We start from the raw sequence: 144,179 nt of genomic DNA, 5'->3' as shown, positions 1-144,179 counted from the left end.
AGGGCAAATCCTCTACACTAATACTCTAATTCTCCATATGCAGAGCGCGGACATCTTACCATATAAGTTAATGGCAAGGTTCTACCGGTGAAACTTCCAATGGCAGCCCATTCATCCAAACAGAAAAGTCCTATCTGATTGTATTAAACAACGTCAAACTCATCAACATTGCAGCTGTACGAAAAGCTTGAATTATCATCTTTCTATCATCAAAGTGTTTGTTTCATAAAAACCCACTGTATACATACATGTTATGACCCGTGGATTCATGCCTGGGAAACCACGTGCAGCTGGGCTTTAACATTGAGCGCTCGTTTGCAAGATAGACGTTCTGAGACGGTTCTTCCGGGTGCTTCAAAACGCCACTGAGCAACTCCGGTTCAGTCTCTATCCTTTTATTACTCTATGCTGAAAGTGCTTCCAAACTCTGATGGAAATGGTCTGCAAATGGTCTATAGTGGAGGATCAAATGAGTTACGGCCATTTTGATTGATTTTGTGAATAGAAAACCTGGAAGCAATTTAATGGCAATGGCAATTTAATTTAATGGAATGAAATGAAAGGTTGCATCAGCATCAGTTAGTGTCTTGCACCTTGAGTCAATTCCACCACTGATTTGTTTTCAACAGATTTGTTTTTAATTGTCTTGTTTCTAGCAGCAGGTAATATTGTTTGTTCAATCATGCTTGCAAATTAGTCTCCCCCTCTAGTCTCCCTGGCAGATATAGGACGTGAACTGATGACATTAACTTATTTATATTCAGTCTTGTCTTGCACTTGATATATTTATTCTTGTATGAGTCTGTGTTGTCTTTGAACTAGGAGAAACATTTTTTTTTTCTTTTTCCCCCCGCTGCTGCAGTTGGAAAGAATGACAAAAGCAATCTTGAAATATGGAACTATCTGAAATCTTTGGAATAGAAAGAGAAAATAGTTTCTATTCAGAATCCACCTCATTCATTAGATGATTCATATCGACTCAGTTTTTTGTTCTCAGCCCATAATGCTATACAAATCACACCTTTAGTCACCCAATTTACGTAATTACCTTAAATTTCAATCTGCGATTTGGGGGATGAGTCACCGCTCATTACGTCTGCGGAGGCTAGGGATGAACATGCGTCAGATGACGCTTGCTGAACAACATTACACCATGACGTCTAGACTACGCCAGCGTTGCGAGCGAGCGAATGATGAAATGTCATTACATCAGAATACATGTAGGTCTGCTATTTTAGAAAAATCGTGAAAATGTGGCGCAAATCTTTGAATATATATTCTTTCAGAGTGAACGTTTTGAACTCAAATCTTTGCTTCTGGAGGTCCCTGCCTGGAACTACATATTTTCAGATGGGGGTCGGTGGCATATATTACATATAATTTTTGGGGTCCTTGACATGAAATATTGAGAACCACTGATATAGAAACATGAGGTTTTAAAAAAATAAAAATAAATACAATTTTTAAAATGTATTCACCCATTTAGGTCAGGCCTAAATGGGTGAAACTGTCCTGACGTACTGCAAGCGTGCAGCACTGTGGTCCAGCACACCTCCTAGAGTCACTATTTGAGAGAAGTTTCCTGGCCTCAAACACTTATTGGTTGAGATCTACACGCTGCTATTTATTGGTTAATGATTGGTTCAGGCTACGTCGCAACAACACAATGGCTCGCCACTTTGCCGGTGCAGATGAGGTGTTATACTTTGGTGAAGGTGTCATGATGACATCATCTCTTGTAGTGTTGTCATAGTCTTTTGAATACATTTTCATTTAGTTTAAGTCACATTTTAGTCAACTTAAATGTTTTAAGCCGTCGTGCTGTGGCGCGTAGTGAGCTTGTAGACCTACAATGACTTGAGTCCTACCGTCTCTTGTCCACTAGTCCCTCCCAAACATTTTAGTCTAGTTTTTATTTGTTGACAAAATTGTCAATGTATTTAGTCATAGACATCATAGTCATAGCTTAGTTAGACAGACTGTACAGAATATTACTGTACAGTAAGGTTGCATGAGATATCGAACATGTACCTTCATCAGAGTGGAGAATAGAAGTATAAGGCACAGGCTACATGTATATGGATCTTTTGCAAAACGGATATGTTCGTCCACACACAAACGCAGAGACGCATTGAACACAGGATAAAATCACTGCAGTAGCAGGTTTCAATAAAAGGCTATATTATATTTGATTTTATATTTACACTTATGAGGTGCCAATCATATTTTTTAATGAAGTAATAAGTACCGCATTTTAAAAGCCACCTAAATTGTGAGTGGAAGTGGAACATGTTTCTTTCATTGTCTGTCAGCATGCCACACTAATACACTATGTGCGTAAATCTCCAAATCCCGACTCTCGACTTTTCTCTCCATATAATTAAAAAATGATAGACACTTTACCATTGCTCTGGCGACTTGGCAAGTCCTGCACAGAACATAATAGCAGAGTCAGACCTATAGAAGTGTCGTGTCCACAACCAGTTGTGAGCTTGTAAAGTGGCTATATTTTCCAGGTGTATAATAAATGTCACATTATAATGTAGGCTAATAAAAGTTCACGCTCGCACATTGTCGGCATGCAGGTGCAGTGACAACGGAATGCAGTCAAGGGTGCGCCCTTTATTACCAAAACAGGAGAGAGATGTGCCATATGCCATGGCGACCCACTGTATACTTTCTTCTCACTAAACATGCTATTTGATGCGATTCCATTCACACACCTCTCTCTCTCTCTGCACCCTCTCTCTCTCTCTCCTCGCATGACCATGAAATGGAGAGCAAAATACAGCACGAGAATATAGTTTCACATGCGGCTATGCACACACCACGCATAGACTTTGGTGTACTGCGCAATGGCATTTGGCCTGGGTCCTCATTGGTAGGTTAATATCCACAGTTTATCTGTATAGCGTCCGCAATTAACCTATTCAACCTGTTCAGGCTTCGCACTCGGCACCAATACATATGAAATCACCAGTCCGCACTGGAGTAGTAGGCCGATATATTTATTATTGGATGCAGCAGAGCAGAGCCTTTGCTCGCTGCAGTTGATGCAACATATGATAAGTTTTAAAGTTGTTAACAGTGATATATAAACATGAACAATCAGATTTATTTATTTATTTGACAGGGACAAAGCTCATTAATCAACATGTCAGTTTTCACATCAATGTAAATGGGCCAGAGTTAGCCGAAGCTAAATTTCATCTGTAGTCCCTGGGCAGGCTCTTAAAAAATGAATGATAAAAAAGAAGGACAAAGTGTAGTGTGCCTGCACACAACACCATGCGTTGATGCCATGTGCATATGTGCAAGCACCCAACACCACGTCCATACAAAAACACAATACAATACAGGAACAGATCGACATGGTACAAGGGACAGAACAACGGTAAGTGAAGTGAGAAATGACACCGGTGGTAAATACTAAGTAGTGCTGATAGTTAGTTACTCATGATTACAGATTTGAGTTGTTTTTAGCCACCTTTTCAGGTTGAATTTGAAGGTCAGATAGTTGGAGGTCTCTCTTAATTCTGTAGGGAGACTGTTCCAGTGATGGGAGGCTCTAACAGAGAAGACTGTTTTACCAAACACACTACGTCTGATTGGCACTTTACAGTCCCCTCTGGTAGTTGCCCTTGTTGTTCTGCCACCACTGTCCGTTCGATCTATTAACTGTTTCAGTGGTGGAGGTGCAAGTCCGTTTAAGATCTTAAAAATGAGGCAGGCATCTGCAAAGTGTTTAAAGCCGTCAAAATTAAATAAGTTGTACTTTTGAACTATATGGCAATGGTGGTAACGGTTAGGCTTTTGATCCAGTGTTTTTAATGTCTGTTTGTAAAGTGATTCTATGGGTTTTAAAGTTGTCTGATTTGTCTGTGACCAGGTTGTGAAACAGTAGGTTATGTGTGAAAAAATCATAGCATGCATGAAGAGTTTGATATCCGTGTAGTTTCCATGCAGGCACAAGCTGTGACATCATCGTTTCTCAAAAGCTCCGTTTCACAGGACATACTGATCCGGATATTTTGAAAATCTTCACTTATTTATCCGTTTCCAAAAACCTCCGTTTGAGTGTCCCGAAAACGCTGTTTGCGTGTGGCCCAAACGTACACAAAAATGTGCGTTTTGCAAAATATTATCAAGTTGAGAAAAGCCACTCTTCTCTACCCCTCTCTCTCACACACACACACCAATTAATCACGTATCAATTAATTGATTAATAATCGAGAGCTGTCAATTAATCGATTTGGCCGATGGTCAGTTGTTGGCATCCCTAACGCCAGCTACATGTATTCATTGCTGTCGTTTGTTGCTGTGGTCAGGGAACTTTGAGCTGGTCAGTTTGCTGCTGGAGAGAGGTGCGGACCCCATGATCGGGACCATGTGTCGAAACGGCATCTCCTCTACCCCGCTGGGAGACATGAACTCCTACAGCCTGGCAGCAGCCCACGGGCACAGGTAACACACACACACACACACACACACACACACACACACACACACACACACACACACACACACACACACACACACACACACACACACACACACACACACACACACACACACAGGAAATAAACATTTATCTTTGCTGATCCTCTGATTTGCTTGCCACCATTTTGTGGCATGACACAAGGGCTACTGGAGAACTCGCCAGTTTTCTGACTCGCCGCGGTTTAGTGCATTTTTGTTTTACTTCACCTTCATTTAAATTGCATTGAATTGAGAGAGAGAGAGAGAGAGAGGGGGGGGGATAGTTGTTTAGAGTTTACACTAGATGAAGTGGGAATGCTAAAGTTTAAACACCACAGTACCGAAACAATGTAATTAATTAGTAAACAATATCCTGAATTGGCACAGTATAGGCCTACTTTCATTGGTATTCACATACTCAACTCAACAATCATCTCATGCTAATAGTAAGCGGCACCACATGGGTTGTCATTATTCCAAAGTAGATATGCACATTTGCTCTAAATTATTAATATTATTCATCCACTGACTGAGTGCTGTTTCATCTCTCACACGACATGAGTCACAAATGTCTTCATTGCTTGGTGAAGGCGGAACCAATTGATGATTGCTCCCGTCTAATGGTGGACAAAATACTCAACTTGATTTGTTTGATTCCACAAGAGAAACAATAGCTCACGATAGCTCATGTGCTGCAGTACGTTGTGAGCTTGTGAGAGCTGCTATTTTCACTGTTTTTGAAATACTGTTGAATTAGTTAATTCACTACGCATTTTTTTTCCTTTTCGTTAGGGCCCCGGGGGTCCCTTCCTAGAAATGTAGGGGTGTCGCATACGTTTCCAAAATAATAATAAAACAACAAATAAAAAACCCTTAACTAAATACACTTTACAGTAAGTACATCACTGCTCCTGTCTATTCAGCAACGTAGCACATGCACCAATTTCTGTTTTATTTCTGGTACACAATGTCCACACCGCCAACATTCTATGCATTGAGAGCCGTCACTGCGTTGTGAATACCAGACATTCAAACAACACATCGATTTAAACCGTATGGAATAAAGGAATGAAGCGGTGAGGCGATAATATATAGTCCTTTGCTATAAAATGAACTATATATTGGAACCATTCAATGCAGTCAATTACAGAATGAGCAGCATGCTTATTCCATTTCCACCTGAGGACGATGTCTTCTAAATCATGACAGTTTCCTGAAAAACCTCATGTTTTTTCTGTCAGTGGTTCTCAAACATTTTCATGTCAAGGACCCCCAAAAATATATGTATTTGACCGCCGACCCCCATCTGAAAATATGTTGTTCCAGGGACTCCCCCAGAAACAAAGATTTGAGTTAAAAACGTTCGCTCTGAAAGAATATATATTCAAAGATTTGTGCCGCATTTTCACGATTTTTCAAAAATAGCTCGTAGAGCTTGTAGATCTCCTATTTTTCAATAGCTAAAGTATAACATAATGCTTGAAACACCAAAAGGGGTTCCCGCCCAAAATGGGTTATACTGTATGTGGTGCAAGCTCCTAAGGTTCCACTCACTATCAGAACAGAATACGTTTGAGTTAGGTAACTTATATTCATTATTATTCCATAAAGTACGTTTATAACATACTAAATTAGAATTTTGTTTACCCAAATAAATATATATTTTCGTTTTGCCATGTTATTATTATATAATTTTTTTTCATGACATTGTCATGACTGAAGGGAAAATTCTATAGTGTTTCTTAGACCCTATACAACATAGACAGCCGTGGGTGTCTACAAACATTTTGATATACAGTTATCACTCCCAAATGCACTGCCCGTCATTATACATGGCAGGCAGCCATACTACCGACAGTGTTGCACATTGCCACTGGGTTTTCCTTCGTCGAGCAGATGGTGCAATGATGCACGTTTGTCTGTTAAATTAAACTTAAATTAGACTAGAATCACTTGAGAGCTGAGGCACGGGCACCATGCACCAACTTTCTCAAGCTGAATGAGGATAAGACAGGTTCTCATAATTGGTTCTAGCGAGCAGAAATAATCAATAATAAGCAGACTTGGCAACCTGACTGTAGAAAGTAACAGTAGCCTACAGTAAAGAACCTGGGGGTTATTGATTCTGAACTGAATTTTAATTCACACATTAATCATGTTACCAAGATTGCCTTTTTTCACCTTAGAAATATTGCACGAATCAGAGCCTATTTGTCCTTGGACGATGCAAAAACGCTAATCCACGCCTTTGTTTTTTCTCCGCTTGACTACTGCAATGCACTGGTGGGGTGAGGCAGCTTTTTGCTTCTACGGCCCAACAGCCTGGAATAAACTTCCATTCGAGCTCAGACACGCACCCTCTGTAGACATTTTTAAATCTCAACTCAAGACTCACCTCTTCACTCTTGCTTTTAGTTGAGTTTTACTATGCACGTTCCTACCCTGCCCTGACTGATTGCTGCATGTGGTGTTTTTATTTGTTTTTATTTATTTTATGTTCTTATATTAAATTTTGTTCTTTGCCATTGTTCTATCATTTTAACTACTTGTGTTTAATTGTATTATATTTTTGTGTCCTGCCCTGTGAAGCACTTTGAGCTGCATTTATGTATGAAAGGTGCTATACAAATAAAGTTTGTAGTAATTATTATTATTATTATTACCGAGATGGTTCTGTCCTGTGTTCAGTCTTTAATTGGATTGGAAAAATAACAAGAGCAGTTCCTTATGCTGGGACTCTGCAGATCAAATCACACAAAATGGATTAAGATGAGATTGCTGTGCTCATACCTGAGGTGGGGTTGGCGAAAGGGCCTTTCTTTGTGGAGTTTGCATGTTCTCCCCGTGTCCCCTAGGCCCTAGGGGACACGGGGAGAACATGCAAACTTGTGAGGGTACCTACCCTAGGGCCTAGGGTAGGAAATTGGAAACACACCAGTAAAATAAAACAGACCTCAAAATGTTACCTAGGTACAGTACTTGAGTAAATGTACTTAGTTACATTCCAGCACTGATATTTTGACATGTATCCCGCCCAACTCATCCATCCCACCGCTGACCCCGTCATGACCTTCTCCCCACTCCCCTTGTCTTGTGTCTTTTTTTCCCCAGGTGCTAAGCACCTGGACTACATTTACTAACGACCGCACTGACGACCGTGGTCGTAGTGACAACCGTATAGTGGAAAATTCTTCATGATTGGCTGCCTCTCTAAGCCAATGGGAGACCGACCCATAAAACCCATAGTCCGAAAGGCATAAAAAACCCCATACTCTGATTCTGAACACCACAACGTGCAAAGCCGCATCGGCCGCTGTTGTGTAAGGGGTTTGTTTGTATGAGTATGACGCAAGTGAGAAGTGGAACGCGAGTGGCAACAGAAGCTAATGTTATGAGCTAACTGAGAGCTTGCCGCACCTGGCAGTTATGACCGAGTCATTCTCGTTTTACCCAACCTCTCCCCCCCCCCCCCTTTTTCTATAGGAATGTATTCCGGAATCTCTTGGCGCAGGCGGAGAAGGAGAAGGGGGACGTCCTGTCCTTGGAGGAGATCCTGGCCGAGGGCTCGGACCCCGACAGCGAGAAGAGGCGTCCGCGGCCCGCACAGCAGCAGCAGCCAGCGCAACGGAGGAGGAGGGAGGGGGACCGAGGCCAGACACGAGAGTCAGACTTGGTTGGAGTTGGGGGGACGCTGCGAACAGGGGGGGAAGGCCAGACTCAGAGCCCTGAGAGAGGCCATGTACCATAGCTCTGAGCATGGCCATGTGGACATCACCATAGACATCCGCAGTTTAGGTCCAGAGTTACTAACACCATTGCTGGCCCTCACTCTCTGGCGGCCCACGTCCGTCCCCGGCCTGTCCACTGTCTACTGTCTGGGGCTGTGCTCATGCTGTGCCTGTCCTGTATCGCTACCGCTCTCTCTCTCTGCTGTGGTGTACTACACATCGTTGTGCTCGCTCGCCCCAATTAATCACCCCCCCCCCACCCCGGTCAAATCAGCCATGAAACGACGTTGAAAATAGGTCTCTCTTTCTAGCAGAGTCGATAAGAAGTTGTGAATGTACCTCACTGGCCCCAGGGTGCAGTTAGAATAGTCCAATCATCTTTATTGTCACATCACAGCTTTTAGAAGGTAAAGAAAGTGGGTGAAATTTGTTTTTTGTGCATAGTTCCCATCGTGAAAACAAAGAAAGGGGGGGGGGGGGGGGGGGGGGGTTAGGATATCGAGGCAAGAAAAAACGTTTTAGAAGCTAGTTCCACACACAAACAGCACACCCGTAGAGTCTCTCTTGGCTAATTAACTAACGGCACAGATGTAGGGTCTTACAACTAAGGGCTTTCCAGATATTTACAAGCTTGTTTCACAAACGGCACAACCGTATAGGGTCTCTTAATTACAGGCAGTACGGTCGGCCATACAAAAGGGGTCTCTTTTTCACAAGAAAATGTACCTGAGATACTATATTTATATACATTATATATTATATATATATTATATATAAGCGCCTGTATGCGTGCTTATATATACAAAGAGTGAGGCTCTTTCAGTACATGAGGCAATTATCAACTTTCATCCCGACATCGCACGGTTCATGTGCAACACGGCTTTTTCACGCGTAGAGGACCCACACTATACTGACACAGCGAACCGACTCTCATTGGCTACATTACCATGCATTAGTACATCTCTGTGCCAATCATCTGTGATCAGATCACGCCATGCACCAATTACTGGTCAACAATGGCCATCATCATGTCTGTGTGATTCGACGGCCGGATTTCCACTCTTCCCTTTGTGCTTGCTAAATGTCACAGAACGACGGAGACATTTAATGTTCTCCTCAAGCTGTTGTGACAGGCTACGCAACAAGACCTAGGGCCCTGTTTTCGCCAGTGCTATATATACCCCTTATGCCTAAATGTTTTTTCGCCCTTTTTACTATTTTGAAAAACATGTTTGAATTACAATTTTACAATTTAGGCTTTTAGCAGACGCTCTTAATCCAGAGGGATTTACCGTAAGCAAGAACAAAACATGGTAATACATCAAATACATCAACATAGTCATCAAGAATCTGTCTAACAGTAGAAAATATGTACAGTAAATCTATGAGTATACAGTATACACTATAGGGTGCTATGTCTAAAATGCTATCTAAATTACATAAGTTTAGCCTTTAAGGTCGTCGAAGCTAGTATAAGTGCTATGGGCTAAGATGGAGTCTGAAGAGGTGGGTTTTCAGACTACGGTGGAGAGTGAGTCTGCAGTTCTGATTGCAATTGGAAGTTCATTCCATAGTTTTGGAGCCAGAAGGGAGAAGAGTTTAAAAAAATAGCCGATCTACAAGTTCACAAGTGTCGAAGTAGATCGGCTAATTTTAAAATGTTTTCAAAATAGTAAAAAAGTTTAGGGATAAGGGGTATACTATAGAGCATAGCAGTGGAAGTGGTTTTCTGGACCCACTGAAAAATCGGCCATTCGTTTTCCCCATTGAGATTTACAAAGATATCTATATCAATTATTTTAAGCCTAGAATCAAGCCACCCGGATCTTGATGAATCATGACCATAAACACCTTGATTCTGTGAAGAAAGAAACATGAAAACCGCTAAACAAAGGGTATTTATTAAATGCAGTATATCATACAATTAATTATTCACACTTTTTTCCCCCCACACAAAGTTTTTATGGTCGCGATTCTAGGCCTAAAATAATTGGTGTTAATATATTTCTCAATCTCGATGGAGAAGAATGAATGGGCGATTTTTCAGTGGGTCCAGAAAACCATGTCCACTGCTATATGCATGGGTTTTCAACTGGTGGTAGCGTGGACCACTGGTGGTCTGTGAAGGTATTGCATGTGGCCCCTGACTATATTAATTTAGTACGTATAGGATAGTATTATGTAGGCGTGTGGCGACGCATCAATGGTGTCACGTTACTGGAATGTCGGACGTCAAGAAGAACGTCCACAGAAAAGGGAGTTTAAATCTCAAGGGAAACTGTACCAGATTAGCCTGGTTGAGTCACCATTATAAGGAAATGTGCCATAATCATTCATGTCTGGCTTCTCACTCAGAGTCACACAAAAGTCGCAATGAACAGCATTCGTGAGTTTAACCTGGAAGGTTAATTTCCCCCCACACCATGCCCATACCCCACCCCACTGGTTCATAATTAAGCGATACTACACGAGAGGGTGTTCTTTATCGTCATTAATGCACACCTGCGGTTCATTAGTCACTAGTGTAGTCACTATATGACCACACTGTTCCAATAAACTATAGCTATAGCCTAGCCACAAATCTGCTGTGCTCTGGGAGAAAAAAAACCCACAGACGAAATCTTTGTTTTTTGAGTAGGTGTTCCTTTGCGCTGGTTTAAGGAATGGCTAAAAGCCGTTTCAACCAATCAGATTTGCTTCCTCGAAACGACCCATTGTATAATCAGTTGAAAACCCCTGGTTGAAAATAGGGCCCTATATAGTAGTAGTAGAGTGGTGACAGTTCTGGTTTTGTATTCATTGTGCTTTCTCTGCATGGTGTTCCTCCCACACCAGGCGTTCCCTGGACGCTGCACACCTGGCTGGAGTCCCTGCGCACCTGCTTTGTCCAACACCGGCGGCCGCTGATCCAGGGTCTGCTCAAGGACTTCAGCGGCATCCAGGAGGACGAGTACACGGAGGAGCTCATCACGCACGGCCTGCCGCTCATGTTCCAGATCCTCCGGGCCAGCAAGGTTTGTTTGTTTTGCCGCTCTTTTATATTATGCCCCCCCCCCCCAAAAAAAAAACAGAGGACATTTACTTAAATACTGTACAATTTGGAGGTGTTCGTACTTTAGAGTATTTCCAAATTTCCAATACTTCTACTTCTACTCCACTACATCTCAGAGACAAATATTGTACTTTTACGATTAGCCCAATTCAGCTCTATACACATTTCGGTCATCGGAAAATAGCCGATCTACAAGCTCACAATGTGTCGCATCGGCATTGTGAGCTATTTTCAAACGATTTTTATAGATGTGAAAACTTTAGAGACATTCTGCATAATGAGTACTTTTACTTTTGGTACTTTAAGTACATTTTGATGCCAATACTTTTGGTACCTTTAATCATTTGTAATTTCGGACTTTTACTACCAGAATGCGCATTTAAAAAGAATGCACTTTTAAAATTCATTCATCGGGGCATGTCATTATTGGGCATGTCGCAATGCGACACGTTGTGAGCTTGTAGATCAGTTATTTTCAAGACATAGGCCTAAGTCTGTCTTAAGTGTCAACATAGTCATAGTAGTATTTGTACATTTGCTCAAGCACTTTTGTGAACCATTTGCATATACACCACCCAAGATGGAACAAAAAACTAAAACTCGAATCTGCATACTGTATATACAGTATATCTCCCATTTTGAGTGCATTCTCCGGCAGCTGCATCCACGTTTGATGCCACTGCCGGCCGGGGAAATGCACTCGCTTCCTTCTGCCCATTTCTGCATTTCTTGTGTGTCCATCTTGCAGAATGAGGTGATTAGCCAGCAGCTGTCAGTCATTTTCACCCAGTGCTACGGGCCGTTCCCCATCCCCAAACTGACAGAGATCAAGAAGAAGCAGACCTCCCGCTTAGGTAAGAGAAAGAAGAGCATTCAGAACGCTTGCTGCCATGTTTTGTGTCATAAATTAACCCATTAAGACTGTTTCTACAAATGTCTTCAAAAATCAAATATGAAAACCCTATGTTTCTATATCAGTGGTTCTCAAACTATTTCATGTCAAGGAGACCCAAAATTATATGTAATTGGCCAGCCGACCCCCATCTGAAAATATGTTGTTCCAGGGACCCCCCAGAAGCAAAGATATGACTTAAAAACGTTTGCTGTAAGTCCCCTAACCTGTATATTCCATGACGTCGCATTGAGATTAGGCAACACACACAGAGAGACAGATACAGAAATCTCCATAATATGGAGATTTCTATATATTCCATATATTATATGGTCATAAAAGGGACAGAGACAGATGGGTGGAACGGATACTCTGACAAACGGGTATTGCATAGCCCGGTGGGGCATGGATCTCCACCTTCCATCGTTACCGACTCGGTGCTCTACAGCCGGGGCACCGGTCTAGTTTATTTAAAAACAGATTTTTACTCAGCTGGTGTTAGGATGAATGCTGTGTGAACTGTGAATGCTTGTTAGGAAGCCTGTTTTGGGATTGCCATTTACCTTTTTGAACAAGTCACTTCTCAGATTCACAAAAACACCACATCTGGTCTGCTTTATTAGAAACATGGGAAGGACAGCCCACTAGCACCATCTAGTGTCAATACAAATACAGGATTTATTTGAAATTTAGGGATTCATTTGTCTTTTCTTTTTTTAATTATTACAAGATGCTTGTAATTATATGCCAGTGCTTTAAGAACAAAAATGCTTTTGATATGCAAGTTTGGGATTAATTTGCTAACTCCATCAATGTGGTTCCTTAACAGCAGAGTAACAATAGGAAACTCTGTTCAAAGGACTGAGAATCAGATTCATTCTGCAGCCTTTTTTTCCTTTTCAAAATAATTTTAATCAAGTTTTTACGTTTTTTTAAACAGAAGCCCAGGGGCAAGCATGAATGTCATTCAGTCACACGTTATCAAATAAGAGTATAGACTTCAGTAGCTAAGTACAATCAGTTAGTTATATACGAAACATTAGGTCAGATACCCCTCCTAAGTGTTGGTGACTCAGAGGAAATATAACAACAAAACTAAAAAAACCTCAATAGCTCCTAAGTGTTGGTGACTCGGAGGAAATATAACAATAAAACTAAAAAACCTCAAGGACAGGTTTCCTGGGCCTGGCGTCATGAAAGGGGGCGGGACTGCGACGCTCTATTCCCCACACAACAGTGGTCCCCAGGTTCATTCTATGTCTAGCTGCATGCTTTGCAGGGTTAGCCACTACCGATGGTACGCTGTGGGTTTAACTTCTTCCATACCCATCTTCTCTTTCAGACCCCCACTTCCTCAATAACAAGGACATGTCTGACGTCACCTTCTTGGTGGAAGGAAAACCATTTTATGCACATAAGGTTCTGCTGTTTACGGCTTCGACCAGGTAACGTGGAACGTACACGTGCACTGTGTACTATGTGGGAGTCAGTGGCAGGGGTACATCAATATGTCCGTACACAAATGTGTCCACGGGAAGACTTGGCCATGTATGTGGCGAGTACATATACATTTATTTATTTATGTATTTATTATTTTTTACACAGTTATGTTCTTATTTTCATCATAATTCCCAATTACTGAATATCAAATCTCCCGCTTTTCTTCAGGATGTGTGCGACAGTGACACTGACTTTTTATTTGCAAGGACCACCATAACCCTGAGAGTGTACTACAAAGGAACCAATTTGTACAATTTGGTTCCATTTGTACACTCTGGGAGTTACAAACCCGTTATGGTCATTCAGGGCTAACTCTTTGTGTTCCAGAAGCCATACATGTCAGGGTCAGTGGGAACTTACGTCATACTCGGGGGTCTTTGTGTGTGTGTGTGTGTGTGTGTGTGTGTGTGTGTGTGTGTGTGTGTGGGGTACACTCTACCATCATGTGTCATCCTTATGTAACATATAGGTTCAAGTCCCTGCTCCAGAACCGACCAGCTGCAGAGAACACTTGCATTGAGATCAGCCATGTCAAGTACAATATATTCCAGGTAAGACTGACTTAATGCATCATATCACATTGGGAGGAGGTCCTCATTGAGACCTGAGATCAGGTAAGACTGGCTTAATGCATCATATCACATTGGGAGGAGGTCCTCATTGAGACCTGAGATCAGGTAAGACTGACTTAATTCATCATATCACATTGGGAGGAGGTCCTCATTGAGACCTGAGATCAGGTAAGACTGACTTAATGCATCATATCACATTGGGAGGAGGTCCTCATTGAGACCTGAGATCAGGTAAGACTGACTTAATGCATCATATCACATTGGGAGGAGGTCCTCATTGAGACCTGAGATCAGGTAAGACTGACTTAATGCATCATATCACATTGGGAGGAGGTCCTCATTGAGACCTGAGATCAGGTAAGACTGACTTAATGCATCATATCACATTGGGAGGAGGTCCTCATTGAGACCTGAGACCAGATTAAAAAAATTACAGTTTTCTGAAAAGCCTATATATTATATGGAATTGGCCCTCGACCCCCATCTGAAAATATGTTGTTCCAGGGACCCCCCAGAAGCAAAGATATGAGTTTAAAGAAATCGCCGTTTAAAGATATTCAAAGATTTGTGCCACATTTTCACAATAAAATAAATAAATAAAATAACATAGCATAGTAGATGTGCTATTTTTTCAAGTTTAAAATAATGGTTAAAGTGGTCAAAAGCTAAGGCGACACAGATGCGTTCCAGGTCTCAATGCGTTCAATTTAAAAGGGTTGAGAATCACTGCTATTTTTATCTTCTATGTTCCAGTTGGTCATGCAGTATCTATACTACGGTGGCACTGAGGCGTTGCACATACGAAACACTGAAATTATGGAGGTAAGAGTTGTGCTACTTACATTGTTTCTTTTTTTTATTATAAAAAAATGAAACAATAAGTACTTTTTACTTCAGCAGTACAGTGCACTGTATTGGTATACTGTGGTGGGTACGGGTAAGGTATAATTGCTACTTTTACTTATGTAAAAGTACTTCACCACACTGGATTCAGTGTTGATTTCGCCGACTAAACCTATGACAAAAAATGTTCGCCGACTCCCTTTTTTCTCACTTTGGTTGCGCTCGGTTGTTGAAATTAGCCGATCTACAACAACATGTCGATCTACAAGCTAGATCGGCTATTTTCAGCATGCAACTAAGTGTAAAATCAGGCATCACAACACCAAAATACAATTTTCTCGACAAAATCAATTGTAGATTTAGTAGAAAAATCGCATGATATTTAGTCGACTAAAACTAGACTAACACTAAACATTTCAGGGGACCAAAACATGACTAAAACTAAATTGCATCTGACTCAAAAGACTGACTATCATCCAAACTTGCTGTCAAAATAAACACTCGAGTGTGTGGGGGCTGTGTTCTGCAGCTGTTGTCTGCAGCCAAATTCTTCCAACTAGAGGCCCTTCAGCGACACTGTGAGATCATCTGCTCCAAGAACATCACCACGGAAACATGCGTGGATCTCTACAAACACGCCAAGGTGAGGCCCAGCTCCAGCTGTACTGGAAAGGAAAGGCCACCAGGGGGCCTCGCCGGCCCACAGGTTCGCTGGAATCGCTGGTATACAGAGCAGGGTTTGCTGTGATGCAAAGCCAGGGGTGTTCAGTTTAGCCACTTAGACCAGTGGTTCTCATCTCTTGAGAGCGTAAAATGAAACCAAATGGACCCTACGCTCTCAAGAGTTAAATTATTGTTAAACATTACTTGATTAACAAGAAGTCTACACAATTAGATAATGTAGGAGAATGGTGTTTTGATCAAAATATTGCCTGCTATCTCTACTAATGGTGCCCGACATCAATACAGCATGGAATGGAATTGTGGACAAAATCTTATCCAACGACAACAAAATACTTGGGTCTGAGAGGCAGAAATCTCATCAAACGCTGGTCCGTTTAAATAATAGACCTTGTCGTGAAAAAGGTCGAACACCACTGGCTTAGACCCTCTATGCTTTATACTTGCACTGTACTTGGTGCGTTATTTTTCAATCTACACCAAATCTCTTTACCACAAATAGCAGATCTACAAGCTCACAACATATGTCGCAATGTGTTGCGACATATGTTGTGAATAAAGGCTCATACATAGTCTGGTTTTACGGTGGTGGGGTGACCACCGAACTACAACATGACGTCACGCGCCGCGGTGAAGAGCAAACCACCGCCACCGCTCCAGCCCTTCGCTCTGTTTTTACTCACCACCGCTCAACGTTATTTCAGCTCCGGTGGTCAACTCACCACCGGAGCGGTGGTCATCTCACCACCGAAAATCCAGACTATGAATAGGCCTTAAGGATACTGATGCAAATAACGACATAAATGATTGTCATAATGGCATAAATAGCAGTTTCAATTAAAGTGACTTAATCACACAAACAAACGCTTGCTTTGCTGTGTTTATCGGATTCGGAAATCAATCAAAATTCTTTATTGGCATGATAAGATATGTCTTACATACAAAACACTTAAAAAAACACTTAACACTCCTCTGAAACAGGTTGAGTATTTGGGTGCATATATATTTTTTCTGCATTGAGCCACGGACCACCATTTGATGAGATTTATCCTCTCAGACCCAAATCGATGGATTCCATCCAATTCCATGCTGTATTGTATTGATATGGTACCATTATTAGAGAGATACAGTATCAGGCAAACGATCAAAATAACAATTCTTACACTGGCTTCCTGTATATTTCAGGGTTCATATTGAAGGAGAATTCCATGCTAGAAGGCTTTCTTACCTTTATAGTTGTTACGTCCCCACCAAAGAGGTCCAGGTGTGCAAAAGCGCATTATTGGCCATTTCCCCTACTATAAGCCCTCAATTAATTGAATTGAATGGGGCATTGTGCTAATTCGCTTATTTCCATCGCTCAAAAATCTTCATAATGTAAATAGTATCCCAAGGTGGCACACTTTATTATTTATTTTGATGGAAATAAGCAAATTAGCACAAAAACCCAACCCCCCTAAGGTCTGCGGATCAGGGTCTGTTATTATTTTGTTCCCAGCACTAAGTTAAAACAAAAGGTGACAGAGCCTTTCAGGTTGTAGCGCCCACACTGTGGAACGCTCTCTTCCACAGGTCTTGAGATCTGCAGCTTCTGTGGACATTTTTTAAGAACAAACTCAAAACACTACTATTTGCACAGTCATTTCCAGACGTTTCATGATGTTGTATATTGCTATTTGTCTGGTTTTGTTTTGAGATCAATTGTACAGGCTGTTTTCTAGTCAAGTCTGTACTATTCAGTTTTATTTTTGCTTGCTTTTGTTTTTATTCTCTGCATGTAAAGCACTTTGTGAGTTTTCTCTGTGAGAAGTGCTACATAAATAACATTTACTTACTTACTTACTGTTCTCCTAGAATGTATTTTGGGCAGGAACCCCTTTTGGTGTTTTAAGCATTGTGTTATGCTTTAGCGGTTGAAAAATAGCAGATCTACAAGCTCATAGCACCGAGTGCCGCTATTTTATTTAAACCGTGAAAATGTGGCGCAAATCTTTGAATGTATCTTTCAGAGCCAAAGTTTTTAACTCAAATCTTTGCCATCTCTGGAACTACATATTTTCAGATGGGGTTCGGCGGCCAATTACATATAATTTTTGGGGTCCTTGTCATGAAATATTGAGCACCACTGATGTAGAAACATAGGTATTTCAGAAAACTGTCAGGATTTAGAAGACACTTTTTATTAATATTTTGACGTCAGGCCTAAATGGGTTAATTCTCCCCTTTGCTCCTCTCTCTCCCTCCCTCCCTCCTTTATAGTTCCTCGGTGCCGCGGAGCTCACGGCGTTCATCGAGGGCTACTTCCTGAAGAACATGGCGCTGCTCATCGAGCTGGAGACCTTCAAGCAGCTCCTGTACGAGCCCCTGCCGCCGGCCGAGAGCCCCGCGTCCAGCCCCGCAGGCAGCGTCTGCAGCAGCAGCGACATCCTCCAGGACCTGGAGCGGACGCTGGCCACCCGAATCCACTCCATCCACCTCTCCACCTCCAAGGGCTCCGTCGTGTGACCGGCTCCCTCCACTCAGAGAGCCCAGCCCTCACCCAACCACCACCCGATAACATCCAACTGTCTCGCGCTACACAGCCGATCCACCCGGGCCGGCCATGTCTCATCCTTGTTGCTGCTGCTGGGGGGTAGAGCTTTGCTTCTTGGCGTCATTGTCAGGCTTCTCTGTCTCTGGTCAACTCTCCTGTCACGCAAAACTCTTGCAGGGACCACCATAGCGTTATAATGACACAGTGTGGTAGGAGGAGGAATATTCATGCAACACCGTCACTTGCGTTGTCACTTAATTGTTCCGAAGCAAACACTGCGATTTTTCGCAGAGCACCGTCATCGAAAACATCCCCTTGACAATTATCGCGTGGACATCCGTAAGGGATGAGTGACGCTCATGCTTTTACCGTGCCCTGATCATAATTATGAAACGTGCAGGCGTATTTCATGCGGGAGATGCGCATAGAATACGCTTAAAAAAAAAAAGGCAAATCAGAATTTTGACTCTTGATAAATGCAACTTTTCCATCAGCAATTAATCTCTTTAATGAGAGTGGTTTACAGACCGTTACGCATTTTCATTGTGGGAGACTTAATACTGATGTGACATACAGCATTATGATCATCATGAGAACATACCAAAGCGCCATCACAACTCTGTCAGACACAGCAGCAGATGCAGATCATACATGTAATAATAGAAGGGAATAGTAGCAGAGGCTATGTTATGATAACCACTTTGACCGTGGCCTCCCTGTTGTGGGGCGTGTCATTATGGGAGACAATTTCCTAAAATGTTCACTTTTTCGAAGATTTGGGAATTTTCCCAAATATGCTGATGGCTGATGGACATGGGTGTGTTTCAACTTGCGTTGTTTATACGTTGGATTTATTTTACTGTGTTCTCTACTGTGAGCTGCGGCCAAACCGATCAGACAAACTTCACGACGACCAATACTCCCGTTCTTTTTGAACAACTCTCTTCCACCTGACAAATCCATAACTGGTTTGAGCTGGTTTGAACTGGTTTGAGCTTGTTGACGTTCAACTGTAAATGAGACTTGTGATCGTTTCATGGAGACTGTCATCAATTTGCATGGTCCCTCCCCTCAACTAAATTGTCCTGATATTGCTTCTTGGGCAGAGTTTACTTCACTGACTACTACCTTTGGATAAAAGTACGGCATGCTCCGCCTGCTGCTTTCTATCTATAGCAAACCAGTTTGATGCAGGCTACATACGGCCTGAAAGTCTGTCTGTATAGTCATGTTTTTCCTTCTTTTTTGTACAGTAGGCCTACCCACATGCTTGGCGCTTAACACCACCACGCTCAACTGAATGTGTTCGTCTGTGTTCAAGCTATATGCTTCCGTTTATGCAAAGTTGCATGTTTAATCTGTGTGTCTTATGTTTCTTTCTGTGTGTGTGTGTGTGTGTGTGTGTGTGTGTGTGTGTGTGTGTGTGTGTGTGTGTGTGTGTGTGCAGTCAATGTCACAATGTCCTTGTGTCATGTAGAGCGATAGGAGAGCGATAGGACAGTGTAAGATGACTGTTTAGCAGCCTATTGAAGTACTTTGTCTCTGTATTCCTGATGCATTCTGAGGAAGGAATTACAGTTGATTATATTGAATATAATTAAATATATTATATTGAATATAATATGAATCTGTAGATAACATTCATTCAACATTCATTGATCACTTGAGATCTACCACTAAAGGTATATGGACCAAACAGACACAGATATGGCGTGTGTGTGATGTGATGACAATGACATTTCATATTAATTAGAGCTGCATATTAGTGCTCTCATTTGAATAATGAAAACACCACTTTTGATGGATACGGTCAAGTGTGACTACTTATGTTTAACGACTTTCACCTTGGTGTCTCTTTTTGGGCATGGCATATATGTGAAATATTTTCAAAAAAGGTTAAACTTTTTTCTGGAATTTTCTAAAGTACCATATCTTCAAGCGTCGTGAGTGCGAGGTTCTGCTGTTTTTGAAAGAAATGTAAATAGGGGTTATTAGCGGTTTAAAAAGCCCTGTTTGACATTACATACATTTCCCATTTACTAATCCCCATGTGTCCAAATTTCTTGACATGTATAACTCTTAATTTTGCTGGATGGAATGTGTCTAGTGTGCAGCACCTACCTAGCCCAAACAAACAGCAAACACCTAAGCTAAGCTGGGCTTCAGAAGTCCTACAAACATTGAGCGAAAATAGGAGTCCTACAAGCCAACACGTTCTGACGTTCCGTGTGTGTGTGTGTGTGTGTGTGTGTGTGTGTGTGTGTGTGTGTGCTTGAGATTGGCTGCTTTTGGTGTAGAGGGACAACGCTGGGGAACAACAACTAACAATAAGCATAGACCCCTGGGAGACCCTGTTCAACTAAGTGCATAGGGTTTAGGTGGGAGACCCTGTTCAACTAAGTGTATAGGGTTTAGGTGGGAGACCCTGTTCAACTAAGTGCATAGGGTTTAGGTGTAAGTGTAGATGTCTATAAACTGTATTCATGTTTTTTGTGGTGGATGTCTTTGATGCAGTATGATACACACAGACAAATGATGTAGCACACTCAAAATTACTTTCAAATTAGTTTTGGGTCAAACACATTTTAGCTTGGGCCTATGGGTAAATAGCAGGCCCATTTAAATCTGTAAATATTTACAGAAAACGAAATATATTCACCAACTTTATTTTCTTACCTACATGCATAACGCTGTATATTTTACTTTACATTTCCACAGCTATTTTGTTTTACAAAAATTTAAAAGATTGTATACAAATATTCAAATTAAGCAATATTCCCTTGAGTTCTATTACTTGGTACAGTATACTTAAAATATTACAGAAAGATGAACTATAAATATGAATTGAAAAATCCATGAAAGCAACTGAAGAACTCAGAATTAACCATGTTCCTTTGCCATTTATGTCACTCATTTTCCATTAATCTTAGAACTTTAATTAAACTTCTAATAAATTCCCTTTTGAAAAATGTTGTATAACATCTATCATAACATTCCCCACTTGAAGACCTTAATTTATTTAACTACACAATGATTTAAAAAAAACAAAAAAACTTGACCATAGGCTTAGTCTCCATGGAAACAAAGGTTTATTTATAGATAGATTCAAGAAGGTGTCGTGCACTGTGTTTGCTAGTGTTACTTGGTCAAAAGGGGCAATACTTTTAGAATATGCGTATTTGACTTTTTTTTGTGCTAATTATTCAAATTGTGTAATGAATCTAAGCATAGAACAGAACACACAGTGAGATTGATGTCTTTGTTTGATTCTTTGTTATGACACCAGCAAATAACTTTAGCAAAGACCCTATACATTTTTTACTATGGGCCTTACAATGGATCCAAATCATTGGTAGGTTGGCATGGCTCTTTTTGTTCAATGTCGTCTAGGATGTGCGCTGTGCACCAACTTTGTCTAGTCAGACTATTCTCTTAATTTATCAAAGCATTTATTTGCCTGTATTTTTGTTCCTGCTAATCAGCAATGTTTATGGTAGTTCCAGTTGAAACATGCATGGACTATTTACTAGATTTGGAATCCAGGGGGATACTTTTGCTATTTTTTCCTTTGATGATGATGTATATTGTACAAAACATATATAAATATATATAAATATAAATTATACATGGTGTGAATAGCAGGGATTTGGTTGAGCATAACAATAAAAAAGGGAATATTACACTCATGCAACAGTGCAATTGTTCCATGACATGCATTTGTGTACAGTCAATAAAACGATCACTTTAAACAATATGAATTTGTCTTGTTAATTAATTTGCAGTATGTGTATTGTTATCAATACAGTTTTCCTAAATTCCTATTGGTTAGTGTGCCCTATTAATAAAGAACAGAAAGCCCATTTCTTCCACTTCAAGACTGTATACTGTGTCTGGCTCACCTGAAAAGCGTGTGAGCTTGCAGATGGACAATTTTTCGGCACGGACACTGTCCTATACAACTAAGGAGCCAGAACACCACACCATCTTCTGTGAATGCTGTTGTATACGTGGCCAGAGGCCAGCACCAGAAGGATTTACTGATCACTTTACTTTAACTGAACAAATTAAATGGCTCGAGGTACTAAACATGATGGCAGCTCCCCCACAAAGCCAATGGAATGTCTGGAGTCTCGAGACTGTGTTTGAGAGTCGTTAAAGACTGACGGGCTGGGGGAGAGGTTTGGCTTTGACTTCTATTTGGGGGTAGGGGGGTTCTTTCTCTGCGTCTACACGTCTGTCCCCCTTCTATTCATCTGTATGTATCCTCTTCATACTACCGTGCCACCGTCTATGATAAATTGATAATCTCTCAAAACGGTTAACCTTGAACAAAGCCATGCAACGTGCAAATGACACAAAAACAAAATCATCTGGAAGGCAACATAAAATATTCTTTCAGATGTTTATCCTTTTCCTCTGCTGTATGTTGGGCTGCAGGTCAAGCAGGCAATATTGTAATAATAGGCTAATTTAATTTAATCCGGCATACAATGTGAAACTGCTTTCTGACATATCACCTGACACCCCTCTTCAGTATATTAAATGAAGGGCAAGTATCTAATGGAGTTGTCGGTAGCAGTGAGACTCCGGTATTCCATGAAGCGAGGCATGGTGTAGGTGTAAGCGTGGCCTGGCCTGGCCTGGCCTGGCTGACAGTACATAGTCCATAGACTAGGGGTGAACCGGCGCATTTTGGCATCTGCCAGACGCAAGCGGAGGTTACAGGTTGAACACAAGATGCGGTTTGGACAGCAGGGTTTGGGAGCTGTTGGTACGGCCATTGGTCGGAGAGCGCCCGCTGTTGCAGAACTGTGTACATTAGATTGTGACTCCCCATACCATTTGATTTCACAACGAGAAGCGTTCAACTTATCTAGGGCTCTTCTCAGCTGCAACTGAGCACCACACACCCCAGCCAGCTTCTGTTGGTATTGAATACCCAGAGAACGAAGGGTGCGTTCTGCTTGTAAATTCTCTCTGCGCAAGGCATTAGCAAGAGACCGATCTGAAAGAGTTGAGGAGTAAAGAGACCACGAATAAGAACACAAATAAGAAGTGTAGTGATATAAAAAAGCTTTTTTCAAACTGTGGCATATTTAAATATAGCACCTCTCTGAATGAATCTTTCCATCACTGGTATTATAGAACCTGAAACTGGAACAAAGGGAGCCAAGAATAACATTTTAATTGCTGGTTTAGAAACATCTGGTAAGTCTGTCAATTCCTTAGTAGCACAAAAAAGTGGATTCCCATGTGGAAGCATTTTATATTTAAAAGGTATATTTAAAGACAGTTACCTTTCTGGATTCAAAGACTAACTTGCAAAGTAAATTCCTGCTCAGCCTTATCTGCCCTTCTCGCTTCCTCCAACTGCATTCAACTGACTGACTGCAAGTTCAACATTGCTGCAAAGCAATTGTTGTAGTTTCCACATGATGGTGCTAAAGTAAACCAAGCGCTTTGTGGAATTTGTTTAAGAATGCACAGCACACAACTGATAAACAACAACTTGAACTAGAAGAAGTGCCCTTCTGGGCACAGGTCTCCACCAGTTTGGCAAAATGTTTAGGAGCAATATAAATGTGTGTGTGTGTGTGTGTGTGTGTGTGTGTGTGTGTGTGTGTGTGTGTGTGTGTGTGTGTGTGTGTGTGTGTGTGTGTGTGTGTGTGTGTGTGTGTGTGTGTGTGACGTGGCCTGGCCTGTTGTAGCGCCACCATGAGGCTGATTTGAAAAGTGGCATTTCTTCCAAAGCCTAGTGGGAATATATGCATGCACAGTTTCACCACAATCGGACGCTGCGTTGAGTAGTTGTGGCGATTTGTACAAAACGGGTACAAAGCGGGCTACTCCTGAAAAGTTTAGAAGCCAATCGTAGCCAATGAGGGTGGATTATGAGAAATCAAACAAACCGGTGGAGACAATTACACCAGCAAAACACAAAATTACAATTGAGCAACAGCATTACATGCACTGCATACAACACAAGCAGCAGCTCAGCAAATACATCAAAAACTAGGTTCCAATCCAGAGAGAGAGAGAGAGAGAGAGAGAGAGAAAGAATGAATGAATGAATGAATGAATGAATGAATGAATGAATGAATGAATGAATGAATGAATGAATGAATGACCGACTGACCATGAGGAATAGGCCGACTACATGATAGACTTGAGTTTTGCCACCAAGCCAGTCATGATTTTGAACTAGCCTCGGAGACCACAGGCGTTAGTCATGAACCAATACAGCCACCCTGTCACATTGTGTCACAACCTTCTTCAACATCAGCTTGTTAGTACAACACACGCACACATACATTCAATTCCAAATGAACATTTGGAATTGATGACTGATTCTGTCAAAGCCCAAAGGAAATAGCAAACTCACTAATTGTGTGACCAAGAGTAACATACACATAGAAACAAACAACACAACACAACACAACACAACATACACATAGAATCACATCAGCATTCAATTACACTACAGAGCCACAAACAGTCACTGAAGTGAACAATAACATGTTTCATAGGATAGCCACCCAGTCATTGGGTCCCAAAAGCAATAGCCTACATTACTACAACAGCTCAAATCACATTCATATACATAGCCTACACACAACATACAAGCAGCCGCACAAGTACGTACAAAACGTGTTTGTACGTACTTTGAGCAGTCTACTATGACTTCTTCAGGCTGAGCAAGTGATGATGGCCAAAGTCAAATGGAGTCCCCCTTTCTCTTCTCTGACAAGCCCTCTGGAGATGTCTAGTCATCTTCATCCTCCATATGTAAAGATATTTTTTAATATATTTCCGTGAACGGAAATAGCAGCTTCCTTACCCGGATTTCGGGGGGGGGGTGTAGTTCCAGACTCTAGTCTATATAGCATTTGGAGATTGTGGAATAGTTGTCTCTGGCTATGCAGAGATTAAAATAGGGTGCATTTTGCATCCCAAAATGCAGTTTATAGTAGTTTATACCTCTGCATCAACGGGATGCACTACTGTACTGTTTTTATTCTAGTTTATTTTGCTAGCTTTAGTTATAATAATCATTATTTCTTCTGTTTTCTTTTTTTTCTTTTTTTAAGATATTTTTTTTGCGGCTTACGCCTTTTATTGATTTTTGAAGGGACAGACAGTAGGCTGACAGGAAACGGGAGAGAGATGGGGGGATGACATGCAGTAAAGGCCGTGTCGGGTCCGGGAGTCGAACCCGCGGCACACTGCGACTGGATTACCAGTCCGGTGCCCAGACCGTTACGCTACGGCCTGGGCCATTTCTTCTGTTTTCTACATGAATATAACCACATTATAACCAAAATATAGGTCCATCTGTTTCTTTCCAAAACTACACCTTCTGTAAGTCCCAGCAAGCAAGCTTTGGGACCAATATAGAAACATTTGTGATTTATGAAATATGAGAACACAAGGTTTTAAACATAGAATTGTACCATGTTAGAATTGCAATGAGGCTATTAAAAAGTTAAATCATATATTGGCGGGCCAAACATACATTAATTCATATATGGTAAAAGTTATGACACTTTTCTGACATTTTCAGTTGTGCAAGTGATGGCAGGGGTGAGACTTTGAAACCCATGGTCAGACCCCCCCTCGTGAATGCACACAGCGATGGGCCTACATGGACAAAGGTGTTAATTGCCACCAAGCCAATCATATGAACTACTGTAATGATTACGTCACATCCTTACAATAGCAGCCAAAGCATGACAGACATACTACAGATTCACATCACCCCTCAGATGAACATTTGAAATTATGTCGGCTCAAAACCTCCAGCCTGAATTTAATTCAACCTTTACTTCCAGAGCCAGAAACAGTCACTGAAAGTGTCACAAGTGTCACCAGTCATTGAGTCCTGAGCAACTTAAATATTCCTTACACAGCATTAGCAAGTGTGCGTGTGCGTGTGCGTGTGCGTGTGCGTGTGTGCGTGTGTGTGTTTGCTCGCGTGTGCGTGCGTTCAGATGAACATTTGAAGGCTGTGTAATGTCAGAGCCCAAAACCTCTACTTTGAAGTTTACAAGGAACCTAATAGCAAACTCACACATAACTGGAGTGACCAAGAGCCACATCTGCTCATACAACGCATACAACTCGTACCAGCAGCCAGTAGCCACATGTCACAACTCAGTACCAGAAACCACACGTCACAACTCAGTACCAGCAACCACACCATCACAACTCAGTACCAGCAACCACACCGTCACAACTCAGTACCAGCAACCACACCGTCACAACTCAGTACCAGCAACCACACCGTCACAACTCAGTACCAGCAACCACACCGTCACAACTCAGTACCAGCAACCACACCGTCACAACTCAGTACCAGCAACCACACCGTCACAACTCAGTACCAGCAGCCACACGACAGCCTTCAATTCAGAGGCGGAAACAGTCACTGAACACGTTTCATTTGCCACACAGTCGCTGCAGCTCCCAAAATTACAGCAATACAGCAGCGGCGCTGTACAATATCGCATTAGCGCTCACACACAGCATCCAACACAAGCAGCAGCAAAGAAAAAATGTAATAAATGTGCCTACGTTGAGCAGTCTTCATCAGTGGTGCACGGTATAGCGTCCCTCTAGTCCAGGTCATCCATGCATTCCTCAGACGGTGCCCTCCAGCGCTGTCTTAGGTCAATCTCCATATCCTCCGGCTATAACTTAGCCAGTGCTTTCCGCCGCTGCATCCATCTTTAGTATACGCTCGATGACCAGCCAACTGGATCTGAACGTAATCCCAGGCGGAGCATTAGTCCGACATGCGGGAACAAACGGTCGGACTAGGCCGATACTGCTCGAACACGCGCTGCTCCCGTGCTTGCAGTTAGGGTTAGGTTAGGGATGGAGGCTTTTCACTTTGGAATGTATGTAAATGCACCATTTACCAGATGAGATTGACATGGCGGAGGAGGAGGCTGGACTTCCACACAGTACTGGCCGTGCCATTCAGAGCCCTCCGTGCAAGTGATTGCCTCACTTAAAACGGCCTTGCTCCGTTAAGTTGACCCATGGGCCCTGGGCGTTTAAAGTCTATTACTTCTTTCAGTGCATTAATTAATTTAATTGCCTCGTGTTGTCATTAAAAAGGGTCTGGGAGGGGGCGTTATATAGGTAATCACCTTGGTTTTCTTGGCACTCGGCCCAAACCAACTTTGGGTTTGGAATGCCCACTCTTTTGGTCTCCCCTCTCTGTTCAGGACAGGAGGCACCTGTAGTGCCTGCTCCACATAAGACACATCGCAGGCACCAAGTCATCTGCTGTTATGAGTATACAGCACAGCAGGGAGTTGGCTCTAGACCTCGAGAAGCACGGTTCTTGCTCCAATCCACCGATGGCCTGTCTTGAAAGCATAATGGGGAGGAGGGAGGGAGGAGGGAGGGAGGGGGTAAGTCAGCAAGGGCGTGCCCTTGGGATGTCGGACTCCTCACTGTTGCCGCCTGGGGGTCATTACCTTGGCTCTTGTGCCCGTGTACATGCTTCCTCCTGGGGGTCATCACCTTGGCTCTTGTGCCCGTGTACATGCTTCCTCCTGGGGGTCATCACCTTGGCTCTTGTGCCCGTGTACATGCTTCCTCCTGGGGGTCATCACCTTGGCTCTTGTGCCCGTGTACATGCTTCCTCCTGGGGGTCATCACCTTGGCTCTTGTGCCCGTGTACATGCTTCCTCCTGGGGGTCATCACCTTGGCTCTTGTGCCCGTGTATGTACATGCTTCCTCCTATATGGCCCAGAGGAGAGGGAGACAGAAAGAGAAATAAATGAGTAAATAGACTTTGGGGTTCACAAATGTTCTCAAAGGACCCGCGACTTAATTCATATTTGGCCACGGATCCCCATCTGAAAATATTTGTTTAAACAATATATATTCTACTATAATATAGTAGAATATATATTGTTTAAACAAAGCTCATATTATGAGCTCCAAAAACACGTTGCGATGCAACCCATTGGGAGCTTGTAGATCAGCCATGTTCAAATAGGAAGTAGCTCATTACATGTGGATCGTTATGAAACAAACACTTTGTAGATAGAAAGAGGATAATTCAATCAAGCTTTTCATACAGCTGCAGTGGAGTGCAGTAGTTAGTTTAGACAGTTTTTGTTTTAGACTAGTCATTGGTTAGACCAGTCATTAGTCCTACAACTACAACCTATCTCAAACCCTCACCCCAACCTCCCACGGGGCAGCACACCTAAACCTAACCTTAACCCATGTCTAACCAATGACTAGTCTAAACTAAGTATGCACACCACGTTGTTTAATGCAATCAGATTCAGAAAGGGCATTTCTGTTTGGATGCATATGGCCGTCAATGGGAAATTGCAGCTATAGTTACCACCTTGCTGGCAATATGGACGCGGTCTGCATATTGTCAATAAAGGCAGAGTCAGGCCAGGATAGTTAACAAACATATATTAGTATATATATATCCAGTGTCATTTTTCAACCTGGACATCACCAAAATGTCCTAGAAATCTGACTAGTTTGTCTAAAAACAAGTGAGAGATTAAATAGAAAGCCAGCTGTGTAAATCAGGGTTGTGACACTTGCTCCAATATGTATCACGGTACCATCCAATGACGATGGTTGAATTTACTGAAACACTTCATGCCAAGCAAGCAGTGCGGGGCAGCAGTGGCCGAACGGTTTGCGGAGCGGTCTTGATATCGGAAGGTCGCTAGTTCGTATCCCCGGACCGGCACGTTAAAATTACTACCGCTGAAGTGCCCTTGGACAAGGCATTGAACCCCTACCATGAAATGTTCTATGAGCAGGGCCTGGCTGTAAACAAGTTCTTGAGCTTAGTCCAGTTACCCTGGGTAAACATAGTACCTTTCCTTTCCTTTTCCCTTTGAGATTGCTCAGTTGATCTACTGCACAGTTTCCAATAGGTGGCAACAGAGTCGTCTTAATGACAGGGTTAGAAACTTTGCATCATCAGCTTGATTATTATCCTCCCATTTCTTGTTGAAAGATGTTAAGTCTTATTCAGAGGAACGTATTCATATTAACCCATTTTGGACTGATGAAAAAAAGGCTTCTAAATCCTAATAGTTTTCTGAAAAACCCATGTTTCTATGTCAGTTGTGCTCAACCTTTTTCATGTCAAGGACCCCCAGAATTATCTCTATTGGGCCACGGACGCCATATGTTGTTCCAGGGACCCCCTAGAAGCAAATATGTTAGTTAAAAATGTTCGCTCTGAAATATATATTCAAAGATTTGCACCACATTTTCACAACTTTTCAAAAATAGCAGACCTACAAGCTTGTAGCGCTAGATCTGCTATTTTTCAATACCTAAAGTATAACGTAACGCTTAAAGCACCAAAAAGGGGTTCCCGCCAAAAATGGATTCAGTATTAAATATGAGGATTCATACAAGGAGTTGTGCCAAGTATATATCATATTTAGAAATAGACCTATATAGTATATCCATGCATGCAAAAAGGCCCAATAACGTTCATGCACCTTTTAAAGTTAATTAGCCTAAATTTCCAAATAATATGCATAAAGGTATTTTCTTTGTTTTCCCAACACAGCCAACTGTACACATGATTCAATGAAATTAAATACACACATTATTATGTGCTTTAGTTTAGGCCAGTGGTTCTCAGTTAGATATTGCAATTGTTCCATGAACTCCCATCCCTAGCCCTCCAAGCAGAACCCAATGGTACTGAAGTTTCTGACATTTTTTAGACCCAGACCATGGGGTCCTGTTCCACGTCGTCCATGCCACCTGTTTAAAACATTTACTGGCTCATGTTTACATGTTTACCGGCTCCCCGGCGCTCTTTGACGATATTCTTCAGTGTGAGGCTTTCTGAATATGTAAAGTATAAGTACCCATACATGCCGCTGCGAATATCTCCTGTGGCGCGGAAGCCGTTAAGTATTTTTAATATATGTTTGCCCGATTTGGAAGCTTGGATTCTTCTTTTCCTTCCTTGTTTATTGACACCTCATTGTACCGCCTATCTGGCTAGCTATAGTGGCGCTATAGCTATGACACAGCAGATCAGAGGCAGGGACGTAGCCTCACAAGCCAACCGCACACCGGGAGGCGGTACAATAAACGGTAAACAAACAAGAAGAAATAAAGCGACCAAATCGGTCAAACAAAGATTAAAAATACTTAACGGCTTCCGCGCCACAGGAGATATTCGCAGCTGGATGTATAGCTACTTAAAGTTACCGAATTCAGAATAACTCAAGGAAAATAATGGCGTCACATGCCGCGGGTCCTATAGGAATATAGGATAGGAATTTCGTATAGGAATTTCCATACGAAAATACAGTAGTGAGCAGGGACCCTACGTAAAACTCAACAAAATATCAGAAAAGTTTTACGTAGGGTCCCGAGAGGGGCTATCCCATCCCATAAGTGTGAAAATTGTACACTCTCATAGTTGGGCTATTCGATAAGGGTCAATTTGGTTACAAACTATCAACAATGTAGCTTGGCAGCAAACATAGCTAAATACAATAAATGTGATAAAATGTCACGTTCACTTAATCACACAAACAATGCTTTATCTAGCCACATTTTTCAAAAAATACAAAAACATTAAAACAATGCCAGTGGTGTCAAATAAGTAACTATGGTAAGTACTTCCACAATGTTGAGGCAGGCCTACAATTTGAATTTACTGGACTATTTCCAATGTTCAGTACAAGGGCTAGGGTAGCCCTCCAAGCAGAACCCAATGGTACTGAAGTTTCTGACATTTTGTTCGACCCAGTCCATGGGGTCCTGTTGCACTACTACCATGCCACATGGGACGCACCCATTTTAAAACATAAACAACATGTTTCACGGCTCCCCGCGCTCTATGACGATATTATTCAGTGTGAGGCTTTCTGAATATGTGAAGTATAAGTATCCATACATGCCGCTGCGAATATCTCCTGTGGCGCGGAAGCCGTTAAGTATTTTTAATCTATGTTTGCCCGATTTGGAAGCTTGGATTAATCTCTTCCTTCCTTGTTTATTGACACCTCATTGTACCGCCTATCTGGCTAGCTAGTGGCGCTATAGCTATGACAGAGCAGATCAGAGGCAGGGACGTAGCCGCACAAGCCAACCGCACACCGGGAGGCGGTACAATAAACGGTAAACAAACAAGAAGAAATAAAGCGACCAAATCGGTCAAACAAAGATTAAAAATACTTAGCGGCTTCCGCGCCACAGGAGATATTAGCAGCGGGATGTATAGCTACTTAAAGTTCCCGAATTCAGAATAACTCAAGGAAAATAATGCCGTCACTTGCCGCAGATCCTATTTTAGAGAGAATTTCTACATCCGCGTCCAGGGATTTCCATACGAAAATACAGTAGTGAGCAGGGACCCAACATAAAACTCATCAAAATTTCAGAAAAGCTTTATGTAGGGTCCCGAAAGGGGCTAGGGCTAGGGCCTAATGGCCTATACCCTATACTTTAACTTCTACTCAAGTCCAGTAGCCTACATCTCAGAAGCAAATAGCCTATTATCCTTTTAGGCTACTCCACTACAAGTAGGCGGCGTAGGCCTATTACGAATAGTTACAAAACATAACCACTTCAACCCTAACATTTCCGCCATTTGTAAGGACAAGCTCACACTGCATGAGACAGTAGGCCTATACTTTTACTTATAAGTAGCCTATATTTTGATATACCCAATACTTCTGTAGGCTACTTTTACTCAAGACTCAAGACAATGTCTAATTCCGGTAATTTTACTACAACAGAGTAGCGTCAGTAGCCTATTTCAGTGTTGTGTTATGTTACTTTTTCCACCACAGTGCTTGTAATTAACCCACCTGCATGCGCCGTTTGTTTTGTTCATCTTCTCTTTCAAGGGTCCATGAAACTTGAAAGATATATAATGACTTTTTAGCAGTCATAGTCTATACCTCTTTCCAACTCCAGTCAGCGTCGCGACCATATCGTGGAAGTTATAGCCTATATTATATATATGGTATACCTAACATTGCATTTCAAGTTCTTTATGTTGTTTTGCATCTAAACTAGCTTTTCAAACAAACTCTCTGCAGCAGGTGTGGGGGTAGGGGGCGGGAAAACGGGAAGCTTTGAAGTGCAGCGGCGCCGCCTGGCTGAAGCCAGAGCCATAGAGTAACAGAGTTGCATCACTTCGTATGGGGCTTCATTCAGTCCAATGGTGGCTATACATTAGACTTCTATTTAGTTCGGGAGTTTACGGAATGCATTGGCGTATATAGGCTTTACAGTGACTAGAATACAAATTAATAGAAAAAAACACAAATAAAAAATGTTAAACTATAGGCCTATATTCTTTGATATTTTGGGCCTGTGGCCCCTCTATAAGGGATATGCTCTCCAATGAACAGAATTTATCCATTTAGTTAATTTGTTAATGGTATAATAACGGTTATAAATGTTAATGAAAATACACCGAAACATATTTTGTGTTGTATATTTTCGTTTAAACACTTACTTTATTGTTTTAATATGCAAATTAATCATTTTTGTTTACTTTTAACGGTTATTAAATGTTAATGAAAATACACAGAAACATATTTTGTGTTGTATATTTTCCTTTAAACACTTACTTTATTGTTTTAATATGCAAATGAGTCGTTTTTGTTTACTTTTATAGCGGCCCCAGATGCTTGTTGGTAATGTTCATTCTGGTGTGTCGCATTCGCACAGTGGCTATAGACTTCTGTAGTATATTTAGATTGTCTGTCATTGTATTGAATTAAATGGCTGAATACAGGCTGAATGTGGCGCCATCCTGTGGTGTTTGTGGCGTTTTTGCCTGGAGGAACTCCAAAACATCGTCCTAACGATGTCTTCCGCGTTTTCACGGCGCACTTGTATACTCTCAAGACACGAAACGGGGTCTGAGACAACATTTTCAGCATTTGTGTTGGAACTAAAACAATGAAATGGGTGCATTTTAAACTGTACTAGTCTGTTATGATTTACAGTTACAGAAGTACATCCGGCCTCTTCGCATCGACTGCGCAGTCACAGCAATATTATCGAGCCGCCCTTCACAGTGTTGCCATGTCCGGCTATTATAAGCGACTTTGCTCTTGTTTCTCTCCAAACAACGTTGCTCAAGGTTCAAGGTTGTGAACATTATTGTTACATTTGTATCATTGTATGTACATGTACTGTAACATAAGAGTAAAACGTATTTTTGTTTGGCTTACTTCAGACAGTGCAGCAGCATAATAACAACAACAACAGCAACAACAACAACGACAACAACAGCAAAACAGCTTGGCTTGTTTCTAAAGTGCTTTCGTTTCAAATGTACCAATTCTGCATACTTACTGTGAATACAATTTTCAATCAACCAATCAGTTGCTTATTTGGGCTTGTTTCCTAAAAGTTGTTTAAACCAGTGGTTCTAAAATATGTTCATGCTATCCAAGGAGCTGAAGGAGGAACTTAATTATCCAAGGACATCCCCCCATCTGAAAATATTCTGTGCCTGCCTGCTAGGGAGGGACCCCCATACACAAGATTAGATAATTTTGATTTGAGTTATTTTCAATTTAAAATAAAATAGCATATTACAAGGTCATGCTCATGTTGCCCCAAATTAGTGATTTCCTGTTTTTATAGAAGCTATATTTGTATGTCTCTAAATGTTCTGATGAATTGAAAGTGGCGGACCGGTCTGTCCAGTCGAGCACAGTAACAGTTTTTTTATTGACTTGTGCTTTCGTTTGAAATGTACCCATTCTGCATACTGTGAAATAAAAATTTCAATCAATCAATCAATCAATCAATCAATCAATCAATCAATCAATCGCTTCTTTTGGGCTTGGTTTCATAGACCCGGTTGCTTAATGCTTATTTCTCTCACGGCATCTGGCAACAGTGCGCCCTTCCATCCTGCGTTGAGTGCGTTCCTTCCCCGCCAACCTGCATCACCGGCCGGGCGGACCCACCGCCGCTCAACGTTGGTTTAAAAGTAAAACACCTCCGCTTTATAGGAGTGATATTATTATATATATCTTTCCTAAACCAAGATGCAATCACCGGAGCATGAAGCAGGGAACGGTAAGGCAATACGAAATAATAATAATAAAAAAACGGTTGAATTCGTGGCAACTTCTCTTAGTTTCCACGTCTAGGATTGTTGTTGTGTGCGCCCGATTTTCAACATGGCGTACCCCGTTCGGAGATGACGACGAGCCGAGCTAGATGCTAAGTTGGCTAGCCAGCTAAGCTAAAAAAAAAAACGATCATCTCACTCAATGGCCCAATTATGAAAACATAATTGTGACATGACATTCTTTTTGACATGTAGTTTAGTTACTTAGGTCAGTGGTTTTCAACCCTTTCCCATATGAAGGCCCATTATTTATTCTGCATTTGAGCCACGGACCACGTACCATTTGATTAGATTTAGCCTTGCAGACCCAAAACTAAAGAATATGTACACATTTCCATGCTGTATTGATGTGGTACCATAGGAGAGATAACAGGCAAACGTTGTTTAACTATAATTTAACTTGAGTGTGTAAAATTAAACCAAATGTTTCCTTTTACACTCAAAGAGTTAGAGAAGGGTCCAACTCTCCATCATTTAGCTGGTGCAGTTTCCATTTAGCTGTGGACCACCTGGAACCCCCTCAAGGACCACTGGTTGAGAACCACTGACTTGGGTAAACATCCTGCCAGTGGCATCCAATTCGTAAATCCTATTAAGTGCAACATTACTTCCTCTGTGAAGGAAGGTATCAGCTTTTCTTTAACTTTTAATTCTTAACTTGACATTGGTTTCTATGTGTATTTCTTGGCGATAATCTACACACCTATAGCCATTAATGGCAAAAAAAGAATAATGCTGTGATCTATTCTACACTGTTAGACGATAACACAGCATCCTTGTGTTTAATCAACATTGAATTATAGGATAAGATCATGATAGGCTTTGTGTTCAACATTGAATCATAGGACAACAAGATGAATCGTGTTGAGCATTGAATACGGTCATACAGCGATTTCCCTAACATGTGGGCCAAGAGGATATTGCAAATGGGCCTACAAATAATTGGCAAAACATTAAGGTTGTATTAACCCATTTAGGCCTAAGGCCGATTCTAAAAACGCCTCTAAATCCTGACCTAAGGTTTCTGAAAAACTTCAAATATTTAGCAGCATAAAAAATGTAACATTTTTGAATACTGTACATACTGTACAGAACCAAAACAACTAATGTAAAATAAATGTGATGGTGTTTTTTTTTCAACCTTGAAAATAAGTTGTCATTGTGATAATGATAAAAATAGGAACTGTAATCCTCCTGCTACCCTCCTGGGGGGGGGGTCAAATACCTTTTTGGACACGTACAGAGGAGGGATAGTGAGTATATCGGTAGAAGGATGTTGAAGTTGGAACTGCCAGGCAGGAGGCCTAGAGAAAGACCAAACAAAGAGAAGATTTATGGATGTAGAGAAATAAATGACATGAAGTTAGTCTCAGTAACAGTTTCTTCCCCCAGGCAGTCAGGCTGCTGAACAGATGACCTTGAACTGTATTGTCACTTCACTTGCACTTTTTGTGTTTTTGTCTTTTTCTTTGCACTATAGATGTTTGTTTTTGTCCTGTGTATATAAGACTGAGAGTTCTCTGAGCAAAATAAATTTCATTGTATTTATACTCTGTATGACATAACATATGACATCATATGACAAATAAACCTGAACCTGAACCTGGTGTGAGAGAAGAGTAGGTAGAGGACAGGGTGAGATGGAGGGAGATGATTCGCTGTGGCGACCCCTGAAGGGAAAAGCCGAAAGGAAAAGAAGAGGTACCTTTTTTTCAATCAGACTTAGTTTTCCAATCATGCTTCGACATGTCATATTTATTTATTTCCCCCACACAGTTTCCCTGCCATTGCCCTCCCTGCGCCTTTTCATCCCACCACTGAGGCTGGTGTCCGCAGCAATGTGGCAGGTCGTCCAGATGGGGGACGTGCAGGAGTTTGGCCTGCTGGAGGAGTTCATCAGCACTGTCACAGACATCGTTCCAGAACTTCTGAATCCAGATCAGAAAGCCCAGATCCTTTTGGGACTTAGATCCAGGGTGAGACTTTGATTGATTTGATTGATTCAATATTTCAGTGAAATTTGGTTGAGGGGCACTACTACGCTAGCCTGTCCTATTCCCTGCTGTACCCAGACATACGCGGAAAGAAAGCGCCTAGAGCAGGCATCTCTTCCCGGTTTTTAAACAGCTGGTGGAAAGAAATGGTGCTCGTGCGTGGCTCCAACTTGCAGCGTCGGCAAAGCGTATCCGTTTATTTTGCAGACGCTGCAAGTTGAAGCTACTGTCATTTCCATCCACCAGCTGTTTTAAAAACCCGGAAGAGACACCTGGAAATAATAGGTGCTTTCTTGACACCTCTTGATGCTTAGGCTGAGAGAGCAATGTGTGTACCCCATAGCGATGATTTGATTGGTTGAGCACGGAATGTGATGTATGATAAGAGCGCAAGTGTGATTTGACACCACATGGATGAGACACAAAAGACAAAGGTGGGGGCACGGTGGCACAGTCGGTAGTGCTGTCGCCTCACAGCTAGAACGTCCTGGGTTCGATTCCCGCTGTGGGTGCTGGGGGCGTTCTCTCTCCTCCGCGTCATCAGTGCCCATACCCGAGGTGGGGTTGGGGAAAGGGCCTTTCTGTGTGGAGTTTGCATGTTCTCCCCGTGTCCCCTAGGGTAGGTACCCTCACAAAAAGCATGCAGTAATCCTGGTCTCTAAACTACCTCCCCTAGCCAGCCAGGGGGAGGGATGGACGAATAACGTGTTCCTTCCACGTGCTACGTCCGGCCGGGGAACTCCCCCCTGTCAGGTGAAAAGAAGCAGCTTGGACTACTCATGCATAGAAGCAAGCATGAGGTCAGTCCGCTGCCCCCCTAGGTTGGCAGAGGAAGTGTAGCGCCCAGGATTACATTAGATAATCGACACTGGGTGAAAAAAATGGATTGCAAAATCGTAAAAAAAAGCCAAAGGCTTGTTTCCATTGTGGTCCAGTAAACAACTGGACAAACAACGGTGCAACAAATGATACTAAGTATTAAATATCAATACAGTTTCAATTTCAAAATAAATCCAGATCCCGACGACCTTTGCTGCGTGTCACTCCAGATCTCTCACCCTCTCTCTCCATTTCCTGTCAGTCAAACTGTATACGATCAAATAAAGGCATAGGAGAAAACAAATCTCTTGCTGCACACCATCATGCAGAACCTTTTCAGCTTGGTGAGATTGAGAACTGACCATTCTAATGTTGATTTCACAATGGCTACTAGCTATATATCTATCTATCTATCTGGTAGAATTAAAGGTACACATCTAGAGTTTTTGTGCAGATTGTGCTCAATAAATAACTATTTGAGCATGGGGGGGAAAGACCCACAAACGACTAATCAACTAACAAAGTCTTGGTCGACCAACAGTACCAAACTGACCGGTTAGATGTTATAAATCATTCTGGGAAATAAATTATGCTACATATCAAATATGTGATTGATGCCCAGTTTTTGTGTTTCAGGTGGTTCTTGATTTGTGTCGGACTGGGCAGATTATAGACACGGAGACCATTGAGATGCACCTGGAAAGAATCAGAACCTTGGTATCCAATTGGGCATCACAGGTTTGTTTTTCTAGAAAAGCGATACAATATTTGTCCATGATAGCATATAGCAATAGATAATTTGATTGATGCCATTTGCTGGAGACATTAAATCAGCTATATGATGCAAAAAGTTAAAAAGTGCACATTTTGTACATTTGTCTTGGTTACTTATTTTTGGCACCAACCTGATTTTGGTTATGATGACGAGTCAATCGAATCAATACATCACTAGCATTATTTAATGTGTGTCTTTTGTTGTTGTTCCAGCCCTGTTTTGCAGACGTGGAATTTCCCAGATCAAACTTTGTCGATCAAATTGAATCCTTTTTAAAAGACCCTGAAGAGAGGGAAAAGTTCTTCCAGGTTAGTGACATCAGTGTTTGTTTCTTATTGTTGATTATGACAAATACTCTAGTGCAGGGGTGGGAAACTTTGAAGATGGATAGGGCCACTATAGTTCCAAACTCTCTCTAGAGGCCCACATAGCATATTACTGTCATATCAAAAATTGCAGATCTACAAGCTCAAAACGAGTCTCACTGCGCCACGTTTTGCACTTGAGTAGATCTGCTATATTTGAATTGAAATCCTGAAAAGTAAACACGTTTATTTAATTTCAAATGCATTTAGTTATACTTATGTTAACTTTAACTTAAATGCAAATACATTTGACATGGCAAAAGACGTTTGGAATTGTAACAGCTGAAATAAATAAAATATCAATATTCAGATTTTAACCTGCGCTCTGCATTAAGTGATGGTGGAGGCCGCATGTGGCCCCCAGGCCGCCACTAGCCCATGCATGCTCTAGTGTACTGTCCTTACTATAGTTTTATTTGTACTGTTGAACACCCTTTCTGGAGAGGAGAGCTGGTTGTAATGCAATGCTTTTAAGTCACAACGGAATGGTAATTATGTGTTCTAGGAGACGTTCCCTGTGGATTTTGGCCCCGATTACGACAATGCTCTACAAATGCTCATGCTGGACTTCCTGAACCGACTGGAAAGACTCTTTCCTGTACCGGACCTTCAACAGGTACATGTTGCACATGAATAACGTCCTACACCTTCAAGCTACCTTCATATCACAATCACATCATCCATGGGGAATCCAGGCTAAATGGTAGCCATCGTTCTCACGATAATAAAAATCTGTTCTTTACTGAAATATTGTTTTAAAAACAAAAATCTGCCTAACGATGATGCCACTGGTGAACTGCCCACGGCCCTCCTATGAGACACAGACCGGGTAGAAAGAAAATGTGGTATTTTATCATGAACATTAGTGAGGACCAATTTATATGAAGATGGGTAGAAAAGTGATGAAGTGGTGCTTTAGGTTTAGTGGTAATTCAGTATTTTAGCCATGACGTGAGCAGCGAGCGCCCCCTCCTGAGATACTTCCGGGTCCCACTTTTGTGTCCCCATAGAGTTATACTGTGACGCTCCGTCAGACTAAATCTGAGACGAAAACAATCAAGAAAGTCTAATTTTACCGCTTTCCTCGCAACAACAAAGCTGCTGCTCTCCCAAATCTGGCTGTGACAGCCCCACACGGAATACTATCGCCATTTTATTTCATTGTGTCAACTAAATCCTCATTAATTGCAAACTAGATTCAACATACTCAAGCCTGCACACATTCTAAATATGCCCCTGAAATATTGTACTGAGCAAATGGACTGTTACCACCTTCAATAATAATTTATTGTCTCCACATAATATATTTTCTTTGTCATGGACACTTGTACAAAACATTAATAATTCTACTCGAGTTGGAAGCATTAAGAACCATTTTAACCCTCAATGGCTTCCTTTCTGAAAAAAATTACGTCATTGTAAAAAGATTCACACTTTTAGATATTCTATTTACAATGAGATGTGGACGGGAGCTGGTGCCACTTGGACCCGGACGTAACGTAGCACTACAAAATGACGTCGGACTTAAATACTCAATGCTGTTTGATTGATCTCCATACCCCTCTGTCTGTGTTCCAGACTGCCTCCATGCTTGCTGCGGTCCCGTCCGCCCTAGAGGAATGCGTTAAGTCCGTTCCCGACCCGCGACAACTGAAGGATGTGCTGCGATTCCACACAACACTTCTAGGACAACTGGATGTAGTCGGTGAGTCTCCTCGCACTGTCACGCATACAATTATTGTATGTAAAAATGTATTAAGACTTGAGGCATTGAAACTTTTTACAGAACAGTTTGTGAATGTGCGTATAATGTATGGCCTCACAAAGTAGACCAATCAAATCACACATTAGGCCTTCATTGTCTTGAGCAAAGATGTGAATTTAATAATAACCTTAAACTAACCGTTTTAGATGTCATTAATTGATTTTTGTTTGTTTTAGTGTTAGCATTATGTTATGCTTTAGCTAGTGAAAAATCAAAGAACCACTGACATAGAAACATAGCTTTTTCAGAAAACTGTCAGGATGTAGAAGACATTTTTAGAATCTGATCTCGGGTCAAAATGGGTTAAGGGGGACCAAAACATTCCTGGGGTAAAACAATAAGAAGAGGAAATCTAACCGTGGCATAGAGCGCCAAAGTCCTGACGTCACTCGCTCATCCCTTCGATTCAAATCGTTTCATATAAGCATTGTGGTCCAAAAATAAACAAGCTGTCTCTGCGTTATTGTCAGGGAGGTGTCTCTGTATCCTTTACGACCGTCAGTCCCTCATATATGATAGTCTGTTTTCTAGCGAAAATGTAACTAATTCAGTAGCAGTAACATTAGAGTTTTCTCTCAGTCAGTTGATTCTTCATATCCATATGAGAGTAACGGCCGAGATGACATGTTTATTTTTCAAACACAGTTCTTATATGAGGCGATCTAAAATCCCCCTATGGGGATTACAATGCAAATAAAAAGTACATGAACCAGTGGACTTGGTGCCCTCTACCGATATTGACGTCAGACTTCGGTGCTCTATTAACAATACCTTTTAACTAACTTCAACGCTTGCCCTTTGGCACACCTAAACTGGACATTATTGTTTTGAAACTATGCTCGATACATTGTGGGATATTACTACACCATGCAGTTAGCCGTTTTCATTATAGACAATAAAGCGTCGCAGTCCCCTTTCAGAACGACGAGTGGCCCACGAAATGATTCTCCATTCATTTTCTCCATAGGCTTTTCAAAACTTATTTATTTAAAGACCTTATAAGCGTCGTACAAAGCCAACTCTTGTCGTGATAAATCATGACAACAAACACAATATTTTGGACCAAACTAATAATTACAAAGAATAAAAACAACAAATGTGTTGTAACCTGCCGTTTTCTTCTTCTTATTATTTGTTCAGCCCGAAAAATTGTGTTTGTTGTCATGATTTGTCACGACAAGAGTTGGCTTTGTCCGCTGCGTAAACGTCTTTAAATAAATACTTTCTGAAAAGTCTATGAGGAAAATGAACGGGGATTTATTTTCCGGGTCTCTGGAGGGGGCGGGACTGCGACGCTCTATTGTGGCAGTGTAGTATGCTGCTGCCCTGGAATCTTTGCGAAATTACAGCACATACTGAACCTAATAAGCTTTCTCTTGATATTTATTGTAACTTTGAATATATGTATTGTGTTCCTCCTACAGACGAAACGCCATCTGCCTTTGGAAACTGCATCCTCTCGGCTCTGTCTCTCCCTCAGCTGGAGAAGGTTGTGATCGATGCCGACCACATGCAGTTACAGAGTCCCGCCGAGCAGATGCACGGCTGTGTGACCGTGCAGGTGGAGGGTGAAACGGTGACTCTGTTGGACTACATAAAGATTGAACAGCCGGCGGGTTTGAGTGAAGAACAAGGCTCCGTTAAATCGGATGTTCAAGACGGATCGGTGGCTGGTGAGGGAGCTTGTGGGCCGGGCGAGGAAGAAGACGCATCCGATCACGACACGCCGCACAGCCTCAAACCGGCGTCTTTTCAACCACTGAAACAAAGCAGGAGACTTCAGTTGAAGAGGCAAGCTTTAAACGAAAAGAAAAACGACAGCTCTTCGACGAGAAAGAGGCGGAGACAAAAATTCCCGAATGACAAGACCTGTCCCGACTGTGGCAAGACTTTCTTGCGCGCCACTGCCATGCGGCGGCACCAGGAAACGCATTCCAACACTCGTCAACTCAGGTACAAGTGCCCCGACTGCGACAAACACTTTAGGGATCAATATGACATGACTCGACACAGCATGCGTGTCCACGAGAGGGAAGTCATGATCAGCGACGAGGCCGAAGACGTAGAAATGGAAATAGTCGAACCGAGCACTTCTGACACGCCAGACACCAAAAACTGCTCTCTGTGCGGCAAGTATTTTGCTCGCCGGGTGGATATGAAGAGGCACATGAAGTCCCACTCCGAGGACCGTCCGTACAAATGCGCGTACTGCGGGAAGAGATTCAAACATCTGTACGTGTTGAAGAGACACCAGAAGGAGATATGCAAGAGCAAAGACCTCCAAACGATCAACCTGTTGGGTAACGGCACAGCGGCGTCGGACGGCGTGGGAACGGCGTCTCACGAGTGCATAACGGACGGCAAGATTTGTCCCATCTGCAGCAGGATCTTGCCGTGCAGCGCGGACATGACAAAGCACTTACGATCTCACACGGAGGAGCGTCCCTTCATCTGTATCACCTGCGAGAAGGGCTTCAAGTACAGGGACACGTTGAAGAAACACCAGCTCATCCACGGCCACGAGGGCATCCGAGAGGAAGAGAGCAAGTCCGTGGAGCAGATATTGGCCGAAGCGGACAGCGGCGGCGGCGGTCCCGATCAAAAGGACGGTGGTCCGGACACGGCCGCCGTCACCTCGGGAGACAACCCGCCCGCGGATCAAGTTGCCAAAAAAGCGAGTAAAATACACGTGTGCCCCGTCTGCGCGCGGGCCTTTGACAGTAAGAAACCACTTAATAAGCACATGCAGTGTCACACGGAGGATCGTCCGTATCATTGTGTTCATTGTAAGCGGCGATTCAAGCACATGCACGGTTTGAAAAGACACCAGATCTACGCCATCTGTCATAAAAAGATTGTACGGTTCTCGCAGAAAAAGGAGCAAAAAAGGGGTTCCACCCAGGCGGCATTGACCAGTGACCAGGGTGCACCCTTCAAGATACCAGTCTGGTGTTCCAATTGTGGCACGCACTTCGAATACCTCTCGGCTCTGAAGGAGCACCAGGAAAATGTATGCAAGGTGGAGGACAAAGAGATCATGAAATGCGACGACTGCGGGAAAGAATTCAAGAGCATGACCATGCTCAAAGTCCACCAGAGAATTCACAATTCACTCTATTGCAAAGAGTGCGGAAAGATACTCGCAAGTGAAGCTGCCTTTGAGAGACACAAGCTGATGCACAAGCCCATCCAGTGCACGATGTGTGAGAAGACCTTCACCTTACTGAGACGCCTGAGGGAACACTACGAGAAGCAGCACAACTTCACCGGGCCATTTCCTTGCCCTCACTGCGACAAGACTTTCTCCCAGCTGTCCTACCTTGCCGTCCACGAGCGGGTCCACAACGGAGAGTTCCCCTACGCGTGCGACATGTGTCCGGACAAGTTCAGGTCCTCCAACTGTCTGACGGTGCATCAACGCAAGCACACCGGCGAGAAGCCTTTCCTCTGCTGGCAATGTGGGAAATGCTATCGCTCGGCGTCCGAGCTGTCGGTGCACATGGGGACGCACTCGGACGAGAAGCCCTGGGTCTGCACGCAGTGCGACAAGGCCTACCGGACCAAGCTGCAGCTCACCAACCACGTCGAGCAGGTCCACATAGGCGTGCGGTACCCCTGCAACACCTGCGGGAAGCAGTTCATGAAGGAGATCTCGCTGAAGCGACACGAACTCATCCACACGGGCGAGAGGCCGCATCAGTGCATAGAATGCGGCAAGACCTTCCTGACGGCCAATGAACTCCGGCTCCACACCAGGTACCACACCGGGGAGCGGCCGTACAAGTGTGACCAGTGTGGAAAGGCCTTCATCCAGTCGGGTTACCTGAAGTCACACATGCGGATCCACACGGGAGAGAAGCCCTTTAAATGTGACATATGCGACAAAGCCTTTAGGCTGTCCTATCATATGAAGAAGCACAGGCGGACGCACACGGGAAAGCCAAAGGGTCACGTGTGTGAGGAATGTGGATTAGCGTTCACTCACAAGAAATCACTCTGTGAACATTCACTTACGCATGAAGTGAAAATCGTGCCCGCATTCACAGAAGTGAGAATTATAGAATTTCACTAGTAAGTTTTGTTTTGTTTTTTATATATTTTTGCTACCCGTTATGCTAGTCTCTTCAGTTCTACCACCACTACAGCATATATTTTTTAAAGTCATAGGTAGGGGTGAGTACCGAACCTCGGGACCAAGCAGGAGCCGAACCGAACATGCTTGAGTACCAGCCTACCAGGCAGGTACCTATCCAAATAATTCAATTTCGGTTCTCTCTTATCGGTTCCCACAGACACGCAATCACACGCTATTTATTTATTTTCAGGCCTCGTCCGAAAGTTTAACAAAGTACACTCAAGCTACAGAGTGTAGAGTAACATTTTAAGTCTCTATACAGAGGTAAAATCGAACCAAAATCTGGAACCGTTGGGAACCGGAATCGATAAGAAGTACCGGACTCATAAAAATCCTAACGATACCTATCCCTAGTAGTAGGTACAATTAAGAATTCGTAGAAAATATGGACGTGTTCGTTTTTATTTTACTTTTCGTTCTATTTTTGGCTGGTAGTGGCATTATGTAAAAGAAAGCTTTCCTATTAGGCATGTAACGATGTAACGATTCACTCAAGTCACGATACGATCTTTAAGAAATATATCTGCATATCTATGCTTCTCAGCACATTTATGAAATAAATAAGGGAAACATTAGAACTAATTTTACATTTGTAACAGACAGATTTTGTCTTGCGATGCATTGTTACATTCCTATTACCTATGTACCAGTCTATGATGTGTGTGACCTATAATGTACAGTATACATTATAGAGGTTAGTACCAGTGATCTTTCTTTGGAGTATTACTTTGTATTGCTGAATTAAGCCAATCTAATTTGAAATAAATGGAACTTTGAAGATAATTTCTTATCTTGAATGTTTATTTTCTTTTTTGGACTATTGCTATTGCTCTTGGGCAGAAAGTAAATTCACTGACATGTCAGTGCTGCTGTAGTGTACATTGTGCTTTAATACATAGTCAGACTTTGTCTAGTATTTGTCCAATTATTATTGATGACTGGCTAAAGATATAATTTACTATACTGAATGTAATTACCACTAACCTGTGTTTACTATTTTGCACTGGCTGCACTAGTTCAAAACTAACATGCCCATGTGAATGGGTGCTCAGTCAGTATCTGTATAAATAAAAATCACATCTGTGTGAAGTGAGGGGCGCTAATATATTAAATGTTGATTAGGTGATGTAATGGTGATGTAAAACAAATGTGCCAACACAAACATTAAATTCTCTTCATGGTTAATGGCATTTAATGTTTGCGTTAGGGACAAGATGAAGTAAATTTTCTCTTCATTGTCGATGGCATTTTTAAAACAAACCTGTACATAGGAGGGGCTTGCGCCTCAAAAATGCCTGGGTTTCCACTAGTAACCATATGGTAGCCTGGTTAATAAACCAGACCGAATCAGCCGTTAACCAGACTAACCATATGGTTCTAGCAAATGTAGTTTACTTCCTCAGCCACATGGTGTCAGTGTAGTTGTGATGTTGAGTCTGCACTCTGCAACACTCACTCTTGATAGTGGCACAGATCTCGGCCATAATGACACTCAACAACCTAAGTATTGGATTAAACAAAAAAACAGTGGTTTACTGTGGTGGAACAGTTTTATTTTTGCAGTGTGTTGCAATTCTTCCAAGCTAACCTTCATTACAATTGTGACAACAGACGCGGTAGACAATTTTTGCTGTAATGCACTCTGACCCTCGATCTGCACTTCTCGATTTTTTTAAAGTGAATTTGCAGTCTGTGTGCCACCTGATTGTAAACAAATCTGAGCGCCCGGGGGGCTCATGCCAGCTCAACCTCAGCTAGTGCAGCATCTCTGCCTGGATTCACAGAAAACCGCTCTCTCTCTCAAGAAATCAAAGGCAAACTGAGTCAGACCCTATCCAGAGAGTGTTGGGAGCAGATCACTTTTTAAACCCAAAGCATATTGATTTATATGGGCCTGTAATTGCTTCAGTGTGTCCTGGATTACTCCCCCCATAATTGAGGCCTGGCGAGGGCTCTCTTCCTAGACGTACCCCTGTGCCAGGCAAGTGGGCAGAGAAGCACCGCACCCACTCTGTGGCCCCACCAAACGGTACAACCAGCCCGCCAGGGAAAGAGCAGTGGCTCGCACCCCCAAACCGCTCTTCATCACTGTGGGGTGAGTAAGCTCACATGGTGCGCACGGCGCGCACAGTGTGTAATCCTTATAGTGTCAATTTAAAGATGCAATCTGTATGTTGTTTTGTGCGGATTTGAACAGACCTTCTCAAATCTAAATGGTACCTACTACTACTTCCAAGATGGAATCATAAAGATGTCACGTGCCGTTACCTTTGTACTATTTCTGTTTTTTATGTGTCTATCTATGGAGTTTAGATTACTCTAATAGACTCCAAAGGTGTGGTTAGAATATTGAAATATGTCTTCCCTGTATATTTTTGGTTTCTTCCTGAATACAGCTCAAAGCCTTTGAGTCAAAAGGCCCAATCGAAATGACAGTGAGATAGTGACATCACAATATCATCCGCTCCCTAAAAACACGACCAATGCGTTTCGGCCTACATGGGCCTTCATCAGGGTCAACAGTTGACCCTGAACTTTTTAAGAAATCTTGTGCTTAGGTCTGGGTGTGGCTTTAGGTCAGGTGGATCACCACCCATCGCCACATAAAAACACATTTTTTCTGTAAACTCTTTAGAAAAATATCTAGTATATTCATAGTACATGTGTACGTCTTTAATCTGATTGGCCAGCATCACTTCAATGCAGTAGGTGTCCTATACCCCAGACGTGCTGGTCATATTTTCTCAATGGAATTTTGAAAGGTGAAGACGGCTCGCCCCAAAGCCGTGGATATCTCACCCCATGTTGATTTCATGTTTATTTTACCTTATTCCCGTCCCTGTGACATACTAGTGTCATGGCCAGGGGATGTACATCAAGCTGCCTCACGCTAAGAAACAGGAGATAGGCTCCTGTCATTATGGGCCTCAAGGCTCTGCAAGGCTTACTTACATTTGAACGATTTCACCGCGAATGCCATTTCTCTTCACTGAAAGGTAGGCCTACCGTGTATGCAGGGTATATGTCATCTACTCATCTTGCAGCAAAATCAGTAACATTAAAAGTGTATTTCGTCTAATTTAGAAGAAATCTGACACTTGAATCCATAACATGCCATATGCATTCAGTTTTCTCTCCAGCATAATCGCATGCATATTAGGTGGTTGTGGAAACCCCCCCAGTATATCCAAACATCATTACAGTAGGCTATGCGGTACATATTATTGTCCCTTTGTTCTGTTGATTCTGTTTTTCAATTTCATTGATGACTCAGTGGAACATTCCAAGGTTTTGTAACAGCCTACACGAGTTCCGACAGGTCTCACGGCCATCACGGTGCCAGTAGTGTCATTTGCATTTGTTAATAATCCCACTGTTGGAAATTCCCTCATTACTGAAACATCACGGCAGCATCAAGACATAACAAAGTGAAGGGAAAACATCAGTACACGATAGAGAAAACGGTGAACATACTGTACTGGCATCGGTCCGCTGCTGTCATCATGATCCCCAAATTGACTAATTTGTCCATGGCATGGCACGCCCATTTCAAATAATGATTCTGCCCTACCCCAATGATATAAATTGTTAAAGGAGCCCATCAACCTTACCTTTTTATATAATTATTCCTTCCATCAATTTCTGTCTACTTGATCTACGTCTCATTTGGTGGCTATGGACGGTTCAGAAACCTGCCTGCCTACCAAGTACCAATGACATCATTGATGGGGATTCTCTTCCTGGAATGTTAACACACTGAAATAGAAGCCACTGTTCTTGCACTAAAAATAGATTTTAAAAGGCTGAAAACTTGTTTGAAACGACCAAACCTACCTACCGATGATGTCACTTTTGCGGCCCTCTTCTGAGACACGGACCGAATGGTACCATCTATCTATATGCCCAAACCACACCAGTTGCAACTTATAGTCGCAACTCCTTGCAACAAAACAGTTTTAAGGTCGACCACACCAAAGCAACTCCTTGCAACAAAACAGTTTTAAGGTCGACCACACCAAAGCAACTCCTTGCAACAAAACAGTTTTAAGGTCGACCACACCAAAGCAACTCCTTGCAACAAAACAGTTTTAAGGTCGACCACACCAAAGCAACTCCTTGCAACAAAACAGTTTTAAGGTCGACCACACCAAAGCAACTCCTTGCAACAAAACAGTTTTAAGGTCGACCACACCAAAGCAACTCCTTGCAACAAAACAGTTTTAAGGACGACCACACCAAAGCAACTCCTTGCAACAAAACAGTTTTAAGGTCGACCACACCAAAGCAACTCCTTGCAACAAAACAGTTTTAAGGTCGACCATACCAAAGCAACTCCTTGCAACAAAACAGTTTTAAGGTCGACCACACCAAAGCAACTCCTTGCAACAAAACAGTTTTAAGGTCGACCACACCAAAGCAACTCCTTGCAACAAAACAGTTTTAAGGTCGACCATACCAAAGCAACTCCTTGCAACAAAACAGTTTTAAGGTCGACCACACCAAAGCAACTCCTTGCAACAAAACAGTTTTAAGGTCGACCACACCAAAGCAACTCCTTGCAACAAAACAGTTTTAAGGTCGACCACACCAAAGCAACTCCTTGCAACAAAACGGTTTTAATGTCGACCACACCAAAGCAACCCCATTGGGGATAATGGTTGCAAGTAGTTGCATGTTGCCAGGAGTTGCATGGCGTATCATTATGAGCTTTAGTGAGGACCAACTATATGAAGATGGGTTGAAAATGGATGAAGTGGTCCTTTTAAGAATGGACATAATACTTTTTGTGTGATTTGTGTGGTAGATTAAACTACCAATCAATTGGCTGAGGGTCCCCTGGAACCCCCCCAACCACTGGTGGTCCCCAGACCCCACTTTGAAATCCACTGATCTAGGCCGCTTGGAAGCTGTGTAAAGAAAATGGACTGAGTACAGCTCCATCGTGTTCTCCACTGAAAGTGACCGTGCATGAGTGAGGCCACCGCCAGGCCTTCAGGTTTTCTTTTTTTCTTTTTTCTTTTAGATTTATGTAATACTAATAACAGTTTGTTGAAACTTTCTGAGAACTCCGTGCTACAGTACGTATTCTTCCATCCTCTCTCGCAGTAATCCAGATTCCAGCAGGTTCGACGATCACAAAGTCAAACTATCTGACAGAGGTTTTCTCCTTTTTTCTGTTTCTCATTTCAATAGTTTGATCATCAACAGGCGCCACGGAATTTCCTGCCCTCTTTGCCAAAATAATTTGACCCCTGCATGTTACTACGGAAACATGGAGTATCAAAACAAGCACCCCATTTCTCGCTTTGCTCCATGACGCACCTTATTTCTTCCATATGAACGCCGTATGGCATGCTAATGCCTGCTTTCTGCATGCATCGTACAACAATGTCGAGGCTTGTAGATTGGCTATTTACAGTGAGCAACATTGCTGTAGGACAAAGTATACTGTAGCTCATGCTTAAAGGGCTCTAATGGCATATCATCGCCAAAAAACCCACATGCATTACTACCACACGCAAACTCAAACAAGGTGGTACCACACCCAGTTGTCTTTTTTTCCCCCTTTTTGACTGAAAAAACACATTTGAGAATGTACAAAGAAGACAAGGCCCCAAATTACCCCTACAATCACTTGCAACAGATACCCTAATATCCTCTGACTAATCAGGTGTGTGTGTGTGCGTGTGTGTGTGTGTGTGTGTGTGTGTGTCCGTCCTCATGTGAACCTGTGTGTGTGCCCAGTTATCCCCAACCTCACGCATCCCCTCCCAGCTTGAGTACCAGCCCTGCAACACCCCCCCCCCCCCCCCCCCCCCCCCCCACACACACACACACACACCAGACTACACGTGCACACACCGCTCCGCAGTCTCCCGTACTACTGTAATGCATGAACCCATGCTGGTTTGTAAATTAGGCCCAGTTCCTTCCCACATTTCTTACTTTTTTATTTATTATTTCCCCTGCTTTTTCGTCTATTTAAATTCGTAGACCATTGTCACTCATTACGGAAATGTTCGGCTGGGCGGCCGGGACAACGTGAAATGCCCTCTCTCTCTCTCTCTCTCTCTCTCTCTCTCTCCGCTTCCTACAGTGAGAAAAACCCTGGGAGTGAAAACAAGCCCTTTTCCTGGTCAATGAGTTCACCCGTCTCCCCAGCGAGGCGAGGAGAGAGAGGGGGGGGGCGGGGGTGGTGCACTGCACTGGCCATGGGACGGCGGAAGGGGAGACGGGGGGGGGGGGGAGACGGGGGGGGTGGAGGGAGGGAGGGAGCAAGAGTCTTACAACAAAAGAGTGAATGGTCAGAGAGGCGAGCTGGCAGCAGGTCGGGTCTGAGTGGTGGACATTAGAGGGGTGAATGAGGGAAGGTCAGCCTCTGCCTACTATACTGCATCAGCAGATGTATATGTACTGCATCAGACAGCAGGCTCCCGGACCAGTCAGTCAATACTGCCAGACCAGACCACAGCAATAGTGATAAAAGGGAACTTTGTGATAAAACGCTGATACATTTGCTAGTTCTTGTCATCTGTAATCAGTGTCACCAAAGGCCAGAGAGAGTTTGGGGGGGGGGGGGGGATAATCAATTGTGTCACATCAGTCAAACACATAGCAACATTTTGTGATTGATATACGGCAGCTTGTTCTTGTAATCTGTAATAATCAGCGGGGGGGGGGGGGGGCAAAGGAAGGATGCAATATTTTTCATCGGAGGAGCTCGGAGGACGAATACAGCTCCCTTCAGAGAGGCCTCCTTCAGTGACCGACTGTGTCCGACCGGTCTGATGCGAACAAGGTCATCTGGTTTCGAAAGCAGCTTTGTCCCTTTAATCAGAAGAGCATCATCATATTCCATGTACCAGCGGCTTCTTGCTATATGACGCAATTCACTAGGGAGTGCCAACGGAGACGTGCAGCAGTGTGAGTGTATATGTTCCACCTTCCACCTACATGCAGCTGAACTGGCATCACTTATATACCACCGCAGATATTCAAATCTATAGCCTATACACACACATTGAGATCATGGCAGTTCTGCAGTCATTTCAATTCACCCGGTTGTGTAAGGTGTATAGGCCTATATGTTATAAAGGCATGACTGACCCCTTAAAAGGGGTTTTGTAATGTAATCACAATTGAGCCAAGATCTTTCATGTTTTACACGGGATGTGCAGTGTTTTACAAGTCTCTTATTGGTGTCAATTAGCCCATGCAATCTATATTTAGTGGTCAGTGTAGTGTATGTATGGGGGGCTTGCATCACGTGTTTTAACCATAGACGGTTTCAACCTGTTTTCTGTGCTTTTATTTTCAACATGCTGCTGCATGTATATTTTGTCTGATAGTCCTTTGGATGGATGTAACCTTGATTATGATGATGCACTTCTGTCCAAGCAAGCCGGATATGCGTATGTCCTGCTTTATGATTGGGTCAGCACTGATCTCCCGTTTAATGATTGGATCAGTGATGATATACCCTCAACTCTCCTTAAGCCCTGGTACGAGGCGATGGTCCGTCTGCCCGATCTGTTTTCCAATAATTGTGAAAAACACTCGACTCTCGACAACTTCACAGAATCACATTTATAGGCTATGTGGCAATGGCACATTTGTGATTAATGAGTGCGAGCTGAGCAGTGCTCAGTAAGACATTTGAGTGAGCAACAGTCCAGACTCCAGAACTAAAAGTGCATGGCTCAAACATGATGAGCACTAAGGAAAATCACATAGTCACCCATGTGTCAGAAATGGAATTCCCGGTTGTAAAAGACCTTTGAATATATTTTTTCCAAGTTGTCAAATTTTGCCAATTTGCATTTGTTTAAAGAAAATGTCATAGCAATATGGTCATTTTGAGTTCAATTCTAACAATGATTAAAATGATGTGAAGTCACACTTTTCATATTCGAGCTGCATGCCTGTGGACTGCGAGGCACCCACATTACGCACAAGCAGTCGCGGTATAGGGACAGCAGTCATAATCATAATTCCGAACCTCTATTACTTCACGTTTCTGAGCTTTCAGCACCTAAAATATACTTTGAGCTGCGCGGGTGGCGCGGTGCCTCTTGTTCTATCTTGATTTGAACTACTAACCAAGTCTTAAAGAGATCAAAATTCAATCCCGCTCTTAGAAAAAGAGAAATGACGTTATTTGAATATGTGCCCAAAATCCTTAATGAATAACTTAGGACGAGTAGGAGGCAAATTCCGTCCCAGCTGTTTCCTGTTGAAAATGTCTGTGTAATGTAGATAAATGTGAGGGATTTTCTCCCTAAATCCGTCTCCTGTTCGCTAAATCTCACTTCTCCAAAACGAGCCTGCGCAATGGAACAAAGTCGGAATATTGAGATGTGACATTGCCTGCATCTCATCCTCTTTCTCTCTGTTTTTAATGACTTCAAACAAGTTCATTTTTGCTGGGCTTTGTCGTGCGGAGACCCGACGTGGGGATGTCTAGCGCTCATTTCTTTCAGTGGCATTTATGTGATGTCTTCAAGGTAACTTTACCTGATTTCCTTTGACAATAGATTATCACCTTGGATATTCACTTGCTCAGTGTTTGCACAGAGCATCCTTATCTAGTCTAAACGAGCAATAAAAAAAAGCAAATGTGTATAGGTTATGTGTGATCCTGCAGTTATACGTTTGCAAACTTTGCATGTAAATTAAATGTGCATTTGTTAATATTCGTTTTAAGTTGTCATGCACATTTGGCTATAGACAGTGCATGGCTGCAGCTGCATGTTTTTATATGAATGAGAGACGGTCCCCGTTTGCTTTAATTCATTTAATGAAAATCGTAACATGTCTCGTGCATGAGTTTCTCTCCCTGCATGGATAGGCTTCCATGAGTCTTCCACCAGCGTGCGCTCTGCCCGGTGCCTTTTTCATCATAAAGCCTCTACTGTACTTCTGAACTTTGAAAGTATTTCTGCTGAGTGTGCATATATTGGGTGCTAAAAAAATCTAACATATGCCTCGTGTTAGGGAGAGAGCTTTAAGTCTAACAGGGGTACTCTTTGGCCATAATACGGACCGACCGTGTGGTTGGAGCTGTGATGTAGATGGATCATGTCCTCTGTTTATTCTCTTTATTATGTATATTTGGCCCACTTAGCTTCCTCTACTGGGTTTGGCCCGGGAGCCGTTTTCCATCTCACTTTTTGGATAGGCTGGATTGGAACCCTAGCTGGCTCATAAATTAGTCGTCTTTTTGCAACGCTTTTTCTTTTCCTTAATTTTTTGAGCTTTGCCGTGCCACATTTTGCATTGAGTAAAAAATGCATCAAAATACGTATAATATAAATAAAACTTAAACCCGCCTTAGTTTGATATTATTGTTTAGTATAGGCTAAGTTAATGCAGAATAGGACATAATTTGACAAACATGGGAAGAGACGCCGCGAGAAAACAAAACTATAATACAAAGTATATATAGGCTATACTTTTGTATTTTTGGAGCGCACATGCATGTTCCGTTTGCGCCCGGCCCATTGATTCTACGCAGGACAGGAGCATAAAAATCATCTGGTTTATAGTCTTGATAGATAGGCTACAGTTAAGTAGCTCTGTACTTAATACTATTTATAGGCTATAGTAGCCTACATTTATAGTCTACATATCCCTGTAAACATAGCCTATAGCTGTAAATGCAGGTGTTTCCACTTTTTGTGTTTAATCTCTATTCCCTACTCTGACTAGTGACTGACTGATGAGGAATGGATGACACTGATTGTTCAACCGGTTGCACCTGCGACTCGGAAGCCAGGGCAATTCAATATCTATATTAAGTTCCCTTACTTATGCTGTGTTCTTCTATGTTCTGTCTGTCTGTCTGTCTCTCTCTCTCTCTCTCTCTCTCTCTGTGTGTGTGTGTGTGTGTGTGTGTGTGTGTGTGTGTGTGTGTGTGTGTGTGTGTGTGTGCGCGCGTGCGTGTGCGCAGTGTGCGATGTGCTGTATCTCCTGTACCCACACCCTTTCAATACTGCTGTGCGTGCTAACGCTCGCTCCGACGACAACAGGGGCGGGGCCGGAGACCTTGTGCGGGGCGGAGCTAGTGGACACGCTGCAGTTTGTGTGTGGAGACAGAGGCTTTTATTTCAGTAAGTGAAGTGCACCTTTTATTTATTCATAAAGCTGTATGTTTGTATCTGTCCCATGCACCACCACCACCACCACCGCTCTAATGTGCACCTCTACCTCATAAATAAAAAAGCAGAACCTTTTTTTTCCTTCTCTACTTGTCTTGACTTTCATATCATATAAGTGTTAAATCTTCTAACCCCCGCCCCTCCCTCATTCCATTCCTTGCATTTCTTCACTTTATCTTTTCTTATCAGAGAAGAGCTGATATCCCTTAACATATCTGTCTTCAATGCAGACTGTAAATAGAGTAATATGGCTTGATGCCCAGGTTTTGTAGAAATAGCATGACTGTGTGTAGTGTACATCTTGTCAAAGGTTCTGAAAGCGTATAGGCCTACATTGATGTTAAGCAAGCAGTATGAATATTGTACTCATGGCAAATCACAGCTCTACCCATGGGAATGGGGCTTAAGTGGAATTTGGCTGACGATCTCTAGGAATGGAGAGGGGGTGGGGGTCAATGTTGCAGTGATTTTCTTTTTTTCCACTAGAAAAGCGAAAGCTAACCAAAGAAAAACCCTCCATTAAGAATCCAGGATTTAAATCTCCTATTTTCCATTAAGGTTACTGAAGCCAGCCCAGATATATGGAGCTACTGAGGTTAGGTGCAATGTGTTCCTCCAGCAGACTTGTACCCTGATCTCTCTCTCTCTCTCTCTCTCTGTCAGAGAGGAGAATAAACTACTCATTACCACCCTGGCTGCAACTTTTGCATTTTCACACTCTTGCGGTGTAGAGCCATGTTTCTTGGACGTTGCAATTGTATTCTAGTAGCCTATACAGTACATGGTTCTGTCAGATATGTGTGAGATGAGTTAAAAACTCACCAACAAGTCTGCTGTATTAGCAGCTTCCGGCTCCAGCGTGAAGCCTCATTTGGGGACATTCAGCATGGTTGATGTACCAGGGTCATGAATATTGGCCCTGTCCCAGCCAGGATAACCAAACATCTACATGTGGTAGGCAGTAATTTGCCAAGCCACATGCAGGAGCCTATCTCCTGTTTCTGTAGCGCGAGGGTATATATATTTTGGTATGACTTTGACGGGGACCCGAACCCGAATCTCAGGGCAGACAGTCAAACCACATGGCCACTGAGCTGGTAGCATGTGTGTACTTGCTAATTATTGGAATTAGAATGTGAAATATAGTGACCTACTACCCGTGGACCACACAATTCGGGAATGATGCAAGTCGGGAACGACGCAGATTGGGAGTGCATGCCATGATGCCCCGCACCCGGTTCTGCAATATACCCTACCTGTTGTCAGAGAGTACTCGCTGTACCCACTGTTGGAGTACAGAGTGCTGTACCTGTTATCACTGGACCACATTTAGATATTACAATCAATGGCCCATTGACAATTATTATTGCCATTATAAAGCCCTTATTGTTCTTCTACCGTCTTTTCTTCTACCGTCGCACCTTTTGCAGTTCTGTGCGTCAGTCGCTTTACAAGAAATTGGGAAACAGTCAAGAACTGAAGGTCACAGTGATTCGTCAAAGCACCTCTGACATTTAGATCTCCCAATTATGATTGTATGACCTATATGACACTCCTGACAAATGACAGTGTTAACCACTCCCCCTTGAAATTGCATTTGCATTAATTTGTGCGGAGTATGGACCCCCGCTAATGCATGGTTGGCTGCTGGACTATATAGCGCTGACAAACAATCCCTTCAGCGAATCAGCTAAACGAAAAAAGTGACGTCATCTCCATAGTCTCCAACTTTTTGTCTTGGCCCTGTCTTATCGCTGCTTGCAGCTATATTTGTACTTGTTGTCACGTTGTATCCGTTGTCAAAGTACCCGGTGCAGTACACACTATAACTATATCATACAGAGGTACAGGATCCCCAATGTCTCGCCGGGCGTTCTATTGTATACCATACCATTTATATTGGTGCAGCGGGCACACACATGAAGCAGAGCTATAGGCCAATGGTGTCCATGATGTGCATCTGACTCCATGTGTGTGCATTTGCCCGAGCTATATGTGCATCTGACACCTGTGTGTATTTGTGTGCACACCTGTGTGCATTTGACGGGCCACAGTGGTTCACCCACCCCCATCCATTAGGTATTTTAATGATAGGATACTAGACTTGGGAACGATGCATGTCAAGAAAGATTCTGGACGACCACCTATCCGACCGACTCGACGCTGCAGGACACCACGCTCCCTCAGCGATACGTGCAGCAAGTTTACACTGAATCGGTCCGGCGATATACGCAAAGGACACACGGGCCCATACTGTATGTATACTGTATGCAGTATGTTCGCATTTATAGTAGGATAGATTCTAAGACATATGGTTTCTGGCACCATCAAGATTAATGGCGAATTCTCAATGATGCTCTTTCTCAGTCACTGATTGCATTACATGTAACACGGAATCTACTGTTGCAGTCTCAAAACAAAAGCAATTGATTTTGGCCCATGGTTTTGTTTTCAGTACCATTTTTCTACCTTATTCCGTCTTCATGTTTCACATTTGGCTCCGGGGGACTCGCGGAACAGAAGCAGACATACTTTAACGCTGATGAAATCTTAAACATGTGCAAAGGTTCTGATGAGGTGCGAGGGTGTTGCGAGAGACGCTGATGATGTGTCGGCTACTGATGGTGCCTTTTTTGTTCAATCTTTTTTGTGAATGTTTCTCACAGTCAGGCTGCTGGAGCTAGCGCAGCGCTCGCTGTTGTCCATATAGTTGTCATCTCACGAGAAAACGACTGAACCGAGGCCAGAGCAGCTCGTAACTCCTCCTTGCGCAGGATTTATCGATTGAGTTTGTGGTTTTCTGAGAAACAATTGACTTTCATTGCTTTATTTTAGTCTGAGCAGTCAGTGAGCTGTCCGATCGCCATCGATGCCACATTCTTGTGTGTGTGTGTGTGTGTGTGTGTGTGTGTGTGTGTGTGTGTGTGTGTGTGTGTGTGTGTGTGTGTGTGTTTCTCAACAGATAATTGTATGGTATGTACAACAGGGTGCTGTGCAGTGGAAAATATGCTGTGCAGTGGAAAATATGACACATATGGGTTGTGTCATCATTCTGTAGAAGCCAGTAGTGTGACAGCTGGGCCAACCTAGCTGCCCTGAACTCTTCCCCTCTTGGTCTGGTCATGATGTTGCACTTGGCAGGCCCTCTCTGACCGATGATGTGTTGTGTCCTGGCTGCATGGGCAGTGGCGGAAAGTACATTTACTCGTCTTAAGTACTGTACGTGAGGACAAGTTTGCGGTATTTGTACGTTACTCGAGTATTTCCAATTTCCAATACTTTTACCTCTACTCCACTACATTTCGGACCCAAATGTTGTACTTTTACTCCTTTACGTTTATTTGAAAACTTTAGTTACCAGTACTTAGTTTACTTCTCCGGCGCGTGGAGGGACGCGGCCGGAATAGTGCCTCCCAGTCCCGGCAGAGTATAGTTTAGGAGGAACGGATTGTGTGGCCCTGGGTTTTCCCTAATGGGACTGATCGAGGGTAGCTACTGGGTCGTAAGTCGGGACTTGATCAACCCCGGCTGGGTCACCTGAGAGGGGTATGATGTTGGGAGACCCGAAACCCCGATGACCTTGGGATACATCACTGAGGATACGTCCCAGGAGCATCCATGCGATGTATTTGAGTGTTTTTTATAGATTGCGATTATTATTAGAAAACATACATTACTCACTTCAGCCCTATATACATTTCGGCCATTTGAAAATAGCTCATCTACAAGTTCACAATGCGTTGCGATGATTGTGAGCTTGTACTGTAGATATGCTATTTTCAAAAGATTATTATACATTTGACAACTTTAATTGGGACATTCTGCACAATGAGTACTTTTGGTACTTTAAGCACTTTTTGAAGCCAATAATTTTGCACTTTTACTCAAGTAAATGTTGAATTCCGGACTATTACTTAGTTATAACGGAGTATTTCTATGTTGCAGTATTGATACTTTTACTTAAAGGACCACTTCACCACATTTGAACCTATCTTCATATAATTGGCCTGCGTCTCTCATAGGAGGGCTGTGGGCAGTTCAGAAACCCGTTCACCAGTGAAATCATCGATAGGGAATCAGAGCTATAGACACCGCAGGCTTTCTATTCCTGAAAAGTTGCAATGTGATAATGGAAGCCATCGTTCTCACGATAATATCAATAACATGTCAATTCTTTTTTTTCTTTTTTTTTGTTAAGCCTAATGATGATGTCATTGGTGGACAGGTTTCTGACCTGCCCACAGCCCTCCCAGGAGGCATTTTATCATGAACATAAGTGACGACCAATTTTAAGAAGTTGAAAAGTGGTGAAGTGGTCTTTTAAGTAAAAACGTTTTCCACCACTGTTCTGGACTCCTGGGAGAGGCTTGCAGTGACATCGGAGCCCATGTGGTGCAGAGTGAGCGCGGCGTTGCCATTCCACCTAATGTACGTCACTGCTAAAGTAGCTGCACTTGCATTTCATGACTTTGGATTTCATTACCCTGACAGGAATGTGAAATAGTAGTCGGCGGAAATCCTTTATTTACTTTGAAGATAATTAAACTAGCAGTGCATGCTTCAGAAAGAAAGAAAGGATCGATCAATCAATCGATTCTCTACCGTGGTCGGTTTCTCCCAATTATTAGGCTGACCTAGAAATCCTGAGTTATCTTTGTAAAACTTTAGCAGCAGACAGCATAACTGGAGGGTTGATCTGTGTGGGATATGGAGGTAGACATTCCCTGTGTGAGCAGGGTGTCTCCTGGCAGATGTCTAACTTCAGTAATGTCATTATACTAAAGTAACATTTAGTTCCTGCAGAAGAAAGTTGAGATTGTTGGTCTCAAGGTTTAAATTTGAGTGCTTGCCCAGCGATTGATGCACCAAAAAGCTGAAAATAAACACACACACACACACACAAAGAAAAATAATACCGATCCCAAGCCAATGGCCTCTTTAGTTGTCTCATTCGATATTGTGTAATGAAGGGCATAGTCCAAAAAACCGTTAGCCATCAATTATTTTGCTCGTCAGAGATGTCCTGTTAGCAGAGATGAACAACTTCCTGCATGCAGAAATTAGTTTACCCAAACCATAGGTGTATTATTGTATAGGCGATAGCCTTACCATAACGGCTAGGATCATAATACATACTTTATTTATGGGACTTTACAACCATGCGTTGTCGGGTGTGGTGGTGTTTAAATGTAAAGGCGAATATTTAGAATTTGAGAGCTGTCAATTTTGGATGACTCGAATTGTATTACATTTTAGGTCTATTCATACTCCAGTTTTAGGCGTTAAAGTGACCACCGCGGTTGTTGGGAAAACTACAACATGACGTCATGCCGTGGTGATAAGTGACTCACCGCTCACCCAAACTGGAGTATGAATAGGCCTTTTTGGGTGAGCATAATTTGGTTTTAGTTGCCAGAGGAGAAGAGTAAAGGGGGAGAAATTGATGAGACTTTCCCCTCAACACTGCTTGTCTCTGTGATTTTTATTGAAAGCAGCTGTGGGCGTTGTAGTAGGTATAAACAAAGCATCACAAACATTGAACATACAAGCACGCAGGCATGTGTGTGTGTGTGTGTGTGTGTGTGTGTGTGTGTGTGTGTGTGTGTGTGTGTGTGTGTGTGTGTGTGTGTGTGTGTGTGTGTGTGTGTGTGTGTGTGTGTGTGTGTGTGTGTGTGTGTGTGTGTGTGTGTGTGTGTGTGTGTGTGTGTGTGTGTGTGTGTGCGCGCACACACAGCTAGGGCTTGCCCCGGTGCTGCAGGGGATTATGTGGATTACAGGATGATCAGTGTAGCCCTCCTCCTCCTCCTCCCTAGTGTGAACTAGTGTGAACTCCTTGTGTGTGTGTTCACACAACCTTCCGCTGTGTGAACGCACACACAGCGGAAGGCAACTGAGCCCTGAAGAAAGCCCTCCTGTGTCCTCCCCATCACTCAGAAAAAGGTGTCGTTTTCCCATTGAGGCCCGACTGTACTGTAAAACTCTGACCCGTCTCTGAATTACCGCTCCGAGGAACAAAGAGGCATCTCATGAAAAGGACATGAAGGCGTCGTCCAGATTTTGATCTGTACATTAGTTGAAGTCAAGACACGAGGGATTTGAGGACACCTGCCGACCAAGACAGCACTTTCAACTCCATGCACTGGCCTTAATCCATTTGTGTTAGTGCACAAAGTGCAAAGTGAAAATAAGGATATAGTGTCGGCTTGCATTTGTTCAAAGTTTGCCAAGTGCTTGTTTTCTGATTTACAGTTGATGTGCTGGGCCTGTCTGGCATATTCTCCCTTCTGGGACTTGGGAGTTCGGACTGTCTCATAAAACCTCCGAATACACTTTCATACTGGATTTTAATTATGTCACTAAAGAAGATGGACCTCACCTCAGCTGAAAATGTGAGGGGAACTGAGCTTTGCCATAAACCCTTTGTGGTACCAGTGATAAAGAGTTAGTTTCCAGTTCTATAGCAGCTTTCGGAGTCCCAGTCCAGCCATAAACTGCCTGACACTTTGCAGGCAGAGTATGCACTGGCTCCAAGAATTCACTGGTTTTTATTGACCACGACCAAGCGGTAAAAAAGTCAGGTCCTTGCTGTGCCACTTTGGAATGGGGGAATCCAGCTATCACTTTTCTATAGTGTTCCTCAGAGGATTGACTGCTATGTGGGTTTTGTCCATCAGAGGAAGAAACCTCAGTTTTTAGACGTAGCGGTGGCCCCTGCTTGACCGCATAGCCGCATTAAACGGAGTAGTTTCTAAAAACAAAAAGGCCAGACTGCATGTTTGTTTTATGACGGGGATGGCTGGTGATACAGAGTTCAAAGTATTCAAAAGGAAACGGATGGAACACTAGCCTACCCCTTCTTCATGATTACGTATATATAGTATATTAAGTAAGCATATACCAAGAAGTGACTTCGACCAAAAACAACAGGTCTGGGAATGCCCATATATATATATATATATATATATATATATATATATATATATATATATATATATATATATATATATATATATATATATGGGCATTCCCAGACATATATATATATATGGGCATTCCCAGACCTGTTGTTTTATATATATTATTAGTATGTATGTATATATATATATATATATATATATATATATATATATATATATATGGGCATTCCCAGACATATATATATATATGGGCATTCCCAGACCTGTTGTTTTATATATATTATTAGTATGTATGTATATATATATTATATATATATATATATATATATATATATATATATATAAAAGAATTGTGGTGTCTCACTGGTTAATTACCCAACATGCAAGCACCACTCTGGAGAGAGAGGGAGGCAGAGAGCAACAATAGGACGCCACCCTTTGGGCCAGGTGATTGACAGCAGATACATACCTCATCATCAGCTCAGACAACTCGACGCACCTGCGCTCATCAGCACCTGAGCACAGCAGTATAAAAGGGAGAACTCTCTGCCTCACTAACAGATCCAAATACCATTCTATGTTATATTATGAAATCCCTATACTGACAAGCGCATTCTATTATTATTATATACCTTTATTGAAAGGATAAGCCCCTTGAGATGTCGCTTCTCATTTTAGAGGGGGTCCTCAACACAGATACATTGTACAATACAGTTCACAAAACAATACAGTACAGTACAACCATACACACAGACAGGACAAAACAAAACAAAACAAAACAGAACAAAAGCTCTCCCAAAGATAGCTCCCACCCCATTCTCTCTGTATCTCACTCGCAGGCAGTATACCGGGCACGCGCTCCTTGGCCGACAGGCGCGTGCATTAGACCGGATATTATGAAGTGACTATCGGCTTATGGAAATGGAAAGAAAGCAACCAGAGTACACGGATATGGAAAAGGAGTAGAAACACGGCCCCAATACACAGCCTTCGACGAAAGAGTACAAATACTCGAGTACAGGCTGAGTAGAAATGCTTATCTTTCTGAAACATCGTTCTGAGGGCATTTATTGACCTTTATCCGCCTGTTTGAGTTGACCCGTTGATATCCATCCTGGTGGAAGGAAGACCTAAGCTAAGAGCTATGCTAGGCCTAAGCTAACCCTGTACCTACCTCATATACTCGCCTCTGGAATCCCTTGCAGGAGTACTTACCCGAATCCTCTGTGAAAGTAATCCAAAAACTCACCTGTGACGTCCAGCGACGAAGATCCTCCTTATTATCCTGGAAATGAATTTATGTTGAAACCTTACCTTTGACTGCATTCCCCTGAAAGAAAGAAAGAAAGAAAGAAAGAAAAGTTAATTTCTGATCTGAATTTATGTTCAATAAATGCCCTAGTGAATGGGCAAACCTGACTATATATATATATATGGCAGGAATACCATGTACTTAAAGATGGAGTGCCGATTTTTTGAGGTGTTTATGAGGTGACAGTACTTCATCTGTGGTTGTTCTGTGCAATGATGTCTTCCCTTTGTATTTAGGGTTTCTTCCTGGAGGCTGAAAAAAAACTGTGATATAGTGACATCACAATATCACCCTTTATCATACAACAATAAATGGGTGCCATAGACATAAAATCACACCTGTGTGAAGTGAGTGGTGCAACTCCGTGTGGGGGTGCCCGGGGGGGGGGAGGCTCCAGACCCACAGGAACGCACCCAGGGTGCCGGCCCGATTTGGGCGAGCCTCCCCGCGTCCGAAACGGTTGAGAAATGACAGTGTTACCGTGTGGGGTCCCTATACTGTACCCTCTAATGTACTGTCACTGTACTGTACTGGCACACCCGAAATCACCATATATACAGTTAATATGTGTGTGTGTGTGTGTGTGTGTGTTTGTGTGTGTGTTAGGTGGTGATAAACAACCATGCTTTTTTCGTGCTCAAACGCACCCAGCCACCCACTCACACACATAGCTCCGTAAGGAGCACCACTCAAAAAAAGGTGGACGCCTTTTCTGGCTCTGGGGCGCGTGTCAAGATTGAAGGCACAATTTTCCCGAGATTCCTTGGGAAGCATGAGCGGAAGCGTGCGTAACATAAGTCCCGGAAAAAAAGACTCACTGTGATTGGCCAATAGTCACTTGAGTGACATCGAGAGACATGGAGGAGTCGCATGAGTGACGTCCCTTGGGCAGAGACGCCGTGTCAGAAACATGCGCAGAGTGCCTTCAGCACTTTCTTCCATGCTTGACTTCCTGCCTTCAATGGTACATGTGACATGACGCTCCAATGAACTGCCTATCAACACATAAAAACAACATTTTGAAAAAAATCTTCCTCCATATGTATAAAAATAATACCTGATGATCATGTTTTAGCCACACCACTCCATCTTTAAACAATGGTCGCTTCCCTCCTACTTGTCATAGCTTGGCTTGGAGAGCTGAGGCGCGTGCATCTGTCAGGGATAGATTGTTGATTTGTTTTACAGTCAGGGGGGGAAAAACCCTTTTGTTTATGAGGGATTACGGCTGCTATCACTGGAAATGCTGCGTTTAAACCCTCCAAACCCCATTCCGACTGATTATTCTTATGCATGTTTTCCCCAACCTGCCCCAGCTGATTATTCCACATGCCACAGGGTCGTGCCAGCTGATTTTTCTCTCCTGTCCAGCTGTTTGTGCAGCGGGGTTGCGAGTTATTTTGAGAACAATAGCGGAAGTTAATTTGTAAGGCTTTATTTTGTGGAATTGGAAAACAGGCCAAAGTGCTACACGTGGCTTGCAGTGGCTATTATATAATCCTAGTCACAATGGGCTCTGGAGCATGTCTTGGTAGACATCGGGTACATGACAATCGATAGGATAGATAGTCACACAATGTGACAGATGTGAGCTAGTGCAGTTTTCTTTAGGATTTTAGGACCCCCAGTTTGATATGTATTAGGCCATGGACCCCCATTTGAAATAATTCCTATCACTGCAACCACAATCTACACTGTGAGATCCTGTTTAATGTATGGGACCAACTTTTATTTGTACACTCAGATAGGGATGGAGCTTGTTCATTTTTGACTGGTGCAACCACTCCCTTACGGAGCTATGTGTGTGGGTGGCTGGCTGGGTGGGTGCTGAGCACGAAAACAGCATGGTTGTTTTTCACCACCTGTGCGCAACCTAACACACATGCACATATTAACTGTATATATGGTGATTTTGGGTGTGCCAGTACAGTAGAGGGATCCCCACACGGTAACACTGTCATTTCTCAACCGTTTCGGACGCGGGGTGGCTCACCAGAATCAGGCCGGCACCCTGGGTGCGTTGCTGTGGGTCTGGAACCTCCGCCCCCCACCCCCACACGGAGTTGCACCACTCACTTCACACTGGTGTGATTTTTATTGATAACGAGCCTTACCGATCAGGCTTATCGAGCTGGGTTCTTATCGAGCCCACTATCGAGCATATTCTATTTTGTGGAAAGATGCGAGACGACAAATTCTGAACAGAACCAGTATCTTTTACTAGGGCTTTAAAATTCAGCACTTTTCTAACAGAAGGCAATTAACCTTTTTACTTTTGGAAACTAATATTGAAGAAACTGTTAACTGGTTAATGTGTGTACCATCACTTACTAAAGCATCATTATGTTTACCCGGGCAGTGCTGGTTGGCAGGCATCAATACACTTTTAGACTGACATGTTTGTGCCAGCGTGGGTGATTAGATTTATTTCTTGATCGCCTCTTGTCTTGATTGTTTAACAGGACGTCACATGGGCCGCTATATGCTCGATAACAGGCTTGGCAACCCCAAAGCTTATTGATACCGGGAACTCAATAAGCTTGTTATCAGGTTTCATCCCTACTCTCGAGTGGGGATGATTTGGTTACAAATGATTTGGTTCTTTCCTAAACTATCAATTATTTAGCTGCGAACCCCCTGGAACCCCCTGAAGCAATACCGGAGCCAAAGCATTAACGTTAAATTATGTGTGCAAATATATTCCAAAATTCCCTGTTTTGGCGGGGGGGGGGTTTGGCTTTTGTTTTACTCGTCTAGAAATATTTTGTTTTAATTGAACTTGTCATTTCTCAGAAGCATGAGCCCTTTATAAATTCCCATTGCATTATGGGTATACTATGCATCCAACCCATATAGTTAGAGTCATATCCAATCGCATGTGCAGAAGATACATTATGTGTGGGGTTTTTTTGTATTCTCATTCATGCCTCCATCAACTTCCACTGTGTCTTGGGGTGTCGGGAGCTCCATGGAGAAAAGATGCTTCTGTTTCTGAATGAAAGCTAGCTTCTCCTTCCAAAACAACATTGTCAGGACAAGGCAGAGAGAGCGCAGAAGTTAATGCACTTTGTCAGCACCGGCAGCCTTCCGAGCCAAGAGCTATTAACTCTGAGGGGGAAAGGCATTTCCTCCTTGTAAATGCCATATTAAATTATTATTATTTCATTTGGTAACAGGGAAAAGCCCATCAGGGCTATATTGCCCAAGGTGAGCAGGGAATTGTAAATGGAGAGAAGGAGTTTTTTATAAAGGCCACTGAAAGAAGGTGTTTTTATTTTTATTTTATTTTTATTTATTTATTTTTGGGGGGGAGAGGGGGGGGGTGGAATTGAAAGCTGTGGGCATGTGAAAGAAGCTGCCTATTGGTGTCATTGCAACTTGAAACTCAATGTCGTGACTCGTGCCCAAGCAAAATGGCAAGGCATCGACTTTTCACCAGTCCAGCAACTATTATCACCGTAATCCATTTTCCACTGTAGCCCTCTGTATAATATACCTCTGCCGACCTTTAAACCTCTGTTTACCTCTCTTCACTTCTGTTTCCTGGCATGAGAATTGAGAACGCTGCATCATGCCTCCATCTTCAACATCCATAAGAGCTCTCAGTTCTTCGCCAAATGAAAATGTGAATGAAGAGTGGAGCGTAGCCCAACTGGAGGTGTGGTCTGAAGGACTGGGCTGCCTGCTTTTCTCTGCAGGTTGATTAGACCCACAGGGCCTGTGGTTTGGCCTCGGGGTAAAAGATACCCCGGCGAAAAATGGCCGAACGTGATATTCGCAACTTTGGGGTGACTATACGACTCCCTTTTTACAGGAGACTGACTGCCAAAAAGGGTCCATGCTGTGCAATGTGATACACTGTAAAATTTACACCGAAGAAATCCATGTCATTAAGGCTGTCCATATATCGGAGTAATCAGGCCCATGACCTGGCCCGTTAGCACTCCACTATTACAGGCCCTGTGGTCTGGATGCTAGCCACCATTTGTTATAGAATTCTGATTCATTCTTGTGCCGACCGGGGGGTGGGGGGTCAAGTTTATGGAATTTTGTAACTGGCCTGTTTGGCTGTATACATTCTTGACAAACTTAGGTGCTATTTACACGAGGATGGTGTTCATAAAAAACGGCAAAATAAAGTACCGTTTAGCGCTGTCATTTAGACGAGAACGGTGTTCTCAGGAGGTGAAAACGCATCGAAGTGAAACCGCCTTCCAGAGTGGAAATCATTCAGAACACCGTTTCCTATGGTCTCCATATAAACAGGCAAAACGGTGAATCCGCAAAACTTATGACATCATGGCTCATGTTGGCTCACAGCGCATATGTTTATTACATTGATGCAGAGCCATATCATTATGATATAATGGAGTTCCTGAACAAGCCTCCCTCCTCGCCTACAAAGTGCTGCTCATCAGCGATGTTGAATGTAAAACCATGATGTAAATAAAAAGCCTTGTGATAGACGGCAGCCGCGGCAGCAGCGTTTATGTAGCCTAATGTATTATAAAATATATACCATCCCGTGGCGCGCCCAGAGCCGTGTTGCGCAGGCTTGCGTGAAGGTTTCTTCTTCTTGTACGTGGGTGACCTGTCTATTTGGCAGCCCGTTATCGCCACCTAGCGACAGTATAGCATAATAGCACATCATATCATAAAGTGTGCGTTCTCGTGTAAAGGGTAAGAAAAAATGAGAACGCAACGGGACTTTGACGTGTTATATGGAGATGGTCGCCGTCTAAAAGAGGCCTTAGATAAGTCCCTGTCAGGAACACCTCAGTATTTGGACCCGTATGCAGAAATCTAGGCAACAAAGACTTGCACTCAAGCACTTTTATTTGTAACTTAGAAACCCTCCCAGGGCATACATAACATACAGTCGTGTTATAATAGAGCAACCTAACCAATAACAAAGAGTCCCTAATATACCTCCATGCTCATTAACAAAAGTCTCTTCAGCTTAGAAGCGCAGGTGGACACAGTGTCACAATCAGCCAGGTAGTGGAAGGCCGAAATTTTCGGCGTTAACTTCAAGTCATGATAAAGAGAACTCCTTTGGCATGGAAGTACCTTAGGGTCATAGGAAAAGATTTATCCAAAGAGACAAGCTGCATCACCTTTCATTTCTGAAATATACACGTTTTTCAAAATGGCCGCCACCATTTACAGCAATACAGCATAGCCCGTATCTTTGCTTCTGTTAGAGCTATAATAATAATATTGGTGTTAAAGTATACATTTTTAGGGTCAAGGAATCCAATTAAATAGATTTCAAGAATACAAAACCCAATAGTTTTCTCTTTACCATGACAACAGGGGTAAAATATGATAATTTCATTCGAAAAAATATGTTTTAACAGGGTAACTTTACCCCCCTCACCCACTAAAACTTTCATTTAGTTTCCTCTTTGGCATGGAAGTACCTTAGGGTCATAGGAAAAGATTTATCCAAAGAGACAAGCTGCATGTCAAAGTATACATTTTTGGGGCCAAGTAATCCAAATATATAGATTTCAAGGCAAAAAACCAATCATTTTCTCGTTACCATGACAACAGGGGTAAAATATGCTAATTTAATTCGAAAATAAGCATTTTAACAGGGTAACTTAACTTTACACCCCCTCTAGTGCTAAAACCTTAATTTAGTTTTCCCTTTGGCATGGAAGTACCTTAGGGTCATAGGAAAAGATTTATCCAAAGAGACAAGCTGCATGTCAAAGTATACATTTTTGGGGCCAAGTAATCCAAATATATAGATTTCAAGGCAAAAAACCAATCATTTTCTCGTTACCATGACAACAGGGGTAAAATATGCTAATTTAATTCGAAAATAAGCATTTTAACAGGGTAACTTAACTTTACACCCCCTCTAGTGCTAAAACCTTAATTTAGTTTTCCCTTTGGCATGGAAGTACCTTAGGGTCATAGGAAAAGATTTATCCAAAGAGACGAGCTGCATCACCCTTCATTACTGAAATATACATGTTTTTCAAAATGGCCGCCGACAATGAACCACTGGCACTATTACACCAGACCCCATATCTTTGCTTTGGTTAGTGCTATAATAATAATATTGGTGTCAAAGTATACATTTTTAGGGTCAAGGAATCCAATTAAATAGATTTCAAGAATAAAAAACCCAATAGTTTTCTCCTTACCATGACAACAGGGGTAAAATATGCAAATCTCATTTGAAAAAATACGTTTTAACAGGGTAGGCTACCTTTACACCCACTAAAACTTTAATTTAGTTTCCTTTTCGGCATGGAAGTACCTTAGGGTCATAGTAAAAGATTTATCCAAAGAGACAAGCTGCATCACCTTTCATTTCTGAAATATACACGTTTTTCAAAATGGCTGCCACCATTTACAGCAATACAGCATAGCCCATATCAACTATCAATATCAACTCATGATCATACATCATCAGCCAATCAGCTGAGCACATTCCGTGCTCATACATACACACGTACACACAAAGCTGTGCATAGGCCTATAGGAGTGCCGCTCAAAAAAACAATGTTTTTCTCATTACCATCACAATTGTGGTAAAATATGCACATGTACTTAATCAAATAAGTCTCAACAAGGTGACATAAAATTTCGTCCAGCGTTGCACAATACAGCGGTTTCCTACTGAGTACCATGGCCTCAGATTTGAAGATGCTGATCCTCTTCCTATGGCCACCAAACACTCGACAACAAACTAATTCAGTGAGAGTTGAAGGTCTCGGACCGAAGGTGCCATCAGGACCACATAATCTGCAAAAAGCAGTGAAGCAACCCTTAGCTCCCCGAAGCGTAGGCCTATACCCTCTCCTCCACGACTGCGTCTCGAGATCCTGTCCATGAATATCACAAACAGGATAGGTGACAATGCGCAGCCTTGGTGGAGGCCAACCCCCACCACAAAAGAATCTGACTTACTGCCCAACACACGGACACAGCTCTCGCTTTGGGTGTACAGATATTGAATGGCCCTCAACAAGGACCCCCTCGCCCCATATTTCTGCACCCTGCATCCACAAAACACATGTAGACCGGGTAACATACTCCCAGGCCTTTTCCAGGATATGTGCAAGAGTGAAGAGCTGGTCAGTTATTACACGACAAGGACAGAATCCACCTTGCTCCTCTTGAATCTGAGGTTTGACTATCGGCCAGACCCTCCTTTCCAGTACCTTGGTGTAAACTTTGTCAGGGAGACTGAGCAATGAGATACGTCTAAAATTGGCACACAACCTCTGGTCCCCTTTCTTAAAGAATGGCACAACTACACCAGTCTGCCACTCTTTAGGCACAGTACCAGACTTCCATGCAATATTGAAACGATCCATCCATCCATCTTCAACCGCTTATCCGTAGTCTGGTCACAGGGGCAACAGCCCACCAGAGAGCTACAGACTTCCCTCTCCAGAGCAACATTAGTAACTTACAAGTGTTCCAAGGCCAATGAATGGTTGTGAATGAATGGATCTCCTCCCAGTGGGACGTGCATCGAGGACCTCCCTATAGGGAGACACCCAAAAGGCATCCTAACCAGATGCCCGAACCACCTAAGCTGGCTCCTTTCCAGGCGAATAAGCATCGACTCTACTCTGAGTCTCTCTTGTGTGACTGAACTTCTCACCCTATCTGTCCCTATGTTGAAAAGATGTGTCAAGTGTCCAATCCCCTCAACACCCAGAGCCTTCAGCATTTCTCAACGGATCTCACCAACCTCTGGGGCTTTGCCACTGTGGAGTTGCCTAACTGGCTGCTTCCCGTCAGGCCTGCAACTGCCCGAGTCTCCCGGGATAACATATACTGACCATAACTGTTATGGTCAGCCCATGATTAGCACAGATGTCCAATAACAAGCCACCACTCGGGTTCAGATCAGGGAGATCGTTCCTCCCAATCACGCCACTCCCAAGTGTCTGTCATTGCCCACATGTGCAGTAAGACTACGGAATCCCCCACAACAGGTGCCTCATACAGGGCCCCATGTAAGGCACCTTGAAAATGCTGCATGCAGAGGCAGCTATACATGGCTCTCTGCAGATACTTGTCTCGTATACATTATGTGAATAGGATTTGCAACCCCATTGTCAGGGTATTGACCCTATGTACACTTTGAAGTTTACCATTATAGCTTTAACTTTCTTATTGCCCTATAAGGTACTTCCATACCAAAGGTAAAAGTAAATAAAAGCGTGGGAGGGTGTAAAGTTACCCTGTTAAAATGTATTTTTTTGAATGACATTTGCATATTTGTCCACCCACTGTCATGGTAATTAGTGATTTTGTATTTTTTGCATTGAAAACTACTCAATGAATTCCTTTGTTGAAACCAATATTATAGCTCTAACAGAATGATATGAGCTATGTTGTATTGCTGTAAATGGCGGCAGACATTTTTTTAAAGGCATACATTTCAGAAATGAAGAGTGATCTTATTTGTCTCTTTGAATAATTTCTTTGCAATGTTACTCTGCTCTAACAGAAACAAAGTTATGGGCTATGCTGTATATGGCGGCGGCCATTTTTTAAAACACATGTATTTCAGAAATGAAGAGTGATGTTATTTGACTCTTTGGATAATGTCTTTCCTATGACCCTAAGTTTTAGGGGGTGAGGGGGTGGAAACTTACACTGTTCAAACGTATTTTCTTAATTACATTTGCAAATTTTACACCTATTGTCATGGTAACGAGAAAACCTTTGGGGTTGTTAGACTTAAAATTGATTTTATTGGATTCCTTGACCCCAAAAAGGTACACTTTGACATAAATATTTATATATTATTATTTTAGCTCTAACAGAAGCAAAGATACGGGCTATGCTGTATTGCTGTAAATGGTGGCAGCCATTTTGAAAAACGTGTATATTTCAGAAATGAAAGGTGATGCAGCTTGTCTCTTTGGATAAATCTTTTCCTATGACCCTAAGGTACTTCCATGCCAAAGAGGAAACTAAATGAAAGTTTTAGTGGGTTTTAGTGTTTTAGTTTAACAGTTACCCTGTTAAAACGTATTTTTTTGAATGAAATTTGCATATTTTACCCTGTTGTCATGGTAATGAGAAAACTATTGGGTTTTTTAGTCTTGAAACCTATTTAATTGGATTCCTTGACCCTAAAAATATACACTTTGACACCAATATTATTGTTATAGCTCTAACAGAAGCAAATATATGGGGTATGGTGTAATAGTGGGTTATTGTCGGCGGCCATTTTGAAAAACATGTATATTTCATAAATGAAGGGTGATGCAGCTCGTCTCTTTGGATAAATCTTTTATTATGACCCTAAGGTACTTCCACCAAAGGGTTTCTCTGCATCATGACTTGAAGTCAAATGTGTCTTAAATCTTCCACTAAGGGGAAGGGAGGCAACAGGGGGGCAAAGGTAGGGACGGCGGTCCAGGCGTGGTATGTCCTAGGACAGGACGTGACAGTCCCAGAGTGAATTTGTGACACAGATCCCTGCTATGCATCACCACTACCAACCAAATGTCTTTGCAGCAATAATGATATAATGACACTGCCACGATTAATAATTCCACACACCTTTTCTCTTGTCCCCCCTGCAGGTAAACCTACAGGATATGGCCCCAATGCACGGCGGTCACATAACCGCGGCATTGTGGACGAGTGCTGCTTCCAAAGCTGTGAGCTGCGGCGACTGGAGATGTACTGTGCACCTGCCAAGACTAGCAAGGCGGCTCGCTCTGTGCGCGCGCAGCGCCACACAGACATGCCGAGAACACCTAAGGTTAGTACTACCACGGGGCACAGAGTGGACAAGAGCACAGAGCGTAGGACGGCACAGCAGCCGGACAAGACAAAAAACAAGAAGGTGAGCACAGCACTGAACAGATATACACTTCAACCCATTCAGAGCCTGACGTCGAAATAAATACAAAAGGTTTTCTAAAATCATGACAGTTTTCGGAAAAGATTTGAGGCACATTTGAACGATTAAAAAAATAAATAGCAGACCTACAAGTTCATAGCTATGAGCTTGTAGATCTGCTATTTTTCAATAGCTAAATTATTGTCACGGTCCGCTCGTCGGACCGTGAACTTTGACTGTCCTTATTTAGATTTTGGACTATGTATTTCTGTCATTTATATGTATTTGCTCATGTATTCTGACTGTTTCTCTTTGGTTTTGGTTTTCTGTTACTCTGTTGTTGCCTTAGTTTTGTGTATCTTATTTTGTAGTATTGTTCCTAGTGTTTCCTGTCTTCCTAGTTACTGTTAGTTACCTTGTCTATCCTCCCTTGTAATTTGTTTCCACCTGTGTCCTTTTAGTCCCCCAGCCTATCCTAGTGTTGATTGTATTTTGGTTCCACCTGTGCCCTGTTATCCTGTGTGTATTTAAGTCCTGTGTTTGCATTGTGTTCTTGTTGGTTCGTAGTTCCCTGTTGCGTGAGTTCTTGTATTATGTTTCCAGAGTTTTACCTGCCTTTTGCCCTTGTATGGAAGTTCCTGAGTTTTATTAATAAAACTCAGGAACTTCCATACAAGGGCAAAAGGCAGGTACAAAACTAAGGCAACAACAGAGTAACAGAAAACCAAAGAGAAACAGTCAGAATACATGAGCAAATACATATAAATGACAGAAATACATATTATAGTCCAAAATCTAAATAAGGACAGTCAAAGTTCACGGTCCGAGGAGCGGACCGTGACAATTATAAAAGGGGTTCCCGCTCAAAATGGGTTAAAACTTAAGAGATCAATCAGGCAAACAGAAGAGGGGGGGGACCAAACAAGTATATAGACTTTGTCATTTTGGTTTTGTATTTGGTGTGTGAGGGCATTTTTTAAGAAAACGTAAAGCATGCATAACATCCCTATAGAATGTTAAGGGCTGCTAAAGGATCAATAGGAAGCTTGATTGATTAGTGACACAGCCATTGGTATACCTTTACTACTGCATACTATATGGCAATATAAATCAATCCATCTAATCTAAGTGGATCCCTTTCCACCCCCCACAGAGACCTTTATCTGGACATAGTCCTTCATCTTGCAAGGTACAGTACAGTATGTCTTCAGGGCGATGAGGACTCTTATACAACATTTTGTGTGTTGATTCAACTGTGAAAGTGTAATTTGTGCGTGTGCGTGTGTGTGTGCGTGCGCGTGGATCACAGCATGCAAAAGAGGGTTTCCATGACCAGAGAAAGATGCATGCCTAACTATGATAGAGCACGGAATGCAGTTGATTCCCTGCATGCCTCATTTAAGTTAGAGATATTTCACAGGAATCAATGTAGAACTCTGCCAACGATGGCAACCCACTATAATCGGCTTTCGTCAATGCGTCCTCTGCTTTGTGAGAAGGAAATTATTACATCGACGCGATGTGATTCAACAGCAGTATGCAGTTTTATTTCAGTATGGGAACAATTTTATGGTAAATAACTAGTTTGCTCCTAGTTCTGAAATCTTAACTTACTTAAGAAACCATTAAAATCTAAAGGTAGACTTTGTCTCATCCTCTATTTGACAACTATCCGGACACCGTGAACCTTTTAAGATCCAACTCGATGCTTTTTTTTGCCCTTCTCTCTAAAAAAAGAAAAACCATTAGCGAGAGAAGGAACTAAGTGGTTTTCGTGGTCAACCTGACAGCGCTCTCTCTCTCCCAGGGCAAATTCTCTCTACTCTCCTACAGCACATCACATATGCTGACATTCCGGCGTCTCACTAGAACAGATTGATGCAGCATGCAAAGGCCCCAGTCATAAGAAAGCACGCATCTCATATTCAACCTATCTGTTGGGTGCAATGGCCTCCTCATCGTTCATTCCACCCGTTTCGAATGCCACCAATGCATTGAAAGGGACAAAATAAATAAACAAGAGTTAAATAACGTTTAAAAGACCACTTCACCACTAGTTTTTTTGGCTTTTGTGCTTTTATTGATAGTTACAGTGAAATAGGGAGAGAGAGAAGGGGAGAGACGTGGCAGCAAAGGTCGCCATGAGCGGGACTCGAACACGCAACGCGCTGTCAGGTGCATTCAGTGCTCCAGTAGACGCGTCTATGGACCTACAGTAGCCTACAGACTCTGATAACGCGCGTCCCCGCTGTCAAAACAGTAGCCGTGATCAATGCAGAATGCAGCCTACAGAATGTCTCATGCTGCATTGAATTTTGAACCTTTCAATGCATTGATGGCATGCAAATCCGGTATATAGATGTATGAATCTACTATCTAGTCCAACAAGGGCATTCGTTTGCTCCATTTCATGAAGTCACTCATCCACTGTCTGTCTGTGGGTCTCCAGTGGTGGAAAAAGTCCTCACATTACTAAATACTCAAGTAAAAACTACAAATGTCTGCCGCAAGGTTTTCTTTTTGCAGATAAGTAAGCATGGGATGGGACGGAGGCTACAAGGTTACTCCGTTGTGGGAAATAAATATCTTTTTAGTATTAGTTCAACACTAACACTTTAATTTAGAACACAGCCAAATCAAATCATAGTTGTTCAATCAATTATTCAATCAAAGCAAACGGCACAAACAATATTAGTTTGCCTCTTCTACAAAAAATAAAGTTAGAAGTTACTGTCGCGTGTTGCCATTCTCTTGTACTTGTATTATTTCCCACCACGGAGTACCCTTGCATCTCGGAGGACAGGCAAGACGGGCAGTGTCGGTAGGCCAATCAGAGGCAGGCGGGGCGTTACCATGTCTATGCTCGGACGTAGAAAGAAATCACGCGGTTATCTCACACCCAAAGCTGTTGTTACACCACTTGCAGACACCTGTCGTTGTCTAAAGCCTCTCTTTAATTTTGTATTTGTATTTATTTTAGGAGGTGCATCAGAAGAACTCAAGTCGAGGGAACACGGGAGGGAGAAATTACCGAATGTAGAGAGCGAGCTAATGGACAAATGTGGAGCAGTCTGGAAAGAGGGTTGGCCGCAGAGGCCTTACCCGGCGGTGTGCCTGTGGAACGGTTCACTGTAAAACAACACAATGTGGACGCTAACAATGGTACAATAAGCTCTGCAATATGATAGAAACCTGCAAGTCAAGTTGAGTGTGAGCGATTGGGATGAGGGATATTCTGATTATTTTATACACTGCACCATTCCATATTGCAGTGGTTCCCAACCATTTTTGTTCCTTGGTGTGTGTCCGTCCTTTTCTCTTACATCGGACGAAAGCCGAGTTCCCCCCCCCCCCACACACACACACACACAACACACATGAGCACATGATAGTACACATACCTGTGTTTTTTTTTAGACATGTTAACCACTACTTTTACTTCTCATACAATGAATAGCAAAAATAAGTGCTCTCTACAAGCTCACAAAGCGTCACATTGTGGTGCATTCCTATGCACCACTCGTAATACTCTTGCTGTTTTCGCTATTTTTCCCAACATTTTGACCTTGGTCCGACGTACTAACAGTCCGACAGGCATTAGCCTACCCAAAACCCAAGAAGGCACGGGTTAGTTTTAACCTGCCACAAGTTAGCTTTAACCTAGCGCATGTCGGGAGCGACGGTGTTGTCGGACTAAACCTGTCGGACTGTTAGCATGTCCACCGGCGTAGGGTCCATTGGGTCACGCGGGCCGTGGTCCAGTCAGTTTAGAGCTTGCCAAGTCTAACTTCTGGGTGCAGAAGTGGGAACAGGTGAGCCAAGTGGTAGCTACTACCACACACATGGCCACACAGAGCACAGACACTGACACTGTGTTAGGCCTGACGTCGAAATAAAAAAAAAGTATTCTGAAAATTCGAATATATATTCAAAGATTTGTGCCGCATTTTCACGATTTTTCAAAAATAGCAGACCTACAAGCTCGTGCTATGAGCTGGTAGATCTGCTATTTTTCAATAGCTAAAGTATAACATAATGCTTAGTTAAAACACCAAAAGGGGTTCCCATCCAGAATGGGTTAAATAATTTTAGTGGAGTAAAAGTACAATATTTGCTTCTGAGATGTAGTGGAGTATTGGAAATTGAAAATACTCAGTAAAGTTACAAATACCTCAAAATTATATACTTAAGTACACGACTTACGCAAATGTACTTAGTAACTTTCCACCACTGTTTAACGCCACACCAAGGGTGGCCACCTGGACACCGGGATGGGAAACACTGCCATATTGGGACGATTTTTATTCTTTTGTTTTTTTGTTGTTGTTGTTAATGCAATGTAAACAGACTAGTTTAGCTGCTGAGATGTGAGACCATGATCGAGGAGTTGCATCCCCCTGCCTCCTGGAATGCTCGGACATGTCTGGTATTCAATCAGCAATCAGTTGGCTATGTATGTATGGGAAACAATCCACGAGGCCACACACCCTCTCTCCCATGAACCTCGACGAGGTCTGGCCGTATACTTTGAATGGTTACACTTCTTTGGTGATACAGGATACATTATCATCAACTCACATTTTAATTAAAAACGATTAGCTTTTTTTTTTTTTTGCAGATAAAAAATAAATAAAGCATTGCATTTGGTGTTATACATGCATTACTATGCTTTAAATGACTTAGATACAGTAATGCTATGCATCCTAAACAGTTCATCAATGGAATGTAACCACAGACAAGATGTAGTTGAATCACCTTGCATCCAAGTCCTGGTTTCACTGTGGCTAGCTGTACCTCCACTACCAAGTCAAAGTCACAGAGACAGTGTTTGTGTCCAGTCTGAAAGATGCGAGTAATTTATGATCTGCCGTATGATATATAAATCTGGCTTCACACAAATCCCCTACTATGTTGCACATGTCATGGAGAACATGCAAACGAGCAGTTGTCATATTCTGCTCGGGGACCTACTAGCAGAAAAAACAGAGATAAGGTACGAAAAGAGGAATTGCAGGGAGCACAATGTCAAGGAACAAAATAAGAAACCGCCCAGTGAACAAGACTTATCTGGCGGCTAAATAGTGTTTTCTTAGATGGTCAGCAGTGGATCATTTGAGAGACGCTCCTGTATTTAGAGTACATTCAGTAACTTATGGGAATACATAACAATGAGGCAAAAGGCATTTTGTCAGTATCATTTTTGCAAACTGTCTCGATTCCGATTTGATTCTCGGTTCCAGTCGCCAGTGATCGACATTCAGGTTGAGTCTATTAAAATCCTTGGCTGTTAATGTCAAGTCAAACCAAAATGTATCTCAGTCAGTCTTTGTCACAATAATCCCCAAGCTGATTCTTATTGAAGTCCTGAACTGAGCCCTTAATGACTAGAATTCCATATTCTTGTTCTTTTGCAGAACTGAATATTTGAATATTGATTGATCTTAGCTCATATTGATTTTTATTTTAGGGAAGCCACAGATGTTGCTTCATCTTGAACGGACATACAGGCCTATATTGACAAAACAGACATGACACTTAATGTAAGAACCTGCAATATTCTCACTATACAAGTAAGCTAAATAAATACTTCACTCGCAAATACACATACCGTACACACAAACACAGCCAGTGTAAATGAGAGTTGTGCAATTGTGAGCAAGGTTCAGACACACACACACACACACACACACACACACACACACACACACGCTTCATGAAAAGCCAGTTCTGAGAAGTCCTTGTGATGAGATTGACAGTAACGTCTGTTTGCACAAGCATCCATGTGACATTCAAATTGTCCCAATAACGTACGAAGACAGCTCACCTGTGGCACTGTCTCCTCTGCCTGGCTGTGTATAATAATGAAACAGTACTCCCACTTATGTTATCCTATACATTCTACTACTATCATTGTACATGATGGTTTCATATAACAAAACTGTATTAAGAAATTCCTATCCACTGTATAATGGTGCTATTTTGTAGTTTGTTACTTGCAAAGAGTTGGCAAAAAAAAGTCAGAGATAGCAGGGCTTACATTGGAGGTCTTCCCTTTTGCACAGCCTTGTGGTCACCATTTGAATGGTGTTTTTATTTGTATGCTGTTTCAACAAGGTCGTAGTGTAAGCGAGCAAATGTATTTGTGTGAAACCTGTGAATGCATGGAAAAGTGAAAAGATGTTGTGTTCCCAAGAAGGCAAAATGCTATTTTTTCTACTGTTTTTAAATTATTGTTACTCAGTACAGATCCCTATGCCAAAAAAAGAAAAGAAAAAAAAGGAGGGGGGGGGGGTAACTTGATGAATGTGCTGTGAACTGTGATCTTCCAATTGTATTAAGATTGTTAAAAGTCATGGTATGCTTTTGTCTATCCTGTGATATGTATGTAGCCTACTACATGCACCTCACTGAAAGCCTATGGGTACGGAACAATTGGAAACATTTATGAATAAGCCAGAAATTTAATTTATATCGTTCAAACCATGCACTGTTTAATAAAACAGTCAATTTAAACTTGTTTTCTGATCATTCTAAAGGTGCTTTTTATGCGTTACTTATTGAATTGTGCATGTTGTTTGATATAAGTTTCTTAAAACCCCCTCTTGACCTAACCAGATGAACTAAAAATAAATGAAACTGGTAGACAATATTTGTCCTCCCAAGTCTAGAGATGTATAGTAGATACCAAAGACGCATAATTTTAACAATAACACCAGTTGTGTTGCCATCTAGTATGAATTGTTTCAACCAAACTTTTGAACAGATCACATAGCATATTAATTGAGGGAGTGTTACAGCCATAGACAGACATAGTGTGTCTCTATATAGTCCCTGGAGCAAAGCTTGTATCAAAAACAAAACTGAAGTAAGCCAAGCTTGTGGAAGCCAATATGGTAATGTTGAAGGCAATGAAGAAATACAATAATAACGCAAGCCAACTTTAAAATGACCTGACTTTGAATCTTCCGGTTTTGTTCATCACTCGTCTCAAACCGTCTCAAATTGCATAAAACACACAACTGCAAAATGTGGGAATGAATCATCGCTTCACGAATGTATACGTGCGATGATTTCCATAAACCTTCACTGTCAAAGGAATTGTTTGATTCAAGCGCTGTTATTTATGGTGCTCTATTGCCTTCTGTAGAACATGTTTAAGATTATGATGACAGATTGTTCACTATTCCTACTGAATAAACCACTTGTCAACATTGTGTGAATGGCTGGTCATTTATTTTACGCAGTTCACACGTTGCACTCATACACGTCCTCACTCCTCAGAGAAGCACAATCATCTCGTAAAGCGTATTCTTCCCTTTACGCAATATCATAAAGGTAAACTCTGCAGAATGGGGCATACTTTATGAGGCACCCGGTGGACTGAGACACATAAATAGTGGATGATTACAAAGCAGACTTTTGTCTCGGCAAAGCATGTGCAAATCCTATAAGGGATATAGATGGCCGTTTGGGTATTTATTGGGCCATAACTCAAGCTGCAGATCTAGCTCCCCTGAATGAAACCAAACACGGGGATGAATGACAATGCGATACTTCCTAAAAAGATGGCACGTTCTGCCAAGGCAAACAGTGTGGGGTGTGGGGTTCACTGAAGGGAGAGAGAGAGAGAGAGAGCTGCATGTTCAGCTCTTTGGAGGAGGATGTTCACATTGACAGTATGCTGTGCACTCAATCGCTGTCAGCACTTTTCTTTTTTTTTATGGAAAATATAGCAGAACAATCAAGAATCAACAGTCAGGTTTTCACTTGATCAGTTGGCTCTCTGGCGATGTTCAGCTGACATTTACAGATTTAAATGTGGCAACCATTCAGGATGGCTGCATGGCAAATAAGGCCTGGTCTGGCTATCATGGATGTTATTTCATCCCCTGTGATGACTAATACCCGATCAATTATCTCACCCTAATGGTCCAATTGCAGTGAGCAAGCTTGCAAGGATGTTGAGTTCAAGTGCAACTAAAAGAAACCATCCATGCATAATCTAGTGCACACTGCAATATATTACAGAGGAATGTTGAGTCAGAGGTGATCGGGGCAATGGTGGTGGATAACCACACCAAGCCATGACAAATAAGCCAATTATCAATGGAAATACAGATGTACAGTATCATCAAATTACAATTATTACAAAAAAAAGGCAAACCTCAGGATGTGTTAAAAAAAATCAGCCTCTTCTGTGGGTCTGCTGAGGAGCTGTGGTTGCTAATTTGGGATTGGTGAATGGTGACACATCAAATTGAGATGTTGGAATATCCTGAAGAGGTACAAGGAAAGGCTTCATCGGGGGGGAACACAATATCTTCTTATTGATCTCTTTGCACTCAAGGATGGAGTGCATCTGAGGACACCGATTTTTGGACCCAACCCTGGCTGAAATACAATCTCTCCACACTCCGCAGCTCGGAAACTTATGTACACAATTGTCTTTTGAGTGACCTTGTGGTTTATTTTATGGCACAAACCAATTCTACTACTTATCCTCTTGGTTGTTTTGGAGGAAAACGTGGCTGTGGGGCAGGCTCCCGTCTCCCCTTTCGTTTCTCTAAAGGACACTGGGTTTTGATTACCTACTCTGAAAATACAGAAGATGAATTTTACTCATGTATTGTGAACTCAGCATTATTGATTAACACTACTGTGTCTAACCTTAGCGTCTCTCACATCCTGAGGTCAGTCAGGCCAAATGGAAAGAAGTCACCCAATATGTGCTGTACATTGTGTGTGTGTGTGTGTGTGTGTGTGTGTGTGTGTGTGTGTGTGTGTGTGTGTGTGTGTGTGTGTGTGTGTGTGTGTGTGTGTGTGTGTGTGTGTGTGTGTGTGTGTGTGTGTGTGTGTGTGTATGTGTGTGAGTGTGAGAGAGAGAGAGAGAGAGAGAGAGAGAGATCAAGGTCCCACAGCTCACCTGTGTTCAATAGGGCGTAGCAGTGGTGGCCATTTTCTGGTTCCATCGATCCAGACCCCATTCATTTTTTTCCACAGAATCAAAGGTTTTATGTTCATGATTCACCAGGATCCTGGATGGCTTGATTCGAGGCTTAACGTAATTGATATAAATATTTTTGGAAATCTCTATGGAAAAAAATGAACGGGGCCTGAATGGCCATAGCCACTGCTATGCCCTTTGACCTCTTTGGCCATCTGAGCAGGCTCTCCACTGACCCCGAGGACGGTACCGTGACATGACCTTTGACCCTAATGGCCCCCGAGGACTGTACCATGAGGTGGGCATGGTTTCCTATTCTGTGTGTTTTAGTCGACGGACCAAAAGGCAGTGGGTTTACAGCGCCATTGTTGCTGTCATGTGTGCTTCCAGTTCCAGGGAAATGTGACGCCTCGATGCTCCGGACACACAGTTAAAGGCAGGACTTTTCTGAAAGGAAATAAAAACTTCAGTTCAAGTTCAGTTGTTTGTGCTTCCCCTCCAAGGCCCCTTTTCATGACAAATTTATGCATTGACCGGCAACGTACCAAAGTATACTTGTCTATTGTCAGCCATGTACTGTAAACGGTGCATTTATATAGTGCTTTTATCCAAAGCGCTTTTACATAGATTGTGCATTACCCGTTCATACACGGTTGGCGGAGGAAACCATGCAAGCTTTGCAAGGCACCAACCTGCACATCGGGAGCAATTAGGGGTTCAGAGTCTTGCTCATGGACACTTCGACACTGACTCGAACTGGGAACCTCATGGTTCCCATCCCGGCTGCGCCTGGCTGTGTGTGCACGCGTGGTTCCAAGCGCCGGGTGTACATCAATATTAGCACTTACATTATATTAAAGATGAAGACATCAGCGATGTAAAAGAAAAAGAGTGTGTATACGCACTGGAGGAGATTCTCTTCCCCAATTTCAGCCGACAGTGGAAATTCACTGAGGCTTGATTATAGCAGGAGGAGAGAGTGTTGGCTCAGCTGTGTGCTTTAAGAACCCATGATGTCAGAGACTTATTTTCCTTGGAGAGGTTCTCATCAGCTGCATTGTTCCAGGAAACCAAGGTCTGTTCTCTGGGCAACAAAAAAGACCTGCCCAATTGTAAGACCCCCCCCCCCCCCCCCAACCCACACACACACACACATATGCTACCACCACACCACTATACTCATTTCTGTTGTATGTGTAGCTCCCACCCAACTCGAGTCCCTAGGCCTACGTGCACCCCAAGGTAGATGGCACGCACGCACACACGCGCGTGCACGCACACAGAGAGCCGGAGCACTGCAGTGTCACATTTCTCTGGAACTGGAAACTCCTCTCCACTATGACAATGTTTCTTGCTGTAGGGGCAGAGCGTCTGCGATGAAAGGCAGTGCATGTGTTAACAGAGCACCAGGAAATAATGTGTTGGCCCTTGGAGGACAATAGAATGATGCTGCCGCTGCTACTGATGTCATATGGCACCGACTTCTGAGGGTTTTCTTTTTTCTTCTTTTTTATGCTGACAGAAAGTTGTGTAGAGTTTATGTAGTGGAATGATTGAATTACAGCATTGGACTCTGACAGGTGATGCAGCCAGTGGATATAGAGGTTATAAAAAAAATAACCTCCACAGTATTGTTCTGGGAATTCAAAATGTAGTCCAGCAAATATGCAGAGAAGCAAATACAGTCTTAGATAGAATTATGTCTCCCATAGACAGAACTAAACCGATGACAGCTCAATCAGTGCCTTTAAAAACCTTTGACATCAGAAATATTTATGATTTTGACGTTTATTCCATCTGGCTATATGGGAAATCGTCAGTGAGTAAACAAACACACTGTAGAGGGTTTGATCACTGACTCATTTAAGCTCAGTCGTAGGGCACTCGCCTTTCGACCGCAACGTCGTGGGTTCGATCCCGGGCACCGTTAAGTCAGCGTATGAGCAGCACGGCTTGAAGTCGTGCGTTAAGTACTGGGAGCTGATGGTAGGTGTTGTGCAGCGCTCCACCTCAGCAATCCATCTCCCAGAGGTCTAGCACATTGAAACGGGGATAGACTCCCGCACCCTGGCTGATACCGACAATAATTAAGCCTCTCTGACTTACTATACTTTGAGTGAATGTGGTTCACTTCAAAGGTGGTTTGATAAATACCGCCTGTGGATGCCCATTAAATCACATCTGGTCTTAGTAAGATTATTTGACTTTCGGTTTTTAATGCTAATGTTTCTTTGTTACAGAATTATTATGCTAATGTCTTCCTAGAACTTCAGACCAGGGAAACATTTCTGAATGACCAGATATAGACCTTCACCCCTCAGAGTTCATCGGATTAGGGTGGTTGATGGAATGGAGATGGGGCTGATAATATACAGTACGTAGCTCTCAAATGTGGAAGACGCAAATAAGCCGAAATGATGTATTTATTTATTTTTCCAGAAACATGCAATGTCTTCAACGAACAATGCAACGAACAAAGAATAATAGAAAATAGAAAAAGGAGAGAAAAAAAAGGAAAAGAAAAGAAATTCCCATGAATGGAATCAAATAGAAGGTGGTTGGGTGGTGGTGGTGGTGGTGGGGGGGGGGTATTATGAGAGCGCGAGAGGGAGAGAGGTTAGAAAAACAGAGTGTGAAGCTCAGGAGTTCAGTTGTGCTTCTGCTGGAACGACCCTGCCCCCATGGACCAGTTCAGTCCTTCAGTAGAGGTCCTCGCCCTCCAACAAAAATACTTACAAAATAAAGGCTGACTGCTCCAAGCAAAATCACTTCAGCTGGGCTCAATAACTATTATTCATGTCCCATTTCTCCATCTCTATGTGCTTATGGCTTCTGTGATAGATACGTTTTCGACTGTGTTCTTAAGAAAAACTGTCAATTTAACCCCCGTTTTTTTTGTGTGTATAAATCCTCAACCTTTCTCCCCACCTCACCCCCCCACCCTTTTTCAATGTTTCAATATAGATATGTTCAAGGCAAGCAATTTGACCACAATCTCCTCTAAACTATGGAAGCTATCACACATGCCATTTGCTACATCATTGTCATCATCATCATCATCATATCATCAATTGAATTTCTTGGTCAGCGTTTGGAGGACTTTATTTCCTTTTCCATTTCAACCCTTATCTAGTTCTCTGAGAACACACTGAGGGCTGGGACCCTCTTTTTCAGCAGTGACGTACAACAACAACAAGGTAAAAAAGAGAGGGGGGGGGGGGGGGGGGGCAAAGAAAAAAAAAGATGAATAAAAGAACATTTCATCACATAGTTTATCAACATCAATTAAAACAGGTATACAATTGAGATTGACCAACGTTGATATGACTGAAAACGACACAGGAGAAACAAGAGAGCTGTAGTCTGTAAGCTGGTGTTCCACGTGTGCTTTAAGTGAACATAACCCTTGGCTGATCTTATTAAATTAGGCTTCATGTTATGATGTTGGGACTGTCCATCATAACAACAACCCCTGATGCCTCTCGGAGATATCTCACTGGGCATTCATTTCAATAGGTCTTTCCATGCGGCGCAGTTGGTCGCCGTCTGGTTTCCTGCCGCACTCATTACAGCATGTGGATTGTAACAGAAGAGGGGTCCAAATAATCACAGCCCTATGACCTGACCTCTTGGATGGCCTCGGTGCCACCGTGTTGCAGTGTGCAGGAGCTTAACAAATTATCCTTTCCCCCCCATTCATTCATTCACATGGATTGATTCCATGCCTTTAAAAAAAAGGAGTAATTCAGGGATTCGACTAATTCCCATTCACTTACCACGGGGGACCCGTGTCTGCTTGACAAATACACTCTGACCTATGGCCTATACGCAATGACGTGTCCACCGATGGCGATAGATATATCACAACAGGACACCTTATAGCTTGGTTAAATTCACATGCTTAAAAGTACTGCTATAAAAGGGGGCTGCCAGACCGTTGACACATTATATTCACTGGCAGGTGAGGTGAGATCAGTCCGTTTCACTTTCTGACTCAAGGCCGCACGTGCAAAAAGATATCATGATCTCGGTGCACTCCGTCGTACTTACTCTGGTGCTGCTCTCCGAGTGGAGCCACCATCCAGTGAGTTCAGCCATACCCGAAGGCAAGCTAGACGACGAACCAGACTTCGTAGCGTCGCTACTGGACGACGAGGTGATGCCGGACGCCATCAGAGGGGCCCCTTTGTACAGACAAACTCTCTTTCTGGACAACAAACATGAAGACCGAAACCCCAGGATCATCCTTCTGACAGTAAGTGGCATGCATAGCGTACCATCATCCATACCGTGCCTAATCTCATCTAACTTTCGACATCAATCATGATATTTGAACAAACTGGCAATGCTTCCCCATTTGTTTGGGTGGGTTTGTCACTAAACTGCAAAGCAGGGTCCAGCAATGCAATTTGTGCTTTGAATTCTTTCAACAACAAAAAATAAATACATAAGAGAGAACAGTGTACAGTGTACACTGTGCAGTGTATATTAAAAAATAAATAAATCCTAAACATCTTAAAATTGGCAACCAACATCCTAGGCCTACGAGTTTGGTCAGAAGTCACATTTTTACTGCACTGCCGGAAAGCCAGGAACACTATGTGATGAACGTGTCAGATGAACAAAAGCGTAAAAGGTTTTATTGGGTTCACACAGTGAGAGGAATGATGACATACAGTAGGTCTCTGTTCCCTCAAACGTTTGGCCGACACGTGTAAAGAGACGTTATCTGGCAGCCGTGTCTCCAGCGGTGATTATCTCTGCGGTAATGGAACAGAGTGGAACCATGATGAGGGGAAACAAAGCCACTTGGTTGAACAGGAACTCCAGAAGAACAGCCGGCCTACTGGCCATTGCCACAGTTCAAATGGCTTTAGGTGTGCTCAGTGGAAATGTGCCCAAGTAGGACACATTTCTTCCATGTTGGGGTCTGCGATCCAACCAGAGGCAAACAGAGTTCTCTCCATTGCGGTATACCAGCAATTTGCAACCTATTTCTCTCAGTTTTGATATGCATTAGGCCATTGTGGATCCCATTTGATCCCAATCTACGCTGTAAAATGAATATCGCAGGGATTTAAATATCGTGAAATCATCATATTGGCTTTTGTTGAGCTGCAAATTCAATACCACTTAAACCCTCTTATACTTGATATAACAGACCTCTAAAGAGCGCATTTGGTGCGCTCTTACTTCACTCTATAGTCTACACAAAGCAATTTGCCACAAGTAGCAGATATGCAAGCGCAATGCGTTGTGAGCTTGTGGATGGGATATTTTGGGGCGAACATTGCCCCCAAAATAGGGATGCTGGGGGTTAAAGTGGTTAAGCAAAAGTGGCATTTTTAAGCATATTTAGAATATGGCTTAATATCGTTAATCGTAGCCTCGCTTGGCCATACTAATGTCACCGAGGCTACGTTAATCGCAATTATGTTTGCCACAATAATGTAATTTGGTCCCATCCCTACTGTACACATTACTCCACTAGTGGTGGGTACAGACTGCAACCTCACCATAGATACACATCACGATAGAGGCCACGATACGATATACAATATGAAACGTTGATTCCAAATAATGACCATGTGTTAACTACAAAAGCTCTTCTTTATTATTCTGTAGCAAAAGGCAAAACCTTTTTAAGTATTGCACAAATACAATACAACAGTCAGGCCCACAGGGATCTTTAAATTAAAAGCCACCTCGTGGCTTTATCGTGCATTGCAGTCCTACACCCATGTCAAAACTGCATCGCCCACACAATCGATATAGCAGCCTCTGTATCGATTCACATATCAGCGGGGGTATATATATATATCTCGATGTATTGCCATATTGATTAATTGAACCCACGACTATCTATATACTCCACAGGACACAGGACTGAGAGGACACCGCAGACGTGGTCTGAGTCCAGCCTTTGCCCACAGCCTGGCGCCGCTCACAGAGCCCAGCTCAGAACACACTCCCGCTGAATACACCGTCAGCGTAGAGCGCAGGAATGCCGACCTCGACCGTGAGTATCCCACGCCCACTCTGCTCCCGTGTGCATTGCGTTGTCAGAGTTGACCACTTTAAAACCCTTTATATACTTGACCACAGAGTCTCCCAGGGGTCTATACTAGGCCACCTTTAAAACCCTTTATATACTTATTGACCACGGAGTCTCCCAGGGGTCTATACTAGGCCACCTTTAAAACCCTTTATATACTTGACCACAGAGTCTCCCAGGGGTCTATACTAGGCCACCTTTAAAACCCTTTATATACTTATTGACCACGGAGTCTCCCAGGGGTCTATACTAGGCCACCTTTAAAACCCTTGATATACTTATTGACCAGTCTCCCAGGGGTCTATACTAGGCCACATTTAAAACCCTTTATATACTTATTGACCACAGTCTCCCAGGGGTCTATACTAGGCCACCTTTAAAACCCTTTATATACTTATTGACCACAGAGTCTCCCAGGGGTCTATACTAGGCCACCTTTAAAACCCTTTATATACTTATTGACCACGGAGTCTCCCAGGGGTCTATACTAGGCCACCTTTAAAACCCTTTATATACTTGACCACAGAGTCTCCCAGGGGTCTATACTAGGCCACCTTTAAAACCCTTTATATACTTATTGACCACAGAGTCTCCCAGGAGTCTATACTAGGCCACCTTTAAAACCCTTTATATACTTATTGACCAGTCTCCCAGGGGTCTATACTAGGCCACATTTAAAACCCTTTATATACTTATTGACCACAGTCTCCCAGGGGTCTATACTAGGCCACCTTTAAAACCCTTTATATACTTGACCACAGAGTCTCCCAGGGGTCTATACTAGGCCACATTTAAAACCCTTTATATACTTATTGACCACAGTCTCCCAGGGGTCTATACTAGGCCACCTTTAAAACCCTTTATATACTTATTGACCACAGAGTCTCCCAGGGGTCTATACTAGGCCACCTTTAAAACCCTTTTATATACTTGACCACAGAGTCTCCCAGGAGTCTATACTAGGCCACCTTTAAAACCCTTTATATACTTATTGACCACAGATTCTCCCAGGGGTCTATACTAGGCCACCTTTAAAACCCTTTATATACTTATTGACCACAGAGTCTCCCAGGAGTCTATACTAGGCCACCTTTAAAACCCTTTATATACTTATTGACCACAGAGTCTCCCTGGGGTCTATACTAGGCCACCTTTAAAACCCTTTATATACTTATTGACCACAGAGTCTCCCAGGAGTCTATACTAGGCCACCTTTAAAACCCTTTATATACTTATTGACCACAGAGTCTCCCAGGAGTCTATACTAGGCCACCTTTAAAACCCTTTATATACTTATTGACCACAGAGTCTCCCAGGAGTCTATACTAGGCCACCTTTAAAACCCTTTATATACTTATTGACCACAGATTCTCCCAGGGGTCTATACTAGGCCACCTTTAAAACCCTTTATATACTTATTGACCACAGAGTCTCCCAGGGGTCTATACTAGGCCACCTTTAAAACCCTTTATATACTTATTGACCAGTCTCCCTGGGGTCTATATACTAGGCCACCTTTAAAACCCTTTATATACACACAGTACTTATTGACCTACCTACACCAAATATTTTTGCTGAAAAGAGTTGATCTACAAGCATATTTGTGAGATTGTAGATCGGCTATCGCCCTTTTTAGTCTGGTTCAGAAGGTTTCTTTTTCTGTAGTGACACACACACGTCTAATCCAATATTTGTCCCAAAATGGAGATAACTAATGTCATGTCCTTTCTGTCCCCGTGTCTAGTTCTCCGATGTATGATAGGAAGAGTCTACCGACCCTGCTACGACTCAAAAGCCTGAGCTTCTCCTTTAATCTGCTGTAAAATAAAACTTCTTCCTTGTGTTGCATGCTTCCTGAAAATGTGTTGCATGGTAGACAAAGAGAAAAAACATAAAATGTGTAAAACAAAATAAAAGTTTATTAATACAAAACATCATTGTAGGCCATTTACAGTGTGGATTTTTGATGGTATGCCATTAACAGATTTGAGAGTATAAAAAACTATAGGTCGATTACAGCGATGAAAAGGCGCTTGAGGCATAAAGGTTTATTGGCAAGTGCGTCTTGGAGCGAGATTAATCTGAATCCAAGCTCCCACTGATCTGCTACCAAACTGATCTGCTTGGGTTTCAGGCACTCAGCACTAACATTTTCCACATTTAGGGCAACAATGGCTCTCATGCCACTGGAGAAGGAACACATGCAGCCACACACACACAAACTAAAAGATCCACGTTTATCTCCAACATACAGTCTACTATCTTTCATACGTCTAATGCATGATTAAACCAGCTTTCATACATCGTAATGCTTTTTGAAACGACTCCCAGAATGGCACACAGCCAAACAGTTAAAATAACATAAAACATCTGTCAGGTGGAAACCTCATAAGTCCAAAACATGGTTTCAGGATTCAAATTCAGCAAAATGTGCAAAAAACAATGCTTCACAACAGTAGAAGTCACCTTGCGGTTTGGAATTATAAGCTTGCAGATCTGCTACTTTTTTATGGTTATGTGTGACACTGTAGTATGAAGTAGGGTATTCATTTACGAAAGAAAAAACGAACTTATAATATGGAGATCGGAGGTTTTCCGACCGACAGCAACAATATGCACTGAAGAGTATTACACTCTAAAGAAGCTGGTTAGCTTGCCTTGTCCGGCCATCAGCTTCTTCTTACTCTGGCCCTTGGTGGGCTTCTTAGCTGGCATTTTGCCAGGGACACCAGGGGGGCATTTCTTTGTTGGGGGCTGGTTTTCGACCGCGCCATCTTGGTCGACGTCCACCTGCTTCCTCTTGCTGCCTTTGTTGGCCTCTTTCTTACTGCCCACTAGAGCGGCTCCACGGCTCGGGGCATTTCCACACCTCGGCCCAAAAGCAGCCCTCGGGCACACGCCTCTCTGCGTCTTACTGGAGGACCCTGCCTTAGCATCTGCTGGGAGAAGAAGGGAACAAAGAGTTACAGGAAGGTTAACAATCTGGTAAAAAAGAAATAATGGGGAGGGAGGGGCAAGAGAGGGCCGTGATGAAATTGCTGACGTTAGCCCCGTGTTTAAACAGGCCGTGTGTTTATTCTACTGAACCGAGCTGAAATTGAACATTTGTCATGTAATCTGATGGAGCGCAGCCTGAATTCCCACAGAAAGAAATAGTGAAAAGGGAAACGGGAAGAAAACGTAAGAGTGTGTGTGTGTGTGTGTGCACGCGTGTGTGCACATGCTTTTTTACTACAGATGTGGGGGTGAACAGGTTTTATAGAATGGGGAATCATTTAAAGGTTGATGGTAAGTACCCGTCCCAAGGCTGGGATTGGGCAGGGTTCGAGGCCGCGGCCGGGGAGGCGGGACCGGGCTTCGGTCCAGATGTGTGGCGTCAGAGGGAATGGAAGCCTATCCCAACAGAGAGTGGGGGAGTGGGGGACTCAGTACGTTACGGAACTGGTTCCCAAACACCGGGTCGGTACCCATTTGTGGGTCGGACACTTTTTATGGGTTCCCTTATCGTTTGTTTCCTACATTTTGTTTTCAATTATTATTTCAAGAAAATAATTAAAAACCAAAATCAATGTCCCCCTCCCCCCCCCCCCCCCATTTCATGAAGAAATCAAGGAAAATCTAAGAATTTCCATAAATTAGAATAAGAGTACTGAAAATAGCCGATCCTACGGTGAGCTTGCAGTTCTGCCATTTTCAATAGTTTAGGTCCCGGGGCAAACGTCTAATGTCTCTTTTGGGGTCACGGGCTATACCTTGCAGCATTTGTATTGAAACTTGGAGCCGTTCTGCATTAGCACAGTGCGTGCGGTCCGTCTTCCAGTGGAAATAAAGAGGGATTCCTGGAATATGGCTTGAAATCTGTACCTGTGCCCAGGTCCTCAAGAGAGGTGCGCTCTGGATGAGAGTCCTCCTCGTCGACTGCTGCGGCGGCGTCATCACGTTTGGGGGCTGGATGCACACAGGTGGGGAGCTGGCTGGTGCTCAGGAAGTCCAGCACGCGGTTTAGGCGAGGCTCCTCGTCTTTATATGTACAGGCAAACTGAGATTGGACGCGCTCGCTAGCCTGGAATAAATAAAAAAAGTTGTCAACTTGTATCATACATACTACAAAACGCATCCATTTGACCGCAGCATGGCAGCTCATTAAGGGGACACACAGCTCCTTCTCCAAATCATTTAATATTGTGTAAAAGTTCAATTTTCTTCCGTAATATAATCCAAAAACTGAAACTTTCATATATTCTCAATTCATTGCACAATGCACATAAAGTGAAGTATTCAAAATCTTTTTTGGTTTAATCTGGATGATTATGGCATACAGCTCATGAAAGTTTTATGAGACTACTAAAAAACATTTATGGCTGTTATCAAAGCAAACCTGGGCTTCCAGAACACCTCAGTGACAAAGGCCAATCACCTCCATGACACGGGCCATTGATGAAATAATTTGTTAAAAGGTAGCCCAGACCACGTATTGACTGCATACATTAATATACTTTTCATATGGTTGACATATCTCGAAAAAATAAAAAATAATATTAAAATAAATAAGTTTGAAATACTTTATACACAATGAATTAAGAATATATGAAAGTTTCACTTTTTGAATTATATTACGGAAGAAAATGAACTTTGACACGATATTCACATTTGAGAAGGAGCATGTATTTTTTTTTAGGAGTTATAATGAAGTCAAGTACATGAGAGGGCACTATGAGGGGAGCTATGGGGCACACAGGGATCCACAGCTTTCACCCGCCGTTTGATCGGCGGCTCTGGATTATCAGAATCAAAAGGATTTCACCCTTCAGTGTAGTGGGCCCCAGTAGGGAGGAGGAATCCAGGGGAAGAAATACAGTGTGTGCAAAGCTGGGTGGGTCTGTAAAGCACAAAGGGATCAAAGCCTGGGAGAAAAGGCTTTTCAAAAGAACCTCTCAAAAGAGCACCTAAAACAACAGTAACCCTAAGACCAAGGCGGCTGCAATAATGGGAGCTAAAAATGTAGCCTGCCCTGATAGCATGCCAATAAACCATTATCTGGAACGCCCCTGAAAACAATGGGAGGGTCAGGGGATGGAAGAACGAACATATATGACCGACTGGGAACGTCTAATCCAATTACAACAGGTGGAAGCCCAAGGTGGCACTGTGTTCGAATGGCTCCCCTCAATCCACAGGGGGGGAAGGCTGTCCTGAAATGACCCCCATGTGCACCGAATGAACCTCCACTGGAGGCACCTGACCGGCACATTCCAGACAATACAGCAGGTGCAATTCCTCAAGTTCTACAGAATGTGAGCCTCACACACACACACACACACACACACACACACACACACAGCGGCAGACTAGTGGAAATAAGAGATCACAGCAGGTGTCAACATCATAGCAAAGTTAGGTTGAAAATGCATACCGTCAATGATAACGGAGAGCAAATAACTTGAGTGCATTATTATTCCATTCAGGGAAGGGCTGTCACGATTTAAGTTAACGATTAACGATTTAATAAGTGTTTTGGCATTGGAAATGGAAACATCATGAATACAAGTTACAATTCAGTTTCCCTTTTAGGCTTCGTAATAAAAAGTGCAGAGGGCAAATAACTGAAATATACCAAGGAATTACTGCCATTTTTTATACATTTTATACTTAACTTGTAGATCAGCTATTTCTGCTATTTTCTTTTAACGCGGCAACCTTGTAGAATGTAGATGAACATTTTTCAACATAGACATGATGACGATTATGAAAAAGAATTGAGATTATCTGAAATTATTGCGATTAGACGATTATGTAATAATTGTGACAGGCCCAGCAGGTGCAAGCAATTCCTCAAGTTCTACAGTATGCGAGCTGCACGAGCATAGCGGTAGTGGAAATGACAGATCACAGCAGGTGTCTTCAACATCCTAGCATAGCACAATCAGGTTGAAAATGTATAACATCAACAATATCACATAGAGCAAATAACTTAAGGCATGGATTGCTTTATTATTCCATTCAGGGATTGGAGGAGAGCAATTTGAGAGGTCCCCCATGCAGAAACTGAAATCTGTCCATCGGCCCGCTTGTGTGCCAGTTGACGTCAGCGGCATGATGAAACCGCTGGAGAGAGGTCTGGGGGGATAAAGTAATCCAGCAGACAACAGGAAACAATAACCTTTCAAGTTTCCCCCAGCTAGTCGGGTTACGCGACTGATATGGCGTCTTCAAAGTGAAATTGATGCAGAGAGCTTCCGCTCGCCGAGTTCAGGAAGCGGTGAGCTACCCTGGGACCATTACAGCGCACTCAAACAGGAAGGCGGACACAGATTGTGGGGAGCTGAAATGACATCTGCTTGCGCAATCACATAAAGGAGCCATCTCACAAAATGTGTTTAGCACAGTGTTTCTCAAACGTTGTGTGCCAGGGACCCCCCAAGTCGATATATATTTGACTGTGGACCCCCCCCCCCCCCCCCAGGGACGCCCAGAAGAGAACACCATTTTTTTTCAAAACAAAACAAAAATAGATGTACAAGCTTGCAGCGCACTGTGAGCTTGTAACACTTGTAGCCTGAGCGTGAGAAGATTTCTAGGAACATGAGGATACACGATGCGACAAGCTATATGGGTGGGCTATATGGTGATAAATCATAGGGACACGACACAATGTCTCCATGATATGCATTTTCAGAGATAAGTGTCTATAGTGATACAGTGAATGATCTGCTGTTCTATACCTTCATTTATACTTCTGTAGAACGACGGTTTCGTTCTCCATAAATAAGTATGTTGGTCTACTATAAATGGTCCATTACTCCTTTTTCTTTCCATTACCTGTATGTGGTTGCACCGTTAACATGAAAAAACATGAAACAGAATCGTGGATCATGTGACATTATATTTTTCCATATGGCCCACCCGTTATGACAATCTGATGCACTGTGTACGGCAGTAACAAGGTCCCAACTCCCAAGCACTGCTAACGGGACACCAGGAGGGTTGAATCCTCTGTCCATAAGTAGTCTCATTCTACAGATTCAAATAACACCTTTAAACTAACACTTGGAGCTAAAACGCAGCTGTGCAAACGGAAACGGTGTGGAAGCCAGTTTAAGATGAGGGCTTCAGCTAAGCAAATAAATAATATAATACCGGGGAGAAATTACAGGATGTAAAGACATTATTTTCAATGTTTGTACATCTGATTCAATTTGGAGTAACTGATGGTTTGGATTTGGTCTCATGGATGAAGGGGGCCTGGGTTACCTTGGGCTTGAGCAGGTCTTGCCGACTCTGGACTCGTTTCCTCAGGGGCTCTGGTGAGGATCCAGTAGACACCTCGGGGGACCTGGAGTCAGAGCCACAAACACAGGCAGAGAAAATAGACCTTTATAAATTACAAGAGCTTAGAGAAGGTTACGCGATTCAGATATTAACTCTTATTAATCTTCGTCATGTTGCAAAGCCCAACCTGAACAGTGTAAAGACGCTGGCTCCCTCGACTTCACCAAGGACAGGCTGGTCCTCCGACAGGAGCTCTGCCTTGTTGGTGCAGGGAGGAGCCAATGCCTCTTCATCCAGTATGGCCAGCAGCACCTTCACCGTGTCCCGGCCGCCCAACGCAGTGTTGTGATTTACCGCATGCGATTTGAACTGGTGAAGGGGGGGGGGGGGGGATATTAGTTCATGTAGTTACAATGTAATTCAGAGGACGTTGCTCTATAGCACTAACTGCAGCATATTATTCCATTTTGACCCGAGATCAGATTCAAAAAATGTATTAGACATCCTGACAGTTTTCTTAAAAAAAGCTATGTTTCTATGTCAGTGGTTCTTCGATTTTTCAAAAATAGCAGACCTACAAGCTCGCCACTCGGTGGTGCGCTATGAGCTTGTAGATCTGCTATTTTTCAATCGCTAAAGCATAACATAATGCTCAACACCAAAAGGGGTATACCCGCCCAAAATGGGTTATATAGATTTTGAAAAATACACCAAAATGAAGTGGTTGTACACAGGGGGGGGGGGGGGGGGGGGTCGTCGTGAATTTATACCCTGGCTGGACTTGGGCCCGTTCCCGATCCCCATGTCTGGTTCTGGTGCAGTTGAGAGATCCTCTCCTTCAGCTCCTTTGCCGTGGCGTCGGCCTGCACACACACCTCATCTCCACTGCTGCGTCCCTTCACGAGCACCGCCCTGATGGAAGACACCAGCCTGGCTCCACATGCACTGACGAGCAAATACGGAAGATATATAAGGCATGGTTCCAGGCAGTGGTGGGTATACTCAAATAAAAGTATCAATACTGCTATATGGAAATACGCTGTTACAAGTAAAAGTGCCAGAATTCAGAAGTCCAAAGGTATTGGCATAAAAATGTACTTAAAGTGCCAAAAGTACTCATTATATAGAATGTCCCATTTCAAGTTAAAGTAAAATATTTGCCTCTGAGATGAAGTGTAGAAGTAGAAGTAAAAGTATTGAAAAAAAAACTACCAAGTAAAAATACCTCATAAATGTACTTAGTTACTTTCCACCACTGCATGATTCTAATCTGAATAATAAAAAAAAAAAGATATTGTTCCAGGTCCTCCCAAGCATGTCTACTGGATCCCCTCCAGAAAGCCCTGAGGAAACGTATTGGATATATTGGGTCTCGGTATTATTTATACATCCAATTGAGCTTCATTTCCTTGCAGGTCTAGGAGTTATGAATCAGAATATGTACCCTATAAAAGTCATCCTGGGCATCGTAATGTGTACGCCGATTCAGGCTTCCTTTTCACCGTTGATGGAGCAGCCCCTGAATTTGTCTCTTAATGACATCAAGGGCCTTGCAGGCCACGTTGACAAAAGGCGAGTATGCATGTTGCAGGTTACTGTATGCAGATATTATAAAAATGAAAAAGGTGGTCGTGGAATGCGTAAAGCAAACATAAGTCCATAGACTTGGCTGCCAAATTAAGCATCATTTTGACTTTTAGAAGCCTGCACATATATGGCAGAGTCACTTTCATTCATTGCAGATTCACTGCCACTGTATACGCTATGTATAATTATGTTTTTGTAATGGACTAATAATAACTCAACCTTACCGTCTTCTCCTGAATGTGAGAAAATGTGGACCGTATTGACATATACATGTCGGCATGTAACGATATATCGTATATATTGATATTAATTCCGACGATATGAATCGATTTATTAAAGAAAAAACGATTTTCATTTTGTGTGAAATGTGAGCTTTAGTCAGACATATTCCATCATATTCAAGTGCTTTTGGAGAGAAAGTAGTCACTTTCAGTAGTAGAGCACTGTAAGCTGTGTGTGTCTGTGACCAGGTGATGATGGTCGTTGATGCTCATAACCCTAACCCTATAACCCTAACCCGAAAGTAGAATATTTTGTTTAAAATATTGTGAAAAATCGTATCGTGACCCTCATAATATGATACGAATCATATCGTGAGTTGAGTGAATCGTTACACATTTTATATATATGTATATATATATGCAACACATGACCAAGAGTCATTGCGAAAGATGCCATTGTTTTCTTCCACATCCCATTGCAAATGTAATCTTCCCAGAGCCAATGCATTAACATGTATTTTAGTCAAACCAAGCCACCATGCCAAGCAAAACTAGGTCAGTGCTTCACGTTCAGTTCAATGTCAACCCCTTTTGTATATTATGACCAACAGCAATCTTGGGAACCCATTTGCAAAACAAGGGGAAACAGCGGCCTCTTTCGACAGTCCGTCTGGAGAGACAAGCCTAACAGTAGTGTGCACTGTGCACTGTAGCACTCCCTGCTAAAGAGATCAGAAAATGTAAACATAGCAAGGTGGAAAGGCGGCCGTCCAACCGTGACCCAACTCTGGAGCGCAAGCGAGGCTCAGTAACTGAATCATTTGGGAAAACAGATGTGAGCGGAACAAAGGGCCCTGAACTCTCCATAGAAGGCGTTTGTGTGAGGAAATACAGTATTCCGCCGAGGGTGTGAAGGGGAGAAAAAGGTGCAGGTTGTTGGACCCGTTTTGGCCTGGTTCACATCAAATGGTGCCTCTTAGCCTCATAGCAATGATTTGATTGGCTGAGCACCCCATAGTGATGATTCGATTGGCTGAGCAAAGTACATATTGAGGATAAAAAGTGAAGACGGAAAAGTGAGGACGCAAATTGTGATTGGCCGGAATGAGAGTATGTGGGATTATGTATGATGATAATCACACAGGGGTGATTTTATCGTCTCCGCCATGCCGAAGGTGTGGCAGAGACAATCTTTCACCCCCGTCCCCCCGTATAGCTAATCTCTGGTAGAATTGGACCGACCAGCGTGAAACTGTGCACACATAGCCTACTCCCTGGAGGCCACAGAAGAACCTCTGCCCCACATTCTTCACATCGGCCTGTTATAGCACCACCAGGCTAATCTTGTCTGTAAAAGTTGATTTAGACCGGACAAAGGTTCTAGTCTAGCCCACAAGACCTGATGCCGATTCTAAATCAGTTCTCACACTTTGAAGATTTTTCTAAAATGTAAAAATATAAGCAGATGTATACCATCTTGCAAGTTCGCAACGCAGCGAGTAGTTCTCGTTTAGGGTCAAAGTTTAGGACATTCTTAGATCCCCGCTACTACAGGGGCTAAAAAAAACCCCCATCTACAACAGGTCTTCAGTCCAATACTATGCTGCCATCACGATGTGGTCCAACTTGACCGAGTAAAGCTATATTCCCCCTGTTGGGACTGGTACAAAAGATGACGTCTTCTACAGCTTTACCCCAAAGCTCAGTGCTCCTCATAATTATTTAACTACCACACCATTTCTGATAACCACGTGTGTTGCATTGCCAAAGACTTGATGAACAACATATACACTCTGTAATAGCATTAAAGGGTGATCTGAGCAGCTGAAAGTTTGAGGATAATTCATCTAAGTAAGGAACAAATTATTTAACATTTACAAAAAGGCTTTGTTGTAGCAAAGATAAACATGAGTTAGCAATCTCAATGTTATCATAGGAACCAGAGTTCACCGTCATTAGAAGGTTTAGAGGGAGAAAAGTAATGATCTGTATACAGCAACGGAACAGGTGGGGTTTGATTCCACGATGGTAAAACGGATCATGAGAATTTGCCTGTGATTTTGATGTGGTCTTTCTACATAGTTTAGTAGGGGAGGCTGAACAAACAGCCAAAAAGGACATGCACATCTATATACGTATATAGGCTGGGTGCTGGATCAAAATAAAGTCATAAAGTCATAAATGAAAAAATCCGCACACCATTTGATGCTCCCAATAATAGCTTTACTGAAGCCATTCTTCACCCCATGGGTGAAATTCCATCAACTTCGCCCAGCTGATGGCTTCTCAGATGGTCATGCTGAGCATTGGGGGCTTAAGTGACACATGGGCAGAATGGGAGTCAAACCGGTAACCCGCTGCCATATAGCTCCTATACACACACCTCAGACAGCTACGACCTGCCACATGGCAACAGTTTAACTGTAACCCTCGCTCAATCATTTTAAAAATTAACAAACAAGCGTGCATTTGGTCTGCATTTTGGCAAGAACGTAAACAATGGTGAGACAGAAAGGACTAAAGAAGTCCTTCAGCTTGCACTGTGTACCTGGCGTTTAGGATCTCCCCCAGTATCTCCTCCAGGTCGTCTAAATACTGGACAAACTCTGACAGGCCTTTGATGTGTTTCCTCAATGGGTCGGACACTGGGGGGGCAAAGGCAGAGGTTTTCCCTCCAAGCTGGATGGCCCTCACAAAGGATGAAACAGCCTGTTGAGCAACGCAAGCAAATGTTGGAGCAAATTTTATTTTTTTCACCTAAAGTAATAAATGCATGTTCAATGTGACTCTCCTTTCTTACCAAAAAGAATGAATTGTTGCTTTTACATGCTGCATGCTTTATGTCAGTGAAGGCTTGTCGTCCGAGCGCCCTGCTGGGGATGTCTAGTGTACACGCTAAGGCCAAGTCATTCTTTGAGTTCACCAGTAAGTCCAGATAGGAGCAAAACACTCTCCTCACCACCCTCTTCATCTGCTGAAAGGCAGAGAGGATGTAGGTTATGAATCCAATACATTGCCAACTTTCCAACAACTTGAAAATGACTGGAACTTCAATACAGCCTCAACTAACAACATTTGATTAGAGGCAGTACTCTTCAGCAGGCAGCAGGAACAGTAGTTTTATGTCAGCTGTATTCGATTATAGCAAGCAGCAGTTGTCTGCCTTCCATTTTGAGTTTGAACCAAAACTTCCCAAACTTCATCATCGGCCTAGCTGGTAGTGCAGTAGCAAGCAACCACTCATGAATCAGCAGGTGACAGAGAACAGCTGCAGGAAAAAAGAGGCTGCTGCTGTGCAAAAGACGCCTGTGTCCGGGCCCACATTGTGTTGCGTTTTAAAACATCTGCATGGTAATTGAATTCACATTGCTCTCTTAAATCTAAGTGATATGATTTAAAAGTTCCTGTTAATAAGAGTTAGTAGGGATTCCAAAGAGTAAACTTGTGCAGCAAAACCTGGGGGAAAACAAATAATTAATTCATGCCAGAAGCGGGGGGGGGGGGGGGGGGGGGGGTGGGGTGTCACACTTGTTTTGAAGTGAGGGGCGCACACTTCAAAACCACATGACGTCACGAGTGGGGGCCTGTCTTTTGGGAGAGGCACATGAGACAAACATTAAAAGTCCATAGACTTGGCTGCCACACGTGTGTAAAATAAAATGCATAAAATAACATGAAACACTTTAATGTGTGAAAAATGTTCATGGCATACCTGTAAGCTGTGAGGCCTGGATTTGTTGGATGGCGTTGAAGGGACCGATGCATCTGCCAACACAGGGGCCTCAATGTTGCCCGACAGAAAATCAAACAGCTGGACCTTGGCAGCAGAAGAAAATAAAGGATTCAGCGATAAACTTGCTGGCTCGATCTCGAGGACAGTAGCATACTGTATCTAATCATTCGCAATCAAAGCCTGGTTTCAATCAGGCCCCCCCATCCATGCACTTACCGGGCTCACCGGCTCCTCTGGGTCCACCTCCAGCCTCAGCTGTTTGTACATGGAGTGGACATCGACCAGGTCCACGGTGTTGGAACGTTTTAGGAAGGAGTCATATGCTTCCCGGATGAGATCATAGTTCTTTGGGCGTAGGACGTTTGCGAGGGGCAGGTGAAGTTTGTCTAACAGTAAGTGTTTCCAGGCCATCAGGACATCACTCAGAGCCACTTTGAACTCTCCACTCTCCTGTCAGAGGGAGAGAAAACACAGAGGAGGCAGCAGCCATGATTATTGGCTGCCTGGAACCAATCAGGGTTTAAAGGCCATAAGTAGAACTTCTCCCAGAGTCTAAAAATGGGACATGAGCGGTCTCAACAGGAAATCTGTGGTAATGTCATTGGTTGTGAACATGACATTTTGACTAATGATTCCCTCAGGCTGAGGTGGTCAAATAAAGTACCCTGGGATGACGATGTGAATTTGGCTCATAAAGCTACACATGTGGGTGGATTTATCACTTACACAAGAGCGTAATAATTAAGTCTATATAGTGAGGTGGTTCTAATAATTAATTACCTGTTTATTCACTTCAGCCATGTTAAGTTGTAGAACCATCAGCATGCCATCAGCTCCATGAATTGTGGTTCTCTCTGATTTAAGAACTCTGTGGCATTCTCTCCTGAAGACTTTTACCAATGTCTTCAGATTGTCTTTTACAGTTACCATTGCTGCCACACACACACACACACACACACACACACACACACACACACACACACACACACACACACACACACACACAATAAATAATGTCATAAACTACCCTTGTTCTCCTAATATGCAACACAGACAGAGCTTACCCACCAACAGTGAATCATGGAACAAATTAGCCTTCAAATTTGACCTGTGATAGTGGTGGCAAGTAACTAAGTACATTTACTTAAGTACTTTAGTACATTTATTTGAAAACTTTAGTTACTAGTTAATTGTGTAGATTTTGATTAGTATTACAAACCATACATTCAGTGACAGTCATTTGAAACTATAGTACTGCGACAATGGCCCCCAGAAGTCGGCATACCCCTACCGGAGTTAGGACCAAACACAACATAGTTTTTCCTCATCTCTAAGGCCTCCCATACATGAAATGGATTCTTGTATAAAAATATTTTACTGCAAAAGTGGTGAAATTGTTATTCAAAGTTATACACCTCAAACTAAAAATAAAGCCTGTCCGTCTGGTGGTTGAGGCACTTAAAGGCATGTAGATTCACAATGGAAGCTCTGAGAGGTTCAAAACTTGGCATACTTGAAGCCAGAACATACCTCTACATTCTAGAAAAGACTGAATGTCAATATCTGAATGTCAATATGAGATATAGTCATTTGAACACATACTTACAGTAGGCGGAATTGTACATCTATGTAGATGTCTTCTCTACTTTGTAGTGACTCTGGAATGGATTGTCATAGCAACACATATGATGGCTTGTAGGAAAGGTGAGGTTCTACTGAATCCAGCAATACCAATTGTGTAAATGTAGCTTGCATAATCGTGGAGTTATGCCACAAAACATATATGGTGTCCCAAACGGGGGGAAATAAAACTAATGAAATCCACAGTATCACATTAGTTTTATTTTTACTTCACTTATCAAGGGTGGGAAAACATAAACAAATCACTTGAGTAGAAGTCCCTAAAATGTATGAAATGTCTCAAACTTGAGAAATGAGAAATTGTGAACAAATAGATGCCGCTTCAATAGAGAAATATGCAAGCCTAGATTGGAACTACTAACTATTATTATGTTGCAGCACATGACCTGGATGTTCACTCATCAAGCTCAAAACTCAATATTATCCTCATAAATATAAATAATCAAGTTATTCATTTCTGTTATTTGAGTTATTTGGTTACAGTCAAGTTATACTACAGTATTTGGCTCCACCTGCATCTTATTGCCTACAGTATGTGGCTTTCTTCATAAAATGACAGGTAAAATCATTTCACATATTTTGGAATGTGAAAAGATGAGATGAACCTTGTCAAATCAAGTAGCTATTTACCTGACTGGAGTGGAGAGTGACCTAGCATTTAGTTCTCTTTAGTGTAACAGAGCCTACTGCCTGTCCAGTAGTCTACACTGACAATAGCAGAACCCTGCCCTGACACTGTTTCACCAGAATGGAAAATAGACTTAATTAGTATCACTTGTAATATGGTTACTGCACATATACTATAGCCTAAAAATAGTGTGCGCAATGCACAACATAGATACTGTACAAATTCAAATTCTAAAGTGTGTCTTTAAAGTTTTACCAAAATGGAATATTGGATCCAAATCTTTGTATCATCTTTGCTAAACAGTTGGAAAAAGGCACGAAACAAGACCCATAATGTATAAAGCCCACGGCAGAAGACCTTCAACACATACTAACTGTTGTTCAACAGAGAGATGATGTTCATAAAACCCTGGCAAACCCAAATTCAATATACTCTCCTCTCCTCATCATATACTGTATCATGTTGAGAAAACTACTCCAGTAAGACCAGAGTGAGAGCATGCCGTCTCTTCAAGAAGACTGAATAGGGTACAACATTGTTGAATAGGATACAACACTGTTTAACATACAAATATATTGTTTCATTTGTGGGAAGGCCAGCACAATTGATTGATTGATTGATGGATTTAATAGACATATTAGACATAAATGTAAAAACAGCAACAGAGTACAGTCATACAATCAGTCCAAAAGGGATAGCACAAAAAAGTCCTTGCGGTCTTGTGCAATCAGTTCATAGACAAAACCAGGACTACTGGTCAGAGTACCAGAGACAGGGCCTTCACATGCAGCATCAGAAAGATTGATGAAGTTGTACATCGGCTGCTCTCGTACCCAGATCTCTTTGCATATGATGACAAATATCATAAATGCTACCTAAAACACTAAATATCTAAACGAAATATATCAGCTATAAAACAAAGAATTAGAACAGCAGACCAGTATCTATGTCAAAGCTTTTATTAATCTCACTGAAGTAGTTAACATCTTTCTTTAAATAAATGAAAGTGATGACAAGTCATCACTTTCAATAAATAAGAGTTATGACATACTGAAGACACTGGTCCATGGTTTTCTTCATCGATATATCTGCAGGTCTATGTAGTAGTTCTGGATTTTCTTGGAGATTTGCATCTTCTCTCATTGTGCCCATTTCCCATGGGCACACTTTTAGAGCATGCAACATCAGACTTTCCATGTTCTACAAATTATAATGCTGTATGTTTCCAGGGTTTGTATTTAGACAATATCATCTGGAAATTGGTGCATTTACAGTATATAGAGCTTTTATCCAAAGCACTTTACATAGATTGTGCATTACATTCACACATTCAGTCACACACCGATGGCAGAGGAAACCATACAAGACACCGACCTGCACATCGGGATCAATTAGGGGTTCAGAGTCTAACTCTGGGGAAGCCCTGGATCGAACTGAGAATATGGTATATATAGTACTACCGGTATATTGTTAGTTCACACTGAATTTTGTCTTGCGAACCTCACGGTTCTCCATCCAGCCACTCTATCCCTGAGGCACTGCCGCCTCGGCATATTACCGGTATTATACTGTATATTGTATATTTGTCATCATACACAAACAGATCTGGGTACGAGAGGAGCAGATGATGTACAACTTCATCAACCTTTCTGATGCTGCATGAAGGACCTTAAGTCTCTGGTACACATACCAGTACCAGCCATAATGGCTGTCAGATGTTCTGGTCTTGTACTGGCCTTCACACAAATGAAAAATCTCTTTGTATGTTAAACAATGTTGTATCAACCCTACTCAGTCTTCTTGATGAGACTGGTGCAGGCATGCTCTCACTCAACATTTGCAACTTGCTCATTACTGCAGCATATTGTCTGTATATAGAGCCACGGTTTTATGAACATCATCATCTCTCTGTTGAGCAACATTTAGTAAGATCATTTTAATTTTGAGTATCTGCCGATACCGATTTTTCCCCATCTGAAAATTATATTTTTATGCAACTCCTCCAATATCACAATAGTACAATATCCCAAATCACGGACAATATACAGTCTAATATCATGATATGGATATCATATTGATACTAGGGATGTCCCAATCACATTTTTGTGCTCCTGATCTGATCATTTAAAAATGTCATGATCGGCCCCGATTTCCGATACACTTCACATTATAAGATCACATAAGATGCACATAGGTGGAGCCAAATACTGTAGTATAAATTGACTGTAACCAAATAACTCAAATAACAGAAATTAATAACTTTATTATTTATATTTATGAGGATAATATTGAGATTTGAGCTTGATGAGGGAACAGGCTTTCGCCTTTGCTGCCCCAACCCTGTGGAATGCCCTCCCTAAGGCACTCAGAGATGCCCCTACCCTTCAAACCTTCAAATCCACCCTCAAAACCCACCTCTTCAAAATTGCCTTCCCTAGCTAACCCTTTTCACTGTCTTTTAATGTTCTTTAGCTTTTAGTGTTATTTTTCCTTTTTCTATTAAAGTTGTTTTTAATTTGTTGTTACCTCTGTAAAGCCCCCCCATGTAAAGCGTCTTTGGATACTCAGAAAAGCGCTATATAAGTTTGAGATATTATATTATTATTATTTAACATCCAGGTCATGTGCTGCAACATAATAATAGTTAGTAGTTCCACTGTAGGCTTGCATATTTCTCTATTTAAGCGGCATCTATTTCTTCACAATTTCTCATTTCTCAAGTTTGAGACATTTCATACATTTTAGGGACTTCTACTCAAGTGATTTTTTTATGTTTTCCCACCCTTGATAAGTGAAGTAAAAATAAAACTAATGTGATACTGTAGATTTCATTAGTTTTATTTCCCCCCGTTTGGGACACCATATATGTTTTGTGGCATAACTCCACGATTATGCAAGCTACATTTACACAATTGGTATTGCTGGATTCAGTACAACCTCACCTTTCCTACAAGCCATCATATGTGTTGCTATGACAATCCATTCCAGAGTCACTACAAAGTAGAGAAGACATCTACATAGATGTACAATTCCGCCTACTGTAAGTATGTGTTCAAATGACTATATCTCATATTGACATTCAGATATTGACATTCAGTCTTTTCTAGAATGTAGAGGTATGTTCTGGCTTCAAGTATGCCAAGTTTTGAACCTCTCAGAGCTTCCATTGTGAATCTACATGCCTTTAAGTGCCTCAACCACCAGACGGACAGGCTTTATTTTTAGTTTGAGGTGTATAACTTTAAATAACAATTTCACCACTTTTGCAGTAAAATATTTTTATACAAGAATCCATTTCATGTATGGGAGGCCTTAGAGATGAGGAAAAACTATGTTGTGTTTGGTCCTAACTCCGGTAGGGGTATCTCGAAAACTAAAGCACTTTTTGACTGTTTGTTGCAGGACTACTAGCTGATCTACAAGCTCAGAATGTGTCGCATCATAATGCATTGTGATCTTGTATATCTGCCATTTTTTTAAGATTTTGATACATTGTAGCAGCCTATTGCATTTGTATTGCCATGCTTTTTGTTCTTGCTTAATGTAAATCGCTCTATGCAGTAAGACTTTTAAAAGCGTCTGCTAAATGCCTAAACTGTAAAATTGTACATTTGAAAACTTGTGAAATGGGACATTCTGCATAACGAGTACTTTCTACTTTTGGTACATTTTGATACCAAAACTCTTGTACTTTTAATAGTACTCAAGTATATTTTGAATTTCGGACTTTAACTTTTACTCATTTTTTTTACTTTCTTTAACTGCATATATGATGATTTCCTTTCTTCTGTATATTTGTACGTCTTTAAGTGTTCAGATGAATTGAAAATGGAGGACGGTGACAGTGATCCTGATCCTGAAGTTTTCTTAGTGCTTTTCCAGGTTTCATCCTCGTAGCCATTGTTGTATTGACTTGTGCTTTCGTTTGAAATGTACCCATATTCTATATTACTGTGAATAAAATGTTCAATTAATAAATCAATCACTTAACAAGTAAAACATGTGAGTACTTATTCCACCACTGACCTGTGTGATATAGAGTGATGAATGAAACCAAACCAAACGCCGCAGTTTAAAGTTCTCAATCTCAACAACAAGAGAAGTAGCTACTCTCAGCAGGGCAGAAGGCAGCAGCTGTGCATTTTGAATTTTAAATCGCCTGTGACGCGTCACGCTCTGCCCCAATCAAAAGAGTCCGTAATGATAATGGACTGGTCCATCGACTCAACACGGTACATTCGTCTCTCAGTCTCTACAGTCTACAACTTTAAAACAAAAGCTTCGATTTGGGACATTTTTCCTTTATTTTATTTTCTTTCATTTTTTTTTAAACAACTACATCAAATGATTATGATTTATCTCAATTTAATACGACGATTCATCACCCCGCCCCCCTGCCTGACTATTAGTTGTCGTTGTGCGAGCTGCGAGGCGCTCGCCCCTTTACGTTGACAGTCAATGGAACATTCCACCGACCGACGCGTCCAACCCGGAAGAAGCTTGAAAACAACATCTGAATGAAACGCGGGGATTCAGCACTCGATTAAAAGCAAGCAACATTCTGGCAAACAACTAAACTAGGTAATTAACATCGGACAGAGTGTGGTTTGAATGGCGATTAGCGTCCCTTACTATGTGACATTACAGACAGGTCCATTCACGAGGTTTTGAATGACGGAACAAAGCCAATAAATGATGTTTAGCTCAGGCTAAAGTGGACTCATGGTGGTGGTGTACTCATGTACTGTGTGTGAACTAGCCTAATATTTAGAATCGTAGATGTATTTATCGATTCTGACATCTTCACTCGTAGAGTGAAGAAATCATAGTCTACCCGGTATCTGCTTTATGACCACAATAACCACGGCATGCAGATAGTAGAATGGAATGGGTACAGTTCAAACGACAGTACAGGTCAATACAAAAACTGCTACGAGGATAAAACCAGAAAAAGCACGAAGGCTTGTTTACATCAGGGACAGGGAGGGTCCTCTATTTTCAATTCATCAGAATATTTGCTGCTATAGTTAGAGCAATGGTTGTCAAAACGTTTTCATGTCAAGGATCCCCAAATTGACACTTTTTAGCCCGCGGACCCACCATTTGAAAAGATGCCAGCCAGGGAGGGACACCCATAGCCCAAGATTTAGACTCTTGTGGTGTTTTTCTTTCACGTCAGAAAAAAAAAGAAGCTATAATACCCCCTAAGATAAGATGTCCATTTATGGCTCTAGCAGTGATTCATTTAAATTTGAAGGACCCCCAGTTTGACATTCATCATCCCTATACGGAGTAACCTTTCCACGAACTAGGGTGACCAGATGTCCCCATTTGTGTGGGACAGTCCCATACAGCCAGTCCAAGAAACAAAACGATAAGAGGAAGGAAGATAAAAACAAATAAATCATTTAAGGTTCCAAAATTCGTCCCAAGGCTCTTTCATTTAACTTTCCCCATTCACCCTGCCCAACATATATTCATAGGATGTGATTTTAATCATTTCCAAATTCCATTCTTTGAGCCTAGGTGTTCTAGGGACCTTCCAATTACGCAGCAGTATTCTGGCAGCTGTAACAAGTCCAACCTTTACAATGGTGAAATCATTTTTGGATATGCCAGGGACCACTCACCACTGTCCTGTCCCTTATAATAGACTGCGGATCTCTGGGTAACGTGAATCCCACCCATTTCTCAAGGAATTCTAGTAACCCTACACCCGAAAGGGTATACTATGCGACAGTCCCAAATCATATCCATATACAGTATGTGCCATTTTCTTCTTTGCATTTCCAACATGTATTATTATCTGCTATTCAAAGAGTACTCTTTTCAAAAAGTAAAGGTATCAGAACTGAGATACAGTTGATAAACTTAAGGCATTTTTAAGTCTGGGGTAAAACAACCACTTACAAAGCGGTTGTTTTATGCAGTAATCCTGGTCTCTAAACTACCTCCCCCTGGCCTGATGGAGGGGAAAGGAACTGGTCGGAATAACGTGTTCCTTCCACACGCTACGTCCGGCCGGGGAAACTCCCCTGTCAGGTGAAAAGAAGCAGCTTGGACTCCTAATGCATAGAAGGAAGCATGAGGCCAGGCACGCTCCCCCCCAGGTTGGCAGAGGAAGTGGAGCGCACAGGAATCGGATTACTTTAGATAATTGAAACTGGGTGAAAAAATGGGTTGCAAAATCGTGTTGTTTGTCAGCCAGTACCATGTTTTCCCAATGCAATCATAAGGAAGCAGTACTGCGCATGCAAGCCTTTTTATTTAACGCCGGACGAAAATTGTTAAGTGCCGGCCTTAAGTTTATCAACTGCATCTCGGTTCTGAATCTGATACCTTTACTTTTTGAAAAGAGTACTGTTTGGTACTCTTTTGCCTCTGTCTGTGGACAGGCTCGACCCAGCTAGAGCCCATTTCGACCTGTGCAGGGATATCCCTCCACGGAACCTCATCTCGGAGCTAAAGCGAAGCAGTGTAGATATTGAGGTTCCAAACGGAGCTACTAATTTCCAAGACTTTGTAGGCGTCCCACAATTTGAGACCATGTCCCAAATTGTGACTGGCAGGCATCAGTGTTCAGAACTTCAGATGCCCTAATTAGTATAGTCCCCTAATAGTTGGCTTTCTGTTGTAATGCTCTCGCATTGTCTCTTGTGTTTTAAGTGTGTTTTAAGCCTCTCGTGTTTAAAATAACATGAGAAATATCCTCTATATAGGCTAGAGTAGCAAGTCAGCCAATACCACCCCTGACCAAAATTAGCATTGTAAAACAATGTGAAACGCCAGAGGGGTTTAATAACAAAATGATAGGCAATATTAGGCCTATGGTCGAATATGAGACATCACAGCATTTAATCACGTGACCATAATAATCATCATGCAGTGTTTAGACATTTGGCATAATCATATAACTCGTCTGACGTCCTGAAATCGCTCATGGCATGGCACCTGTTGGATGGTGTTTATATATATGTCATGATCTTCAAAGGAAAATGTAATGATTCTGCTGAATGTCAATTGGAGCCTGTTGATGCTGTAAGATATGGTAGTAGGGCTGTCAGTTCACATCTATAATCCAATTCGAATTTCATTGCTTCATTATTTGTAATTTTCGAAAATATTCGAATATTTACATTGTTTATTTTAGCTCATATTTAGCCTATAATAATACACAGAATATAATACGATGCACGTTCTGTCCACTAGAGGGCCCCCCCCTTCCAAACGACAAAGCAGTACTTTCAGTTTCAGCACACGTAATAATGGTTTTCACGGCACAAAATAGCGTTTAAACTGTTTTATTGAGCACAGTGCACTCAGCACGGTAAGATTGTTGTCTGTCTATAGTGCAAATGCATTTACAGTGAACGTGAAACGTAAAACGACAGCCTAGCGCGAGACCCACCGAATGCTTGTGTTTCCACGGACATTATGTCATGTCATTGCGGTCACTCTAAGCGCCGCCGCTCCTCCGGACATTTCGGAACTTTTCGGGGGTACCCGCCTGGGTTCTGCGCGACGGGCTTGACCATACGGAGTAGCCCTCGTCGGCCCGCTCAGGACCCACGGAACCGCGGGCTTGTCAGCGGCGGTACCGCGAGTAGAACGCACGAAAATCGAGCCTCCGAAAATATTTTCGAGACATTTCGACGTTTTTGACCGCGTGCTCAGCCTTTGCAATCGGTGCCCTTGTCACCTTCGTGTAGCTGGCTAGTCTCCGCTCATTTATCACCGGGCCACTAAGCCGTCTCTATTACGGTCGCGAGGCCACGGGGTCCGGAACCTGGCCCACATTCGCTCTTCACATGCAGTGGAAGCGGCCGGGGAGATTTCACAGCGGTAGATTCGTTACTCAATACATTTAGTGAGCGGATAAAATAACATAAAACAAAATAAAAATATTAAATAGAATTAATAAATGATAAAAGCTCCATTCGAATGCAATTTTACAATTTTAGCTTTCGAATATATATATATTTTTTAATATTCGAATTTCTTTCATATTATGAATTCGTTCTGACAGCCCTATATGGTAGTACTTGAAACTGCAATTCATTACAGTGTAACGTTGCTAGTTGTGTACATTCTACCTGCAAAAATCTGACACTGCACTCCATCTTTAAGTCTATCAAATATAAGTTAGCTGGTTCATGTTGCTCATCTCTTTCACTGTGAAGGCAGGTGTCGGTCAGGTGAACTGACGAGACAACCCGGCCTGAACACGGACTCGGTGTTTACCATCTGGACATTAGAATGCAAGAAGGATTCAAGTCGTACTGCCACCTACACGGTGGCATGTGACGACTATGTCCACGTGGCAGAATTCAGCCCCTTCGACAGCGGAAGCGCCGTCTCCCTCCTGGCTTACGGAGGGAATCACAACGTGGTAGTGGGCACCTGCCTCTTCCAGGTGAGTGACACTGTGGCTTCATTCATGCCCATATCCTTTAGCCCTTATTGGGGCCCCCGGTGTCCCACCATGCCTGTCCCTTTCATGAATACAAACCATGTGTTCCCTACACAGGAGGAGGATATGGAGGTAGAGGGGGTTGAATTTGTCGTGCTTCGTGCGTTCCATCATGAGTCGCGTGTCGACGCCCTCGCTTGGAGCCCTGAGTCACGATTGGACCGGATTCCCACAGTAAGGTAAGTTAGTCGCTTCAGCCTGTGCTTGTACTGAATACTTTGTAATATTTCACTATGTAAGTACTAAGTGGTGGTATGTCATTTTAATGGATTAAATATAATTCATTCTCCTATTTAGACCCTGACATTCATGTCCTTTTTTACGCCACAACGGTAATCATTGAGTTGAATGTTTTTACTGACCTGAATGAGAAGAAGTTGGAGTGAAAGCATCTGTGCTTAGGGATTCTAGTCATCATCACAGCCCGAGAGTGTCACTCTGCAGCTGCCAGAAAATGAGCAAAGTTATTTCAGGTGGCTTTGGACAGGAGGAAAAAGTAGCCTGACTGGTCGGGTTGTTAGAAAGCAAGGGTTTCCTGCTAATTGGAATGGCGAATGGAAGGCTGTGGTCCCATTGGAGGTGTTTCAGCTTGCCGTAATTGAAAAGGAAAGGCAGTGATACTTCCTGGCCCTCTGTGGTTAACTCTGCAGGGCCCTTGAGGCGGCCCTGTGACGTGCGCGCATGTTATTGCGCTGATGGCTGCCCACTCAGGTTCCAATCCCTCCCATCGTTCTGCACGTAGCCGTGCCTTCCAGGAAAAGTACAATGTTCTCACGGCGCGCCTGAAAGGCAAGGGGCTTACATAGGGGGGGATAAGCGGGAGGGTGGGCCTGGGGGTTGAGCTGGAGGCTGCCATGTTCTCCCTGGCCGGTATGTGTTGTCCAGTCAGCAACCTCCTGGACAGGACCAGGGTGAGCTGGACATGTCTTTTCCTAAATGCGCTCTTTCTGCATCGGCAAAGAAGAGGAAAGACCCACCTCTTGTTTACAATATTTTGTTAGGCAGTTTTTCCTCGGTTCTCTTCAGATAGGAATGTAAGAGCGTGGGAAAGACCTGAAGCACATGGCTCTGTCCGGAATCAAACTGGAGATGTTGTAATCGCATGGCTGGTGCATCCGTCCGTACATTATACCCACCGGTCGGTTGCACCTAATAATGTTCCATAATTAAAACATTCTTTGTCACAGTTATGGCGAATCGACACTAGTAAGAATTCACATGTAGTTTCCTACCTTTTGAGGCGGGTCATGTTCTGTATCTGGGAAATTGGAACATAAACTCTCCCTCACTCTCAAAGCTATTAACCAGAGAACAAGGAATCCAGTTTGCTGTCACGATGATGAGCTGCAGACATGATCTGCTCTGTTGAAAATGAGTGGGAGATTTTTGTGGATGGTACAAAACCTTGAAATCGAAAGTCGGCGTTCTATAATCTATTAGTGCTTTAAACGTCCTAAATCCAAACAAGAAAATGTCCAATGACTTTTCCACTTCGGCTAAATACCCCCCCCCCCCCCCCCCCCCCCCAAGACTATGTTGAAGTAAGTCAAACATTGTTAAAAAGAAAATCACACCGTTGTGACGTGAGGGCGCTCTTATCATTGTGCGTCATCTCCTTCCGGCCCATCGCTATTTGGGGTCCTCGACCTTCGTCATCAATGTTTGTGTTACGCACTGTTTGCGTTCGCACAAACACTCCGTTCATTGTCATTCAATGGCATTTCATGTTTGTGTTAGGACAACATTTGGGTTACACACCAGAAGCTGGACATAGGAGGAGCTATCGCCCCTCAAAAATGATAAAATGAAGTCAAAATAAAAAAAAGGAGTCTTGAGACATGTCGTTTTATGCACGATTATGAAAGGTCACTGGAAAAAGTCCTTTAGCAATGAACTTTGAAAAGAAAATCGGAGGTGTTCCATGCCGTGCTAGTTAATCGGTAGTTCTAGTAGGCTCATATAATCTAATCTACTGTACTAGTAATGCCCTGGAGCATGTCGGGGTGTTTGCAGTGACATCATGCCAAATCCAGCTGTGACTGAAAACGTGTGAACCGCTGTCTGTTTATTCTGGTGATACGTGTGTGTTTTTCTTGTCATAAGTGAGTTAGTGTAATTGTGTGAATAATTGCAGCCGCTGGGGTATATACTAGGCTGATTAGAGGGAAAGTCCTCCCCCTGGCTCTGCTCAGGTTTTGTGAAGAGAAATGCGTAAATGCCGTGAGAATCTTGTTTTTCTCCGTGTTTATCTTAGGGTGCAATTAGAATCTCCCTGGCAGAGATTCCATTGATTGTCATCCAACTTTCTACCACACACACACACACACACACACACACACACACACACACACACACACACACACGCTCGCGCACACGCACAGACACACACGTTGTCCATCCAGGCAGTTACAGACATGTGTAAATAATAGGCATAGGTCTGGGGGGGGGGGGGGGGGGCAACACATAATTTCATTCTGTTTTGATGTTCTCGCTCTTGTTTATTTTGGTCTTTGTCTCTCTGTGTCTTATTTGTCTAGGTTTGCACTGCCGCTGCGGACAGAAACCTCCGCCTGTGGACTTCAGATCTTCAGGATAAGCATGAGTCAAGGTACAGAGTTTCTGGATGGATATGCATGTAGAAAACCCAGGGGCATGCTGGATAATAACCCTATACAATATCATCTCTACTTGCAAATGAATAAGTCTGACACAATGTTGTTGATTGTGTGCTTGTGTTTTGTTTGCATGTTTCTTTTGTTTCTCTCCGTATGCTGTTGTCTAGGTGATGGAAGGACACACCAGCTACATTAATCAGCTGGTGTTTGAGCCCACGGAGGGGAAACAAATTGCTTCCGTCAGCGACGACCACACTTGCAGGTCCAAACCACTTTCTTCTTCCCCCACCCCCCCACCTCCTGTTCGTGTGTGTGTGTGTGTGTGTGTGTGTGTGTCTGTGTGTGCGGGGCGTATACGTGCACTGCATGCGCGTGTTCGTTCCTCTCCTCCACTCTCGATTGTGAGTTCTGTTCTCTGTTAATGGTGCAGAAAGCCCTGACAGTGTTTCCACAGTGAAACCTGACGCTTTAGCACAACACGCTCCGGTGTGACTGTGCGTAAGAACACGGGCCGCTTTGGGGAGCTTTTCTAGCTAATTGGTTGAATATGGAAATCCAATTAGCCAGCCAGAGATTTTCCTCTCCAAGGGGACAAACTCTTAAAAAGGTCTCCCCCCCCCCCCCCCCCCCAATGTGTCTTTTCAATTAGAAGAGGGAAAACTTGTGTCAGTAGCTGGGGTCACCCCAGGGACAACCCCCCCCCCCCCCCCCCCCCTCACAAGTGGACTGAGTCACTTGCAACAAACACCTGTTTTACATTACAAGTCTCACCCCTCTTTGTTTCCCATTTCTTTTGTTTTTTACAGTTACCAGTTACATACTCCAAAATAAAAATGTAGGGTTTTCTATAAACGAATTTCCTCACTTAAGAACTGACTAATAATAACTGACAGGGGAAGACGCTGCATGGGCTCCACACATCTCGACGTCAGCGTTTAGTTTTTTATTTATCACATCACATGTCTTTGATTTATGATGGTCGCTTTCACAGTGCTTCATGACCTTCATCGGGTATCCAGAATTCCAGATAACCTGATGAAGGTATAGTGAGACCGAAACGTTGTAACCTTCAGTAGCCTAAATAAACTTCTGTTATATAAGTGAAGACGGTTTATGGGGCCTCCTTTTATGTCATTATTCGCACCGGTTGCCTGCTCTGACGCACCTGTCCCTGTAGTTGTTCAAAAAGACTATTTTCTACAACCTGCTGGATGCCCATTATGTTGCCACAGTGTTGAGGCGTCGGTCACAATGAGCAATGGGGTAGGCAATCAGGGCCGGAGCAGTAGGAGGGGACGAGACTCTTCCACTAGCATCCGCTCTTTTCTCACCCTCCCTCCCGCCGTCCGGCCAGAGAAAACAGGAGTGCGCTCCATCTGCTGAAAGATTTAAATTCTGTCATGTTGAAAAAATATGGGATGCAGGAGGAAGAAAGGCGGAACGAGAGATAGATCAAGTTAACAGTGGAGGACCTTCCAGTTCAGCCCACACAAACGGAGCCCCTGATATGAGAGGGAAAAGTGGGACCCGCAGAAAAAGCGAATGAGAGTGTGTGGGCAATGCGTGCATTCATGCACGTTTTAGTCTTATGACCTCTACATCACTCCTTTTTTACTTTTGGCAGGTTGTTCAGCAGTCTCGGCTCCGCCAGCCATGGGGATGTTAATGCAGGCAATTGGCAGTAGCGCGGCGCAGCATTTAATCAGATGCCCCGACCTCGTCTCCTCCGAATTATTATCGTTTCTCAGCTGTAAGTTTGCCTTTGCTATCCCTCTGCCATTCTGTTGTGTGACTTGGTAGTGTTAGAGGCAGGCAGCATGTGTTATGGGCCACCTAGAGACCATACAGGGGAACTGCAGTTGTCTTAAGGTATTATTTGTCTGCCACATGCCATGGTGGCAGCTAAGGGTAGGTAAGCCTTTCTCGGCCGTATATGTGTACTGGTACCTTAATTTCCGGTTTCCTGGCTCGGAGACCGCCATCGTAAGGAACGGCTTATGTTGGCAGTATAGCTGACGATGTTTATCTTTCGCCAGAAACGTTAACATGTTGGATGCAATGCGAGTTTTTTTTTAAAAAGAAAAAAAATCACAAATCAGATCCGAACCTCGGACAGCGCCGCATTTTTCAGAGATAACAGCCAAAGAAGATCGTATACTCTTAATGGGACCCTATGGGGTGCACGGCTGCACGCGCACGTATCCTGGTGCCGGGGGGTATGCAAGGCGTTGACTAGCGACCAGGCCCAGTGTTAAAAGTTGATATTTGATATAAAGCTTTATGTACGGTGACAACAGCTCCAGAGGCTGTTGTCACCGCTCGCTGTTTCGCTCATATATCGATTCCACCTCCGCTACTTTCTTCACATCGCAGAACTCTCAGATGTGCGTTCACTCGTCCTGCCGCCCTAATTAAAACCCACGCACCCCCGTTTATCCGGCTGCCTTTGTCCGCCTTCTCCTACCAAACCACACCGTTTTGCCCACATCTCACCATTGCACAACACCACCGACATGCCTGTCCAGACATAAAGTTGCTTTGTGTTGATATTCTGTGCGTTCAATTCTTATTTTAAACTTGGTGTCAGTAAAAAAGGAACATCACAGGTGCGGCATGGTGACTGGGCATGTCATGTTTGTTTTTAGTTTTTTCCCAAAAATGATGTTTTAGCAAAAATAATGAAGTCTGTGTGTTTTGACACTGGATTGTTGAATTCTTACAATGACCATAATGCTTTCGTGCACTTGTGGTTGGGAGACATCCAATGTAGTCCAGAAAGGAAGTGAGACCACACGTTTTCATGACAGTTTAGGTCATGAACGTGGCATCATGACTAAAACGTCTTAAAAAAACCCCACATATTACACACCTAAAAACCCCAGGAAAGTGTTTTTTGTGTCCTAAACATAATAAAAATGAGATCTGGTTGCTATGCCGTTTGCGCCACAATAATGAACCCTCTGTAATAGTCACTTACAGTAGATCTTTTTTCTCTTTCCAACTTCATCCAAACTTGAGGTCAACTGTGCCTGCTCAGCAGTTAGACAGCCACAGTCACAGTGCATGATCTGATATTAATTGCGTCATGACTCATGCCATACACCTGCATTCCGTATGATTCCCATGTATTGTATCTTTGTGTTAACCCATTTTGGCCTGACATCGAGAAAAAAAAAAAAGGTTCGCTCTGAAAGAATATATATTCAAAGATTTGTGCCGCATTCTTAAGATTTTTCAAAAATAGCAGACCTACAAGCTCGTAGCGCGCCACTCGGTGGCTATTTTTCAATAGCTAAAGTATAGTTAAAACACCAAAAGGTGTTCCCGTCCAGAATGGGTTAATCATAATTTTTTTTGCTATATGGCATTGGAAGGGAAAGTGAATAGAGGGTATGCACATGCATATGTTGAGTGGCAAAGTGAGTGGAAAAAGTCAGTTTCATGTTGTTTAATGTCGTTTAATGCAATCAAATACAACTTTTCTGTTTGGATGTATGGGCTGTCAAGGCCAGAAAGTATTATTTTTTTGCCACTCAGTTAGATGTTCACGCATAACATCCGGGTTTGATGATGATGTCATGCGCATACCCTCTATATGTAAAGTACCGCATGTTTTCTTCTTTTGTAAGGTTTGGGAATAAGAGTCCCTACTCCCCTACAACAAAGCCGGATGTTGTGTCTTCAGTTCCTCATAACTGATCTGTCTTGTGCTTGACTGCCACAAGCCAAGCCTGCTCCCCTTTTCTCTCCCCATTTATAATCCATATACAAGTGCGAGGATTTTCTATCACTGGCCCACACAGTGAGGGCAACAAGCCAGTCCAATAAATATGACAAATCTCTTTGATAATTATTTCAGCAGTCCAAATGTCTGGGTTTAAAGATAATGTTATTGTTTGAAGATGTGGTCGTGATGAGCGGGACAACGTGTGCCTGAACCTGGGCTGCTCTGCGGAGGCACCGGGACTGGGATTATTGTTTGACTCGTCCAGTTCTCGGTCTCCGGAGAGTCACCGTGATTATTTACCCTGCAGCTCTCTACTATAAATCACGCAGCGCTAACACTGTGTTCCCATTTCCCTCATTTCTATGGGAAACATTGACAAACCATAATGCTCCAGCCCGCCGTACAGTTTTTTTTTTCTTCCCTCACTTTAGATATTACAATGCAGGAACTTCAGATGCTCGTCTCTCCTTTCAACTCTGTTGTGCATGGAAGCGGAGTGTTATTGCTCGACGTACTGTCGTACAATTACGCGGCGCTGCTTTATCGGAGGCAGTTTGCTCGTGTGTTTTTCGTGTCTCATGCCTTTAACCTCATTCGGCAAAAGGTTATGTTTTGCTGGGGAGATGCTCCTCTCCATTTGAAGGGCAGAGTGGTTGACCGCAGTTTGGCCGGCGGTGGCGTATAGCGTGCGATTGAACTCCGCTTGGCCATTGGTCTGAAAGTAGAGGGGTTTAGAGTCTTTGTTTGCCTGGTGTGGTCTGAGGCTTTTTTTCTTTTCTTTCAACCTCACTCACGCTCCATAGAGGAGGCTCTGGCTGGGGTCTGCACACGGGCAGGAGAGGAGGAACGAAGAACTCGGGGAGAGTTTTGACAGGGTTCTATCTATCTGCTGCTGCTGGGAGAGACGAGGCAGGAAAAAGTCTAATATTTACTGAGACGGGGCATATACTGTATATACTCTTCCCCCATGCCGCCACTTCACTTAACCCATTTTGGACTGAAGTCGCTTCAAAATCCCATGTTTCTATGTCAGTGGTGCTCAACCTATTTCATAAATAGCACACCTACAAGCTCGAAGGGCGCCACTCGGTGGCGCGCTATGAGCTTGTAGATCTGCTATTTTTCAATAGCTAAATTATAACATAATGTGGGTGCTGGCGGCGTGTTTCCTTTCCGCGTCATCAGTGCCCATACCCGAAGGCGGGGTTGGCGAAAGGGCCTTTCTGTGTGGAGTTTGCATGTTCTCCCCGTGTCCCCTAGGGTATGTACCCTCACAAAAACATGCAGTAATCCTGGTCTCTAAACTGCCTCCCCCTGGCCAGCCGGGACGCCTGATGGAGGGGAAAGGAACTGGTTGGAATAACGTGCTTCTTCCACGCGCTACGTCCAACCAGGGAAACTCCCCCCTGTCAGGTGTAAAGGAGCAACTTGGACACTCGAGCATGAAGGAAGCATGAGTTAAGTCCGTTGCTCTCCCTAGGTTGGCGGAGGGTGTGTAGAGCCCAGGATCACATCACAGGATGATTGACACAGGGGTGAAAAATGGGTTACAAAATTGTGGGACAAAAAATATAAATTAAAAAAAAAAACATAATGCTTGAAACACCAAAAGGGGTTCCCGCCCAAAATGTAAAAGTAGTGACATTCATCTCTCCGAACAACATACTTGACATTTAGATGATCTTTGGAGCTGCCTTTTGGACTTTATTAGATGATGTCTCCTGCATGACCTCATCAGTCAGCGCCTTCCCATGCTTCATAATCATTTGCGTATGTCTTTTTATTTTTTATTCCCAGAAACACTTGCAGCCACCTAGCCGCACTCCCATCCCCACCTTTCCTCCATTCCTCTGGGATTGTTGAGCTTGTGTTTTAAGGAGGTATTTGAGTTCAGATGTGGTTAACCATAGATCTTGGTCTCGGGGAGCCACAGCTCTCTCCATCCAAGTGATTTATTACATCTGCATGAGTGTTTGCACTGTTTCTCGGGCTGCTGAATCAGAGTCGTGTTCAACTGTAGAGTTGACCGTTCTTTTTTTTTTTTAAGAAGTATTAGTGATTATTACATTGAAAAACACATCGCCCTCTCTGTGTCCGGCGAATGACCACCCTTGCCCAAAAGCTTGTGTTTGTAGAGCTTTGATCTGTTGATTGGCGTTCACGCAACCCCTTCAGGTTTTCGTTTTGCATGAAGTGAGGTTCTTCCGTGACCCTCTTTGCCTCGCAGACGTGCCGTGCATTCTGCCCATCCTCGCTGTCCTCCACGGACAGTGAATGGCAGCGGGCGAGCCGCCCACAGCAAAACATTTCGCTGTAATGCGAGTGGAGCGTAACCTCCTGACTCAGACGAGGGTGATGTTTCCCTCCACTGGCTCCGCTATCATAGCTCACTTGTAATGTGAGGCTGGCGTTTTCACCGTAACAAGAGCCCAGGGTAAGCCTGTCTGTCTTCACAGCTCAGGGCCCAGATTAGAGGCAAAAGCCCTTTTCCCTGGAAGAGAGAGAAGGTTCTGCAAACTTCTCTTTGTACGCTTTCAGTGCTATTTGGCACGGCCCTATACCATACTGTAAAGTGACATAAGCATATGACGCTGCATGTAGGTATTGGGGGCAGAAGAAGACGTTTCACAAAACAGCAATTTTCATTGGCTCATAAAAACTTATTTTTTCACTTAGCAAAAATGTACTACGGTTTCTTTGTCCGTATAGGTCCAAAGTTCACATGTAGAGGTTTTCGTGCATTTTGATCAAAGATCCTGGGAGGAGATACATTTTTACTGTTTTTCATATAATTCAAAATGGCGGGTGATCTAAAGGTCAAAAGTCAGAACACGAAAGTTGTTCGCCATGAGGAGACACATACTGTATGTGTATCAAAGTGTCATTGCAAACGGTTCATGAGATATGCACGTTCAAAGTTTGCATTTTCAATTGAGTGCTATAGCGCCACCCTTTGGCCAATGGTCATGGGCTTCGCATAGTCACCGTTTAGCATGGCCCTCTACCAGATTCCCGCGTTTCGCGAAAACCGACTGCACGGTTCAGCCAAAAAAAAAACACAAAAACAATAAGTGACCTTAAATAAGAAAAGGCACTTGATGGCCTCTTGTGCAACAAAACCCAGTCAAGGTGCTAGTTGAAATGTTGAGCTACAGCCATGAGCAGGATAATTCTTGCATCGTAGAGGAAACTCACTATAGAGAAAAGCATTGGGTCATCTTAAAATCATCTCATATATTGTAAAGATTAACAATTTAGGCATGTAGCTGACAGTCTTAATCGAGAGCGATTTACAGTAAGCAAGAACAAAACATGGTAATACATCAAATAAAAAATCAGTGAGGGGCGCTAATATATTCACGTCTAACTCATGTTGATTAGGTGATGTAATGGTGATGTAAAACAAACGGTGCCAACACAAACTTTAAATGCCATTAACAATAAAGAGACAATGTGACGTAAATGTTCCTTTCATTGTCAATGGCGTTTTTAAAACAAACATTGAACTAAAAACAAACATTAAACCTCTATATAGGACAATAAAAGTAATCAATCATACGTACGCTAAGAAAACCTAAATATCTATAATGAAATATGCATATACACTAGAGTGCTACAGTATGTCTACATTTAATGCTATCTAAGTTACATAAGTTGAGCCTTTGCAATACGCCTGTAAGGTCGCCGAGGCTAGGGCAAGTGCTATGGGCTAAGATGGAGTCTGAATAGGTGGTTTTTCAGAGTACGTCAGAAGATCGGGAGTGAGTCTGCAGTTCTGACTGCAATGAGAAGTGCATTCTATAGTTTTAGGAGCCAGAAGGGAGAAGAGTTTGGGACGTGTGGAGCGTTGTCCCGGCGTTTTTAGTGAAGCATTGTGGTCCAAAAATAACTATCTGTGATATTGTCGGGGAGGTGGCTCTGTATTTGATACAGTGACAGTCCGTTTCTACTCTAGCGAAAATGTAACTAATTCGGTGGCGGTAACATTATCCTCGTGTCTTGCTCTGGCAGACTTCCAAAGCTGCTTTGGTCCGTATATTGTTCCGTTCTAAATCTTAATTACAAGTCATGTTTATGTTGTTGTCTGGCAAAGCCTGTCGCTTTGCCAGCCTGAGGAATGGTCAAACGTATAAGGTAAGCCTTGCCAAGCCATGAGGCCTATAGACAGCTTGATGTACTTGATGTATATAGCGTCATGCTGCACATGACGCTAGTATGTCGCAGGGACTTACCCCCAATCCAACCCTTGATGCAGGGAGGCACTGGGTCCCATTTTTCACAGTCTTTGGGAACCCCAACCTCCCAGTCTCAGGGTGGACACTCTAACCACAAGGCCACTGAGCTGATCGAACATCTAGTCTGTATAAAAAATATGTTAACCCCCTGTCGACAAACAAACTGATCTGGTTTGTATGTCTCGTTGCATTTGTTTTGATCAAGAACTACTCGTCATATTACTCCCAGGTCGCTACACTTGAGCTCAGAACGAAACTCTAAAACCTTAGCTATTGTGAAAATATGCTTGTGAGGTTGTGGTTTTTGCCATTCGTTATGTCAACTTAAAGAGCGAATTAGAACCTGCAATCCTCCTGTCACCTCCGGTCACACGCCTCCGGTGCACAGTTTCTATGTTTGACTTTGACAGTTTTATTTATTTCTTTTTCCACCTCCCAAGTCTGTAGGTACTGTAGCCACAGCCTTCTTTTGCAATTAATTGTAATTTATGTTGGTATAATCATATCTGATTTCAATTCACACGTCTCTTACAGGGTTTGGGACCTGGATGGCAATAAAACCACATATCTCAGACTTAGCTCCCCTGGCATCAGCGTCTGCTGGCATCCACAGGAGGTCTTCAAGGTACAAGTCCCACCACATGCACAGAGAATTCCAGAGGCTCACACTGGCTCATATCCTGTTTGTGGTCATGATGTTCAACAAAGTATACATGAAATAAGAGAGTATTGTGAATATATTCCCATGGAAACGGAACATACACGGACCACAAAAAGCCACAGTGAATAGGATAAAGTCTTTGCATTCTTTAGTGTCACACAACTATTGTAAAAGTCTGTTTGCAACACGGTCTAAAATGGTCTAAACCAGGATGCTCAGGTGTGCCAAATAATATTCAATTGGTCGTTTCTATGTAAACCAAGCGCCCCAGAGCGGCTGGCCAACGTCGAAGCCGCCGAACTCTACTGGCCAAAGCTGGAACTGCATTTAGCACGAGTAAATCCAGCACAGCTGGGGGTTCAGCACGGATCGCCCGTTAGCACGTCTGCATTTTGACTACCAAAATGTTGGCGGCCCAAAAATCGAACAAGAATGCAGTAGAGCGTTCTTCCGGGTCCTTCAAACACCACTGAGCAACTTCCATTGAAATGAACAGTGGGGCTGTACGGTCTCTAGATTATCAATCTGAGAACCCATCGCCAAATAAAGGCGAAACGGCACCCTCTTTTCCTTTGAATTTGCGGAGTCACCGTTTATATACAACTCTGTTAACCCATTCTGACCTGAGATCAGATTCATACAAGGTTTCCACTGAAAAAAAAAAAAAAAAACCCCACTGTCTTCTCCAGCTTATGGTGGCGGAGAAAAAGGGAACGATTCGGTTCTATGACCTGGTGACCCAACAGGCCATTCTGTCCCTGGACTGTGGCCAGTCGCCGCTGATGTCGGCAGACTGGTGCCTCACCAACACCATCAAGGTCGGCGCCGTGGTGGGCAGCGATTGGCTCATCTGGGACATCACCCGCTCCAGGTAAACGTTGGCTCTGTATTACTGCTGCTAGATATTTCAGATTTTTCCGTATTTCTGATTATTTGCAGATTATAGCAGTGGTGGAAAGTAACTTAAGTTCTCTAATGGTAGAAATAGGTCAACGATACAAATTATGCAAGTTTTGTAGATTGGTTTATTTTTAATGTGTGGCCCCCATTGCCCCTCAGAACTACTTGATATTCCCCAAAACCAGAGCAGTACTCCCACCACGGGACTCAGGCAATCAAATTATACCTTTCCAACCACTATATTAATCATGGCAAGTATTTCATACAACTTTATGTCCAAAAGTCAGAAACTAACTAAAGGTAAGAAAATGGTTGGTCCGGAATTCTCCTTTTAACGTGGTTAATTCTTTCTTTTTATCCTCTGCAGTTACCCACAAGAAAAAAGACCAGCTCACATAGACAAAGCACGGCTGTTCAAGTAAGAAAACCTTGTCATCCTATGAGTTTTTCCCTTATATTATTCACAGCCATTCCGTCTCACTGTGTCGCAATTGAAATGATTATGCTACGTATTGTAAAGCAATGACGACCACAGTTGTGAAGTGATGTCATTGGTTATTTCAGATGGTCTCGAGCCAATGAGAACATATTCTGCACCACTGGATGTGCAGGAAAGATCAATAGCCAGTTACTCATCCACCATCTTGGACACCCACAGGTCAGTTCAATGCCTTGTTTTATTTTAGGCCCCCGTGTAGACTGCAGTCAAAACTGTCAAATCCGATTGTTTGGCCCTACTGTTTCACACTACATTTGCAGGTGTTCAGATCAGGCCACGTATGTGTCTTAACCCATTTTGGGGCGGGAACCCCTTTTGGTGTTCGCATCATGTCATGCTTTAGCTATTGAAAAATAGCAGATCTACAAGCTCATAGCGCGCCACCGAGTGGCGCGCTATGAGCTTGTAGGTCTGCTATTTTTGAAAAATCTTTGGATGTAGAAGACATTTTTAGAATCTGATCTCGGGTCAGAATGGGTTAACCGGCCGCGCATGTCGAGCCACGAGTGAGTCTTAACTGGCCACGCATGTCGATAGTTGATTAGTTTCAGAAAATGCGACATAACAGACAAACGACAAAAACAAATACATGCATGCATGATAACCGTGGAAAATGGCCGTCTACAACGTAGCACACATGCTGAACCATTGCTTTATTTGCCCCCTCTCGTAAATCAAAACCCATTCTGAACGGGAACCCATTTTGGTGTTAGCTATTGAAAAATAGCAGATCTACAAGCTCATAGCGCGGCACCGAGTGGCGCGCTACGAGCTTGTAGGTCTGCTATTTTTGAAATATCGAAGCGCGGCTGACATAGAAGACATTTTTTGAATCTGATCTCAGGTCAGAATGGGTTAATTCTCGCGCTCTGTAATGTTGATCAGCACAGGGTACTTTTTGTGTTCATGTATGAATCTCTGGACATTTTCTTATTTCATTTCAGCCTGTGATGATTGGATCAGCCAGAGTAGGGGCGGGATTAAGCTGGCACAGAACACTACCGCTCTGTGTGATTGGAGGTGACCGCAGGCTTTCTTTTTGGATGACTGAGATGTAACTTTAAACAATGAAGAAACTTTAAGACAGACATGGTCCACAATTTTCTGGTATATTTTCAATAAAGTATTATTTTTTGTGAATTTTGTGTGGACTTTATCCATTAATCCATTTACCCGATCTAGGCCCAGGCCACCTACTGTATACAGTATGTATCCCATTCATGACAGTCTTTACTGTGTGTCTCTCCCCCATCACTCTCTCACCCTCTTTCCTGTTCATCTCTAAAGGCAGAAAAAGCCCAAAAAATATCTTTAAAATAAATACATAAAAATAGCTGATCCACAAGACGGCAATGTGTTGCGATCTACAAGATTGCAAGCTTATAGATCGGGTACCTTCGCCAAATGTTCACCCCATCATAATAATATATCCTAGACCGGTGCCCGGCTGTAGAGCACAGAGTCGGCAACGACGGAAGTTGGAGATCCATGCCCCACCGGGCTATGCAATACCCGTTGTACCTCCATATATGGAGATTTCTGTATCTGTCTCTCTGTGTTCCTTTATTCCTATATATGGAGTTCTGTGTCAGGCATGCCCAAATATGGAATGTTGTGAGTGATGTCAGAACAGGCCAGCTCCATATATGGAGCCTCGGCAGGGGCCCTGTCCAGAGCCCGGGCAGAGGCCTTTTGGGGCGGTTCTGGACAACCGTGCGTCTGACTACACCGGGCACTGCACTCCCTGTGGCGGTGTGGAACGTGCGTGTCGAATTTGAAGTTGTTGGGACGAAAGGTTCTCGAGTTGCGTGCATTACAGACGTACACACAGACGTGGTCCATTTATAGATATAAGCTTAGTTAAAATATTATTAATCGAACCATGTCCAAAATATGCCCTTTTCTTGTGGGAACCCAAAGATGTGACTCTACATGTCTCTCTGTCTCCCACCTCGTGATTCGAGCCGCCACTTATGTCAATTGTGCAGCCTTTTATGGCAATAACCAACTTGTGTTTTTATTCCCCATCCAGATAGGGTTAGATACGGCTTCTCTTTCCATCTCGTTTGGATCCATCAGATACAAGAGCGATGACTAGTGCAGAGTGGACGCGATTATGGGATGTATGGCCGGGTCATCTTAAGCATGCATTAATTGTAATCTAATTAATTTCTCTGTTATTTTGACAGCCCTAGTGTGTGTGTGACTGTGTGTGTGTGTGTGTGTATGCTTGACTGCCACTTCAGGTCAGATTGGGATAGGGGTCGGGTGTAGGTCTAGGTTTCTGTGAGCCGCTAGCCAGCTTTTCTTTCTGTGAAGTGTTGCTTGTATCAGTAGTCTGTTCTGTTGTGATGTCCTGCCAAGAGTCTGAGGAGCGAGGCTGAGCCGGACTAAACAGGAATGTGCGAGCCCAGCACACGCACACACACACACACACACCGCCACTCTGCTGGTCAACATGATCACAGGTGTGTTCCCTTCCCTCGTTTGCTCTCTTTCTTTCGGTCTGTCTCTCTCTCTATTTCTCGCTATCCACACAGCGGGTGTCGTGTACTACAAACAGCTAGCTTCAATTACACCTGTGTGTGTGTGTGGCGTGCAGAGCGTATGCAACAGTCGAGCTCGGGAATTCCAGAAAGGTAGTACTCAAGAGTCCCAGTTAGTCTTTCAAGATTCAATCATTTATTTGCCATGTCAACAAGTTGATAGGAATTTGTCTTGGTTCATACTCAACATATACAGACAACCATAGATACACAAACAAGAAGGACAATACAAAAACCAGCAGCATAGGAAATTACATTCAGTTTTTTAAAGTGCTATATGCATATTTCTACGAGTTCAGATGTCTAATGGCTACGAGGTAAGTGCTATCTCTGAAGCGAGATGTTGAGCTCTTGATACTTCTATATCTCCTGCCTGATGGGAGGAGATTGAAGAGGTAATGTGCAGGATGGGAGTTGTCTGCAATGATTTTATTTGCCTTCCTAATTATTCTGGTGGAATAGAGTGAGGAAAGTGTACATCCAATGTTTTTTGATGCGCGACGTACTACTCTTTCCAGCTTTGATTTGTCTTGAGAGGTTGTGTGACCAAACCAGACAAGCATGGAGAAGGTAAGGACACTTTCAATAGTGGCCCTGTAGAAGTGAGTCATGGCTGCTTGGCTGACTTTAAACTTCTTAAGCTGCCGCAGGAAATAGAGACGATGTGTGTGTGTGTGTGTGTGGGGGGGGGGGGGGGGAGGACTCGTATCTTTTTCCTAAAGTCGATGAACATCTCTTTGGTTTTAGAGAGGTTAGAATCAAGTTGTAACTCTCACACCATCTCCACCAGCTCCTCTACTGCTCTGCGGTAGTCGGATTCAACCTTGTTGGTAATAAGACCTACTAAAGATGTGTCATCAGCAAACGTATACATCATAACTGTACTAAAGTGAGATTGACAGAAATGAGTATATAATGAGTAAATGAGTGGAGAAAGGACGCACCCCTGGGGGGGCCCAGTGTTTAGGAGCCTCGACAGCGAGACGAGAATAAGGATGCAGTCGTATTAAAGATGCGCATCGCGTGACAGCGGGTGTGAATAATTGTCAGCGGTCCATAGACATGAACGTGGAAGACGAGTAGCTTTATTTAATTGTGCCAGAAGCTGGTTGATACCCAGTGGCAGGACGTGGACTTGTCGTGCTGTCATGGGAAATCCACCACCACGACGAGGCATTTATGCATCCAGTAAGCTACGGAAACGTATTTAGGATGGAAAGATATTTAATTGACTTATTGTGGGAGACGGCCAATCACATATTTCCACAAATCCCTGACTTCCTACCGTGTGTGTGTGTGTGAGAGAGAGATGGCAGCAGGGTTCCTTTTGCTGGGGAGATCGGCCAACCTGAGGAGGGCAGCGGACTGACCTCATGCTTCCTTCTATGCATGATGAGTCCAAGCCACTTCTTTTCACCTTCCCCGGTTTGGACATATATCGCGTGGAAGGAACATGGTATTCCGACCAGTTCCTTTCCCTCAAATCAGGCGCCCTGGCTGGCCAGGGGGAGGTAGTTTAGAGACCAGGATTACTGCATGTTTTTGCCTTTTGCCTTTGCATATACGCCTGTAAGGTCGTCGGGGCTATAGGGCAAGTGCTATGGGCCAAAGTGGAGTCTGAAGAGGTGGGTTTTCAGACTACGGCGGGAGATTGGGAGTGAGGCTGCAGTTCTGATTGTAATGGGAAGTGCATTCCATAGTTTTGGAGCCAGAAGGGAGAAGAGTTTAGGGCGTGTGGTGTGTTTTCCCGGGTTTTTTAGTGATTGTACTTCCAGCTTCCCTGCGTCAGCTGATCTGAGTGCGTGGGAGGGTTTGTAGGGTTCGATCACACTTGCAAGATATGGGGGTGCCATACCTTTGGTTTGTTTTGAATGCCAGCATCAGAGTTTTGTAATCTGTGCGGGCAGCGACCGGGAGCCAATGAAGGGAGCGGAGAAGGGGGAGACGTGAGAATTTTGGCTGGTTGAAGACCAAGCGAGCTGCGGCATTTTGGATCAGTTGGAGAGGTTTTAGTGCCCATGCCGGTAGGCCAGTAAGGAGGGAGTTACAATAGTCAAGTTTTCGGCATGACTGATGTCTGGATAAGGAGCTGGGCTGTCTTGAGTGTACAGGGTTTGATGAGGTCTGGCCATATATGGAGTGTGTCTTGAGTGTGCAGGGTTTGATGAGGTCAGATCAACATATGGAATGTCAGAACAGGTCAGCTCCATATATGGAGATCTATAAGTGTTGCAGCGGCGTAGCGGCAGTGTCTTGAGTGTACAGGGTTTGAGGGCCCAGGTGGGGCCGGGCCTTCATTTCCGGGCCTGATGAGATCTCTAGTTTTCGCCGGCTGCACCAATACCCTTGGGGCAGGCCCGTCTAGAGTTTGAACGGACAGGTATCAGTCAAAAGGGAGACATCAAAGAACGGGTGGGGAGGATCAACACATGCAACGCATGGTCAGCTCCATATATGGAGATCTAAGGGTTTGGGTCAGATTGATGGCCGGCTCAATATATGCAGATCTATTGTAGATCCAGTCTTCTCCATGTATAGCTATTCAGGGTTTGATGAGGTCAGTGTCATGATCTTCATAATAGAGACGGCCATATACGGTGGTGAGGCGTGATGTCACGAGACGTGACCATATATTGAGGCAGGATGTCGCGAGGCATGACCTTATGGCGTGATATCACGAAGTGTGACCACCATATATGGAGGCGTGACGTACCAACGGGATGCAGGCTTTCATAGTAAATAACAATACAAAAAAAATGCATGTTAACCATATTAGTGTCATCCGTATTTTGGCAAATTTCTAACGAGCCTAAAATACATATGAATGACAATTTCGTCGACAAATAAAATCTAGACTAAAATGTTAGGGACTAGTGGAGAAGAGATCCAGTACAACTGGTTGTGCTCGGGTGTTGCACTCTGACAATAACAGATCTGCAAGCTCAGAACGCGTCGCAGTTGTGACCTTGCAGGGTCGGGTATTTTCAGCATTTTGTCGACAAAATTAACTACATTTAGTTGACTAATCTTATGTTTAGTCGACTAAAACAAAAATATTTCAGATGACTAAAATAAAAAATATATATATCGTTGCTGTCGTGTGTCGTTAAAAAATATAAGGTTTTCTTAATTTCCTTAAAAAATATATAATTTCCATTTTCTGAAAAATGAACATTTTGGAGTTAGATGGTTTCTTCCTGACAGCAACGATATTCAAAAGACTATGACTAAAACTAAAGAAAAATGAGCTGTCAAAATTAACACTGGTGGTCTGCACTGTATACATTTGTGTGTGTGTTATTAGGAATGAGGGGTTTTGGACCTTCGGCAGGAGACACTGACATCAGTGACATACTGACATACATGTGCAAGAAGCTTCAGTCTGCTTTTGTATCCTCTAACTGAAGGGTAATAAGGTTCTCAGTAAGGTGAGTGACAATTCAATCTCAAGAGACTAGTGCCTTTGTGATTCAAAATGACTCAAGGCCGCCATCTGATGGTTTGTAAACAGAATAACACAGTCTAAATGTTGTCAATCCACCTTTGAGGTTCTGCCTGTTGGGGAGAGACAAGCGCCCAAATTCTTAGGGCTCAGCACTCGAACCCAGTGGCTGCACCCGTGTCAAGTCACCTTTTTTAACCAGTGGTGGAAAGTAACTAAGTACATTTACTTAAGTACACTTTAGTTACTTTGGAGATTTTAATTTAGATTAGAAAACATACATTAACCATATATATATATTTCGGCCATTTGAAAATAGCAGATCTACAAGCTCACAATGCGTCGCGATGCATTGTGAGCTTGTAGATGGGCTATTATCAAATGATTTTGAACACATTTTTAACTTGTGAAATGGGACATTCTGCAATATGAGTTTTGGTGCCGATACTTTTGTACTTTTACTTGAGTAAATTCTTTAATACGGGACTTCTACTTGTAACGGAATACATCTACATTGCAGTATTTCTACTTTTACTTAAGTAAAACATTTGAGTGTACTTTTCCCACCACTGCCTTTAACCCTGTTCATAAAACCACTGGTCAAGCGTCATTCAAATTAACACGATGGGAATTGCTCCTTTTCTTTTGACAATCAAATCAAAGTCAAAAATTATAATCAAGAGAAATGAAAATGAAAATAAATATATACAAATAAACAGATTGGATTGTCTCGGGATGGAACCCTCAATCTAAAAAAAGAGAGAAAAGTAATACATTGATTGGATTGTGACGGGACAAACGGCCCTCTTCATAATCACCTTCTAGTACTTAACCCATTTTGGACTGAGGTCAATTAAAAAAAAAAGGCTTCAAGATACTAACATTTTTCTGAGAAACCCATGTTTCTATGTCACTTTTTTATGTCAAGGACCCCCAGAATTATCTCTATTGGGCCACGGACCCCCATCTCAAAATATGTAGTTCCAGGGACCCCCCCAGACGCCAAATTTTTGTTAAAAACGTTCGCTCTGAAATATATATTCAAAGATTTGCGCCACATTTTAACGATTAAAAAAAAAAAAACAGATCTACAAGCTCATAGTGCGCCATCGAGTGGTGCGCTACGAGCTTGTAGATCTGCTATTTTCCAATAGCTAAATTATAACATAATGTTTAAAACGCCGAAAGGGGTTCCCGACCCAAAATGGATTAACCATGATTTCCTGTTCAAATGTTATGGCCACCGACCTTCATGTTACCTCTCTTATGTACTCTGAAAGAAGCCATTGTTCTTTGCGTAAAGTTTGATCTCTAGAGGAGATGTGATAACAGAGAGTGAAATGGATCAAAGGGGAAGATCAGACGGTCTACACACTCCTCACCGGTTCCTCCTAATCTCCAGGGCCAATTCCCCCACTGCCCTGCCAGCTAAAGCTCAGGCTTCAAGAAAAAGGCAAGGAAATAAATAAAAAACTAACGAGGAGAATGATAGGAGTAGAAAATAAAGCGCAAGATTATAAAGCTCTTTGATTGAGGCTACAGGCTTTGATCTAATCTCGTGTCAGGTTTTGTTGTGCAGTGGTTTTCCCAGAATGAAGTGATTATGTTGATCTCTGATGAGTACAAAGAGTCATTATCGTTCACTGTGTATTGTTGTCGATTGAATAATCTTCCAAAGATGAAGGAATGACAAAGTTCTTCATTGAGCAATCAACCCCATTCTCAGACAGTCCTTATAGTCATGTAATGTCCATATACGGATCTGCGCTAAACATAAGGGCGACACACAAATAAGTATACCTTTGGACTTTGGCCTACTGTGTGTAGAGGCTTCCCTTGTGTATGTTTCATTAAACATTCTGGGCGGGAACCCCGTTTGGTGTTAGCATTATACTATGCTTTAGATATTGAAAAATAGCAGATCTACGAGCTTGTAGGTCTGCTATTTTTGAAAAATCGAAGAACGACTGACATAGAAACATAGCTTTTTCAGAAAACTATCAGGATGTAGAAGACATTTTCAGAATTTGATCTCGGGTCAAAATCGGTTAAGGTCGATTCATACTTTGTCGTACGACAGACATCTTCACACACTAGGTTTTACAACGCAACGCATCGGGATCTTGTGTAAAAATCGGCTATTTTCGGCACACAACACCGCCATACGACGGAGCATAAATTAGGCATTATTCGTGGGGGCCTATATAGCCAGAGGACAAGGTGAACCTCACGACCCTCTTTCTTTCCAGCTCGGAGAGAGGAGAGAGAGGTGTCCAAGCCAAGGTAGCGATGGAGCGGTCCATGACATCAACAAAGGAAACACTTATGGTCGGAGGCAGGATGATACAGCATTTGGGATTTGTGGCGAGTGTGCTAGGCACAAGAATCTCAGCTGGAACGCTCGCTAGTCATCTTATCGCCATGGTAACTGGCTTTTGTTTAGAGCTCAGCAGATTTTGGATCCCAGCAGCGGTTTCATGGGGGATTTGTGGATTTGAGTGTGCTGGATGTAGAACGAGATACTAAGAAATTATTAAGTGTTTGACTTCTGGTCGGGGAAAGTGGATGTGTGTGTGTGTGTGTGTGTGTGTGTGTGTGTGTGTGTGTGTGTGTGTGTGTGTGTGTGTGTGTGTGTGTGTTTGTGCACACCAGTCAAGCAGTAGATCACTCTTTTCCCTCTCTCGCTCTCTCTCTCCCGTTCTTCCTCCCTCTCTCTCGCTCTCTCCCATTTTCTCTCTGCTCTCTGCAAACGGAGAGGCTTGGGTTTCCCAGAGAGGCTGAAGGCGGGCTTGATTTACTATACAGTGGAATTATGGGAAAGGAAGGGCTTCCCACACATGCTGGACCACTGGAGGCCTCTCACCCGCCACCATGTAAGGGCTAACTTAACTTCTAAAAGGCTTTACGAGCACTGCAGACCGACTCCGTCATACGTGTTCATCGATCAACCCAATTCGAGGCTCGATTCCAGGGGACGTTTCTCACACGAAGAGCAAAAAGCTTAAAAAGGACGGAAGTTGCATCCGTCACAGGCGGCCGAGCGGCCTCGCTCAACCGCCCCGCGGGCTCCTGTGAGGTCGTGGTGACCTGGCAAAAATAACTGATGCACTCATGGGGCCCCAGTGTTGGCGCTCGAGCCTTGACCAACACAGGGAACACGATACTTAAATCATTCATAATTAGCTCCTTCCTTTTGCTTAATAACACGCGAAGACAAATGGCTTCCAAGATATGTTCCAAATGGAAACAGTCGGTTTGGAATTAGATGCTAGAGAAATGCATGTCCTGCATTGTAGTGGTCTAGTCTCTCTCTCGCGCTCTCTGTCTCTGTCTCTCTGTGTGTCTTCTCTTTCGGTTTTTCATCAGTATGACAAACATCTGTGTATTATCTTAAATCGTTTTCTGTAACTAAACACTTTATTTTGCTGTGATATTCTTTGGTGATTGTCATGAAAATAAACCATCTTACACTCTCCACAATACATAATAAAATAAACCATCTTACACTCTCCACAATACATAATACAATAAACCATCTTACACTCTCCACAATACATAATAAAATAAACCATCTTACACTCTCCACAATACATAATAAAATAAACCATCTTACACTCTCCACAATACATAATAAAATAAACCATCTTACACACTCCACAATACATAATAAAATACATGATTACAAGACCTTGTTCATCGCTATGATGATTATACTTTCAGCAGTTCCCACCTGTTGCCCATGTAGTCTGTAGTGCAATTATTCCACGGGACAAAATATATGGCCTTGTTCTTGACACAATATCTGCCCAAAGTTAAGTGTCATATGGGCAGTGGTGTAAAGTAACTAAGTACATTAATTTAAGTACTGTACTTAAGTACAGTTTTGAGGTATTTGTACTGTACTTGAGTATTTCCAATACTTTTACTTCTACTCTACTACATCTCGGATCCAAATGTTATACTTTTACTCCACTACATTTATTTGAAAACTTTAGTTACTAGTTACTTTGTAGATTTAGATTATTATCACAAAAAATACCTGTACATTAACCACTTCAGCCCTATACATTTCGGCCTTTTGAAAATAGCCGACCTACAAGCTCACAATGCACCGCGATGCCACGCATTGTGTGCTTGTAGCTCTGCTATTTTCAAAATATTATTTTTTACATATTTGAAAACTTGAAATGAGACATTCTGCATATTGAGTACTTTAACTTTTGGCACTTTTGGCCCTCCAGCAAGGGAATACTTATGTTACTTTTACTCGGGTACATTTTGTATTCCGGACTTTTACGTAACAAATAGTATTTCCATATTACAGTATTGATACTTAACCCATTTTGGTGTTAGCATTATGTTATGCTTTAGCTATTGAAAAATTGCAGATCTACAAGCTCATAGCGCGCCACCGAGTGGCGCACTACGAGCTTGTAGGTCTGCTATTTTTGAAAAATCGAAGAACGACTGACATAGAAAAATGGCTTTTTCAGAAAACTGTCAGGATGTAGAAGACATTTTTAGAATCTGATCTCAGGTCAAAATTGGTTAACATTTGAGTCGTTTTCCCAGCACTGTCCACATAATGGGCAACTCTGTGTACTCCCTGAGGTCAGCCCAGCTTCTCCATGGCACACTGGAGCGTTTTCAGGTCCTCTCTCATCTGGGTCAGCATGCCCTGGATCTTAGCGGGCTCATCCAGAACCTCCACGGTACATGTGAACGGGTCGTACCGCACCGAGAACGGCCGCTTGATTGTGGCGGTGTACTTCCTAAGAGGAGAAGCGTGGACATTACAGGCAGATGTGAAGCGTCGCATAATATTACAGATGCATTTGTATAGTGCATTACGTCGGACTAACAGAAATACTAAAAGATGCTTTCACCCAAACGGCAATTCGACATTTGGACGACAAAATAAATAACACTCTCACGGACATAAGCGACTTAATTTGAGCAATGTTGAATGACAATTAAGTTACTTGTGTTGAGTTATACTTTTAAAACCGGAATATGGAATACTTCATATATATATATATATATATATATATATACCTCAACTTAACCTTGGCATCGTCAAAGCTCTCTGATACAAAGTACACTGGCTGGTAGGCTTGATCCTGATAAGGCTGAACTGCAGTCTCCTCTGGGTTGAAAGGCTTATACTCCGGCTCGTTGGACAGGGCGTACTGGAACACAAATTCAAGATGGTCATTGTAGCAAAGTATATCCCCCCAACCCCCTTTTTTCCCCTCACTGTATATTAGGCTGTCCCAGAACATTCAGGGTTCGAACGTTCGCTCGTTAGGGTCGGCACTCGAATCTTAATTAATGGGCTTGAACCATTCAGGGTTTTTTTTTCGTTTTGTTATTTTTTATATATTAAATAATGTATTATTATTATTATTTTACTCAAAAATATGCAATATGAATAATAAGAGTACTATGTTCATGTTGTGTTTACAATCATTTGAAAGTCCTGCATGACAGCAGAAGAGACAAACACAGTGACACTTCTGAGAGTAGCCTACACAGGTGGAACAAATTAAAGAACGAGAGACAGCTAACGAGCAAGCTATATTGTCGTCTTAGCTGCCTGCCAGAATTACTGAGACATTGAAGCATTTTTGTTCTGACAAAAAATATGGACAGTCGTACAGGTAATAATATACAGTGTATATTATCTTTTCCCTTTTTACCTCATTTATGATGATTTCCTGTTTTTTGTTATATAGAAGTGTATATACGTCTCTAAATGTTCTGATGAATTGAAAATGGTGGACCCTATTGTGAAGTGTAATGCTTTATGGTGTCGTCCACAGTTAACATACTGTTAATATTTAAATCAATCGATCGAGAGGTTTCAACAACTTTCAAATGCATTTAGTTATACTTATATTAACTGTATGAACTTAAATACAAATACATGACAATACTAGTCATTAAGCTAGTAATAATATAGATGAAGTAATTAAAGCGGGTCATGTTTGTAAGTTTGGAAATGGAACAGGTGAAATCAATAATATATCACTATTTGGATATTAACCAATAACCAGCAGGCTGCATTAAATGATTGTGGGCCCCGGCACGGCATGATGTATGGCCCTATATTTTGGCAAGGTTTCAGCCAGATCTGAGTGTCCTTCACTTCCATTATATGATAGCAGTGGTTTTCAACCTTTTTCATATCAAGGTCCATTATTTATTCAGCATTTGGGCCATGGACCACCATTTGACAAGGTTTATAATATAATATAATATTCGGTTGTCGCAGGATAAGATTTTGTCCACATTTCCATGCTGTATTGATGTGGTAAGAGATACAGTAACAGGCAAACGTTATAAAGAAATAACAATTATTCTGTGTAGACTTCTTGTAAATCAAGTAATGCAGATGATTTGACAATAATGTAACTCTTGAGAGTGTAAAAAGGAAACCAATGGACCCATACGGGTCAAGTGTCCATTTGGTTACCAACTCTCCATCATTGGGCCAATATTTAGTTCAGTGACCATGCGGCTAAAAAGCTGTGTTCATGTTCACTCTTGTATTGGAAATAATAGACTCCAACCTGCTTTCTAGTCTCCTAAAAGGCCGGCCACCCACTTCATGCAGATTAGATACGGGAAGTACACGGCATTGGTGGACCCAGAGGGACATGTAACTCCAAATCCTAACAATGTTAGTGCCATATGCTTCAATCAGTGTTGTTTTCGTCGACTAAAACTAAGACGCAAAATGTTCGTCGACTACCTTTTTTCACTGACGAAAACTAAATAGAAACTAAATGAAAACTACCGGTAAGCTATGGTGACTAAAACTAAGACTAAATATATCGACAATTTCGTCAAGAAATAAAAACTAGACTGAAATGTTAGGAAGGGACTAGGGGACAAGAGATCCAGTGTAAGTCTTTTTACACTTGGTTGCAGGCTGAAAATAGCCGATCTACAAGTGTAAAATCAGCCATTATGACGGCATCAAGGCCCGCCAAAATACATTTTAGTCGACTAAATTAACCGTAGATTTAGTCGACTAAAATCTTATATTTAGTCGACTAAAACTAGACTAAACACTAAGACATTCCAGGTGACTAAAATGTGACTGAAACTCAATAAACGATTCAAAAGACCATGCAGGACTAAAACTAAAATCAAAATGTGTCGCCAAAAACAACACTGGCTTCAATGAGGTGTGCTTTATCAAAGGAAAGCGTCAAATGAATACACTCACCACTAGCTCTCCATAGGAGGACAGGAGGCCAGCGCCGTACGCTTTGACCGTTCCATTCTGCTTACAGAGTCCAAACTCCACAGTAAACCAATACAACTGTGAGGGAGAGGTCAACACCAGAGGGACATATTTATCCATGTATCGTATCATGAATGGGAATGAAGACATACAACATTCAGCTATTTTTTACTTTGGTCACTAGATGGCGGCAAAGATCTGTCATTCTAATGGTTATATCTCTAAAAAACATAAATTCAACACAGTTGGTTTATTGTTTTTTCTATTAGCATGTGGTTTTGTTTTGGTCTACACTCTACATGAAGGGAAAAGTACTGAATAGTACTAATCTATTATTTTTGTAACCCATTTTTCACCCGTGTCAATTATCTAACACCCTCGGCCAACCTAGTCCCCATATATGGGGGACATGGGGAGAGCAACAGACTTTAACTCATGCTTCCTTCATGCCTGAGTGTCCAAGTTGCTCCTTTACACCTGACAGGGGGGAGTTTCCCTGGTTGTACGTAGGAAGGAACACGTTATTCCAACCAGTTCCTTTCCCCTCCATCAGGCCCCCGAGCTGGCCCCACCAATAGTACTAATCTGAGAGTGCACATGATCATCTTACTGTTGAGAGTTTCTCAATGTCTTCATCTGATGCTCCGAGAGATGCAAGTCCAATCTCCTGGAATGTTAAATATTCAAAGTGGCCCATGTTAAATCAAATGTAACAGATTAAATCTCAGTTAGGCTATACATCAAATGGGAGGGGAGAGGGAAAAAAACTAATCAACAGTGCGTTTACCTGAGAAAACTGGGCAAATTCTTTATCTGCAAGCATGGGAATATGGCCAAGTAGTTCATGGCAGCAGTCCCTGTTATAGAGGATTGAGCATGAAAGTTGAATTAAATAATAGAGAGTAAGCACATGCATCACTTTTCTACCGGGACATGCCCCCTCATCTAGACTGAGTGGCCAAACATTGAGCAGCATGGAGCGTTGGAGTTTGGAAGCGCTTGTTGGAAATCCCTCAGCGGTACCACCTGTTTCTAAATGTCACATAATGCAGGAGGCAGTAGGACGTTGTGTTATTGAAAACGAGCACTTCCAAATTCTGACACAAAAACAGTCGCCTGCACAGAATCTATTGACAGAACAGTCTACGGTGGATTTTTATGAAACAAAGACAGAATGGATAATTCTAGCCATGGTTCATGACTCTCGTATTCATACGAGAGTCATGAAGAAACTTCACCCTGTTTTTTGCGCTCGCTGCATTTACAAGATTTCCGTATATATAAACATTCAGATTTCAAATATAAAGTACTCACAATTTGTCCCACGGGTGTTAGTTAGTAGCAGCTCCAGCGATTAGAATTTCTGCATCCCGCGTTGTTTAATAAAAAGCATTTTTATCCGAGGTGTTATTTTGCCATTGGCTTTCAACTACGCGCCCCTATCGGTCGGGAGGAGGGTGGCACTCGGTGTGTTCGATATAGGTACGCTGACCGCCCTGCCAATACAGACTAATAGGCGAGTGCACTCCCGGTGTGCAACTGTGGATTTCCCAAACGAACCCCGTTTGAAAAAAGTAGCCGGGGAGCTCGGACAAAAATGCTTTTTATTAAACAACGCGGGACGCAGCAATTCTAATCGCTGGCGCTGCTACTAACTAACACCCGTGGGACACTTTGTGAGTACTTTATATTTGAAATCTGAATGTTTATATATACGGAAATCTTGTAAATGCAGCGAGCGCAAAAAACAGGGCAAAGTTTCTGCATGACTGTCATGATAATCATCATGGCAGTCATGTTCCAGGGCTAGGATAATTCAAGCTTTCAGCAAAGCTGCAATGTTGGTGAGTTTAATGTTGCTTAATGCAGTCAGTTAGAACTTTTCTGTTTGATTGATTGATTACTTTATTGAAAATTCGTTCAAACTGATACAGGCACAAGAGCAGGCTTGTTTCCATTGTGGTGCTTTTGGGGAAAGGTGACAGGGAGCAAACAATACAATATTTGCCTGATGAAGACCTATAGTAGGTCAAAACGTTGCAATTTTTGTTGCCTCTAAATAAAGTAATTAAGTCTCTGAGCTCTAGAAACTAGTGTGCGGATGTTCTTTCTCTTCGTTGATGTTAGCAACAATACAAAACACAGACAAAAAACTAAATACCGTGGTATTTTGCCCTTGTCAATGCCAGAAAGTAGTTTTTTTGCCACTCAGTGTGGCGTTCTAGCATAATTTCCAGGTACGATGATGTCACGAGCATAGCATATTAAAAGTGAAGGCACCATAAGGAACAGATCAAAAAGTGAGATGGATTCCCAGTGCGAGGCGGACTCACGGTTCAGGGGAGTGCATCGGTGCCGAGGCATGGCGCATGTACTGTGTGCACTGGAACACCCGGAAGGCCAGACTGGACAGGAAGTCCTTGGCAGACAGGAGCCCTGACACTGGACGTAGCTGGAAGCCTGTTTTCTCTGGGGAGAGAGAGAGCGGGGCGATCAGCCATGGTGATGCCTAATTCATGGTCCGTTGCGTTATGGTGTCGGACGCCGAAAATAGCAGACCTACAAGCTCACAACGTGTCACATCTGCGACGCGATGTTGTGAGCTATTATATATCAATCGGACCTAACATTGAAACTTCTTGTGTCATGATTCATTATACCGGACACAGTAACATGCAGGATTTGTGTTTGATAAGAATATGTATAAGCTACTCAACCATTCTTGGGATGAATGGTTTTGACTTTATAAATTGATCTTTTGCACCATGCACACAGGTGCTCACAGACACGGAATAGTCTCACTGAATATCAGCCTTTTTCATTTCAAGGACCTCCAGTTTGACATGTATTATGCCCAAATTTGACCCCCCCATTAGGCCAATCTGGGAGTGTACACATGGAAGAAAAGAGGAAGGGACAAGTAAGGGCTCATTTGGTTCCGTTAATAGTCTCAAGAGTTACAGATCTGTAAGCAGTGGTGTAATCTATACTGTTATATGTATATGCTGTATATGGACTAGTTCCTGCGGGGGTCGCTAGGGTCCACAATGAGATTGAGAACCACCGCAGAGCTCCCTCTCTCTGTCTCTCTGTCTTCCCCCCCCCCCCCCCCCCCCCTATACAGCATACCTTTCAGAAAGGCAGAGACGTCGCAAAGCTGCGGGATGCTGTCCTCTCCGTAGCCACACTCGCTCTCCAGTTGCTGTAGGCCGTCTAGGAACTGCCTGCACGCCAGGCTGGGGTAGATGGCCCTCAGGGTGCGGTACACCTCCCTCCTTTAACATGCCACATAGCAGCAACGCAGACTAGGGGTCATCAATATGCCCCAGTCAACAAGCCACGTTCAACCCAGATTTGGCTCAAACAAGGGGTTACATTTATTTCGCTCATATATATGCCACTAAAATGTGAAACGCTCTGTACAGAATACCAACAGCCGTTAAGACATGTTGTGAATCCCTAGACTCCTTCCAAACCGCTCTCAGAGAGCACTTACGGGCGGCTGCAATTCGAAACTGGCCACTGTAAAAATTAAAAGTCCCCCCCCCCCCTATTTTTCAATTTGTCTGTGTATTTGAAAATTATTATTATTTTGCATATTTGTATGTCTTTAAATGTGCTCATTCTGCAATTCTCAATCAATCAATACACAGACAAAATTGGTTCTGTGGCAAATTCTAGATTTTGTTTTTTTACACACGACCACACCATTTATGTCCTTATTTTGATCAAGACACAATGAATTAGCCTCTACTGAATGCAGAGTTTGAATACCGTACGTACAGTATGACACTGATTTACTACCAGACTATGTATGGCACATTATAGGAGTCCACCGGTACAGTGGTTCTCAGACATTTTATTTTCAAGGAGGACTCCCATAACTTTTTGGTTCTTGAGCCCATGAGCCAGAGCTCCAAAATTGGAAAGTTAATTATGAGTGGGCAAAACCAAACCATATACCTATTAGATTGTTATCACCATGAAACCTCCCCAATTGGGTAATTACACGAAGACAATGATTTATTGTATTACAAATTTTACATTTTTAAATATGCAAATGAGGCTTTATGTAGGAAAATATGCAAAATAAATTAATCGGAAATATGAAAAAGCTACTACTGTGGAAGGGTTATCATGTATTAATTTACTTGTATTGATCCTATAAACAATTGTATATAGATATACAATGACACGCACAAACAATAGAGACAACACCGTGGCGTGTGTGTGTGTGTGCGTGTGTGTGTGCGTGTGTGTGTGTGTGTGTGTGTGTGTGTGTGTGTGTGTGTGTGTGTGCATGCGTGCGTGCGTGTGTGTGTGTGTGTGTGTTTTTTTTTTTAATAATAATTAAGAACAAAATGTAGGAAACAAAAAATAAATGGGCCCATAAAAAAGGGATCCAATAAAAATGTGTCCGTGACAGTGTTGTTTTTGGCAGCACATTTAGATTTTAGTTTTACTCATTGTCTCTTGAATATAGTTTTCATTTGGTTTTAGTCATATAGTCACCCGGAATGTTTTGGTGTCTAGTTTTAGTCGACTAAATATCGTGAGATTTTAGTCGACTAAAGGCGGGCCTTGATGCCATCGAAAGTCCTAATTTTACACTTGCTGAAAATAGCAGATCTATACTGCTGAGCTTGTAGATCGGCTATTTTCAGCATGCAACCAAGTGTAAAATGACTTATACTGGATCTCTCGTCCACTAGTCCCTCCCTAACATTTTAGTTTAGTTTTTATTTGTCGACGAAATTGTCGGTATATTTAGTCTTCATGGTTTTAGTCATAGCTTAGTTTTCATTTAGTTTCCATTTAGTTTTCGTCAGTGAAAAAAGGTATAGTCGACGAACATTTTTTGTCTTAGTTTTAGTCGACGAAATCAACACTTGTCCGTGATGGGCTATATGGTGTGTATATATATATATATATATATATATATATATATATATATATATACCATTGTGTAGAAAGGAATCTCACCATGTGGCTGTTTCTTCTGCTGTGTAGTCCACTCTGGGTAGTGGGTCACCCCTGCAAGCATTGGGAAAGAGAACAGATGCTGAACAAAATAATGCTTGCATGGATGTTGGTGCTGCCTTATTAATTGAACGAAGTTGCACCACGCAGCAGCCATTTATGCCCTGCAGGGTTTTGTTTTGGGTTTTTGACTTACTGTTTGTAGTTGAGGGCCAGCTCAGTTATGAAAGCTCTTCTTTTCCTGTATTCCGAGTCACTGAATCCCTGCAAAGCAAATTTGTTGTAACAACATAATTCATATATAATATTCACACGATGGATATTTTTTATACTTTGGAATGTGATACAGTATATGTGATGTGAAAGCAAAATGGCCACAATGTGAATGATCAAATTAAGGGGATATATATGTTTTATTATCCACAAAATATATAGCAGTAAAACAAATTTTGATGTAGAGGGAAATATATAGGCTATACTAACTGGATGCTCCTGGTCCATATCTGGGTCAAATTTTGTTATCAGCAGGTTGCATTTGTCCAGATCTTTTATCCTTCTGGGAAACCAGGGAACTGTGAAAGAGAATATATGAATTGGCTTAGCATATACTGGCTTACATGCACTTTATAGGCTTATGTGGTAACCAAATAAAGTACATAAAGAAGATATTGATGTATGCACTAATGGCATTGACAAATCATAAAACGTAATTAATGTCTACAATGTAAATGATGTAATAGTATAGTCGTAGCCCATATCTAAAGACAGAGGACATAGGCTATATAGCCTACCTCTCTCCTCTGGGATCGTGCGAACATCTTCAGCCACTCTTTTGAGTGAGTTGATGAATATGTCAAGGTCAGCGCTGTGCACTTCACATCTCATGAAGAACTCCAGGTCTGATGATGTGTGTACGCTGTTCTTTGTCCTCCTTCCAGGCCGACTTTCAATGTGTAGAAGTTTTGCTTCAAATGTCTAAAAAAAAAAAAACAGATATAGGCGAGAATGTTTAAGAATCACAACAATACAATTAATCAATATATTGTTTTACAAACCTCTTTAGACTTTCTTTTTTTTTACCTCGAATATCTTTCCGGTCTTGAAAAAAGATGCGTTCTTTTCATTGCTGAGCGCAAAGAGGATGTTCAGTGTGACCCTGCCGTGTTTCTCTTCGAAAACCAAGTTGTCTCCCGATCCGCACCTTGATGATGGCCCCGGAGGGGAAGAAGAGACACTTGCTGCACGCTCCTTGCGTGCGTCTTCAATCAGGCTCTGCCTTCTGCCGTTAAACGGTCCATTCTGCGCCACACTCTGCTCCGTCTTCATTTTTCGTCCGCCCGAAGAGCAGGTTTCAAGATAATAATAACAATGTTGTATAGCCAGAGGATATATATCCCCCAATCCCCCCTTCTTCTCGAAGTGTAATGTGCCGACAGACCTCTGCAATGTGCCAAAAGCACGGGCAGGTTTATAATGCTACCATGTCATCCGAATTCTTTATGGAAATCAGTTGTTACGCAAATCAATCCAATCCGCACGTCTGAATTTGTTTGTTCGGTGGTTCATTTGCGTCACTCATCATCATGCCAGCCTTTTTTCATTGTCTATAAGATTAGCACACTTTAACTGCAATTCAGCTATTCAAATATGTAGCTAATCACATTAAGTCACTGTCACCCAGTAGGCCTTTTTGAACTGCTGAACTGTTCTAAAACAGAACAAGATTTTACTTTCGTCACAAAATAATTTCGTTTTTTTAGCATTGGACTTAGACTTACAATATATAAATAACAAGACCTGCAAGTATTGCCTCTTGAAAGACATTTCGTCGTCAGCCCAGTCACATACTGATTTAACTCTGCAGCATTCATCCACTTTATATAGCTAACATATATGTGCGTGTGTGTGTGTGTGTGTGTGTGTGTGTGTGTGTGTGTCTATGTATGTATGTGTATATGTAGAAGAAACAGACAATTATCATGTTTAGCTAAGGTATAGCCTGCCCTTATAATCGAGTGGGCATGAAGTATACTTCAAGTTCATGCCCACTCGACCTGTTGCAACAACCTGCAAAATCAAATCAGTTAAAAATATATGGTAAAATGTAGGCTACTGTCAATTCTACAAACTGTTAATAAATATTTCAATCAATCAATCAATGTGAGCTTGTAGATCTGCCCCTCCTATGCCCAGCTTTGAGTGTTTGTGTAGGCTAAACACAAACATTAAAGACAAAAGTGTGTAAACACAAACATTGAAGACAAAAGTGAGGACGCAGATTGTG

At 42.6% G+C, this 144,179-nt stretch overlaps 6 protein-coding genes across 8 annotated transcripts in view; 4 read left to right on the top strand and 2 right to left on the bottom strand.

The window, feature by feature from the left end:
- Positions 1 to 20,422, top strand: part of LOC310853751 (ankyrin repeat and BTB/POZ domain-containing protein 3-A-like) — a 215,180-nt gene extending 194,758 nt beyond the window's left edge. Inside the window, 10 exon segments of the mRNA XM_083758173.1 lie at positions 4,329 to 4,464; positions 7,963 to 8,136; positions 8,138 to 8,274; positions 11,043 to 11,221; positions 12,008 to 12,113; positions 13,494 to 13,596; positions 14,121 to 14,202; positions 14,977 to 15,045; positions 15,596 to 15,709; positions 18,007 to 20,422. Coding sequence (XP_083614299.1) covers positions 4,329 to 4,464; positions 7,963 to 8,136; positions 8,138 to 8,274; positions 11,043 to 11,221; positions 12,008 to 12,113; positions 13,494 to 13,596; positions 14,121 to 14,202; positions 14,977 to 15,045; positions 15,596 to 15,709; positions 18,007 to 18,252 — 1,346 coding nt within the window. The 3' untranslated portion in view covers positions 18,253 to 20,422.
- A 13,800-nt stretch (positions 20,423 to 34,222) lies between these two features.
- LOC310853190 (uncharacterized protein) lies at positions 34,223 to 45,046 on the top strand. 2 transcript variants are annotated; one of them, XM_083757432.1, is made up of 7 exons: positions 34,223 to 34,361; positions 36,193 to 36,392; positions 37,866 to 37,967; positions 38,217 to 38,312; positions 38,875 to 38,985; positions 39,948 to 40,074; positions 41,559 to 45,046. In XM_083757432.1, exons 1-7 carry the CDS (start codon positions 34,331 to 34,333, stop codon positions 44,204 to 44,206), a joined length of 3,315 nt encoding a protein of 1,104 aa, XP_083613558.1. In that variant the 5' UTR covers positions 34,223 to 34,330; the 3' UTR covers positions 44,207 to 45,046. The 2 variants fall into 2 exon arrangements, with proteins under 2 accessions (XP_083613558.1, XP_083613557.1); XM_083757431.1 differs by lacking the exon at positions 34,223 to 34,361 and adding an exon at positions 36,040 to 36,117.
- Positions 45,047 to 52,346: 7,300 nt separating this feature from the next.
- Positions 52,347 to 75,855, top strand: igf1 (insulin-like growth factor 1). Of its 2 annotated transcripts, none has more exons than XM_083757481.1 (5): positions 52,347 to 52,773; positions 54,219 to 54,378; positions 72,228 to 72,409; positions 73,644 to 73,679; positions 75,471 to 75,855. In XM_083757481.1, exons 1-5 carry the CDS (start codon positions 52,726 to 52,728, stop codon positions 75,528 to 75,530), a joined length of 486 nt encoding a protein of 161 aa, XP_083613607.1. In that variant the 5' UTR covers positions 52,347 to 52,725; the 3' UTR covers positions 75,531 to 75,855. The 2 variants fall into 2 exon arrangements, with proteins under 2 accessions (XP_083613607.1, XP_083613606.1); XM_083757480.1 differs by having other exon boundaries at positions 52,354 to 52,773; positions 72,228 to 72,493.
- A 13,531-nt stretch (positions 75,856 to 89,386) lies between these two features.
- parpbp (PARP1 binding protein) lies at positions 89,387 to 101,229 on the bottom strand (the record flags this gene model as incomplete). The annotated part of the gene is made up of 10 exons (XM_083758177.1): positions 89,387 to 90,428; positions 91,354 to 91,552; positions 94,741 to 94,822; positions 94,946 to 95,127; positions 95,529 to 95,703; positions 99,115 to 99,275; positions 99,367 to 99,540; positions 100,279 to 100,383; positions 100,516 to 100,749; positions 101,080 to 101,229. The coding sequence occupies 10 exons, from the start codon at positions 101,227 to 101,229 to the stop codon at positions 90,118 to 90,120; spliced, it is 1,773 nt and encodes a 590-aa protein (XP_083614303.1). The 3' UTR covers positions 89,387 to 90,117.
- Positions 101,230 to 110,002: 8,773 nt separating this feature from the next.
- On the top strand, positions 110,003 to 124,804 carry nup37 (nucleoporin 37; the record flags this gene model as incomplete). Its single annotated transcript, XM_083757942.1, is given in 11 exon segments — positions 110,003 to 110,171; positions 110,749 to 110,981; positions 111,096 to 111,212; positions 113,576 to 113,639; positions 113,642 to 113,646; positions 113,821 to 113,915; positions 122,150 to 122,240; positions 122,966 to 123,147; positions 123,544 to 123,594; positions 123,741 to 123,834; positions 124,620 to 124,804. Coding segments are annotated over 11 exon segments (1,215 nt in total). The 3' UTR covers positions 124,734 to 124,804.
- Positions 124,805 to 134,275: 9,471 nt separating this feature from the next.
- th2 (tyrosine hydroxylase 2) lies at positions 134,276 to 143,221 on the bottom strand (the record flags this gene model as incomplete). Its single annotated transcript, XM_083757779.1, has 12 exons — positions 134,276 to 134,435; positions 134,719 to 134,852; positions 136,898 to 136,993; positions 137,526 to 137,582; positions 137,703 to 137,772; positions 139,249 to 139,384; positions 140,045 to 140,190; positions 141,899 to 141,949; positions 142,092 to 142,159; positions 142,379 to 142,467; positions 142,687 to 142,870; positions 142,976 to 143,221. The coding sequence occupies 12 exons, from the start codon at positions 143,219 to 143,221 to the stop codon at positions 134,276 to 134,278; spliced, it is 1,437 nt and encodes a 478-aa protein (XP_083613905.1).
- Between the last annotated feature and the right edge of the window lie 958 nt (positions 143,222 to 144,179).

Source organism: Protomyctophum parallelum, assembly GCF_964188405.1.
Source record: "Protomyctophum parallelum genome assembly, chromosome: 22".
Taxonomy (NCBI): domain Eukaryota; kingdom Metazoa; phylum Chordata; class Actinopteri; order Myctophiformes; family Myctophidae; genus Protomyctophum; species Protomyctophum parallelum.
Note: the sequence above shows the minus strand (reverse complement) of the source record. Positions and strands in the feature narration are given on the sequence as shown.

Excerpts from the sequence above, each read along its gene's own strand:
- LOC310853190 (XM_083757431.1), top strand. The coding sequence starts at position 36,057 with ATGGAGGGAGATGATTCGCTGTGGCGACCCCTGAAGGGAAAAGCCGAA. Across the intron at positions 36,393-37,865 it reads TTTTGGGACTTAGATCCAGG|GTGGTTCTTGATTTGTGTCG; the intron begins GTGAGACTTTGA and ends TTTGTGTTTCAG. Across the intron at positions 40,075-41,558 it reads AGGACAACTGGATGTAGTCG|ACGAAACGCCATCTGCCTTT; the intron begins GTGAGTCTCCTC and ends TTCCTCCTACAG.
- igf1 (XM_083757480.1), top strand. The coding sequence starts at position 52,726 with ATGTCTAGCGCTCATTTCTTTCAGTGGCATTTATGTGATGTCTTCAAG. Across the intron at positions 52,774-54,218 it reads ATTTATGTGATGTCTTCAAG|TGTGCGATGTGCTGTATCTC; the intron begins GTAACTTTACCT and ends GCGTGTGCGCAG. Across the intron at positions 72,494-73,643 it reads ACAAGACAAAAAACAAGAAG|AGACCTTTATCTGGACATAG; the intron begins GTGAGCACAGCA and ends CACCCCCCACAG.